The sequence below is a fragment of the Oncorhynchus masou genome, chromosome 15, assembly GCF_036934945.1.
Source record: "Oncorhynchus masou masou isolate Uvic2021 chromosome 15, UVic_Omas_1.1, whole genome shotgun sequence".
In the NCBI taxonomy this organism is placed as follows: domain Eukaryota; kingdom Metazoa; phylum Chordata; class Actinopteri; order Salmoniformes; family Salmonidae; genus Oncorhynchus; species Oncorhynchus masou.
In genome coordinates this window covers 4,500,849-4,634,177 of record NC_088226.1, presented here as the reverse complement: position 1 = coordinate 4,634,177, position 133,329 = coordinate 4,500,849, and the positions used below count along the sequence as shown (strand labels likewise).

Genomic DNA, 133,329 nt, shown 5'->3' with positions numbered 1-133,329 from the left:
AGATGTAAGTCCCCGCACTATCGTTTAAAAAATAAAATAAATAAAACGATGCCATTGCCAAGATGACAACGATTTGTTATTTTTGTTGCCATAGAATTTGATTATTCGTAAAACATTTATGTTGATGATGACGTTGTGATTTTGCACTGCATGTCCCATATAACCGACATGATGAACAAGCTTGACATTTTCGATGAACACATTGCCAATCGGAAGAATGGCTGGTATAGGCCGAGAATAAAGACTGAGACAATTTCCACAATAGTCACCATCCAACGCCTATAAATGATGATCCACCACCAGGACTACTACGGATTCCATGCCTGGTATTGGATAGGACACCGTTTGCAGTAGCTTGCCGGTTTGTGTTATTGTACCCAGAATGCCCTGAGACCCCTCTCGTAAATTATAGAGGTCATAGTAGTCTAAGAGCTTCAACATCATTTTAGAAACATTAATTACGAAAAGACAATATATAATTTCGACCCAACCACCAGGTACGGAGACTGGACCGAATACTTGTTTATTTTACTGCAATAACCAACGTCTTTTGGGACTCGCCGTGGCCTGGCAGCATGGAAACATGTGCGTTTCACGATGACGTCACCAATTGGAATCAATGCCCCTCCCAGTCCAGGGTTGTTTGTAAACAGGATGGTGGTGGAGGAGAAGGGTGAAGACATCAACACCTCTTTGCAAGAAGACCATGATCACACCTCTAGTGGCATTAATTTGAACAGGGTATGCCAGTGTGGCTTTGGATTTTATATCTACCTTGTCCTTCACCAGTCCAAACGGGAGACAAATATATTTTTCATGAAGCATCAGCTTAAATCAGAAATAATGTTTGATTTGTCAGACACAATTTCTTGGCTCTTTGTACAAAATAATGGACGGGGTTAATAATTTGTTTATATATATATTTTAAACACTCCTGCACACTCTAGAACATGTAAAACTAGATAGAAAGTATGTAGGAATTGTAATGGATTTATATATTTTCAAATAGGCCTGCCTGCCTTTTTTTCTGGCCCCCGAATTGCTTTTGACAAACAAATTGGGTAAAAAAAATAAATATGTGCAGCCCTCCATTGAATTTTGAACCCCCATTGTGGCCCTGGAGCCAAAATGATTGCCCACCCCTGCTTTATACTGAATTATACCTTGTGTAACATATCTTTCTTAACAGGCATTTTACATGATCACCTTGGAACACCATTCCTGGGGTCAATCAGAGTATCTTATAGTGGCTTTCCTTATCCCTCCTCTCCTTAATGGTTTAAAACAGTGTCGATTTTAGCATGTAAATCTTGGTGGGGCAAACTCCCAAATTTGTTTTTAGATACAGGCCAGCAAAGCCACTACACAACACTACACTAAACAATACATCAATTGCATTATAACGGTGACAAACAGTTCCCACAAACTGTTTTCTTTTCAGCACCATGGAGTGAATCCTTACCACTGCTACACCTGGCTATCAGCAGAGACTTGTCTGGCAGCAAAACAGTTCATTCAGCCTCATTTACTGCCTTTTGTTAAAGACATAGCTGATATGGCTGACTTCCTTAAGCAAATGTGCTTTCTACTGACAATTAAGATGTACAAACAAAGGGATGACGAGTTGATAAGAGGCAATCCTTAATTCCGATTAAGACATGAATGAGCGAGCTAGGGTGGATGTAGTCAATATAATATAAAAGTGCTATTTGTTCAGTACTTTTGAAATGTACAGCGACAGAATTCAGAACATGGGCTGTTCTTACAGTATTCTCCCTGTACATCAAGTCAGAACCGTAGGCTAAGTTATGAGGGGGAAAGGGACCAAATTATTACAGTGAGGCACATGGGCTACTAACATCTTACAACACAACATATTTATGCAGCAGCATACAATACATTTTTGGACTCACCTTGTTGTGCTGTGCTCACTTGTACAGGAAGGTGGCACTGCGGTCCTTGTGGGAAAATTTTGTCATCAAAGTCTGGCATTGTAGTGGAGGACCTGTTGGACTGTTTATTCTTAGTGTTTTCTTAGCACTATGGCAGGTGCTTGTAAGGGCACAGATGACATCAACTTCCAACTTCCAGTTGAGATAGTTTAATGACACTGATTCACATAGAGCAGGAACGGCACTGCACAGTGTATGGCTTGACAATTGTGTTAACCAAGTGTGTGTGTGGTTATTTCTGAACGACACACAATGGCCTTGGCTAAAACAAAGAATGCTAACTAAAGGCAATCAGAGGAAATGGCTGGAACTTATCACTTGGCTTGTGTACTTTCTCTAGTTACTTCCTTCTCCTCTGTTAGAGATTGCCCAGCATACTCTGCTTCACATTACTGGTGGGCGGAGCTACAGTTCTCCTATGTCCTACTAATATTTAGTCTTTCGTACAAGAATTCTCTGGATTTATGGTGCTTTCAAGACAACTGAGAACACTGAAAAAAAACAAAGTCGAATCATGACGTCAGTGATCTTCAGGCCAGAGCTCGAGAAAGAGGCCAGAGTTCCCGACTTGAAATGTTGTGTTGGATGGCCATTCAAAATGTATTTTCCCAGTCGGAGCTTGTTTTTTCCCCCAGTTACCAGTTGTCTTGAACTCACTGAAGTCTGAGATTACCCAGTTCCGAGTTTCCAATTTTGAACGCGACAGGTTTGACAACATGGCCAATGTATTCAAACTTATCTGGCCCATGGTGTTCAATGTTTATCCTTTTAAGCTTGGAAACGAGACCCTTAAACCCAGACTTGGACCACTCAACTGAATAGCAGGCTATTAATTGCTTTGCAGTGCTTGCAATTAGCCACTGATTCCTTCCAAACCACATATTTTTGTTGTTTAATGTTTATGTCCAATGGCCGATGAGCACCAATACATTTTATATATACTTTCTCTTCATATAACAAGGATTGAAAAGGATTTGCCTGTAGATTGTCAATGTGATTCATGATGATGACTGCTTGTATAGCTTGCTAGCTAAGATTTTGAAAGTATGATGTTGACATGATATCAGGAATCATGGTAAGACCCAAGTGCAGACCGTGTGAAGTAGCAATGTTTATTGTAACACCAGGGGCAGGCAATGACAGGTCAAGGCAGGCCGACTCAGGGTCAGACAGAGTTTTTAATTGTAACACCAGGGGCAGGCAATGACAGGTCAAGGCAGAGGTCAATAATTCAGAGGTGGAGAAAAGGTCAGAGGCAGGCTCAGGGTAGGCAGAGGTCAATAATTCAGAGGTGGAGAAAAGGTACCGGACGGCAGGCAGGCTCAGGGTAGGCAGAGGTCAATAATTCAGAGGTGGAGAAAAGGTACCGGACGGCAGGCAGGCTCAGGGTAGGCAGAGGTCAATAATTCAGAGGTGGGACAAAGGTACCGGACGGCAGGCAGGCTCAGGGTAGGCAGAGGTCAATAATTCAGAGGTGGGACAAAGGGGACAGGCAGAGGTAGAGGTGGAGAAAAGGTACCGGACAGCCAGGAGGGTGGGACAATAATTCAGAGGTGGGACAAAGGTACCGGACGGCAGGCAGGCAGAGGTCAATAATCCAGAGGTGGGACAAAGGTACCGGACGGCAGGCAAGCAGAGGTCAATAATCCAGAGGTGGGACAAAGGTACAGGACGGCAGGCAGAGGTCAATAATCCAGAGGTGGGACAAAGGTACAGGACGGCAGGCAGGCTCAGGGTAGGCAGAGGTCAATAATCCAGAGGTGGGACAAAGGTGGGACAGGCAGAGGTCAATAAAGGTGGGACAAAGGTACAGGACAGAGGTGGGACAAAGGTACAGGACGGCAGGCAGGCTCAGGGATGGGCAGAGTGGTCAGGCTGGCGAGTACAAGGTCAGGACAAGCACAGGTCAAAAACCAGGAGGACAAGAGGCAGTGAAAAAGACAGGAGCTGACAGGACAAACGCTGGTAAGCTTGACAAACTGGCAACAGACAGACAGAAAACACAGGTATACATACACAGGGGATAATGGAGAAGACGGGTGACACCTGGAGGGGGTTGGAGACAATCACAAGGACAGGTGAAACAGATCAGGGCGTGACAAATGATCAGTCCAATCAAAGCTACGGTATAGATAACGTGATTTGACGCAATTTTATCTGTGGCCAATGACCTTGAGCCTACTTGGATGGGCACTTATTATGTAACTCTATGGCAGCACACAATGGGCTTGAATTTTCAAGCTCTCCCCGTAGATTTTGTTGTTACGTAGTGTCCCCATGAGTGACAGAAGACTGAGCCAATCACGGCGCAACTAGAGAACATTACCAACCCCTGCGCCATGTATTTTCTGCTGACTGTCACCACAGAAGCACTGAGCTAGGCTGAAACATCTGCATTTTGGAGCAGCCTTACTCAAGAAAGCAAAAAAGAGACAATGTTTGAATGCGGCTTTATTAACTGCATTTTTAAAATTGTTTAAATTTTTTAAATATATATTTTCAGCTAAACAGGTGGGGCTCAAAACAAGTGACCTGCCCTGCATGACAGGTCGTCACTGGTTCAGAATATAGGATAAGTGGAAGCAATATGGCAGAGACCCACCCAGGGGATTTGCTTTCCTCTGTGGTTCTTCAAGATCAATGCTCGAAAGGCAAAGATAATTTGCCTCTTCCTCTCTGTTAAAGGTGAGGAATAAGGCTTAGGTCTGGTCCAAAAACAACCCCTAGCCCCATACCTTAGGCACATAATTTGTTCTTAACTGACTTGCCTGGTTAAATAAAGGTTAAATAAAATAAAAAAAGTCAATGACTTTCAATTGAGGTCCCTAAAGGGCATGGTGCAAAAACATTACATACAATAGATACATACATAGAAACATTCTTACATACAATAGATACAGACATAAACACATTATTACATACAATATATACAGACATAAATACATTATTACATACAATAGATACAGACATAAATACATTATTACATACAATAGATACAGACATAAATACATTATTACATACAATAGATACAGACATAAATACATTATTACATACAATAGATACAGACATAAATGCATAATTACATACAATAGATACAGACATAAATACATTATTACATACAATAGATACAGACATAAATTCATTATTACATACAATAGATACAGACATAAATACATTATTACATACAATAGATACAGACATAAATACATTATTACATACAATAGATACAGACATAAATACATTATTACATACAATAGATACAGACATAAATACATTATTACATAGGTACAGACATTAAGATAGTTCTATTGTTCAAACATCAGCTAGCTTTTGAGATTGTTTTTAAATGAAGTTACGGTCGGTATGGCTTTAAGTTGTTGTGGTAGTTTGTTTCCGCTCCACAGCTCCATATATAAAAAGGTATTCTTACGTATAGACTCTTACGTTTTAAACAATCAATATCAGAGGCTCTGGGTTAAGAGCAATTCTTACATGCTTGTTTTGGCTGGTCTGTAGCTTATTCTTTAGATGTTTCTGGATGCTGGTGAACCATTATGTGCATGCATAATTAAGGTGACACTGTACATGCCAGAGTCACTATAAAGTCCCTTTTAGGTCTGAGCTAGGAATGTACTTTTTTGGTTTATCTTTGTTAAAGCTTTCATGTCCATAGTATCACCAGTCAGGTACCTATCCAATTCAAACCCATGGTAGCAGACCACGAGTAGCCCCCTTTGACACTTGAACCAGGGAACCTTGAAATCTTTACTCCGATGGATTCTGTTTTTCCAAGATGCAGAGAAAGTCTGTTATTTTACAAATGCCTAAATTCTTTAAGAGCTACACAAGTGCCTAGGGGTAGGGGTGAGTGGTTGTTTCTGGACAGACCACCACAGAAACTATTCTTTCGAGATGCATGCACCAATAAACTATATGAATATCCATCTACCACTGGAGGGAGGCATGCACCTTCCTTAACAATATTCACAAGATGGGAGAACCGCTGCAGAATGCTGGTAAACTGTACCAGAGGTTTACAGGAATAATGCATATCCTGGCATAATAACTGATTTGATAAATCATGTTCAGTCATTTCATAACATTATTTATGAACATGAAATGCTTTGAAGACTTAAGTTACTGTTTTTGTAACATGAAAAACATGACAGTATTGCATCAGCTAGCGTTTTGCTAAAACCAGTTTGTTTTAGCAGGCCATAGAATGTGACGTGCACTCTCCATTTTAACTGCTTGTGTTTGAGTCAGAAGCCATATGAACCATACAGTATGAACAATGTTGATCATTACAACATGTTTATTTTTCCTATATGGATCTCTTACATGCTGGCAACATACAGTAAGCAGTGACCCTTTCAATAGATTTGGCAATCATACAATCAAAATTATTTTATATTTCATGGTACAAGAGCGAATATTTGTGAAAGGATTATTCTGTTTTGTTATGGTTCGTATGTAACAGCTTGTACTTATTTGTATACAAACTGCTTGTAGAGTGATATACAGGTGTATTAAAAGACTGCCTCACCTGTGTGAGAATATGCTACAGTATATATTTGTGGTAGGTTGATGTACAAGCCCATAATTGTAAACAATGTGTAAAACAGGCAACATAACTCTTGCCTCTCATCTCAAACATGTCAAGGCCTTATAATATTCTGCCACTGGAGTGTGAAGTGATAATGTGCTACTGATGTTTAACACTCACGCCACCATGACAACCTGAAACCGAGCATTAGCAGGAAATCCAGGGTCCCGCGAGGCTCTGAGCAGCGTGGTTTCCATACCACTGCTCCTGGGGAGAAGCTGCTCTAATGCCTCTCCTCCATTTCCTCTGGCAGGGGCCACAGCCAAATGGACTCATTAATAACACTCTCCATGAGGGCGTCAGAGGGAGATAATGCTGCCCAGAGTGCTGATTAGGGCAAGGGGAATCCCAGGGGTCGAGAAGCAGAGGATAGGCATAATGGACACTTCCTCTCCTTAGTCAAACTTCAACTCAGAGTGAATAAAGGGAACACACATTGTATACACACATACAGCAACTAACACAAACACACATTTAATTGTTACTTGTTTGAGTTTGACTGAATCAATATTCTGAATGTTTGTATACCGTGTGTTGCACAATATTCTGTACTTACAATAGATGCTACTATACTGAACAAAAATATAAACGCAACATGAACCTTCCATGTTTCATGAGCTGAAATAAAATATCCCAGAAATGTTCCATGCACACAAAAAGCTTATTTCGCTCAAAGTTCGTGCACACATTTGTTTATATCCCTATTAGTGAGCATTCCTCCTTTGCCAAGATAATCCATCCACCTGACCGGTGTGAAGCTGATTAAACAGCATGATCAGTAGGCCAAAGATGTATCAAGTTTTGAGGGAGTGTGCAATTGGCATGCTGACTGCAAGAATGTCCACCAGAGCTATTCCCAGATAATTTAATGTTCAATTCTCAACCATAAGCCGCCTACAAAGTAGTTTTTGAGAATTTGCAGAACGTCCAACCGGCCTCACAACCACATGTAACCACTCCAGCCCAGGACCTCCATATCCGGCTTCTCCACCTGTGGGATTGTCTGAGACCAGCCACCCAGACAGTTGATGAAACTGAGGAGTATTTCTGTCTGTAATAAATCTCTTTCTGATTGGCTTGGCTTGGCTCCCCAGTGGGTGGGCCTATGCCCATCCAGGCCCACCCATGACTGCACCCCTGCCCAGTCATATGAAATTCATAGATTAGGGCCTAATGAATTTATTTCAATTGACTGATTTCCTTATATGAACTGTGACTCAGTAAAATCGTTGAAATGTTCCATGTTGTGTTTATATTTTTGTTCAGTATAATTTTGAGGTAATAAGTTTGACTATAACACTATTTTGTGTTCTCTGTCATGTCACATAAATATACTTTTATGTCACTAAAAACAGTGCACACTAGGGTTGATATGTCAGTCAAACGATTCTGTAGTCTCCCTGCTTTATTCAGATAGACTTGTTTCTGTCGCCGTCCTTTTAGAAATCCATAGTCATTGCTGGAGAATGATGTTTACTCTTTTTGTTTGTCTCTTGGTTGGGTGGATCTACTGTCACATCCTAAAGCAGATCCTACATTGCTAGTTAGACTAGTTTCAGGCAGCCTCACTACTAATACACTCTCATATGTATTTATTTAGACAGTGAAGCTAAAACTATTAATTTGATTCTATACTCCAACATTTTGGATTAGAGATCAAATGTTTTATATGAGGCGACAGAAAATGTCACCTTTATTTTACTAGGCAAGTCAGTTAAGAACAAAATCTTGTTTTCAATGACAGCCTAGGAACAGTGGGTTACCTGCCTGTTCAGGGGCAGAACGACAGATTTGTACCTTGTCAGCTCAGGGATTTGAACTTGCAACCTTTCAATTACTAGTCCAATGCTCTAGCCACTAGGCTACCCTGCCGGTCTTCATACATATCTGTTTTACCGATTAGAAATGAAAACACTTTAGTGTCTCGTCCCCCCATTAGGAGTTGTCATTAGTACTTGGACAAATTAATGTATTTTGCCCCCCAAAGTTTTTTGTATAAAAAAAACGTGTTTAAAGTAGGAAAGCTGTTTCCAATTATTCCCTCAAATAAAAAGAGAGACGTATGTGATCGTGACTCAATATATCCAAGGTATGAAATGACTGTATTTGAAAATACAATCTCTTTCTGGTCTTCCTTGTTATCAATTTGAATTTGACAAATTATTATATTTATGTTTTGCCCCCCCCCCCGACCGACAAAAATTGTCCTGCAGCTGAATCTAGTTGTCTACCCCTGACTTATAGTGTTTTACATTTCGACAAAACTTTAGTATTTGGTCCCATATTCCTAGCACACAATGACTACATTAAGCTTGTGACTCTGCGAACTTGTTGGATGCAAATGCAGGTTGTTTTGGATGTGTTTCAGGTAATGTTGTGCCCAATAGAAATTAATGGTAAGTAATGTAATGTATTGTGTCATTTTGGAGTCACTTTTATTTTTGATAAGAATATAATATGTTTTTTGAACACTTTTACATTAATGTGGATTTGTCCAAATATTTATGAAACCTTCAAATGGGGTAACTAGATACATAAAGTGCTTTCATTTACTAAATGGTCAAACAGATATGCATGAAAATATCCTCAAATAAAAGATGACATTCTATACTGTCTCCTCATATAAAACAATTGATTAAAAAAAACTGTAGTATAAAGCCAAACTAAAAGTATTAACTTCAATTAATAAATATGTAGGAGGGTGTACATTTAGCACTCATTTTCTTCAAATAAAAATCAAATCAAATGTTATTTGTCACATACACATGGTTAGCAGATGTTAATATGAGTGTAGCGAAATGCTTGTGCTTCTAGTTCCGACAGTGCAGTAATATCTAACAAGTAATCTAACAATTCCCCAACAACTACCTAATACACACAAATCTAAAGGGGTGAATGAGAATATGTACATGTAAGTATATGGATGAGCGATGGCCGAGCAGCAAAGGCAAGTAGCAGTAGATGGAATAAAATACAGTATATACATGCGATATGAGTAATGTAAGATATGTAAACATTATTAAAGTGGCATTATTTTGAGTGCATTTTATAAGGTGACTAGTGATCCATTTATTAAAGTGGCCAATGAGTGAGTCTCAATGTAGGCAGCAGCCTCTCTGAGTTAATGATTGCTGTTTAGCAGTCTGACGGCCTTGAGATTATTTATTATTATTATATTTATTATTATTTCTACTTTGCACATTCTTCCATTGCAAATCAACCATTCCAGTGTTTTACTTGCTATATTGTATTTACTTTGCCACCATGGCCCTTTTTTCCTTTACCTCCCTTATCTCACCTCATTTGCTCACATCGTATATAGACTTGTTTATACTGTATGTTTGTTTTACTCCATGTGTAACTCTGTGTTGTTGTATGTATCGAACTGCTTTGCTTTATCCTGGCCAGGTCGCAATTGTAAATGAGAACTTGTTCTCAACTTGCCTACCTGGTTAAATAAAGGTGAAATAAAATACATTTAAAAAAAGATAGAAGCTGTTTTTCAGTCTGTCGGTCCCAGCTTTGATGTCCTTGTATTGACCTCGCCTTCTGGATGGTAGTGGTGTGAACAGGCAGTGGCTCGGGTGGTGGATGTCCTTGATGATCTTTTTGGCCTTCCTGTGACATTGGGTGCTGTAGGTGTCATGGAGGGCAGGTAGTTTACCCCCAGTGATGCATTGTGCAGACCACACCACCCTCTGGAGAGCCTTGCGATGGATGGCAGTGCAGTTGCCGTACCAGGCTGTGATACAGTCCGACAAGATGCTCTCGATTGTTTATCTGTAAAGGTTTGTCAGGGGGTGCTCCCTCTGCTGTTTCCTGAAGTCCACAATCATCTCCTTTGTTTTGTTGACGTTGAGTGAGAGGTTGTTTTCCTGACACCACACCACGAGAGCCCTCACCTCCTCCCTGTAGGCTGTCTCGTCATTGTTGGTAATCAAGCCCACTACTTTTGTGTCGTCTGCAAACTTGATGATTGAGTTGGAGGCGTGCATGGTCACGCAGTCGTGGGTGAACAGGAAGTACAGGAGGGGTCTGAGCACGCACCCTTGTGGGGCCCCAGTGTTGAGGGTCAGCGAAGTGGAAATGTTGTTTCCTACATTCACCACCTGAGGGCGGCCGTCAGAATGTCCAGGACCCAATTGCACAGGGCTGGGTTGAGACCCAGGGCCTCCAGCTTGATGATGAGCTTGGAGGGTACTATGGTGTTGAATGCTAAGCTGTAGTTGAACAGCATTCTTACATAGGTATTCCTTTTGTCCAGATGGGATAGGGCAGTGTGCAGTGTGATGACGATTGCGTCGTCTGTGGACATGCTGGGGCGGTATGCAAACTGAAGTGGGTCTAGGGTGGCCGGTAAGGTGGAGGTGATATGATCCTTGACTAGTCTCTCGAAGCACTTCATGAGTCAATGAGTCATTCAAAATGTTGAGTCGGTCAGATTTTGAAGCCTCTCTTTATGATAATATGTTTGAGGATAAAACACAAAAAATAAACATTTATTCTAACAAATATTTTTTTTTTACACATTCTATAAAAGGAGTTAAATATATGTGCTGATGCAGTCTTTAAGGATGGACACAAGTGCTTTAGAGTTCATGTCCCACTTCAACCCAGCACAGATGAAATTCTGGTTGTCTGTACATGACATCTTGTCATTCTACATCATAGGGGTAGAATAAGGTGCATATGCCATTCTTCATTTCCAACTGGAGTTGTTCCAGGGTCCAACAGGTCCCTGGATAGAGGATATATATATATATATATATTTAAGTATATATATTTTTTGAAACAACAGCCATGTCTTCATCATCATCATCAGAAACAGACACACAACGCTTGAACTAAAACTCAAACCTTCTTTAATGAAAACACGGTCCTCCAGTTCACAGTCCAATGGGAAACATGGTCAAACACCCAGAATCCAGAATTCTGTCAATTCCTTAAAGTTGTGAGGGTCAAGCTGTCAGTCCAGGGGGACCAGCCATTGGTCAGGTGGGTCACCTTTGACCATGTTTGGGTGTCACTTTGGCAAGATGAGCTCTTCATAAGACACTGTGAGACTCCCCAGGTACCAGAATATCCAGAAGACCAGGCTGAGGAAGATGAGCAGGGGCCCCGACAGCACAAAGAAGTCCCAGAAACTCAGAGGAGCAAAGATCCCCAGGAAAAATAGGATCAGACCGACAACGTCAAAGACCAAAGCCAGGATGAGAAAGAAAACACAGCGACCCATAGAAGAGGTATCCATAGCAGGGACATGGACGCAGTCTGGGTTCCTGCCGGCTGAGGACTTTACAAGAATGAGGAGAGGCCTTTCCAGCCACAACCTTTTTAAAACGCAAGTCGCATTCTTCTGATTTTCAGCACGCCTTCAAATTCTTCCATTGTAGGAAACAGCAGCAGAACTGGTATCCAACCACAACAGGTTGTACTACTCTGAATGATCCATTAAATAAAGGCCAAATGGTCCAACCTCATTCCTTAGCAACCCCTGACTTGCAGCAATGTAATTACAGTGCTTGAAATGGATCATCTCATTAGATAACTATTTTTTATTTTGGATGCTTATCAAGATCATTGGATGTATATTTCAAATAAATCAAATATAATGCCCATGCCTCTGTGTATAAAATAATAATGCATTTGATATGGAAAATATGGCATCAGCAAATATGTTTAACATCTAACATTATGAACAGTGTGGGAAAAGATACTGTATGTTGGGAAGATATATTTCAGTGATTTTATCAGCAGTTTATATTTAGCCTTCAGTAGGCCTACTGGACGCATTCCACAATTATTTACTATTTCATGCTTCCTACATCATGACAGAAAGAGGAACTGCAGTGAAAAACCTCTCGCTTTAAGTACCTTGTTCGACCAGTCAGACAGTCGTGGGAGTTTGGTTTACCTCTGTGCAACACCTATTCAACCAAAGCAGAGTCAACAGGCCAGGATTAGGTAATAATTAGCATACAGACAGGCAACGCCCTGAGTACAATGACTTGATATGCACACGCTCATTATCAGTCATGTTAGACAAAAGCTATATGTTGGTAAGGCAACTGAAATCTAAAGAATATTAAGAAATAAAATATAAAATAAATCACAACATTAAAAAAATGCAGTCCGGTGGAGTATACATTTTAGGAGTTTGCGCACATGATTAAAAACTAAATCCGCCTACTCAGTAAACAGTTAAAATAGTATAGCCCAAATGCCCATGTAATGCCATGCAGGTGAAACCAAGCTCAGTGCCCCAGGCCACACAACGTTTTGTTGAGGGTTTACGGCCTGCTTTGGCAATGCAATTGTTGTGGCACAGGCAAACCTGCCTGACTACTGTTTTTATGTAGTGTCAACAATTGTAAATGCAGGTGATTGCATTTCTGGGTCTGGCTTGAAGAGAGTCTGTGTTCAATTACCTGCCGTTCAGACAGGGGCCTCTAGGATTTCTGTCTGAGACTAGAGACGGAAACTATTCTACAAAATGGCTATGATGGACCTTAACATGTCGATGTGTTTATATGACAAAATATAGCCTTTCCACATAATATTGATCCTTGAACATAAAAAGTTCACATATCACATGGCGATTATATTAATAATTGATATATAAATAAAAAACTAAAACAACATAATATGCATTCAGAGCAATATCTACAGTAGGTCTATTTCCCTAGGACTATAGGTCCTTTCACCCCATAAGGATCAAATGGTCTTTGTTGTCAAGAACTGATGTCTAGACCAGAACTGATTCATGTCCTGAATTGTCTGTAGTCCCATTCCGTGAAGCGTACAGTGTTGAAGGTAGTCTTGGGATCAGAAAGTGTTACGGAGAACCTTGAAATTCAAATGAGAAAATACCAAATCAATAGACTGAAAACGTTTCATCCCAAATACAGATTTATACATTTTCCAGATGATCATTTTACTTTACATTTTACAATTAGGCAATACAGTCCCCTAATTCAGGGTTTCCCAAACCCCCCCGGGTACACACATTTTGGTTTTGGCCCTAGCACTATGCAGCTGATTCAAATAATCAAAGCTTGAGGAATAGTTGGTTATTTGAATCAGCTCTGTAGTGCTAGGGCAAAAACCAAAACATGCACCCGGGGGGCCCCAGGACCGAGTTTGGGAACCATTGCCTTAATATGAGTTACCTGTGGTGAAGCTAATATTGGTTACCTAGGCCTACTGGTTTTAGAATGTTCTTAGAGCAAAATAACTGAATGAGGTTATTTAGTGTGTTAGTGTGTTTATCAGAGAGGACTTCTTTTTCATTAGTGAAAATTAAATATAGTTTTTTTCCCTGAAATTATGCACAATTTATTAGAAGCCTACATCTTATCCCAAAACTTACAATCAGAACAGCCTTTCAACATTACCCCTAGCGAGGGTCTGCACATCCAAGTTCTGTATATCTGGTGTCTGTTTTTCCTTCTCCATCGAAAAGGAGTCCAAGCTGGAGTCATAGCCGCCATTCTGATATTTCCCCCAGGTTATTCGAGAGGCGACGTGAACAGGTGAAGGCGTCACAGCTTTAACCTTGTTTTCCTCGGCATACTTTGTGGTTACATGTTCAGGTTTGCATTTTTTGGAAAGCCTCTCTGACAACTTTCTGGCCAACTGTACAAAACTCAGTTTCTTTTTCATTAAACTTGTTCCAAAGCTGTCTTCTGAGACCTGTATATTTCCCACGTACCACATAATCCACCAAGCCAAACTTATGAAAATTATAATTGAACCACTGTAAATCAAGAAATCGCCATAAAACCTGCCATCGATACGCAAATTGGCAAAAATTCCAATGAACAGGATAATGAAACCAATAACATCAAAACCAATAGCCAGAAAGAATAACGGCACACACCCGCCTATGCATCTAAGGTCCATCATTGTGTCGATACAACCCTGAAAATAACGGAAGGTGCGTCTATTCTGTTCCTTCTATTCTTCTCGCACCCAGAGAGCACACCTGCGGTGAGTGCCGCCCCAACGTGACGTGTGCAGAGCGAAAGGTAGGCAGAACACCATTTATTTTCTTCTTCTTTAAAAAAAGTCCTTTGTCACGACAACAGACTGTAATTTAATTGATCAGCAAACACATAAAATAGACAAACAAAAATATCTATACTTTCTTATGGCGCACGTATTTTACAGTAGCCTAGTCACCAGAAGTGGTTGACTTGCATATGGTGTTGTTGCTTGATGCAAATGATGCAGCTTGTGTGCAGGCCAACACAGTTCTTTCGACGTAATGTAATTTGCCAGGCAAATGAGTGTTCACCTACAAGTGAAAATACATAAGGGAATGTCGTGGAAATAATAGTCTGCCTACCCTATACATCAACAAAATCGACCACGTTGATATAATTTGCCACATTTAGACAAACCTAGTCAGTCACCAACAGCATTCTGAACAGAAACGGAAAGTCACTCTAAAATTGAGGTTGTGTGAAATCAAAGTTTCATTCCAGTCAAGAGAATGACATTCAAATGCTATGAAAAGTGTGACATATCTTCACTTCCCCTTGGCACTAAACACATTCCATTTGTTGGGCCAGTCAAGTGTCACACTGCCATCACAGAGATGACATCTAATCTAACACACACACATCACTGGAAGTCTGTAATGGCTGTGGATGTGATGAGTATAGCCTGCAGCTGAAAAGAAAACACATCCATCACCAAATGTTATTTATTTAACCTTTATTTAACTAGGCAAGTCAGTTAAGAACAAATTCTTATTTTCAATGATGGCCTACCACAAAGGCATGCTGTCAATACTCAATCCTGCTCTCATCAATGTACATGCACACAACTTTCTTCTCGATATGGGTTAACTGCCTTGTTCAGGGGCAGAACAACAGATGTCTACCTTGTTAGCTCAGGGATTTGATCTAGCAACCTTTTGGTTAGTAGTCCAACACTCTAACCACTAGACCACCCCAAATAAGCACTTATGTTATTTATTGAATTATTCATGAATCAGTAGCCTACCACAAAGGCATGCTGTCAATACTCAATCCCGCTCTCATGAATGTACATGCACACAACTTTCTTCTCAATATGCTTGTCACTCATTCTAATAATTATGCATAAAAGCAGTGGACTACATTTATAATTGTGTTTTTTGGCAGCATGGTAATTTTCTAGTACTTTCAAATTCTTAAGAACAAATACCAAAGAACCACCTGTAACTTGGTTATAATGTATACTTTGTCATGCAGATATTAAAATACTGTATACATCCGTAGTGGTAGAAGAAAGTAGAACGGTTCATGTCCCCCTACAAATGAATTGTCTTTAGAGCAAACATTCCCCATGTGAACGTGTAGCCATGCTCAGCAGGGAAGTATTGAATCCTCCATTGTGCTTTTGGGAAACTAAATGGTCTGACAACCAGACTTTGAGCCTGAGGACTCTCCAGGATCACAGCATACAAGACAGGGATACCCCGCCCGGCCCACCTCATAATTTAAAGACTGGTTGCCTGTAGTAACTGAAGGGCTTCTTCATGGTGGGCTGCTTCCTGTTCTCCTTGGTGATGGGGATCAGCACCACGCCCACCACCAGCACCATCAGGCCAATGGATACCAGGGCCGGGCCCAGGATGTTGGTGGCCTTCCTGCAGTAGCCAGCAAAATACAGGCCACTCAGGATGAAGCCGCAGGCAAAGATGCTGCCCCCAGTGGACATGAGGTGGAATGGGAACCAGTAGATCTCACATGTGCTGCGGGCCGTCTCGTTGGTCCAGAGGGACTCGCTGCGGGACAGGCTGAACACGGTGCTTTCTGTCTGGGGAGTGAGCTGCTCCTGGGACTGGGAGTGTAGGGTGCACTCCCCAAGGGGGATGTTCTCTGGTAGTCCAGGCATAGCCTTTAGCCTTACCCCTCCTCACCTGGGAGTCAGTGGAAGAAGGTGAAGGTTCAACAATGACCCATACATCCCTATCTCGTTCTGTCTATTTTCACCTGAAGCTGGAATTTAGAGTGGAAATAATTATTGCCTAAAGGATAAGGGATCCAGGTTGGAATAGCTTCTACTCTAAACAATAAAATGTATACTGGTGTCATATTTTTGAAGTCTGCATTTCACGTTAAATTCCTTGTTGTTTCAAATAAAAGGAATGTAAAAAAATAAATAAATAAATGTGAACGGCACCAGTGCGTTAGAATACATCCATTAAGAGGAAATGGCCTCTTGTGCTTCTTGGACGCACCCTATTTTATCTTGGATCTCTCCTCTGTGAGTTCAACATGAAGCCAATATCGTATCACATCAGTGATACACATCAGTGTATCATATGACTTTCACTTAATACTTCAATGTCATGATAAAGGGGCGATATAATACTATACAACAGATTGCAAATTCAAGTTTGCGTCTTACTTTCCAAGCTATAAATCGAGCACAGAGCATATTACCAACTTTTAGAATGTATTTGCTCTTGGCAAGTCTTGAGAAAATACAACTCAAGGCCAAAATCTAAAGAGATCAGATAAAGACCTACCTTTGAGATGCTGAGGAACTTGCTGCTTTGATGTTATCCCGGCGGTGGTAACAGTATCTCAGTGATCTTAGAGACCATTCCAAAAGACAGAGAAAAAAAATGAATAAAAAGCTTTGGGTGTGGATGTTTGTGGATCGCAAGCCCAGTGTGGCCAGCTGAATGCACTGCAGATAACCTCCAGAAAACAGCCCCCCCCCTTATGGTCTCTCCACCTCCTCAACAGACCCTTCTGACTCCTATTCATGCTAGCCCTCACAGCATCTGCCATGGCTGGTATTAAATTAGTACTGATGATGCTTCCTGCCTGGGCTAGGGGCTTGCCTTGCTGTCCCTAGAGAGATTTCCTCCAGTCTCCCAAGTATTGAGTTGAGCCTTCAGAATTCATGTGAAGATGCATGTGGTGGTTAGAGAAACCTCTTCCCCAGATCCACACGGTAGTGTTTGTTGATCTGAATGCCTGAAAGACTTTATAACTGACCTGAAGAGAGAGAGAGAGAGAGAGAAGAAATCAATGTACAGGAAGACTATTAGAGATGAGAGGGGAAAGCAGGGCAGGGCACTGGAAATGGCTGACATCACCCACAACTGTGACTTCTCAATGCTTCTTTATGGAAATCAGCTAGTATTTCTTATTTAATTCTATTTAACCAGGAAAATACCCTTGAGGTTAGAAACCTCTTTGGCAGCGGGGACCTGGCAAGAGGTCACTAGGAAGTAGTCAGCGTGTACACTCAACACAAGAGCATAATACCAGTGGTAAACTGTGGCTATTGGGCCTTCAGTTGGGGTATAAATCTTCCAAAACATTTCACCAAACAAAAAAATAAAGAAAAACACAGAGACAGCACCCACACTAATGTTACCAGCCACAACTACCACACTGCTTACACAACCTATGGTAGCCTAACGCCATCACTATGACACTATCACCAATAACGACCACAGTGACACATAAAGGATACGAGTTTGACAGGCTTGGGATGCTGAAAGGACAGCGACTGTGATACCGGCGCACTCCATGTAGAAGAGCTCATTTTTTGTAAAACACATAGGCCAATAGAAAGACAGCAGTCACACACATCATTATGTTAAAGAGTATGCCAGTAAGTCCCAATCATAAGAATACAAAAACACAAACATTAGGCTAAGCAATTCCAAATCTAAGTGTACAACCATTACTTCCCATTGCAAACATCGTTATCATGTTCAGCACACAAAGTTACCAGTGATCTAAAGTTTAAATGCAAAATTGTTTCTTTATCAGACCTTTAAACTCAGCAAGAAATACCCTCTCCCCTAATTGTATGGTATTTTGCAGCTCGTTCCAAGGCCAGGGAGCATTGTAGGAAAATTAACATTTTCCGCTTTCAGTCCTGGCCTTAGATACTGTGAAAGATAGTATCAGCTGAGAACAGGTTGGAGACTATAAATGAGGTAGGAGCACAGATACTGTAAGTAGGCAATAGTCCAAGCACTGCTTTTTACACAAAGATGCACCAGTGCTTCAGACGTTTCATAGGAAGGGAGGGCCACTTCACCATGTCATATAGATCACAGCGATGGTGAGGGGTCATGCATTTGTTATAAATCTAAGCGCCCCGTGATACACAGTATCCAGTATCTTAAGGGTGCTGGATGAAGGTTACATGTAAACAATATCCATATATTGGAGGATGTAAATACTGTTCAGGGAAAAAAGGATCAATAAAATATATTATCAGACTGGAGAAAGTGCCCTAAGACTCAGCAGATGCATCAAAAGGTGCGAAAATATCTGCTATCTGTACTAATTTCTGTGTTGTTTTATTTAAAGGTACAGTGTAAAGTGGTTTCCATTAATTTGACAGTAACTTACAGGAAGTTCGTGGCAAGTAAAATTCTGTATTTCATATTACCTGCTGTAATATAAATACGGTATCGAAGCAAGTACTGTGTAATGACACTGTACAATACTGTAAAGTGACTGTATTATAATGTAAAAAGTAAACGCTAGCGTAATCAGAATGAATGAAAGGATAACTGGAATTCCTAGAGGGGAAGGGTTTGTATTTCAGAGTATTTTGGTTAGCTGCTAGGTGAAGTGTTTACACATTACAGCATATCAATTAATATTAGGTGTTTTATATAACATGCACTTCTAGAGGCCTTAAGAAAGGCTTCCAAACTGGTTACTCCTACAGTGCCAAACAGACTAAAATGATATGGCATTTAAGGTTTAAGACTCCAATCTGTCCCCTAAACATTTTAAGTTCATAGGGCATTATAACCACATACGAGTTATATTGGTACAACATTCTCAGTCGTGGGTGCAACAAATATTGCCTCTTACAAGACCCGCCTCATAATATGTTAATGAGCCAGAAACAACAATACCGTGCACCCACTAGTGGTCAGACGTTTTTTTGCCTCTCTTAAGTACTGTATATTCTGTTGGGTGGAATTACAGTACCTTTCGAAATACAGCAACATTCCCACAATGCACCATCATTTACAGCATGATACAGTAAAATGTTTCCGTTTTTTTTTACTGTCGATAATAACAAAAATTACAGTATAAATTGCAGTTTTCTGTTACAGTGTAGGTAATGTTATTTTCAATACTTGATCATTGTCTAAACTCCAACTCTTTGTAATGCACCCATATATAGCTAATAATTGACTTTAGTCAGGTTGTTGAGTCAATATACATTCTTTCCTTATTGGTGTTCCATTGAAGTGCATGTTACAATCTCATGGCTTACAGTTAGTGTAGCTTGACACATTGTATGTTGACTTGAGAAAAAACTTGGTGACATTTGGTGACGATTGATCTTTGTAACATAATCCCTTTGATTAATTCAATCAGGATTCAAGGAGAGCTCCTTGGCAGGGAAAATGGCTCATTCGAATTGGCTAGAATTTGCTACAGAAAAACAAAATTTGCACAAATCAAATCAAATCAAACCTAGAGAGGAACCAGGCTATGTGGGGTGGCAAGTCCTCTTCCGGCTGTGCCGGTTGGAGATTATAACAGAACATGGCCAAGATGTTCAAATGTTCATAAATGACCAGCATGGTCGAATAATAATAAGGCAGAGCAGTTGAAACTGGAGCAGCAGCACGGCCAGGTGGACTGGGGACAGCAAGGAGTCATCATGTCAGGTAGTCCTGGGGCATGGTCCTAGGCCTCAGGTCCTCCGAGAGAGAGAAGGAGAGAATTAGAGAACGCACACTTAGATTCACACAGGACACCGAATTGGACAGGAGAAGTACTCCAGATATAACAAACTGACCCCAGCCCCCCGACACATAAACTACTGCAGCATAAATACTGGAGGCTGAGACAGGAGGGGTCAGGAGACACTGTGGCCCCATCCGAGGACACCCCCGGACAGGGCCAAACAGGAAGGATATAACCCCACCCACTTTGCCAAAGCACAGCCCCCACACCACTAGAGGGATATCTTCAACCACCAACTTACCATCCTGAGACAAAGCTGAGTATAGCCCGCAAAGATCTCCGCCATGGCACAACCCAAAGGGAGGCTCCAACCCAGACAGGATGACCACATCAGTGAATCAACCCACTCAGGTGACGCACCCCTTCCAGGGACGGCATGAGAGAGCCCCAGTAAGTTTTTGGTTCTAGTCAGGATTCTAGCAGCCGTATTTAGCACTAACTGAAGTTTATTTAGTGCTTTATCCGGGTAGCCGGAAAGTAGAGCATTGCAGTAGTCTAACCTAGAAGTGACAAAAGCATGGATTAATTTTTCTGTATCATTTTTGGACAGAAAGTTTCTGATTTTTGCAATGTTACTTAGATGGAAAAAAGCTGTCCTTGAAATGGTCTTGATATGTTCTTCAAAAGAGAGATCAGGGTCCAGAGTAACGCCGAGGTCCTTCACAGTTTTATTTGAGATGACTGTACAACCATTAAGATTAATTGTCAGATTCAACAGAAGATCTCTTTGTTTCTTGGGACCTAGAACAAGCATCTCTGTTTTGTCCGAGTTTAAAAGTAGAAAGTTTGCAGCCATCCACTTCCTTATATCTGAAACACATGCTTCTAGCAAGGTCAATTTTGGGGCTTCACCATGTTTCATTGAAATATACAGCTGTGTGTCATCCGCATAGTAGTGAAAGTTAACATTATGTTTTCGAATAACATCCCCAAGAGGTAAAATATATAGTGAAAACAATAGTGGTCCTAAAACGGAACCTTGAGGAACACCGAAATTTACAGTTGATTTGTCAGAGGACAAACCATTCACAGAGACAAACTGATATCTTTCCGACAGATAAGATCTAAACCAGGCCAGAACTTGTCCGTGTAGACCAATTTGGGTTTCCAATCTCTCCAAAAGAATGTGGTGATCGATGGTATCAAAAGCAGCACTAAGGTCTAGGAGCACGAGGACAGATGCAGAGCCTCGGTCCGATGCCATTAAAATGTCATTTACCACCTTCACAAGTGCCGTCTCAGTGCTATGATGGGGTCTAAAACCAGCCTGAAGCATTTCGTATACATTGTTTGTCTTCAGGAAGGCAGTGAAGTGCTCTCTATTGAATTATTCTCATGTTTCTCTGTCATGAGTCGTGACTGCACCATGTGAATGACTCGTGCTTCCTGACTGGGTGTATTCTTACAATGTTAAGCAAAAATTCCATAATATGTCGTCAGAAATGTATTTGTTGTGCAGTAGCCAATATTACCCACTAGAGGGCAATGCTGGTCTTTACTAGGTTTTGCTATATAGGCTCTGCATTAGAGATTGTGCACCAGGATTCATACTTGCGTCCTCTACCTAGCAGAATTACTACTCAGAATGTAACAGTTTTGTGCACCACTATATGTGAGACATGTATTAGCCTCTAATGTGCCAGCTTCTGCTTATGATGTGTTAAATCTATCTTAAATGGTCCATTTACTTTGGTCGTAGACACCTAGAGTAGTCACACACTGACATTCATTTATTATTACCTCATATTCTCTCAATAAACTTAGTTAAAAGAATGAAGAGAGAAAAGACATGACTCTTGACTGGTCAATTGTAGTGTGTATACTATTTGCAGACATGCGCATCAAAGATACATGGTAAGACTCGATGTTTTTTGTGGAGTGAGGATGAAAGAGAAAAATACATTTGGACGAATAAAGTCACACTGACTCTTGATCCTAAACAGCTCATCATTAAATATCGATGAACCCTCCAGAGTCAGCTACATCTACTCAGCCTCAGACATAAATAGCATTCAGAAGAATCCAATGATCTGTCTCACTATCACTGCAGACACAGGTGACCTTGAGACTAATTATTCTCTATGGCAAGTTTGCGTCATTTGCTAGAAAGGCCCACAGGAGGAGCCATGCTCCCTGGTTGATGGCAAACAACAGCCACATTTTTAATTCAACTTGTCCTCTCGACTGCTGAGAGAGGCTGCATGGGATGAGACCCTTCAGGTTTTGAAGATTCATTTGTCTCTTATTCACCAAGTACACCTATACTTGTTTGATCCAAACTTGGTGTTTCCCCTCTGTCTCACCTTCTCCTCAAAGGAAATAGATCATATTACATTTATCTGGTAGGCTGGATTTACTTATACTCTATTGCTATCCCATATCCTTTGACAAGGCCTCCGTATGTATTTATCGCTACTGAAGAGAAACACGTAGCACATCACTCAACAGTCTCGTTTTATTGTGTATGTAAATCCGGGACACTCCATTTAGTATTATAGGTTACGTTTGGTATGGCTACACAAGACAGATGGTTACTTAAGGCAAAAACTTAAGGTGGGTGGTTTGTCGGGGTGGATGGGTAAGTGTATAACACAAACATCTAGCAACCCAAAGGTTGCATGTTGAAATCTCATCATGGACAACTTTAGCATTTGAGCTAATTAGCAACTTTTCAACTACTTACTACTTTTTTGCTACTTTGCAACTACTTAGCATGTTAGTTAACCCTTCCCCTAACCGTAACCCTTTTAGCTAACCCTTCCCCTAACCCTAACCCTTCAACCTAACTTCTAAACCTAACCCTAACCTTAGCCCTAACCCCTAACCCTAACTAACGTTATCGACCTAGCTAGAATTCATAACATCTTAAGTTTAGCAAATTCGTAACATATTGTACATTTAGCAAATTCGTAACATATAATAGAAATGGTCATTTCTAACATATCATTCAAAATGGGTGATGGACATCCACTAATTAATAGATACCATACGAAATGTAACATATCATAGTAAATGAATTATCACAGGTTTACTTAAGGAATAATGCTAAATGCTCTGAGACCTGGTTGCACTCAAAGGGGGGCATATGTAGTCTCCTGATGCTTCTTGTTCCTGGCTCCCATGCTATTGTGAAGTCAATGTCTTGCACTGTGCCACCACAGCTAAGGTGTGTCAGGGAGATAGATAGACAAAGAGAGAGAAAGAAAGAGAGACAGAGGGAGTAACAGAGAGAGAAACAGAGAGGGAGAGAGAGCACTAATGCATGCAGTTGGGAAGGTGTGAATTGTATAAACAGATCAATAGCTCAGGCAGGTCTTATTTCTGACAGATTTGTTTTCCCAGTCTGGTAATTGGCAGGGATGGAGCCCGCCACACTCCCTGGTTGATCTCAAGGTGCTCTGTTTGCCTTCTTCGCTGATGTCTGCCTTGGATTGTTCATTGAAGGTTGTTGATGGCTTCCGATTGAACTGAGACTGGCCACATGGTTTGGCTCTATATTAAAGTATGGGGGCTCACTGAGGATTAAGTTTAAGAAAGCTGTCTTTCATTATATCCTCTTTGAATCTTTAAATCTCTTACGAGCCTGGCCTTATCTATTAGTCATGGTGAAGGATCAGACCCATCTCTACATCTTTGTCAGTGCATTTTTCTCTCTCTCTAGCTGAGTGGTTACTATCATGGGAATCATTATGCAAACAGAGTTATGAAAAAGGTTTGATTCAAGGTCATAGTCAGTTTTGAGTTCCAGTGATTCTAAATAGCCTTTTTGAAAGTGAGTTTCTTAGGTAACCTTTTGGGACGTGCCCTGTAGGTGTCATCTCAGTTTAAACTCTGTCACTGCTGTTCTGCATGAGTGCAGTTCTTTCAATGAGAAATACAACCATTCAGGCAGCGCAGAAGACTTTCTTTATGGCAGAGGCTATGCCCGTATGGCACCATCAGAGTCCTAGATTAACTCACTCCGGAAGATTCTAAAGTTAAAAGATTCAAAATATTTTCATTTAATTAGTCGGTGGTGACTCGACATCTTCCATAGTGGTTGAGATGGGCCATGGATATACTCCTACTGTCAGTTGCACCACTTGGCCCCAGTGTTGGTGGACATGTGGAGCAAGAGGCTGAGAAGCTCTAGTCATCCCAACCTACACTACTGTCAGCATCCCCTAGATGTCATTTGAGATCAAGACGCTTTCAAGAGTGCCAATGCCGATGTTCTCTGCAGCCTTACACTTGAAAATGAAAATTAATTTAGCAAAGACAATACGATCTTAGAGGACTGCCGTACATCCAACTCCCGTTCACACAGACCTCCGTCCACTCTGAGTCCCAAACAAAAATATTGAATGGCCTTTGGCGGTTAACAAACTTTTATTGTCTGCCATACTTTCTGCTCTATATAATCCCCTTAAAAGCAATAAAACCGGTATGGTGTCAGCACCAAAGTGGGGTTGAGAGAGTTTCATTCGGAGGTTGCAAGCTGTCCACGTCGGGTAAAGCAATATACTGCAAGTTATGATTGTGCTTCATGAGAATCTGACCTCTAATTCCAGGTATTAAGAGAAAGGCTAATGGTATCAAAGGGTCAGACCATCCTGAGCCATGGGAAATAAGAGCAATCGATAAGGGGTCAAAGAGATAAACAAGGTGCAGGCAACCCAGAAGTACGTATCTCTGCCTGTAAATATCTCTGTTCTTTGACCAACAACACTTTATCATGCCAGTGCTGTAGATTTATACTCTTGAAGGATGCCCATGATGTGAGGAAAGGTCTGCCAGTGACACTAGAGGTCAAAGGGTACAGTATATTACCAACCGTGTGGGGAGGAGGGTTTGTTTGCCACGACACTGCCATAGTTTGGCTGTGTCGAGACAAAGAAACCCTCCTCCCCCCTACCATCCCTCCTCATTCTTACAGACCTCGATGACTTGTTTGTACCAAAAGGGGCACGGAGTGCTCAGAGTTTAGTCAGGGCTATCCTTCAGTGACAGCTTGATGGCTAAGGCAGTGCAGATGTTGAAGCCTAATAAAGACAAAGGAGGCCTATTTTGCCTCATGCATAAAATCCAATATGGCAGCTAGACTGTTAGTATTCTCTGAGGGATATGTAGCCTTGCAGACATTAAATTAACAGGGAACTGTTAGAAGAATACCTATGTTAGTATGTAGAAAGTAAGTATAAAGTTTTCACACTGCTTTTAAAGGGAATCTGCAACATTTTGGTATATATTAAACACTTGGCCTCTGTCACAATGGCTTCTCTAAATAGATTTGTGAGTGCATGTATTTTTATCTTCAAATGCTTTTGAATGTCAGTCTGAGGAGAAGGTTCATCCTTGTGTCCAAGTGCAACCTCCTCCATTTTGAAGTGAGAAGCAACATGGCAGTTGGATATTACACTGCCCAGACAGAAACCCTGGAGACTAGCTTTCAATAACAGTAAGAGGTGGCTAGCTGATGTGGCTCTCTGTCCCCTCAAACCGATGTGTGTCCTCATGAGGTGAATTCATTACATTGTTTCACATCTTGTTAGATTATGCTGGTCTTCGCATTCAGCAAAGTCTAACTATTGCTGTCAGCATCTATTCATCCTTGAAATGTGTAGGTAGCTGACATTCACAGTTTTTCGCAGATTGTTTTCACAACCATTTACAAAGTGTTTAAATCGCACCAATAGTCTCAATGATTAAAAACCCTACAAATAGCAACAAATGGTTCTCAGAAGACAAGTGAATGTTGTTCATGTCAAAACTGGTAACAATCAAACTCTTCCAAGATATATAGCCTCATGGTGGATGTTGTCAGGCAAGTCGGTTATTGGACAACACCATGAAATGTATACACTGAGAATACAAAACATTAAGAACTGCTCTTTCCATGAGACTGACGAGGTGAATCAAGGGGAAAGCTATGATCCCTTATTGATGTCACTTGTTAAATCCACTTCAATCAGTGTAGATGAAGGGGAGGAGTCAGGTTAAAGAAGGATTTAAGCCCTGAGACAGTTGAGACATGCGTTGTGTATACAGTATGTTGCATTAGAGGGTAAATGGGAAAGACAAAAGATTTAAGTGCCTTTGAACAGGGTGTCAAGAACTGCAACGCTGTTGTTGTTTTTTCACGCTCGACAGTGTCCCTTGTGTATCAAGAATGGTCCAATGTTTGATCTACTCATTGAACCTTTTGGATAATATTTCACATTGATTAATTCCTTTGGCTGTGGAAGACTCACATTTTAGTTTAAAGACTTTGTTGTTCTGTTCAGGCTCCAATTCTGATCTGTCCAGACAAAGGAACACTCATGCCCCAGGATTATGTCCATAATATGGATTTTGTCTCTTATCTTCATCCTTTTTTTTGAGAGAAAATAGATTTCTTTATTTACTCACCAAAAAGGGAATGAAAATGTCATCACAATGACCCCTCAAGTCAAATCTCCTCATGTTATTACATAATATATCTGTTTCTTAATCTGAATATAACTGATGTCTATCATGCAATCAATCTATGTATCCTACTGTAACACATTCAATATTGGGTTAAAATATGATAGTCACAGCTTTTTGATTTATCGCCTTGTCAAAGTACTCTAGGGATTTGTTTTATGAGAAACAGTTTTTGGTGGTACATAATAACATGCTGAACATTGTCAGTATTAACATATTCTAGGAAGCCTTAATTTTTCTGCTCTCACAGTTCATTATAAAGTGGTGTTTACTGAGGGACTAAGATACTGAATAATTCATGAGAGCCTTTTTCTTCTTTGTATCAGTTTTTGCCTTCTACAAACTGTCTTCCTGTATTTGAATCATTGTTAAGCCTCTTCAGACTTCAGAGACAGCTCAGCCATAATAATAAAAAATAATTTGACCTTAACGCTGTTATCTTTTCACAATGGGAAACGCACATTCATTACTTCTGTGTGGTGTTGTGGTGTTTATCAAATAACATATTAGTCATAGCTACAAACCTAGTTTAAAGGTCAGTATACAATTTATTCTCAGAAGATCTTAAGTTTTACCCTCTCCTTTTCCCTCCAGAGTTGACGGAGCAGCTTCAGTGTACTTTGACTCAATACTAAAGGGATTCTTCACATTCAATAATTAAGATAAGATGAAAGGTGTGTTCTCCAGTGTGGACTCATAATGGTGAAAGAGTGAGTCTTTTAGAGGTGGTGTTTAGGCTTTTTAATAATCCACACTCCATGGATTTCACTCCTGCAGAAATCAAGGTCACGGAGTGTCTTCAGAATCTAGGACGCCTCGCCCTGTGAGACCTGCCGTTCATCTCACACCTATTATCATGGTGTTGTGGCAGAACGGTGGGTCCAACAAATGTAGACTGTGTGTACCACAATACAGCTATGTCAGTTACAATTGGGGAGATAACAGGATGTTCATTGTGTAGGCAAAATGGTTAGACCGCCTCAAAGTTTACTTTGCAATCTGCTCAAATGTTAGTCAGATATTTGTTGCACAGGGAATAGTGAAATGGGACATGGGGACTTTGATAGGAGTTTTGGTAGATTGAAGTGGAATTTTGTGCATATATGCCAACCATTCTAGCTGAATTCCATAAACCTGTGTGTGCATTTGTGTGTGCGTGCATGTGTGTTAAATATACCTAGTTCTTGGGCGAATGGGTCTTAGGCCTCATGTTGCACTCTCCACTCCAGCATTGTTGATTAATGGATTGGATTTGTGAACTTTTGAACTACCGATCTGCTGGAGGCCTTTCAGCGTTGTTTGCTTTAGAGAAACTTAAAAGGGAACAATAGTATTTTTCTTTTTGTGTGCTCCCGCAGTGAATTCCTCTGAGGGATCTCAGCCTAGTTCCCTAGATTAAATTGTTCCGCCGTAGAGGGGAGCTGTTAAACAAGCAGAGAGCTCTAGCATAAGTAAATTGCCCCCTTTGCAAATATTAAAAAATATAGAGTGAACACACTTCTTAAGACCTTCATGGCCCTTGATGAGAATGTGTTTGTTGCATGCTGTGCACACAAGTGGAACCACAAGAAGTTATGTAATACAGTGAGTCATGAGATGATTTCTCTCTCTTTCTCTCTTCACGCACACACACCTCTGTTGGTGGTTAGTCCCGCATCTTGTTGACAGAGGAAGGTGCTGTGAACACTCCATTTACAGCATATTAAACTACATGGAGGCCAACACCTGGACTTTAGTTGTCTCTTTAGACAGAGGAAACAGGTCCCAGCTCCCCTGCTCCTCTGTTGCCATCATAAACAGTGTAGTTGATTTAAACAATCCTGCTCAGTTAAGGAGAGATGGAAATTTACACAGCAGTTACCTGGAGGAAGATGATGCTTTTTAAATTTCAGTCAGGGGGAAGGTTTAGTATTTTTTTTTAAATTTAGTCCAGGGGAAGATCATATAATTTGTAACTGATTAAACATTTTAAATTTAACTACGCCAGTCAGTTAAGATCAAATTCTTATTTACAATGACGGCCTACCCCAGACGACACTATGCCAATTGTGCGCTGCCCTAAGGGACTCCCAATCATGGCCAGATGTGATATAGCCTGGATTTGAACTCAGGACTGCAGTGACATCTCTTGACACTGGAATGCAGTGCCTTAAACCACTCTGCCACTCAGGAGCCTACAAAACTGCTCAGGGTTTGAGAATTAGTTGGTGTGTGTGCCCGATGTTGCCTCTCATCCTTGATTCTCGACTGGGCGTGAAATATCAACTGCGCCTAGTGTGGTCTCAATCAAATGATCCATAGCTTATTCTATAGGCTATAGGCCTAGGCTATAGGCCGGGTTGGAGCGAGCGGTCGCATCTACACTTCGGTCCGCAGGTAGTATAACTTTTCATTACATTTCATTATAGTACAACGGTTTGATTTGTCTAATCTTAGCAATTTCTTCTTAGCTAGCTACATAGCCGTCTTTGTATCAAAGATAATTGCATAATTATCGTATTTCGTCGTCCTAACGTTTCTGCCCAGCAGCTAGCTAAGCAGCTAGCTAACATCCACTGTCCACCAGCACTGTAGAAACTATTACACTCAACTGAACGACTCGATTAGCGTAGTGTCAGCTAGCTACATAGTTGTCTTCGCTGTCTTCGTATCCAAGATAATTGTGTAGTTTAGAGTGTGTAGACTTAGAGTGTTTATCTTAATTTACCGAGGTTAGCTAGCCAGCTATTTGTCGTCCTTAACGTAGGAGATGCTGCTAGCTAGCTAGCCAACAGCTAGCCAACCTCTACCGAATTGAACTTCAACTACCCGGTCAACATTCCGCGTCGCTCCACAGGTAGTATCACATTTTCATTTCACTTCATTACAGTACAACGGTTTGATTTGTTTGATCGTAGCTAGCCAGCTACATAGCCGTCTTTGTATCTAAGACAATTGTGTAGTCTAGAGCGATTTTCTAGGTTAGCTGGCCAGCTATTGTCGTTCTTTTAACGTAGCTAGCCAGCTAGCCCCCGAATAGCAGCACTGTAGAAACTATTACAGTACAACGGTTTGATTTGTTTGATCGTAGCTAGCTAGCTACATAGCCGTCTTTGTATCTAAGACAATTGTGTAGCCTAGAGCGATTTTCTAGGTTAGCTAGCCAGCTATTGTCGTTCTTTTAAGGTAACGTAACGCTATCAACCTGCTAGCTAGCCAGCTAGCCCCGAATAGCAGCACTGTAGAAACTATTACACTCGACGGAACGACTTGATTAGTGTAGTGTCAACATCGCAGCCACTACCAGCTAGCCTACTCCAGCAGTACTGTATCATTTCAATCATTTTAGTCAATAAGATTCTTGCTACGTAAGCTTAACTTTCTGAACATTCGAGACGTGTAGTCCACTTGTCATTCCAATCTCCTTTGCATTAGCGTAGCCTCTTCTGTAGCCTGTCAACTATGTGTCTATCTATCCCTGTTCTCTCCTCTCTGCACAGACCATACAAACGCTCCACACCGCGTGGCCGCGGCCACCCTAATCTGGTGGTCCCAGCGCGCACGACCCACGTGGAGTTCCAGGTCTCCGGTAGCCTCTGGAACTGCCGATCTGCGGCCAACAAGGCAGAGTTCATCTCAGCCTATGCCTCCCTCCAGTCCCTCGACTTCTTGGCACTGACGGAAACATGGATCACCACAGATAACACTGCTACTCCTACTGCTCTCTCTTCGTCCGCCCACGTGTTCTCGCACACCCCGAGAGCTTCTGGTCAGCGGGGTGGTGGCACCGGGATCCTCATCTCTCCCAAGTGGTCATTCTCTCTCTCCCCTTACCCATCTGTCTATCGCCTCCTTTGAATTCCATGCTGTCACAGTTACCAGCCCTTTCAAGCTTAACATCCTTATCATTTATCGCCCTCCAGGTTCCCTCGGAGAGTTCATCAATGAGCTTGATACCTTGATAAGCTCCTTTCCTGAGGACGGCTCACCTCTCACAGTCCTGGGCGACTTTAACCTCCCCACGTCTACCTTTGACTCATTCCTCTCTGCCTCCTTCTTTCCACTCCTCTCCTCTTTTGACCTCACCCTCTCACCTTCCCCCTACTCACAAGGCAGGCAATACGCTCGACCTCATCTTTACTAGATGCTGTTCTTCCACTAACCTCATTGCAACTCCCCTCCAAGTCTCCGACCACTACCTTGTATCCTTTTCCCTCTCGCTCTCATCCAACACTTCCCACACTGCCCCTACTCGGATGGTATCGCGCCGTCCCAACCTTCGCTCTCTCTCCCCCGCTACTCTCTCCTCTTCCATCCTATCATCTCTTCCCTCTGCTCATACCTTCTCCAACCTATCTCCTGATTCTGCCTCCTCAACCCTCCTCTCGTCCCTTTCTGCATCCTTTGACTCTCTATGTCCCCTATCCTCCAGGCCGGCTCGGTCCTCCCCTCCCGCTCCGTGGCTCGATGACTCATTGCGAGCTCACAGAACAGAGCTCCGGGCAGCCGAGCGGAAATGGAGGAAAACTCGCCTCCCTGCGGACCTGGCATCCTTTCACTCCCTCCTCTCTACATTTTCCTCCTCTGTCTCTGCTGCTAAAGCCACTTTCTACCACTCTAAATTCCAAGCATCTGCCTCTAACCCTAGGAAGCTCTTTGCCACCTTCTCCTCCCTCCTGAATCCTCCTCCCCCTCCCCCCTCCTCCCTCTCTGCAGATGACTTCGTCAACCATTTTGAAAAGAAGGTCGACGACATCCGATCCTCGTTTGCTAAGTCAAACGACACCGCTGGTTCTGCTCACACTGCCCTACCCTGTGCTCTGACCTCTTTCTCCCCTCTCTCTCCAGATGAAATCTCGCTTCTTGTGACGGCCGGCCGCCCAACAACCTGCCCGCTTGACCCTATCCCCTCCTCTCTTCTCCAGACCATTTCCGGAGACCTTCTCCCTTACCTCACCTCGCTCATCAACTCATCCCTGACCGCTGGCTACGTCCCTTCCGTCTTCAAGAGAGCGAGAGTTGCACCCTTCTGAAAAAACCTACACTCGATCCCTCCGATGTCAACAACTACAGACCAGTATCCCTTCTTTCTTTTCTCTCCAAAACTCTTGAACGTGCCGTCCTTGGCCAGCTCTCCCGCTATCTCTCTCAGAATGACCTTCTTGATCCAAATCAGTCAGGTTTCAAGACTAGTCATTCAACTGAGACTGCTCTTCTCTGTATCACGGAGGCGCTCCGCACTGCTAAAGCTAACTCTCTCTCCTCTGCTCTCATCCTTCTAGACCTATCGGCTGCCTTCGATACTGTGAACCATCAGATCCTCCTCTCCACCCTCTCCGAGTTGGGCATCTCCGGCGCGGCCCACGCTTGGATTGCGTCCTACCTGACAGGTCGCTCCTACCAGGTGGCGTGGCGAGAATCTGTCTCCTCGCCACGCGCTCTCACCACTGGTGTCCCCCAGGGCTCTGTTCTAGGCCCTCTCCTATTCTCGCTATACACCAAGTCACTTGGCTCTGTCATAACCTCACATGGTCTCTCCTATCATTGCTATGCAGACGACACACAATTAATCTTCTCCTTTCCCCCTTCTGATGACCAGGTGGCGAATCGCATCTCTGCATGTCTGGCAGACATATCAGTGTGGATGACGGATCACCACCTCAAGCTGAACCTCGGCAAGACGGAGCTGCTCTTCCTCCCGGGGAAGGACTGCCCGTTCCATGATCTCGCCATCACGGTTGACAACTCCATTGTGTCCTCCTCCCAGAGCGCTAAGAACCTTGGCGTGATCCTGGACAACACCCTGTCGTTCTCAACCAACATCATGGCAGTGGCCCGTTCCTGTAGGTTCATGCTCTACAACATCCGCAGAGTACGACCCTGCCTCACACAGGAAGCGGCGCAGGTCCTAATCCAGGCACTTGTCATCTCCCGTCTGGATTACTGCAACTCGCTGTTGGCTGGGCTCCCTGCCTGTGCCATTAAACCCCTACAACTCATCCAGAACGCCGCAGCCCGTCTGGTGTTCAACCTTCCCAAGTTCTCTCACGTCACCCCGCTCCTCCGCTCTCTCCACTGGCTTCCAGTTGAAGCTCGCATCCGCTACAAGACCATGGTGCTTGCCTACGGAGCTGTGAGGGGAACGGCACCGCAGTACCTCCAGGCTCTGATCAGGCCCTACACCCAAGCAAGGGCACTGCGTTCATCCACCTCTGGCCTGCTCGCCTCCTTACCATTGAGGAAGTACAGTTCCCGCTCAGCCCAGTCAAAACTGTTCGCTGCTCTGGCCCCCCAATGGTGGAACAAACTCCCTCACGACGCCAGGACAGCGGAGTCAATCACCACCTTCCGGAGACACCTGAAACCCCACCTCTTCAAGGAATACCTAGGATAGGATAAGTAATCCTTCTCAACCCCCCCTTAATGATTTAGATGCACTATTGTAAAGTGGCTGTTCCACTGGATGTCAGAAGGTGAATTCACCAATTTGTAAGTCGCTCTGGATAAGAGCGTCTGCTAAATGACTTAAATGTAAATGTAAATGAGTATGCTCGAAGAAGCACAGGGCAAAGTTATATTTCCTTAGAAATTCTACTTCCTTCCCGAGTTTTTGAGCTGCTAGGATCATGTATATAAAATAGACTACACTACGTTACACACTGCAATTCCCAATCATGAGCCTCGGCCTGCCCTTCTCTTGCTTTGTGCTGCCAATCCAATGATTGTGCTGTGTATGGTGGCACTTCAGGAGGCAAGGCAATTTGCAAACAAAAAAGGAGACAATATCTGTGCACGCTGACTAGGCCAACTGATGTTCTGTTCAGTTTGAGAGGGAGAGTGTGTAGATGAGAAGGAGGACCGAAGGTAAGCATGCTACAGCTATAATTAATTTAAATAAAAACAATATGTTTCATTGCCCACAATGAAGTTATTTATCAGAATTATTGAGCCATATTCTAGTATTTTACTTAACTTACATTACTATGAAGCGGCAGTCGCTGAGATGACAGCACATGGGTGCTGAAAGTAGGCTAATTTGAGGAGGCCTAATTCATTTCAACAGTCTTCATTTTAATTCATTTAGCTACCAACAACATGAGGGCTTTGTGATGGAGCCTATTTCTTCCTATTCAAGAAAATATTTCACAGACAAAGTTATAGTCGACTATCCATAGATTTTGTCAGCTAATGCCTTCAGTCACTATTAGGGTTGAATATTTTCCTATTATATTTTACAAATGTTCCATCCCGAAAATAAATCACTTTTCTCCCGGTATTTCCCGACAAAACCAGAAGTGTCATTCAAATGCATATATAGTGCCTTGCGAAAGTATTCGGCCCCCTTGAACTTTGCGACCTTTTGCCACATTTCATGCTTCAAACATAAAGATATAAAACTGTATTTTTTTGTGAAGAATCAACAACAAGTGGGACACAATCATGAAGTGGAACGACATTTATTGGATATTTCAAACTTTTTTAACAAATCAAAAACTGAAAAATTGGGCGTGCAAAATTATTCAGCCCCCTTAAGTTAATACTATGTAGCGCCACCTTTTGCTGCGATTACAGCTGTAAGTTGCTTGGGGTATGTCTCTATCAGTTTTGCACATCGAGAGACTGAAATTTTTTCCCATTCCTCCTTGCAAAACAGCTCAAGCTCAGTGAGGTTGGATGGAGAGCATTTGTGAACAGCAGTTTTCAGTTATTTTCACAGATTCTCGATTGGATTCAGGTCTGGACTTTGACTTGGCCATTCTAACACCTGGATATGTTTATTTTTGAACCATTCCATTGTAGATTTTGCTTTATGTTTTGGATCATTGTCTTGTTGGAAGACAAATCTCCGTCCCAGTCTCAGGTCTTTTGCAGACTCCATCAGGTTTTCTTCCAGAATGATCCTGTATTTGGCTCCATCCATCTTCCCATCAATTTTAACCAGCTTCCCTGTCCCTGCTGAAGAAAAGCAGGCCCAAACCATGATGCTGCCACCACCATGTTTGACAGTGGGGATGGTGTGGTCAGGGTGATGAGCTGTGTTGCTTTTACACCAAACATAACGTTTTGAATTGTTGCCAAAAAGTTCAATTTTGGTTTCATCTGACCAGAGCACCTTCTTCCACATGTTTGGTGTGTCTCCCAGGTGGCTTGTGGCAAACTTTAAACAACACTTTTTATGGATATCTTTAAGAAATGGCTTTCTTCTTGCCACTCTTCCATAAAGGCCAGATTTGTGCAATATACGACTGATTGTTGTCCTATGGAAAGAGTCTCCCACCTCAGCTGTAGATCTCTGCAGTTCATCCAGAGTGATCATGGGCCTCTTGGCTGCATCTCTGATCAGTCTTCTCCTTGTATGAGCTGAAAGTTTAGAGGGACGGCCAGGTCTTGGTAGATTTGCAGTGGTCTGATACTCCTTCCATTTCAATATTATCGCTTGCACAGTGCTCCTTGGGATGTTTAAAGTTTGGGAAATCTTTTTGTATCCAAATCCGGCTTTAAACTTCTTCACAACAGTATCTCGGACCTGCCTGTTGTGTTCCTTGTTCTTCATGATGCTCTCTGCGCTTTTAACGGACCTCTGAGACTATCACAGTGCAGGTGCATTTATACGGAGACTTGATTACACACAGGTGGATTGTATTTATCATCATTAGTCATTTAGGTCAACATTGGATCATTCAGAGATCCTCACTGAACTTCTGGTGAGAGTTTGCTGCACTGAAAGTAAAGGGCTGAATAATTTTGCATGCCCAATTTTTCAGTTTTTGATTTGTTAAAAAAGTTTGAAATATCCAATGAATGTCGTTCCACTTCATGATTGTGTCCCACTTGTTGTTGATTCTTCACAAAAAAATACAGTTTTATATCTTTATGTTTGAAGCCTGAAATGTGGCAAAAGGTCGCAAAGTTCAAGGGGGCTGAATACTTTCGCAAGGCACTGTAACTACTGTTTATTTGGATTTGATTAGAGCTTCGATTGGCATGAAAATTCCAGCCTGATTCTACCCGAGTCTGAAGAAGGGAACCCTGTTTTGCTTGAAAGTGAGATTCCTGTACAAGAAGGGCTAGCTTTGCACTGGTAGCGAAGCTAAAAAAAAAAGGGAGAGCAGCCATCTTTCCTTTGTTTACACTGAAATCCCGCACCATGTGGAAATCCTTTTGATTTCAGCTTTCAGGGATAAGTGACCACTGGCGGTGAAGGTTCACCAGTCATTTTTGAAAGAAAACATTTCATGTGAGGTCACGTCTTCTCACCTCTGTTACAACGAGTTACACTGTATAATATCCAACCAATCTCAACTGACTGGATATGTTGTTTAACAAGGAAGATAAATTGCCAAACTAACCTGCTTTCAGGTTGATCATTTGGATAAGGACCAAATTAGTTTGTTCCAAACAATGAGACCATTTAAATGTTCCCACATTAACCTAGATACAGCGACGCTTTCAGGTTAATTAAAGTTGAATTCCCAAATGGCCTATACAGGTATGATTAATCAATAACATTTGATTAATCAATTAAAATTGCTTTTGCAAGTTCATTAATAGCCCAACTGCCACATTACTGATCCAGCATTGATGATTCATTGACGTCTATAAACTGATAAAAATGGTTTGTGCAGCTTCTAACAACCCAAACTTTACATACATTTAAATAGCTAGTACTCATAATAATGAGCAAGCTGTCAGATGTGTTGCCACCCATTCCCTCACTAATAAGTGAACCCTCACCCACGGAAAGATTGATCGCTGACCTCAGCAGCGATGCAAATCCTAACTATGCCCAAAGGCTGAGAATGTTAGATCAATCAATCAACTGTATTTTTAAAGCTCTTCTTACATCAGCTGATGTCACAGAGTTCTGTCCAGAAATCCAGCCCAAAACCCCAAACAGCAAGCAATGTATTTGTAGAAGCTCGGAGGCTTGTAAAAACTCCCTAGAAAGGCCCGGAACCTTGGAAGAAACATAGAGGGGAACCAGGCTATGAGGGGTGGCCAGTCCTCTTCTGGCTGTGCCGGGTGGAGATTATAACAGAACATGGCCAAGATGTTCAAATGTTCATAGATGACCAGCAGGGTCAGCAGGGTCAGAACACTTGAAACTGGAGCAGCAGCACAGCCAGGTGGACTGGAGACAGCAAGGAGTCATCAGGCCAGGTAGACCTGAGGCATGGTCCGAGGGCTCAGGTCCTCCGAGAGAAAGAGAGAGAGAGACGTTCGAAGCTTAATATGCATAACCTATCATTTATTAGTTAAGTATAATGATAATACTGCATTGAATGTATTACCTGAAATAGGTAATCTATAGGACATCTATATATATATATATAAATAAAAATCTTGAAGTGGATTATTTATTTGAATGGAACTGATGGAGAGAGAAAGACTAAAATCAAATAAAATGTTATTGGTCACATACACATATTTAGCGGATGTTATTGCGGGTGTAGCTAAATGCTTGTGTTCCTAGCTCCAACAGTGCAGTAGTATCTAACAGTTCACAACAATACACACTAATCTAAAAGTAAAAGAATGGAATTAAGAAATATATAAATATTAGATCGATCAATGTTGGAGTGGATTTGACTAAAATACAGTAGAATAGAATACAGTATATACATATGAGATGAGTAAAACAGCATGTAAACATTATTTAAACATTATTAAAGTGACTAGTGTCCCATTGTTAAGGGAGCCAGTGATTCCATGTCTATGTATATAGCGCAGTAGCCTCTAAGGTGCAGGGTTACGTAACCGGGTGGAAGCCAGCGTGTGATAGGCTGTTTTAAAACTCTGCAGCTGCAATCAAAAAATGTATGCTTACAATAACAAAATAAGGTGACCCTCGAAAGTCAGATGGAGATGTGTAAATTAGACGCACACTCAGTCCTTATATTACTGTAGCATAGGCTACGCTGCAGCAAATGCAGGCCTACCAGTCACAAGACAAAAAGTAACCATGATGAGATGATAGGTCGAAATGCATTGTGAACTGCGTTCCAGACTGAGATGCGCTTTCTGTCCCCAAAATGGGCGTTGATGACTGATCATGCAGATTGCAGAGAGAAGGCCATAGAGAAGCCAGATTTAGACATTGCATATGATTTAACAGTTCCATTTTATATCATGCTGTTCATATATATGATGTATTATAATTTACCAGTTTCTCTTAGTTATTTATTCCTGGAAAAGGGGGTGGGTTTGGGTGGTAAATCTCAGTAACCCAGTTCCTTCTATTCAACCCTAGTCTCCATGCATTCCTTTAATATCCCAGTGTCAGTGAAGAGCTTGGTGTGTTGAGTTAAAACCAGGGCTGAATTGAGGAGGTATGTGAGAAAATGGCTGATTATATAACGCGATCTGGAACAACACTTTCGTTCGCAATGCTTTAAGTAAGAAACAAGCTGTAAAACGTGGCGAAAGACGTGACAGATGCATATAAGATATCTAGGATTTGTCTCTATGATATTCAGAGGCTGCGGGGGGCACCTTTGATAGGAGATAAAAAATGTACTTTGCTTGGGAAGTGATGTGTGATTCTGTCACTATCAATTGATGTTTGACATTTCAACAGGCTATTTAACAACATACGGACTCTAAATCAGTCAGGAGCAAGCCAGGTAGCCTAAGAAGGAACAGAAATTATACTTATTATGTTTCTAATATTATTATTTCAAGGCTATAGTCTGCCATTTAAGAAATCAATTGTGAAGCATTTGTGACGTGCTACAGGCTGGCAGGAGAACTCAGCATTTCAACAACACATCAACAACAGCACTTCAACAACATGCCTATAAATAATTACTCAGAGTTAAGTAATAATGAAACGAGAAATGCCTTACTAGGCTATACCCCCAAATTAAAGCTGACAGTCTGCACTTTAACCTCATGGTCATTATATCATTACAAATCCAAAGTGCTGGAGTACAGAGACAAAACAACAAAAAATGTGTCACCTGCCCAATACTTTTGGAGCTCACTTTATAGTTTACAAAATGGGTTTTATTTATTTACCTGCCTGGGATTACATAAGAACCTGTAAAAAAAAATACCCACCAAGGAATGACACCTATTAGTTTGTTGTTAACAAAATAGCATGCTAGTGGTTGAACACATTCCTGGTGATGTTCCTGCATCATAAGGTGAGTGGGGCCTTCTCGTTGAATGATTTTTGCTGGCATTTGATCAAATGGAAATATCTGCCAATCACACACCAATGACTTGAGGGATTGCCTCATCTCCAGTCTGAGGTGCATCGATCCGTTTCTTGACCCTGGCCTTGTGAAGTCTGGATGGGAGGGGAGGCTCCTGACTTGAAGTTTAGCACGGAAATTCAAAGTGACTTTGCTGTGGTAAAAAAAAAGATGAAAGGAAAGAAAGAAGTGAGAAGAGAGAAAAATAGAGAGAGTGAGAGAGAGAGGGAGAGGAGGAGGACCAGAAGGAGAGTGAATTGTGGACTGTGTATGTATGTGTGGTGATTAATGGAAGTGGTTGTCAATAAGACAAAGCAGACAGCATATTCATTAAGGTGGCAGAAACCACTGACAATAATTGAAAACACTTCCTGAGTAGTTGGGAAGTTGAGAGTGGAGAAATGCAAGCAGTTGCGAGACTTTTGACTTCAGCAGTACATGCATAATTAATCCATATGACTGCAGTTGTTTTGACAGGTTCTGAGTCACAACATTACAGAATTCTTTACTGACTTTGTTAAACATGAGTTAACCCTTAAGGGGGGGGGGGATTACGACCTGAGTTAAGTGCATGTAAATGGAACGTAATTCCCTTTTTATGCACTTTTCCAGTAGTCATTTTAGCATGTAAATCTTGGTGGGGCAAACCACTGCTACACCTGGCTGTCAGCTGAGCCTTGTCTGGCAGAGAAACAGTTCATTCAGCCTAATTTACTGCCTTTAAAAAACATTGCTGAAATGGCTGACTTGCTTAAACAAATGTGGTTTCTACTGACAATTGAGATATACAAACTATGGCATAAGGGGATGACAAGCAGATAAGAGGCCATCTGTAATTTCGATTAAGACATTAAATTAGTGAGCTAGGACAGACATAGTCAATATAACTATTTGTTCAGCACTTTTGAAATGTACAGCAACATTTCAAAAGAGTTCAGAACATGGGCCATTCTTACAGAGTTCTCCCTGTACACCAAGTCAGAACCGTAGGATAAATAAAGGGGACAATGAATGCTCTTACAATATTCAATGATTATTATTTAAATCTAAAACAGGTTATAGGCTACATGTGCACTAACAAGTCAGAACAGCACGTGAAATTAAGAGGGGAAAAATACCAAATGATTAGGGTGAGGCATATGGGCTACTAACAGGTTACTACACAACATACACGTAGTATTACTTTCTTTCTTTTTGGACTTGCTGTGCTCACTTGAACAGGAAGGTGGTGCGACGGTCCTTTGTGGGTAAATTTGCCATCAAAGTCTGCCATTCTCTGGATTTATGGGTCTTTCAAAACTACTGGGAGTTTTGAAAAAAAACAGGGTAGATTCATGATGACGCCAGTGCTCTTCAGGTCGTAGCTCTAGAAAGAGGCCCAAGTTTCCGACGTACAATTCCTCCGAGTTGGATGACTGTTCAAAACTTGTTTTCCCAGTCAGAGCTCCCAGAGCTTCCAGAGTTCCCAGTTGTCTTGAACTCACTGAAGTCAGATTTCCCAGTTCCGAGTTAACAGTTGTTTTGAGCGCGGCGGAAGTCATGCTGGATTGACAGCATGGTCAATATTGGATGTTTATCATTTTGGAAAATTATATTTTGGAAAAGAGACCGCTAAACCCAGACTTAGGACCACACACCACTCCACTGAATAGCAGGTTAGTGATTTTTATGCAATGCTTGCAGCCATTGATCCCATCCAAACCACTCATTGTTGAATTTGCGATTAGAAACTTGTTGTGTAATGTTTATGTACAATGGCCAATGACCACCGATATGTTTTATCTATAATTTCTCTTCATTATTTCTCTTCATATAACAAGAATTAAAAAGGATTTGCCAGGAGATTGTCGACTTGATTCATGATGATGACTGCCTGCTAAGATTTTGAAAGTATGATGTTGACATGATCAGTCCAATAAAAGCTACTGTTGATATAACATGATTTGACATGTTTTTTTTCTGTGGCAAATGACCTTTAGCCTTCTTGGATGGGCACTTCTAATGTAACTCTATAGAAGCACCCAAAGGGCTTGGATTTTCGAGCCCTACCCTTTTGGCAGTGAGGTAGTGTCCCCATGAGTGACAGAACACTGAGCCAATCACGACGCAACTAGAGAACATTACCAACCCCTATGCTCCATATTTTTCCGCTGGCTGCCCCACCTGCCCCAGATGACGGCTCTGCCCCACCTGCCCCGAATGACGGCTCTGCCCCACCTGCCCCGAATGACGGCTCTGCCCCACCTGCCCCGAATGACGGCTCTGCCCCACCTGCCCCGAATGACGGCTCTGCCCCACCTGCCCCGAATGACGGCTCTGCCCCACCTGCTCCGAATGACGGTTCTGCCCCACCTGCCCCGAATGACGGCTCTGCCCCACCTGCCCCGAATGACGGCTCTGCCCCACCTGCCCCGAATGACGGCTCTGCCCCACCTGCCCCGAATGACGGCTCTGCCCCACCTGCCCTGAATGACGGCTCTGCCCCACCTGCCCTGAATGACGGCTCTGCCCCACCTGCCCTGAATGACGGCTCTGCCCCACCTGCCCCGAATGACGGCTCTGCCCCACCTGCCCCGAATGACGGCTCTGCCCCACCTGCCCTGAATGACGGCTCTGCCCCACCTGCCCCGAATGACGGCTCTGCCCCACCTGCCCCGAATGACGGCTCTGCCCCACCTGCCCCGAATGACGGCTCTGCCCCACCTGCCCCGAATGACGGCTCTGCCCCACCTGCCCTGAATGACGGCTCTGCCCCACCTGCCCTGAATGACGGATCGCCACTGCACTTTTTTCTCTATGCCTATTCTGACATTGAATTGAAGCATAAGAATAACATGCTATTCACACACTATTCGGTCGGGGTGGAGACCTAAGAAATGAAGGTGTGGTGGAGGTGTGTCTACAGATACGTCGTATTCTGACCTTGACTTAATTACCTCATAATTCCACCAACTTTGTGGAAAAAGCAGTGGAAAAAGCATGTACTTTATTTTTTTCTGATAGAAATAAAGGACTGCAATTTATAAAATGATAAGAGCTGTTGATAAGAGCTAGGTAAATAAGTAATCTGTTTGGAGAAGGGGATTGTAAATACACATAGCAACTGTTTAGATGATTTTTCCCTATGAAACCAGTCATGTGGAAGCTAACTGAAAATCATATTAACATGACATGTGTGGCGGCCCCATTTCCAAAGTGTAGTAGGCTATAAATAGCTGTGCCATTATTCAGAATTTGTATTGTATGCCCTCATAATTTGCGTGGATGAAATTTGTAGACTCAAGCTATAGGGCTGAACCTGCCGAGTTGATGAATGCACTTTAGAATGTTTAAATTATATGCCCAGACTTTAATTCATTTTACAATTTATATTATATTAAATATTAGCCACTATCAGGAGCCACCGTCAGTAATACCCACAGACATTTATAACTGTGACTTTAGTGTTAGTTCTCTTCAATTTGTAGCTTACATTTTGCATCATTCCATTCCATTTACCTTTCTTTCCTCTGTCAACCTGTGTAAATTGTTCCTAAGAATTGCAAACAATACTGGATCATAATAGGCTAACGTTGTGCAATAATTGGGAACACATTGCTTATTTGAATCATTATGGAACTCAGAACACATGTAGCAGTTTAAACCTGGAGCCTGGTGCACAGTTCACAACTACTGGACCGTTGACGTCACAATTACATGATTAGTGAGGATGAAGGTAGATTTACAAAACTATTGTTCAATTCTTATTGTACACTTTTTTCCAACTTCCAATATTTAATGGATTGAACTTGAATATGACAACTTTCAGGATGAGCCAAACACTGTATTTCTGATTAATCAGTATATTTCGTGTTTAAAGGCTCACAAAACCTGTTTTTTAAAATGATTCATACATACTTTCCTAACCCCAAAATGTGCCTCAATAATCTACAAAATTAGAGTATTTGTAATCTACCAGTTGGTGCTGAAACAGAGACGAACTTGCATATATTTAGATGCATTTATTTATTTTGTCTTTTGGGGGTGGGGGGTGGATTTCAAAACATACAATCTACCTGCAGTGAAGCCACTCAACATTTACATTACATTCAATCATCTAGCAGACACTCTAGCAGCAACCAGGGTCAAGCGCCGCGCCCAAGGGCACATTGACAAAAACCTCCCCCTCCACTGTGTTTGATATAGTCATTGTGTCAGAAAGGTGTCAGAAAGGTGCTAATATAATGTAACACCATATGATGTAATATGAGAATATTTAAAAAGGTAAAGCAGACATCCACCTCAAACCGGGCGTGAGTGTTCTGACCTAAATGCACGAGGTCCATAGGCTTACTTGCGAACATAAGCAAACATTTACAGTGGGGCAAAAAAGTTTTAGCCAGCCACCAATTGTACAGGTTCTCCCACTTAAAAAGATGAGAGAGGCCTGTAATTTTCATCATAGGTACACTTCAACTATGACAGACAAAATGAGAAAAAATATCCAGAATATTAATTTATTTATTTGCAAATTATGGTGGAAAATATGTATTTGGTCAATAACAAAAGTTTATCTCAATACATTGTTATATACCCTTTGTTGGCCGAGGTCAAACGTTTTCTGTAAGTCTTCACAAGGTTTTCACACACTGTTGCTGGTATTTTGGCCCATTCCTCCATGCAGATCACCTCTAGAGCAGTGATGTTTTGGGGCTGTTGCTGGGCAACACAGACTTTCAACTCCCTCCAAAGATTTTCTATGGGGTTGAGATCTGGACTCTGGCTAGGCCACTCCAGGACCTTGAAATGCTTCTTACGAAGCCACTCCTTCGTTGTCCAGGCGGTGTGTTTGGGATCATTGTCATGCTGAAAGACCCAGCCACGTTTCATCTTCAATGCCCTTGCTGATGGAAGGAGATTTTCACTCAGAATCTCACGATACATGGCATTCTTTCCTTTACACGGAATCAGTCGTCCTGGTCCCTTTGCAGAAAAACAGCCCCAAAGCATGATGTTTCCACCCCCATGCTTCACAGTAGGTACGGTGTTCTATGGATGCCACTCAGCATTCTTTGTCCTCCAAACACGACGAGTTGAGTTTTTACCAAAAAGTTATGTTTTGGTTTCATCTGACCATATGCCATTCTCCCAATCTTCTTCTGGATCATCCAAATGCTCTCTAGCAAACTTCAGACGTCTGGCACTGCAGGATTTGAGTCCCTGGCGGCATAGTGTGTTACTGATGGTAGGCTTTGTTACTTTGGTCCCAGCACTCTGAAGGTCATTCACTAGGTCCTCCCGTGTGGTTCTGGGATTTTTGCTCGCCGTTCTTGTGATCATTCTGACCCCACGGGGTGAGATCTTGGGTGGAGCCCCAGATCGAGGGAGATTATCAGTGGTCTTGTATGTCTTCCATTTCCTAGTAATTGCTCCCACAGTTGATTTCTTCAAACCAAGCTGCCTACGTTTTGCAGATTCAGTCTTCCCAGCCTGGTGCAGGTCTACAATTTTGTTTCTGGTGTCCTTTGACAGCTCTTTGGTCTTGGCCATAGTGGAGTTTGGAGTGTGACTGTTTGAGGTTGTGGACAGGTGTCTTTTATACTGATAACAAGAAGAAGTTACAGGTCTGTGAGAGCCAGAAATCTTGCTTGTTTGTAGGTGCCCAAATACTTATTTTCCACCATAATTTGCAAATAAATTCATAAAAAATCCTACAATGTGATTTTCTGAATTTGTTTTCTCGTTTTGTCTGTCATAGTTGAAGTGTACCTATGATGAAAACTACAGGCCTCTCTCATCTTTGTAAGTGGGAGAACTTGCACAACTGGTGGCTGACTAAATACTTTTTTGCCCCATTGTACATTTAAACAGGTTCTCCTGCACAAAATGCACAGCATACTTGATTTACTTGCATGTGACAGAACGCTAAATTGTAGCTGGTCCCATCAGATAACATGACATATGTTAACCCTATACAAATTCTTCATCAGCCTATCAAAGATCTGAGGTTTTATATGTTTTATATATATATTTCTTAAAATAGGCCAACCCTGGCCACTAGAGGAACATTTTAAATCTACAAATTCAAGGTTTACTTTTGTGCAATTTGTCTGTAACAAAATGTATGTTGTGGGCCAACATTGCAATGATGCATCTTTGACTTGGCTACTTGCTACTAATAGGAAGTGTTTTCCTACATTAAGATTGTCGATTCAGGTCCTATGGATTTGCGATAAACTTCTTTAAAATAACTGCAATACTGCCATCTGTAGGACGATAACTAGAGTGCAAACTACCATCCTACTTTTCGTACACTTTGTAATGCTCATCCTCCTCGTGCCAAATAAAGCATATGTGACAAAGCAGATGATTCTAAAAATGCAGACAAAACGTTGTATGCCTACATTTAGGTGTACACGTCTATGTAATATAGCCTATTTAATACGATAACTAGGCAATAGCAGTCTGTTGTGTGCAACACCAAAGAAATAGGTAGGGGAGAGTGGGTTAAGACGAACCATTTTTTACATTCAGCATCACTCCGTCAAGGGAAATATTGTATTCTTTCTAAAAATCGATATCTATATATATTGCAGGATGTTGTGTATCGCTGGAAATAATCAGATTTCATGGAAACATTACAGTTTTGAAAACATAGCATATCACCAAAAAGTGATCTGTTGGCACAACTTACTCTGGGTACGAGGTAAATTGAGCCTAGGACAGGGTGAGTTGAGTCGACCTTCAAATTTCTGTACTGAATTAAATTTTAAATTAACCTTTTTAAAACCATGTCTATCTTTATTTCCCAAACACAATTCAACATGACCACAATCACTTTTTGGTATTTTAATCATTTTAAGCATGTTTTAACACAGGATTAACACCTAACAAAGACATAGTACTTTTTAAAAACACTTTTCACATTGGCCAGGCCCAGTTGTTACCTCATATCCCAGTGATAATGCCCTACAGTACGTCTGAGAAGAAAACACTTACATTTGCTCAACTTGCCATTGGCTCAAACATTGGCTCACCTTACACCCTATGGCCATTGGCTCAACTTACCCCAAGGCAAACGTTTTAATATATTAACCAACATAGCTACAAGGATGAAACCCACGTCTGTAATGTTTATGTGATGACGCTTTATTTATTATTATGGTCAATGTAATGTGGTTTCTCCTAAACCCCTCTCTCTTACTGCAGTGCTCCATTGAACAGCTATTCTCATGAGCTGTACAGTAGAAAGGTTTTCCATAATAACTCCCCTGATTGTTGTAATTAGGATTATTACAGTAATCATCATCATCATTTGCTGGGCAGATGCCCTTTGCCACTTAGTCCTCTCTCACAGTAGGCTCTTAACCTCACACTGTGGCTGAAAGCAGCCAAGGTGATGAGGTCCCAGATCAACGATATGAGAGAACATGGTTGGCCGCCCGTGGTCTGGTGACGCTTCGTCAAGCCTCATCATGAAATGACCCTAATAGTATATCCATTATGTATCATTACCTGCATACAGCCACTTCTCATGATCGTCCATTAATTTACCACTCGATGAGGGGAAGTTCTGGCTGACTAAGCAGCTGAGTGGCCGATGACTTGAGTTGACTGAAGGTTCATTATTGGTTTAACTGAAAGTCGAACATCATCATAGACGCCTACAGGCTTTTACAACACCAGACCTCACCAACTGTAGTTACACTCGTTCTACCCTCTTCTTCCTCCACCCAAACAAACCATTCCCAAGAGAGAATACCTTGGCCGCCTACAAGCCTGCACGGTATCCAATTGACTGCTCTCATTTAAGTGGTGGCGAGGCACTGTTGGGGGGATCAATACTTTCAGCCTGTGTGGGGCTATGTGTGGGGCCATGTGTGGGGCCATGTGTGGGGCTATGTGTGGGGCTATGTGTGGGGCTATGTGTGGGGCCAGGTGTGGGGCATGTGTGGGGCTATGGGGTGTGGGGCTATGTGGGGTGGGGCTATGTGTGGGGCTATGTGTGGGGCTATGTGTGTGTGGGGGCTGGGGCTATGTGTGGGGCTGTGTGTGTGTGGGGCTATGTGTGGGGCTATGTGTGGGGCTATGTGTGGGGTGGGGCTATGTGTGGGGCTATGTGTGGGGCTATGTGTGGGGCTGTGTGGGGCTATGTGTGGGGCTGTGTGGGGCTATGTGTGGGGCTGTGTGGGGCTATGTGTGGGGCTATGTGTGGGGCTATGTGTGGGGCTATGTGTGGGGCTGTGTGGGGCTATGTGTGGGGCTATGTGTGGGGCTGTGTGGGGCTATGTGTGAGCTTTGGGGATTTAGTGCTGGGAGCAGTGCCGGGCCCCGTTAGGTGCATTCATCATCTGACACACATGGTGGGCTGGTCAGCGCTGAATGTCATGCTGTTAACACTCCTCACACACAGGCCCCCCTTAGCACCAACACTTACTCTCTGCATTTACATGTTGCCCACATTCATAGTCTATATTGCACCCATGAGCCCTGGAGCTGCAGTGGTGACCCATACATTACACACATCCAATCAATGTTGTCCAATCTTTGCTATGTTTCTGAATAGGTTATTCAAGTGTAATTGATGTGGAGGAAATGGATACTATAACACTTGTCAGTTGAGTTTTTACTGTAAGTGACAGGGCAGTGTGGTACCCCTGTCTCCATTCCTCATAGTATATCTTCCCTGTACTGTGCTATCAATCCTATTCTCCATGGTGTTGTGGATTCTGATCTGATCAGGTACGTAGGTGCTGAGACAGAAGGTCAACCCCAGTTCTCTGAATTACTTCACCTCACAAGTCAGCTTAACCAACAGGTCCAACTGTAATACAGTGGAATGAAATACAGCGAGAAGTCTGTCATACTCTTAAGTTGTCATGTTGCTCAAATTCTTCCCAGAAGGATAGAAAGGTCACTCCATAAAAAACCTGGCCTCAAAGCAGTAGTCTGGCGAAATGTGCAGTGAATGACAAGTGCCATGGCAGAAACAACATGGCCGTTTTCCTGTTGGCAGTGGCATTTCCTTTGAACTGTTTACCCTGAGGTAAAGGCATTCTGATATCAGAGAACTCCCTTGAGTTGTATGACTTAGAATATACAGATGTTTGACCTATATTGTCAGAGCAAAATAATCTTGCAGCAACAGGAGTTGAACGTTTATTCTATAATGTTGCTTGATTGGTGGTTAGGTTATTAGCTGGCCAAAGGTAGACTACATGAAAATGCAATACGGTTAGTGTGGGTTTTCAGTGAATATATGTCAATCATAAAGCGGCGCAGGAGAATTCTCAGCCACAAAAGATTGATCAAATTGATCCTACATCTATCTGTAAGTTCGTTTTTACCAGGACTATTCTTGTCATTTTAAAAACTATTAGCGGAAAAACAAGTTCTGTTGGTTAATGTACTCTGCCATGGACCAATTTGCGCAGATTCATTTTCCTTTCTGTCTGTTAATGTGTTTGACCACTGCTGTTTCCTTCTTACCTCACATGTTCCAATAGCCATGACCTTTTCCCATCTAAATGCAAATGGGAGGGTCCTACACAAAGTGAAAACCATAGCTGTTTCCCATTTATCTGTACACAATTGTAACCACAAGGCTTTTGTTTTCATGTTGCGAGGAAATGTTTTCTTCTGACTCTATGAATTTAAAGAGGCTTTGAAATTGTACTGGCTGTTCTGGAAACAGTGGGTATTAATATGTGTGTCATCAGAGTAATGGCAGTCATAATGTATCTGTTGTTACTGTGAGTGCCATTAGGTCAATGACCTCTGTCGATAGTACAATACAGTAGATTCAAACTCTCAGGGGAAGAGGAGGGGATAAAAGAGTTGATAATGCTCCCCTATTGATTTGAATCATTAATGTGTAGTTAACCTTACCTACCAATAGAATTATACAAACTGCAGCAGTGGAAGAGCACTGGAAGCTTTATTTAATGACAAAGGACAAAGGGATATACTATAGCATGTCTTGTCATCAGTCCCCTTAGTGGATAAAGATGTTGTTTCTTTATCTTGTTTCATGTGTATTCCAAATGTGTGGTGTGTAAGACCTTGTGGGTGAGGTTACAATTTGGGCAACTTCTTGCAAAAATCGCAGAGTAGCATTTAGTCTAGTTAATATAGGTGACAAGATAACAATGATTTGTAACTTAACCTGGGGGTCCATAGTATTATATCTATGGGGTATATGCTAATTTGATGTTGAAATGTTTAGGTTTATACATTTATTAGACTGTCAAACAAGTTGTACAATTCCATATATACAGTAGATGTGGGTTATAGTTCTCTGTCATTCTTTACAAACAGTTAGTTATATGTTTATACCTCAGCCATGAAAAAACACAATACCAATATTACCAATTCACTCTCTAATTCGTGAATATTGTTTAAATGAATATGTGAAAAAATTCCCACAGACTCCATATTTACTAAACGGATTATTGTTTTGTACAATACACATGGGATGTGCTTTAATAATTCATCTGTAAACAAAAACATTTGCACAGGAACAGTCATATGCTGCTTGCTTTGAAGCTTTTTAAGCTTGTCCTCCATTGTTTGTGCAACAAAGACACAAAGGAATTTTCATTCATACCACATTGACACATAAAAATACAAGCTTAATAAATGGCAAGGAATATTTGCAACAAAAGTAAACAGTGCTTTTACAGCAGATAGATTATGGGACGCAACAACTTAGCAGCACTTTAGTCTCAGAACCTACGGCAAAAACTGAGCTCCAGCCTCATTGTGTGTGGGAAAAGCTTCTTGTGGACAATAACATTGACTGACTGGAAAGTAAAACCGGAGCTCTGCGATGGGGTGGATGTATTTGAGCCAGATAGATGGTTGCTTAGAGACATGTCTGTAAGATTCCGGTGGTGCAACGTCAGTACAACACAGTGTTGCACCTCCACCATGTCAGAGTAAGGGCCATCAAATATCATTTTTTGTTGCTCAATTTCTTTGTTGCTCTGACATTGCTACAACAATAAAAAATGGCTGTAAAACTATCATTGGAGCTTGACAAGCACTATGAAACTCCATATTGAACTATCACGTTTTTTTTGGTACTCTGGCCTTAACTTGAACCTCAAAATAAATGACATTTTAGTTGCCATCCTCTCAATATCTTAGCTGATACAGGGGCATGAAACTAGTGTAATAATTGCTCTTAATATTTCAAGTGCATCAATTTCTACTGTGTCTACATTGCATGTGAACATACAGTATAGCTAGTCATATAATGATATAAGCATATCATTTACCAAGAAAAATGCTAGCCTCTGTTAGCCTCTGTTGTAATGTTAGCCTCTGTTAGCCTCTGTTGTAATGTTAGCCTCTGTTTCAATGTTAGCCTCTGTTTCAATGTTAGCCTCTGTTGTAATGACAAATGGCAAAATTAAGTCTTAAATATGGACACACTGCACAAGTTGTAACAATATTATGCAAGCTCCTAACATTTAAGGTAGTACACCAGTGACAATGTTTGAAATTGTCAATGACAAGCAAATGTATATAACAACATCTCTACAGTAGATGTCTATATACCCATTTCCATGACCCAGAATTTTCTGATAATATTTGGACTTTCTTGTTAACTGAAGAGATAGTTGAAAAGTAAAAACAACGACAAATCATGTACTTGATGTGTCTGTTACTCTATAAGTATAAGAGGACACAGTGGGAGTCCACAAGGAAGTCTGGATGAATTTGAAAATGTGGAAGACATTTTTCTTTCTCATGTGAAATATTTTTTTAAATTCTAGTTTCTTATGTTTTTTGCTTAAAATAATCATTTCCTTTGCTTCTTTTCAAAGAACATTTTGTGAATTTAAGAATTTCATCCTGGTAAAATTTGTGTCCTATAGATTCTGAGGTATATCACATAAACGGATTCTGTCCTTCTATAGTGCTGGTAAATCATTCATGATAAAAAATGCCATACAAAGCTGGTTACACATCGACATGTTAGACGCAAGACATAAAAACACAAGCGTGATTGTACAATTAAGAACATGAGTATGGGCTTCCACACAATAAGGCATTGCTTTAATGAAAACATCTGGACATAAAAATCACAGTTTTAATCCTTGCTTAGCTAATGATTATATTGATGTCCTCTTTGTCGATTGTGTCAGGTATGTCAACACATAACAACAACTATTATTCTTCAACTCTGATGAATGGAGTCAAATATACAACAATACTGTATATCAGAATGAAAGCAGCTTTTCCGAACTGAAAACAAAATGGATGTCATCCACTTGGATTATATAGCGAGGGAATGAGTGCAGAAAATGAAGCTATTGAAAGAAGCATTAGTTTACATGGTCACCTGTGGAGTAGTGTGCCTACAGTCTAAAGCTGCCAATTAACAGTGGCATGAGGTTGATTCAACCCTAGCCATACACAATCATCCTACAAGCACAGTTACAAAAATATACACACATACGCACACACATTATTGTACATGTTTGTTAGTATCAAGTATTTGTTGAGGGTTTGGACTAATCTGAAATTGTGATCTTTAATTGTGAAAAGACTGTAGACTCTTGGGTAGAAACTCAACAATTCCACTTGTCCAGCTCTTCTCATTTAGTGTATAATTCTGCTAATATAGCCTATTTACAATCATTTATGCAACGGAAATTGCCACTATATCCACTAATAAGCTGATATGTGCTGGCCGTTACCAAAAAACAAGAATAAACCAACAGAGAAAACCCCCCATTAATTGTGCTTTTTAACCCACAAATCCACTTCATCATTGAAATGGGAAAAATTTCGAGAGGCACCTCTTGAAGTTCTAACACCAGATAAGTTCAATAAGAATCTCTAAAGCTATAACAAGGACTGAAAATACAAATAGTAAATATATGTATATATTTATAAAGTTGATCCAGTTCCTTTCCAATTCCCCTTTTTAAAAAATATTGTCTTCTTCCGGATAACCTCACATAAAGCATTCCTTATGTGTCAACGTGCAAAGCCCTTATGTTGCCTTATAGATAAAGTACTGATGTCTTTGTGGTTGATTCTAGTTGTGATGATCCAAATCTGAATGAAACAGAGAGCTTGAGCTGAAAGCAAGAAGGGTTAGTTGTTGGCTACTTTGAAAAGAAGACCTATGGTGAGGTTGCACACCTCTGGAAGTATCTGCTGTTTTCATCTGTTGACAGTCTGTTGACACAGGAATCCTTGGCCAGCCACCCTCTCGTTAAACAGTTACCTCGTTCTTACTGGCTGTGCGGTACTGGTTGTTGTGCTGGTGGCCTGGGATGTACTGTAGATGGTCCACGGTGTGTGTCCGTCGCGAGGCAAACTGCTGCCTCTTGTTGGTGGTTGGGTGGTTGACGGTGAGCGTGTTGTATGAGTCGTTGATGGTAGTGGGATGGGAGTGCATCTTTTGCATCTTAGCGTAGCGCTCACTGCGGTCTATGACAGGTGTGGTGGGCACAAAGTTGATGTCTACATGGGACATGGCCCGCGACATGGCCTTCTCCCGGAAGTTGGAGCGCCGCAGCGACAGCATCTTGTCCGGCGAGAGCAGGGGGTCCTGGGACTGGAGGCGGTCTGCAGAGAGCAGCTGCTCCTCTGAGAGAATGCGGCTGCCGTAGGAAGAGACGCCCATGTTGTAGGCTGAGAGGCCGTAGCCATGGCGTGGGGTCCTCTCTGGGGACAGCACATGGTCCTGGGACATGGCCCTCTGGACACGGTGAGGCCGCTGACGGTGCTGCTGGTGGGGCTCTGTGTTCAGCTTCACCATGTGGGGCGGCTGCAGAATCTGCCGACCTGCCAAGTCTTGGTGTCGCTTCCGCATGTAGTACTCATCTATGTCCTTATCACCTGAGTGGGAAAGGAGGGAGGGGGAGGAAAGAGGGAGAAGGACAGGAGAAACATTACACTCTATATAAAGAATGATTCTATACCTCCTCCTGAGTGGATCAGCTCAGCAGTTCTACTACAATTCCCCTTTGATTATGATTGTATTTTCTGTCCTGCTTTCATGGGAGAAGGCAGGGGCTCTCTCGCATCACAATAATTCCACTCCTGTTCTGGTGTGGAAAGGACGACACGCCTGCCGCGAGGCAAAACAATCAAACTGTCAGTGATGCGAGTGTTGCACTGCAGGGTAGCCAGTGGTTTGACTCTGCCAAAAGCAGAGGTGCTCTACAGCGAGTGCCAACACTCTCCTGATGTTAAAGTCATTACATCTGCATGAGGAAAGCGGCGGGCTCCTCTCAAATGACTTTTAAACAGGCTTTTAGACAGGCTGGGCCTGGAAACATCAGATTGATGGCACCCTGAAAATACTGTGACTAACTGTCATCTCTGGGGGTTAGATACCTCAGCGGAAGCTAATTTCCCAAGGCCTCAGGAACACACAGAGGTGGTCTAAAAATGTCTGGACAAGACTGTGCTTAACTAAGATTTGAATGATAAGGATTTTGTTTTGGTATGGATATTTAAACCCTCCTCCTTAGATAGATGCCACGCCTGGATAGAGAAGATAACCTTTTTTTCTCTACATGAGGGATTTATTTTCCCCAGCCATGCATCACTAATGAAGAAGACCTGGGTTAGGCTTCTGGCAATTGCGTTTTGTCTTTTTCTCCAGGGGTCCTTTTAGGTGTGACATTATGGTAAGAAATGTTCTTCAACACTGACCCAGAGGCTATAGCTTGCCCACAATAGACAGGACATGTCCCTTAGCTTCATTTAAGTTCCTCTTCGTTGCCAAGAGTTATAAGGATTAGGGTTCAGTTTATCCTAAACCTATAGATCACAGATTTAGAATTGACATCATTACATTGAAAATACTATGCCATGTTGAAATAGGGGTTGATTTCATGTTGTACTCAGAGACATTTCCACCAACTCTCCTCGGATGCTTTAGTTTTGACATTTCAAGTTTGGAATCAATTTAAATTTGACATTTTAACTGCAGTTAAAAATGTTAGGCCTTTCGTAAATAATTCACATAGGGCATTAGGCCACATTATTAGTATGAAAGATGCAACTTTGCAACCTCTTGTGTTTTGTGTCCATGCTCATGATGTTACAAAGAACAAATGTATGTCCTTCCTTTTTACTTTTATGTTCAAGAGATAGATGCTGGATTCATTTCCTTGCTGCTTCGAATAAGACGTTGCACTTTAACATGCATTCGACTTTGAGAGGGCACGGGGTCTCGAAGGTGAGGTGAAACCACAAACCTGCTAGCTGTGGCTAACTGACTAGGTATCCCCTTTCCCTTTCCTTACCCTTAATTAAACTAAAGTCTCCACTCTCCCAGATTCAATTCAATGTGGTGAGTATATTCATCTGTGGTAGCTATTGATCCCAATACGCCATCATCTGGCCCAGATGGAGCAGTAATCACATAATGCACATACACTTGTAGAAAACTGGTCAAACATCAATTATAAAGGGATCTTTAGAGGGGATTAAGATAAGACGTGGTAAGAGAAAGGGGCCCACAATAATATCATTTAGCTTTTTGCTTGGCATGGGGATTAAAGGGGCTGTTGTTCTGACGAGTGTTCTGATGCCTTTTAAGTTGATTACAGAAAGAAGGAGAAGACCGAGCCAAATAAGATTGCTGCTGGCTCCTCCCTTCCGCTCCACCCACTTGCTCCTTGGAGGGTCTGAGCAGGTTATTTTAGAGTAGTGTCCTCCATCTCCATCCCCGGCTCCCTCCAGTCCTGTCTGACGGACAGGGGAGAACGAAGGAGGAGGAGAAGGAAGAGGAGGAATCACACAGAGACTACAGGCATGTGCATTTAGAATCACAAATGAACCATATTAATTAGATTTTCATCATCATCTCTCAAAATGGTTTCATTAAAAAAGCATTATATACGTTTTTGGCATTTTTACAAAGCCTCTCTCCTTGCACAAAGCCACAGCATCTATCAGAGATATGAGGGACCTCTCCTCTCAGAAGAGCTGTCACTGTACTGTAGGTAGGTAGAGAACTGAAATATTCACTTCTCTGACAAATACTTTAGGGTTTATGGGTCCCAGCTCAAACTGTTTTTCATTTAATTGGATTCCTCTCTGGGATTTCAGTGTGTTTACAACGCCCTATGATATTAAAAGAAGACCCCTTGGTTTGATAAGGGAGAGACACAATCTACGATCTAAAGGCATGTAACATACTATGAAGGGAGTTTAAATTGGTGCATAACATTGTCATGACTGTCCTGACCAGGTCAGGTTACAGGAGACCACAACCCTACAGATTATCTCTCAAACCCAACAGAGGAGGAGAGATCTAGGGGTCTGAAGATGTGGGGGGTTTTTATGACCCCTCACACCCCTGGTAAATCTCAGGCCACAGACAAATTCCTTTGTCCTGTTATTATGGAGAACCAGCCACAGAACATTAAACATTAAATAAAGGGACTTTGGAACAATGGTTTCCGTCAGCCACAATGGTGATCATGACGATAGATGGAATATGAAAATATATGTCATTTTTGTTTTGTTATGAAAGGTTAATAGATTACGTTATTACGAAAACATTGTAATGTGAAGAGTTTTCCTAGTATATGTTTGATGTTTATACATTGTACGTTTGGAAAATATCCAAATCAAAGTGAATGTTTTGGGGAAGATGAAATGTTAAGTTAGTTGTCTAAAATTGGATTTGAATAAAATCTAGACCTTGCCTCATTAACTTAGTACGCCCAGAGAATTGCCCTAAACGCGGTTACGCCCCTTCTGACTAAAGGGTATAAAACCTGTGAGTATAGAATTTACAGGAAGACTACGTGACCCAAGCTGCAGCAAGGTCTGAAAAGTCAACGAACCCAGAACGCAACGCAAGTTTGAAGACAAAGAAATCCTTTTCTACCCAAGCTACGGATGAGTAGCTGTGTCTAAGCGGGTGAATTCAAGTCGAACCACCTTGCCTCCATCTCCCATCGAATCGTGGTATCTAAAGGGTTTCATTCCTGTGCTGTGAGCTCTGAGCTACAGAGCTGTCTGTCCTCAGAAGAGCCCTTCCAGAGCAAAGGGTGAGGGAACAGACTCCTAAGCCAAAAGGACACTGACATCGGGAGGACGATCAGGGAGGTGCGCCGGAGTAGTGCCATCGAACGTGTGTTTTGTCTATGTGTATCTTTTATCATCATTTTAGCTTTTTAGTAAGTAAATATTCAACTAAGATTGGTGTGGTACGAACTAATTGGTGAGACCCGAGTCCGTGCAGATTCACAGGCTAATCGACATTCAGAACGAGATTGGTAGAGGCAACTGGTTAATTAGCGGCTGTTGTAAAATCGATATTCTGATATTCTTTATAATTTGGGAAATAGAAACTCAATAAAAACTAGTTTTCCCATGGTGCCCCAGGTTAATGAGTTAATAATTGCTTGATTCAGTTAATCACGCAATTAGAAACATTAATCATTCGATGAACAACAGTCGTCACATTAACTAATACAACATGTATGAGTTTTTTCAGTTTTTCATCAAGGTTATGAAATCCTTGGATTATTTTATGGTCTTATATCTACCCACTGGGCACAGACATCAATTCAACGTCTATTCCACGTTGGTTCAACGTAATTACATTGAATTGAGGAGGAATCAATGTTGATTCAGCCAGTGTGTGCCTAGTGAGTAATGTTTCTATTGAGCAGCACTAGATCAAGAAGCATCTACTCTACTCAGCATTACTGAGTATAGACAATTCAGATGTTATCAATGTTGTCCACATCAAAGGTTTCGTCACATTGATTCTCTGTGTCCACACTGAGCATAACATACAAGCCTGCACTAGAATACCACACCCTACTTATTTTAATACAGCACTATTGAACATTCGAGCAGGAAGGAACTAATGCTTTTGCATGACACATGACACATGCAACGCAACCAACCACAGGGTACTAGAGGAGGAGCATACTGTAGAGCATGCAGCTGTCATAGGGGATATGGAGAATGGTGAAAGTCAAGCCATCATGCAGAGGAAGTATAATGATAATAATCGGGCTGACCCAGATCTCATCTCAGAGACATTAGTCCCATCTTGTTGGCGTCTATACTCATGTGGGTATGGAGAAATGGCTGCTAATATGTCATTACCAGACGTTAGCTACATGACACGGGCCACAGATGGAGCCAAATTACACCACAATTAGATGTCAGTCAATGGGTCGGTAGATGGGGACAATGGGGCTGAATCCAGTGACTTTAACATGTGCTTGTGCATTTCAAGAAACCCATCTCACACACAGAGATGTCTTCCTCTGGATTCAGCTCATAACCCCAATGACTTTGTGCTCATGACTTATGTTTGCATCCCTGTAATAGGCATCCATACAGGGTTACTATTGCATCACAGTACTAGAATGCAATGTGGACTTCAACACAATGTGTTAAGATCAACCTTTTCTCCCCCCTGTGGGTCCAGGCAGGAGATCAAACAAACATGATGGTGTATGTAATGAAAGACCACCTACTTAATTTGTGGAGAGAGGAGTATTTACTTAAGTCAGCTTTGCTCATTGCCGCCAGTTCGTAGTTGGGAGGCAGGTGGGTGAGGTTCTGGAAGGAGCGTGAGAAGGACATGTCCAGGTCGTATGGCTCTGTCTGCGAGGTTAGGATGTTGTTCATGCGCTGGGGCTTCTCTGCAGGGGAGACAGGAGAGATTGACGCAGTGCAATCAGGCTACAATCAGACAGCCGACAGTCTGGAGGATGCCACAGAGAGGGGCGAGTACACAGGGGGTCTTCACTGGAGGAGACAGGGGGATACAGAGTGTGGGTGTGAGGAGGGTGTGTGGGTGCGGTGGGGGTATGTGGGTGAGGATAGATGAAGTGGGGACTGTTATGTTCGACTCTTCTAACCGGGATTTAACATGATTTGTTGTGGGGGGTTTTAAATGTTATTTCAGAGTGCAATTCTGGTGTGCTAGGATTAGTTGCGACTGCAAGTGCACTCGCCACGCTAGCTGTCACTAGTATGCGTGGCACCAGTGCGGGTGGCTATGCTGCCTGCCTGCCTGCTGTGGCCATGGTTATGTGGGACAAGTGGTCGTGGCGCAGGCAGCTGGAGCATTAGCAGCGTTAGGGTGGGGTGGGGCATTGCCAGTCCTCTGAGGTGCTGGTCAGCGGTGGCAGGTTTAAAAATAGGGCTGGGTGACTACTGTGATAGAGAGGACAGGGACACACAACACCAAGGACCATGTGGAACAGAAGTGAGGCATTCTGTGAGAGACAGAGACAGAGTGAAAGAGAGTGTGAGTGTGAGCAAGAAAAGATGGAAGGGAGTAGAATGTGTATTTTGTGTAACAAAGGTCCGGTTCTGAAGCGTTACCACAGATCTTAATGATTTTCTACCATTGCAAACACTATGTGGCAGCTAACCCAACAAAGAGAGATACTGAGAGAGCGAGAGAGAAAGAGAAAGAGAGCAGAGCAGAGTGAGAAGGTAAGTGAGAGTTTGGTGTCAACTTTGGTTCATTCAGTCTGAACAAAAAGGAAGAGTGAACCTCCGCCTTGACCCCAGCGATATACAAGACGTCACTGTCACCAACTGTCACAACAAGAGGTCGGCTTATACAGTACGTAAAAGAGAAAGGGAATACACATGTACAGCAGGTGTATATGCGTATTACTTACCATGTCTCATTTGTCTGTGGGCTACATAACAAATCCAAGTAAGAGAAAATGGATCAGTACAATAAAACATTATTCATAGTATGTATTAATAACCAAACCAATGTGTCTGACATTTTCTGTTTCAAATTAGTTGTTGAAAGTCTATGTTATTTATAAGAATCGTACTAGTCAAATAAAGAAATCAGATTCCTATGTATTGTGGCCATTCTCAATAGTAGTTATTCATAATCAGCTCTGGTTTGATCCACCTTGAAAGCTGTCCTTTGGTGTCTGTGTTGGAGAGATCTATCTACTTATGGGTACTTTCAAAGTCCCTTTGCCTTTGAAAATGTTGGCCTCAAAACATGCAATTGGAAAACTATCCTGCCATGAGGTTGGAGTCCACAGCTCCACTGATGTTGAAACAGAAAGTGTAGCATGGTGTAGCATTTCAGTGCATTGTGCAACGATGCACAAATAGCTTTTCTTTCTGAACTCATGGTGTTTCTCTGCAGTGTTAGAGCTGTGACCACTCAATAATTTCATGCTAAAAAGCATCTCTCTTTTCATAGAAAATCTCATTTAGGAAAATAGATAAGGCACAATATAAGTAATTGAAGTTTTTCAATAACTTGAGTAAGCCGTACAGATGCCATTATAATTCATTTTCCACAAGACCCCGTTTCATTTGCTATCCAAGCTATTCATTTCCCGTGAAGAAAAATGGTTTTGTCCTCGCTTGAATTCTATAAAAGCATGTTTTGACTTATTTCGAATTTAGTCAAAGTTCATGTGTCGTACTGGAGCTGACAAAACCATGCATTCAGGAAATCAATATGACTTAATCCTCCCTCAACTTTATTGGGGTAAATGAAGACATCTTTGTCGCATACCCAAGAGCCACTGTGTGTTGTGTGGCAGTATAATCTCACACTTAAAAGGGCATGGCCAGTATCCATAATGTACTTTCCATCTACCATATATCTCGACAGACGGTTAGTTACTATCTAAACATTTTTTATTACTCATTGGAAAGAGTGAAATATTACCAACCAACCACAGTATACTGTACTTATGTGAACATGCAAACCTTAAATATCCTTACCAATTTTAGGTGTGTGGGCCTGGGTAAGATCCAGGTGACTATGTTGATAATCATGTTGGTGGCTGCCTATTGGGAAAACAATGAAAAGGTTAGGTTTGGAAATCAAATGAAACATTACCAAAGATTCACATTATGTGCATTTCATGTCAGATAAATGGCTGTTAATACATGACAATATGATCAACTTTTCCCAAATTTTTGTGATCATTGACTCTTGTAATGCAGGCTGACTGGACACCACTGTGAATGATCACATAAACCTATGTCCCATTGACAGACATGTTAGTAAATTGTCTTTGCGTTACTAAATTCAAAGTAGGAGATCTGTCCAGAGATAGCAGTGGTGTGCTTTGATATCTGACTGATGATTTATGGGATTTTGTGCATATTTACTCTACTACACAGTCACATTTTAAGGCAGGCATTTTGTGCTATTCCCTTTTGAGCAACGAAGAATGAGGGAAGAAAGATTTCATCAGAATCATCAACTTCCTGACATCTGTGGGACTAAATGTCATGTGACAGAGTGAATATGCTCCCTTTATTCAATGAGGTCTATTTGGTCAATGTAGAGCACAGTTTCTCCTCTACTACAGCAGCAGATGCAGGACACTGTACCTTATTTGCATTTCAACAAATTCATTGATCATCCCATTAGAACCCTAAATACAAAAGAAACTCAAATAAAATGTGAACTCTTTAGAATGTTTAACGTGAAGTGACAGGAGAGCATCTCCGTGGCGTTAGAAAAACAGTTGCTTTCTTTCTGTCACTGTGACTTGCTAATGGAGAGTTGTGACAGTTACAAAAAAGATGTGTGGCAACACAAGCCTTCATTTTGTCTGCTGGTTTTGGATAAGTAGCTGGAACTGCACATAACATACATTTTGCAGGGAAAATTGCTTCCTGTTGGAGAGATTTATGTCAAAGCAATCAGCACAGTAGGGTCAAGTACCTTGTTAAATTGGATTTTACCACAGTTCTAAAGGAATAGCTTTTTAGAAACAATACAATGGAGTAGAACAACAACCAATGGACAACATCATCCAATTAAATGGCAATGTACAGGTATTCCAAATCCCAATATCCTTTACGAACATAAAACGAGATTTGTGCCCAATCTACCTTCACACTATAGCTGTATTGCCCTGTTCAATCACCTTGTTTGATCAAGGGACCAATTACACGATCTTCAGATGGCTGAGCTAAACTAACCTGCTTTGAGCTTGCCAGGGAAAACGTTTTACACTGAAAAGAAGAGGTTCCCTGCTATCTACAAACTGTCTAACAACCAGGCCGTCCTAAAAAAACATGTTGGAATACTTCAGGTTTCTAAAGGTTGTTCAAAAACTGATTGGAGTGACTGCTCCTATATCTGCCTTCCTGTTGTATTGGCTTTCTTTTGGCTTTTCATAAATGTTGGTAACATTCCATTTTTCTTATACAGTATATGCATCCATTTTGTATTGCATCACCATTGATTATCTTCTCAGAGTGGACCTCCTACAGTTGCACGCCTTAAAAGGTTAAGCAAATGTGAACAACCGCAGATGATGTTGTTTGCTGAAGAACACCTACATCCTGTCTGGTGTGTGTAAGGAGGTGGGAAGATGTCATGCCCCAGGACTCCCATATCCACCCACCACTATGTAAATGCATCAACTCATGAATCAGATGTACAGTAGAAAAGTCACACGACTCTCAGAAATTCAGGTGTCCAGTCATTTCATTCCAGTCTGTAACGTGTCCAGAAACAGGAACAGGACTATTTGGATGAACAGCTGTACTGCCTGCTGGGCTCTGGGTCATAAAAATAACAATGAATAGAACAGGCTTGGAACCTCTAAATCTGGTATTTTTACTGGTAAACTCCTGGGTACACTCACAAAGACCTCCATGCCCAACCCATATTGCCGTCGTTGGCTTGAATGGGAAACCCATTCTATTCATTCTTATTTCTATGCTCTGGAGCCTGTCAGTGGAGGGGCTTTGTGAGAATTTGAAATAATGAATGCCATATAACAGTATTGTTGGAGTTATACACATCTGCACTTCAGGTGTAGTTTATCTATTGTAACAGAGCTCATTTGGAATGGTTTTGGTGTGTGAAAGTATTCATTCAGACGTGACAGATCAATGCTTTACTTGATACCAACAATTATTTGCATTTTACCCATTATGAGTCCACATTGTACTTTGTCAATACCCTCAAACCGATATCTCTGGTTATTATAATGAATACACTTTGTTATTACATAGGAACTACATACATACTACATATCTAATGGTTTAACATCACCTCAACATGTCAAACATGCTTGGTTGAACATAATGCAGGCATTTTGGGCACCACTGAGTGAAACGCATCTAGGTTCCAGCAGCTGGACAAGACAGGGGGGATCCCACTGTTACCCAGATCCATTTTGAAAGCCTCACTCTGCCTCTGTCAGTGAAACCTGATGGACTGCCTGTAACGATGAGAGCCCACGCTGTGTCATTACCCTGGCCGTGTGTAAAGTGCCATGTGGGCCCTGCAGGGTGGCTGGCTGGGGCTGAGGCTCACCTCAACTCATCTCTCCTCCTTACACCCTGCGGTGGTAGAGGGAGGGACAGGAGCCTGCTGAGGCAGATGCACTGCAAGAACCTACCATCAATGCAGACAGGTTCTGCATGAATATGGGCTTTGTATCGATATGCTCTGAGACCAGAGGTTCTATTGTGCACAATGCAGGATGTTTTTGGGGTGTGATTATGGTTTGCAGGTGCTGCTTTGTTTCAGTGTACAGCAGCGTAGTTGTTGCTAAAATTCATTATAAGTGAATATCCCAGCTCTTCACACATTCAGAAGAAATCCGGGACTTCTAATTGTTAAGTTCAAGATGACTAACTGAATCCCTGTGCTTCAAAGAAAGAATATTAGTCACTTTACAGACAAAACAACAATAACGATTGGAAGAGAAGACAAAACAATACTGTGAGAGTAAACCTCACGTCATGAGGCACACGTCATGAGGCACAGTGAAAGACGACACTTTGAACAGGTTGCAAGGCTGGATACATCACTGTTGCTTTAAGAAACACTGAGCCACATGAGCTTGAACTAATGCTGGTCTATAACTGTATCTGCCCTACATTGACAAATCTTTAGGGGGTCGGGACATTTTTCATCAACCTCATCTGCCAATGCCATCACAACGTCTGTTAGTTTTCTGCGTCACATACTGCAAAGAGATCCCAGTGATACAACAATTGCATAGTATAAAAAAGTAACAACCATATTGGGAGAGACATAAAAACCAACAGTTGCATGACATTAACCAAAAACATGTTGCAACTTTACCAAACCTCCTCGGTGGCCTGAAGTTTGTTGATCTCGTGACTTGCTAACAAGGATAAGCACAGATTTATCTGATGTCTCCTTCAATTTGAAAGAAGTAACATCATTCAAAGCTGCCTTTATCCCTGCCTTAGCATCTTATCATCTTCTTGAAGGATCCAAGTTGAATGGAACAGCAACACCTGGAATCATGTAGGAGTCATAGGAGAGAAGCATACAGTATCCACTTGCAAAAACAGCACTCTATAGATTGGATATGTAACTAAAAAAATAATTTTAAAAAACATTTAAAAACTACAATTATAATGGCTATACAGAGTCATATGATTTGAATTGATGGGATTGTATCAGTTCTAATGGAAAGGCTATTTTCAACCTCTGAAAAGAAATGCATGAAGCTCAAAGACAGAATTTGCTATTGAGCTTAAGTGGTAATCTAGAACCGACCAAATGTTTTGCATACAGGAACATTTCTCCCATAACCTTCCCCAGATAAGATTTGAGGATCAGACTAATATCAGCCTTTTGCACACTCTCTCTATGGCTGTTTCTATTACTAACAGATGTCTATACTAAAGAGCTGTAAGGGGTGCGAACTGGCGGCAGAGAAGTCAGACGCAGGAGAGAAATAACTGTTTCCAACGGTGCAGTTTATTAACAAAACCCACCGGAAAACAGAATAATAAATGGGTACATAACCCAACGCACACCAGGACAGACGTGCACAATAAACAATCACCGACAAGGACATGAGGGGGAACAGAGGTGTTACGCTCGTCGTTTGAATGAGGAGACCAAGGTGCAGCGTGGTAGGCGAACATCTTACTTTTATTTAAATTAAAACACAGAAAAAACAACAAAATACAAAACGCACGTAAAGTGCTGCAGGCTACACAGCAACTATACAAAATCCAGATCCCACAAACCAAGGTGGGAAAAGGCTGCCTAAGTATAATCCCCAAACAGAGACAACGATAGACAGCTGCCTCTGATTGGGAACCATACCAGGCCAAACAAAGAAATAGGAAAACTAGATTGCCCACCCTAGTCACACCCTGACCTAACCAAAACAGAGAATTAAAAGGATCTCTAAGGTCAGGGCGTGACAAGAGGGTTAAATACACAACATGTAATTGATGGGATTGGAACCAGGTGTGATGGAAGACAGGACAAAACCAAAGGAAAATGAAAAGAGGATCAGCGATGGCTGGAAGGTCGGTGACTTCGAACGCCGCCCGAACAAGGAGAGGGACCAACTTCGGCGGAAGTTGTGACAAGAGCTCTCATATTCATTGAATAAGCCATATTCAAGAATGCTCAACAACCGAATTCATTTAACTTTCAGTGACGCTAATTAAAAATAAAAGGAGTCAGTTTTTCATGGAAGAGATGCAAAAATACTACCGAATGCAAATGATCAATTCATTTCCATTTTAATTTCCCTTTCTTTATTTTTTTGTTTGAATAATTACTTTCTATGTTTTCCCGCAATTATATTCGTATTTTCAGCATAAGGCAATTGTTAATGGGAGAGGTGATGAAACATTTTAATGAAGGAGAAATGCCAGGCTTTGTGAAGACACAACAAGCTGGAAAAAATAACAACTGAAATGACTTTGCAATGAGCTTGGGTTGACCGCACACTGGCATTTAATCACAAAGGTATGGAATGCAAAGTGTAAATGTTTACATTTCAATTACATTTGCTTTCATTTAGCTCGGCTAATTTGTTTTCCCCCACATTTTGAAGAGACAAAGTAAATTGTGTAGCTAAGGTAGACCGGTCAACAAACTTGAGCGTAAGTATTGAGATCTCTGAGCACCTCTACTGCAGCTTTGTGCTGTGAGGTCCATCTATTACAATGTCAAATCAGTGTGTGGCTCTGAATCTCTCAGTCAATCCTCCCTTCCCTCAGAGAGGCCAATGACAGCGGGTTGAGAGTGCTGGTCTAGCGTTCCACATGACGTCGTCCCATTATGGGCCCCCGGGAATGAGGCTCTTTGATCCATTTCCATCGATTCTGTATCGCCTCCCCTATCACCTCCTGACTGTCTTAGGCTGAGGTGAATCATGCTCTGGTGACATACTGCTTCCAGTCAACTGGAGGCTAAAGCCTTCCTCTCCCCTTCAGACTGTCTTAGGCTGAGGTGAATCATGCTCTGGTGGCATACTGCTTCCAGTCAACTGGAGGCTAAAGCCTTCCTCTCCCCTTCAGACTGTCTTAGGCTGAGGTGAATCATGCTCTGGTGGCATACTGCTTCCAGTCAACTGGAGGCTAAAGCCTTCCTCTCCCCTTCAGACTGTCTTAGGCTGAGGTGAATCATGCTCTGGTGGCATACTGCTTCCAGTCAACTGGAGGCTAAAGCCTTCCTCTCCCCTTCAGACTGTCTTAGGCTGAGGTGAATCATGCTCTGGTGGCATACTGCTTCCAGTCAACTGGAGGCTAAAGCCTTCCTCTCCCTTCAGACTGTCTTAGGCTGAGGTGAATCATGCTCTGGTGGCATACTGCTTCCAGTCAACTGGAGGCTAAAGCCTTCCTCTCCCCTTCAGACTGTCTTAGGCTGAGGTGAATCATGCTCTGGTGGCATACTGCTTCCAGTCAACTGGAGGCTAAAGCCTTCCTCTCCCCTTCAGACTGTCTTAGGACTGAATCTTAGGCCCTGACTGGGAATCACATCTGAATCAGACACTGCTCTGGTGGCATACTGCTTCCAGTCAACTGGAGGCTAAAGCCTTCCTCTCCCCTTCAGACTGACCTTGTGATTCATGTACAGGAAATCCCATCTAACACTAACAGCCCTGGACTGGAGGGAATCACATCTAACACTGAGCCCTGGACTGGACTGGAGGGAATCACATCTAACACTGAGCCCTGGACTGGAGGGAATCACATCTAACACCGAAACCTGGACTGGAGGGAATCACATCTAACACCGAGCCCTGGACTGGAGGGAATCACATCTAACACTGATCATTGGACTGGAGGGAATCCCATCTAACACCGAACCCTGGACTGGAGGGAATCATATCTAACACCGAGCCCTGGACTGGAAGGAATCACATCTGGAGTGAATCACATCACATCGAACCCTGGACTGGAGAATCCCATCTAACACTGAGCATCACATCTAACACTGAGCCCTGGACTGGAGGGAATCACATCTGGACTGGACTGGAAGGAATCACATCTAACACCGAACCCTGGACTGGAGTGAATCACATCTAACATCGAACCCTGGACTGGAGGGAATCCCATCTAACACTGAGCCCTGGACTGGAGGGAATCACATCTGACACTGGACTGGAGGGAATCTAACACTGATTATTGGACTGACATCTAACACCGAGCCCTGGACTGGAGGGAATCACATCTAAACAGCCCTGGACGAGCGAATCCTGGACAGGAATTACATCTAACATAGCCCTGGACTTTTAAACTGCATCTTCTAGCCCTGGAGAGCAATGCCCTGGACAGGGTTTTAAAGCCTTTAAGAGCAATTAGTAAAAATAGTCTTCACTCACCTTGACACGCCACGATAAAGGATGGTGATATGCCATCAATGCGCAACCGTTTGACAATTACTTATAGAAACTCTTAGCAGGAAGCTTCGTGTTATTTTACTACTTGTTCAGGCAGTGAAAGATGACTTGGCTCAGTATCCCTTTGTTTATCAGTCGCTTCATCTCGCTTTTTTTATTCCAGCCTTCTTTTCCTACCCAACCCAATTTCTTACCCAGCCCTCCTGCGAGTAACCAATCCTGCAACAATCAATCCACAAGATGAGTACACGAGGTGATTGTATCTATTTACATAATGACTGTGATAGATACTAGTCCTACAGAGTTCAGCTTGTTTATCGTGGCCAAGTATCTGCATGAATTGTTTGCTGTTCATCTTGTTATCCCATCTTCAAAATATTTACCTCGTATCTCCCATCTAAAGTTTGCTAATGAAATGATCGCTCACAGCCCGCAAACATTTGGGGACGCTGATGACGCTAATTAATAGTCGTTGGACACAGTGAGGCGCTACGTGTGATGTGTTGCACTGGATGACATTCGTCTCCTAGCATTTATTAAGACACTTGTGATTAATGGTGTGCTGTCCTCTGATAGGGTGAGAGCCAGAGCTGCAGCCCCAGACTTCGAGTGATGGAGAGAAGGCCACACTTGAGTGCCGCTCGAGAATATATGGACCACATTGATTAGTCGCCTTTCCATGTGTCTTCGCCCATAATGATGAGCGCACTTCTACGTATCTCAGAATAACAGTGTCTGCAATATGCACTCCAGCGCAGTTCTGCCCATATTAATTACAGATCCTGCACACTGGCAGGATTGGAGAGGCTTCTTTGGAAAGTGTTGGGTCTCCCTTTAATTAGCATACTAGGGAAATAATTGACGCCATATGCCTGTCCCCCATGCTACCGTAGCGGGTGGTGGCACAATGCGCAGCAGCTCGTCGGGCATTCCACATCCCATGGTGAGGGTTGTGTCACCCTTCTATCCCCATGCTTTCTAAATGTACAACCACAGAAATTTGGCATCAATAGGCACTTATTAGTGTGCATATACATCAAGGTGATAAGTATCGGCTACTGTCGGCTCGTAGAGGCGGCTCATTAATTGACTTGTTTGGTGGAGGAGTGTTTGTTTGGGTGTCCAGTGTTCTACCCAGTAACCCCTACTCTGATTCTGTGTTGAGGAGTGACAACTAATTAAATAACAGCGGAGTAGCTCTGAGAAACACAGGCATGGTAACTGTTCAAATATCTAACCACTCCTCTCCTCATAACAGTTATTTTAATCACCTTTTCTCCTTACCACTGGGGAGGCAGAGAGACAGAAAAGGAAAATCTGTTTCTCAAAATATGGTATTGATGAGATGGAGATGGAAGTGATTGAACCAGTGGCTGATTATATTTGAGGGAGAAACATTGATAGATGGCACTGGGAGATATTGATCGAACATAGATAAATGCAGTGATGTTGTAGGGGCTTTCACACCAGACTGGTAGGATATGGGCTGATTCCATCCACATAGTTCCTTATCATGGAATATTGTCCTTTTTGTTTTCATAGTAGGACTGCATTAGTCTAAAATCTAACTAGCATAACATCAGAGAAGATGGTACGTCAAGAAGCAAGTGAAGTATTAGAAGACATTGAACATGTGATGGAGGTCAGGGAAGAGAGGTAAGGTGCTTAGGTTGAGGCTTATCTAAATGTATGCATGTTGAAGCCGAGATGTTGATGGACAGACAATATTTCCAAGGGAAACAGGAAAAAACAGGTCCTGCCAGATTGAGTGTGAGTCGAGGGAGGGGGAGGTAAAAAATATTAGCTTTCATGATATGGGAGAGCGTATCATGAGAACACTTTTATTCTGAAATGTGAAATGTTCAATCAGAGAAGCTGAGATGAGAAAATGGACAAGAGGAAATGAGGGAGATGAGGGATAGGAGAGAGAGAGAGAGAGAGAGAGAGAGAGAGAGAGAGAGAGAGAGAGAGAGAGAGAGAGAGAGAGAGAGAGGCTAGAGAAATGATGAGAAGGAGGGTGGAGTGCATGAAAGAGACTGATGTGGGTGGACGGCTGTGTATTGCATCAGAGGAGAGTTTGACAGGATCAGAGAGGAGAGAGGTTTATTTTTTAAAATTTGATTTCACCTTTATTTAACCAGGTAGGCTAGTTGAGAACAAGTTCTCATTTGCAACTGCGACCTGGCCAAGATAAAGCATAGCAGTGAGAACAGACAACAACACAGAGTTACACATGGACAATAAACAATAAACAAGTCAATAACATAGTAGGAAAAAAAAATCTATATACATTGCATGCAAAAGGCATGAGGAGATAGGCAATAAATAGGCCATAAGAGTGAATAATTACAATTTAGCAGATTAACACTGGAGTGATAAATGATCAGATGAACATGTGCAGGTAGAGATACTGGTGTGCAAAAGAGCAGAAAAGTAAATAAAATAAAAACAGTATGGGGATGAGGTAGGTAAATTGGGTGGGCTATATACCGATGGACTATGTACAGCTGCAGCGATCGGTTAGCTGCTGAGATAGCAGATGTTTAAAGTTGGTGAGGGAGATAAAAGTCTCCAACTTCAGAGATTTTTGCAATTCGTTCCAGTTGCAGGCAGCAGAGAACTGGAAGGAAAGGCGGCCAAATTCGGTTTTGGCTTTATGGATGATCAGTGAGATACACCTGCTGGAGCGCGTGCTATGGGTGGGTGTTGCCATCGTAACCAGTGAACTGAAATAAGGCGGAGCTTTACCTTGCATAGACTTGTAGGTGACCTGGAGCCAGTGGGTCTGGCGACGAACATATAGCGAGGGCCAGCCGACAAGAGCATACAGATCGCAGTGGTGGGTGGTATAAGGTGCTTTAGTAACAAAACGGATGGCACTGTGATAAACTGCATCCAGTTTGCTGAGTAGAGTATTGGAAGCTATTTTGTAGATGACATCGCCAAAGTCGAGGATCGGTAGGATAGTCAGTTTTACTAGGGTAAGTTTTGCGGCGTGAGTGAAGGAGGCTTTGTTGCGAAATAGAAAGCCGACTCTAGATTTGATTTTGGATTGGAGATGTTTGATATGAGTCTGGAAGGAGAGTTTACAGTCTAGCCAGACACCTAGGTACTTATAGATGTCCACATATTCTAGGTCAGAACCATCCAGGGTGGTGATGCTAGTCGGGCGTGCGGGTGCAGGCAGCGAACGGTTGAAAAGCATGCATTTGATTTTACTAGCGTTTAAGAGCAGTTGGAGGCCACGGAAGTGTTGTATGGCATTGAAGCTCGTTTGGAGGTTAGATAGCACAGTGTCCAAGGAAGGGCCAGAAGTATACAGAATGGTGTTGTCTGCGTAGAGGTGGATCAGGGAATCGCCCGCAGCAAGAGCAACATCATTGATATGTACAGAGAAAAGAGTCGGCCCGAGAATTGAACCCTGTGGTACCCCCATAAAGACTGCCAGAGGACCGGACAACATGCCCTCCGATTTGACACACTGAACTCTGTCTGCAAAGTAGTTGGTGAACCAGGCAAGGCAGTCATTAGAAAAACCGAGGCTACTGAGTCTGCCGATAAGAATATGGTGATTGACAGAGTCGAAAGCCTTGGCCAGGTCGATGAAGACGGCTGCACAGTACTGTCTTTTATCGATGGCGGTTATGATATCGTTTAGTACCTTGAGCATGGCTGAGGTGCACCCGTGACCGGCTCGGAAACCGGATTGCACAGCGGAGAAGGTACGGTGGGATTCGAGATGGTCAGTGAACTGTTTGTTGACTTGGCTTTCGAAGACCTTAGATAGGCAGGGCAGGATGGATATAGGTCTGTAACAGTTTGGGTCCAGGGTGTCTCCCCCTTTGAAGAGGGGGATGACCGCGGCAGCTTTCCAATCCTTGGGGATCTCAGATGATACGAAGGAGAGATTGAACAGGCTGGAAATAGGGGTTGTGACAATGGCGGCGGACAGTTTCAGAAATAGAGGGTCCAGATTGTCAAGCCCAGCTGATTTGTATAGGTCCAGGTTTTGCAGCTATTTCAGAACATCTGCTATCTGGATTTGGGTAAAGGAGAAGCTGGGGAGGCGTGGGCGAGTAGCTGCGGGGGGGGGGCGGAGTTGTTGGCCAATGTTGGAGAAGCCAGGAGGAAGGCATGGCCAGCCGTTGAGAAATGTTTGTTGAAGTTTTCGATTATCACGGATTTATTGGTGGTGACTGTGTTACCTAGCCTCAGTGCAGTGGGCAGCTGGGAGGAGGTGCTCTTGCTCTCCATGGACTTTACAGTGTTCCAGAATTTTTTGGAGTTAGAGCTACAGGATGCAAATTTCTGCTTGAAAAAAACTGGCCTTTGCTTTCCTGATTGACTGCGTTTATTGGTTCCTGACTTCCCTGAACAGTTGCATATCGAGGGACTATTCGATGCTATTGCAGTCCGCCGCAGGATGTTTTTGTGCTGGTCGAGGGCAGTCAGGTCTGGAGTGAACCAAGGGCTATATCTTTTCTTAGTTCTGCATTTTTTTGAACGGAGCATACTTGTTTAAGATGGTGATGAAGTTACTTTTAAAGAATGGCCAGACATCCTCAACTGACGGGATGAGGTCAATATCCTTCCAGGATACCCGGGCCAGGTCGATTAGAAAGGCCTGCTCGCAGAAGTGTTTTTTGGGAGCGTTTGACAGTGATGAGGGGTGGTTGTTTGACCGCGGACCCGTAGCGGATACAGACAATGAGGCAGTGATCGCTGAGATCCTGATTGAAGACAGCAGAGGTGTATTTGGACGGCAAGTTGGTCAGGAATGTCAATTAGGGTGCCCATGTTTACAGATTTAGGGTTGTACCTGGTGGGTTCCTTGATGATTTGTGTGAGATTGAGGGCATCTAGCTTAGATTGTAGGACTACCGGGGTGTTAAGCATATCCCAGTTTAGGTCACCTAACAGAACAAACTCTGAAGCTAGATGGGGGACGATCAATTCACAGATGGTGTCCAGGGCACAGCTGGGAGCTGAGAGGGGTTGGTAGCAGGCGGCAACAGTGAGAGACTTATTTCTGGAGAGATTTTTTTTTTTTTAATTAGAAGTTCAAACTGTTTGGGCATAGACCTGGAAAGTATGACAGAACTTTGCATGCTCTCTCTGCAGTAGATTGCAACTCCTCCCCCTTTGGCAGTTCTATCTTGACGGAAAGTGTTATAGTTGGGTATGGAAATCTCCAAATTTTTGGTGGCCTTTCTAAGCCAGGATTCAGACACAGCAAGGACATCAGGGTTGGCAGAGTGTGCTAAAGCAGTGAGTAAAACAAACTTAGGGAGGAGGCTTCTGATGTTGACATGCATGAAACCAAGTATTTTTCGATCACAGAAGTCAACAAATGAGGGTGCCTGGGGACATGCAGGGCCTGGGTTTACCTCCACATCACCCGAGGAACAGAGGAGGAGTAGGATGAGGGTGTGGCTAAAGGCAATCAAAACTGGTCGCCTAGAATGTTGGGGACAAGGAATAAAAGGAGCAAATTTATGGGCGTGGTAGAATATATTCAGGGCATAATGTGCAGACAGGGGTATGGTGGGGTGCGGGTACAGCGGAGGTAAGCCCAGGCACTGGGTGATGATAAGAGAGGTTGTATCTCTGGACATGCTGGTTATAATGGGTGAGTTCACCGCATGTGTGTGAGGTGGGACAAAGGAGGTTTCAGAGGTGTGAGGAGTGGAACTAGCGGCTCCATTGTAAACTAAAACAATGATAACTAACCTGAACAACAGTATACAAGGCATATTGATATTTGAGAGAGACATACAGCAAGGCATAAAGTAATCGCAGGTCTTGATTGGGAGAGCTTGCTAAAACAACGAGTGAGACAACAACAGCTAGTCAGCTAACACAACAACAGCAGGTAAAATGGCGATGACTAGGCAGCGAGGGTCGGATTAACTACACATAGATTCTGAGTTCGTGGCTGGGGCCGACAGATAAAACATAAATAAACAGAATGGAGTACCGTGATTAATGGACAGTCCAGCAGGCATCAGCTATGTAGCCAAGTTATCATAGTGTCCAGGGGGCAGCAGTAGATGGAACAGGGAAGCCGCCACTATGCTAGCACGCGGGCGACACAGCGGTTAAAGTTAGTAGCCCGGGGGTGGTAGGGGGGGTCTGCTCAGACGGAGGCCGGTTGAAGGCACAGCGGATGGAGTATTCGTCGGCAGACCAGTCGTGGTGGTGTGGCGGGGGCCGTGTCGACAGAGAATCCAAGCCAGATGGCGAAAGAGGTATTGTAGAATTTGTTTGCAGATGTGCCAAATTGTACTGCTTACCTTGATGATGTGGTGATTCATTCGTCTACTTGGTCTGATCATCTCTCCACTTTGAAAAGTGTGTTTCAGCGGTTGGAGAAGGCTTCTTTAACCCTCAATTTGGCCAAGTGTGAGTTTGGGAAGGCTACAGTGACTTACTTAGGGAAACAAGTGGGACGAGGTCAAGTGCGCCCAGTAACTGCTAAAGTGGAAGCAATTGTTGCTTTTCCTGCTCCCACTACTCGCCGCCAGTTGCGCAGATTCCTGGGGATGGTAGGGTACTATCGTACCTTCTGTAAGAATTTCTCAACGATAGTAGCTCCCCTTTCATCTCTGTTTAGTCCCAAGGTACCATTCAAGTGGTCCAAGGACTGTAACTATGCTTTTGAGTCCGCTAAAGCGCTACTTTGTAGTGCCCCAGTGCTTGCCGCCCCCAACTTTGACAAACCTTTTAAGTTGGAGGTAGATGCTAGTATAGTGGGGGTGGGTGCGGTTCTCTTACAGGAAGATGAAGACGGAGTGGATCGGCCCGTCAGTTTCTTCTCCCGTAAGTTCAACTCGTGTCAGTCAAGGTACTCTACAATTGAATAAGAGACGCTGGCTTTATTGCTTGCCTTACAGTTCTTTGAGGTATATGTGGGCTCCAGTGCCTTGCCTGTAATGGTCTTCACGGACCATAATCCATTGGTGTTCTTGAAACAAATGTACAACCAGAACCGTCGCCTTATGCGATGGGCTCTGATTGTACAAGGATATAATGTACAGATAGCTCATGTGAAGGGCACGGCGAATGTAGTTGCTGACGCTCTATCACGGGTTTACTAACTGGGGATGCGTTGGCTTTTGTTATTGCAAAACTAGGTTTGCAATTTTTGTGGTGGGCGTGTTACGTTCCCCAGTTTATGTGTTGTAGTTTGTGTATTTGCATGTGTTTATTTCAGGAAATGGCTTCCTGAAATCCCTCAAGCAGCTGATTGGGTGACTCCATGGCTAATTGGAGAGCTGACCCCGCCCCCTCGTCAAGACGCAGCTGTCTATATAAAGAGTGTTCTGTTCAGCTGTCTCCAATTTTTACCCATTCAGATTTTCTAGAGAGATTTTGCTAGAGAGATTTTGCTAGAGAGATTTTGCTAAATTTTGCTAGAGAGATTTTGCTAGAGAGAGTAGAGAGATTTTCTAGAGAGATTTTGCTAGAGAGATTTTGCTAGAGAGATTTTGCTAGAGAGATTTTGAGAGATTTTGCTAGAGAGATTTTGCAGAGATTTTGCTAGAGAGATTTTGCTAGAGAGATTTTGCTAGAGAGATTTTGCTAGAGAGATTTTGCTAGAGAGATTTTGCTAGAGAGATTTTGCTGGAGATTTTGCTGGAGATTTTGCTGGCGATTTTGCTGGCGATTTTGCTGGGCTGAGAGTTGGTATGTTTTGTGAGTTTGTTGCTCAGATAGAGCTTATTTGATGTCCTTTGATTCTTAGTTTGTTTGTGAAATTGTTTAATATTCTGTTTCATTTGTTCCCAGGGGGGAAGGGGAAGGCACCTAGGGAGTGCTTAGGCAAGAGGCCCGCGGGCATACATATACCCGTAGCATATTCGCTGTCTAGGCACACTAGGTAAGACCTGGGCGGACCACCCCCTTGTATTTTGGTTAGGGCACCAGGTGGTGCTAAATTAGGTAAGTAGTGGGTAGGCAGGTAAGATAGGAGAGGGGGGGCTTTGAGATTTACTTTCTTTGCTTTGGTTCCGTCCAGCCCCTTTTCCCCATATTACCGTGTGAAGGAATAAAGTCCTGGTAAACGGTACCACATTCTGCCTGTTGTCATTCTTTCTTGCACCTACAGTCCATACCTTTTTCACTTCACGGAGAGTTTAGTTGTAGCAGGGTGTTGCGTTCCCTCTTCATAGAGGCGTGCGTAACTGGTGCTAGCTTCGTGGCAGTGGCGTTAGCCAAGGTCCAGAGTTTACAGCAAGGATCCAGTGGAGTATTGGGCTCTAGCTGTGTATGAGTGGGGTTCGGGTGAACAGCTGAGTAGGCCGGGAGGTGGGGAGGTGGGCCTCAGGGATAGCTTCGGTACTGGGTGCAAGCTAGCTGTGAAGATCAGAAGTAGTGGTCCAGGGATTACGGCAGGAATCCGACGTTGTTGTGAAGAGACAGTTCGATACTGGTAGACTGGCGATTATTATCCATGCTAAAAACAAGGCTGGCTGTGCAGAAGGTAAAAGCCACTAGCCGTGGCTAACAATGACTAAACAGCTTGTAGCTAATTAGCTGGTTAGCTTCTGGAGGTTCTTGAATGTATTCTAAAATTAAAAATAATAGTGATTCGGTATCACATTGGGTGAGGCAGGTTACAGGAAGGTATAATTGAATTAAAAATCTAAAAGAGATTGAAAATAAATATGGGTCCAGTGAATGGTTGGGCTGGCTGGGGACATGGCGATTTAGACAGTTAGTAGGCCAGGGCTAAACAAGCTAGCAGTTAGTAGACCGGGGCAGGCCAGCAGTTAGCAGGCCGGGTTAGCAAGCAAGCAGATAGCAGGGGCTAGAAAGTCAGCCTTTGGGGGACGTCGCAATGGGGTTAAGTCTGTTTTTGCCTCTTCATGCGGTGACGTCGATAGACCGGTCGTGGAATTAGTAGGGTTCCAAGTAGCTCTAGGTAGCTACCAGGCCTAGCTGGTTAGCATAATGGGCCTTCAGCGTGCATCGTGCCTGAGGGGCCTGTTGGAGTCATCGGGCAGATTATGTCGATATTCCAGTTGTAGGGGATCTGCGGGGTTCCATGACCCGTACCGGCTGTAGAAGGGGTCTGGATATTGTAGCCCAGGAGTATGCTTCGGTGATAGCACAGGAGCTCTGGCTTGGCTAGCTTCAAGCTAAGTGGATGGAAACGCTAGCCAGGAGTAGTCATCCGGGGTTGCGGTTAGCTAGTTGTGATGATCCAGATGAAAAGTTTGCGGTGGTAATCCAGGGATAAAAATAATAGGTCCGTTATGCTCTGGTTAGAGTCACGTTGTTCGAACTGGCGAGAGCTATTAGAGCTGAAAGTTAGCTGATGACCGCTGGCAATGGTTTGCTGGTAGTTAGCTGGCAAGCTTCAGTTGAGGGATTCCAGATCCGAAGTAAATATAGATACTTTACAAGAAAAAAAAGCAGATCCACGCTACATTGGGTGAGGCGGGTTGCAGGAGAGTATTTAGATTTTGAGGTTTAGCAAAATATTTTAAAACATGTTAAGGCTCGGGACAATACTGTCCCCTTTGGATGAATTGCGTGCCCATAGTAAACTGAAAAAAAATCTGTCCAAAATTGCTAATATATGCATATCATAATTATTATTGAATAGAAAACACTCTAAAGCTTCTAAAACCGTTGAATTATGTCTGTATGTATAGCAGAACTCACAGGGCAGCCAATCTCCCAAACTAGTTTTCTCATCCAGAAAGTTGGACCAACTTTGACGTCATCGCCCCCACCCTTCCCAACCAGCTATGGATCTGGGAACAGTTTCTATGTCTTCCGCGAGATGTCTTCTATCAGTAGAGCATTTAATTGTGCAAATCCTGCGAGATTTGACCCTTTGGCAGGCAAAATTGTGAGTGTCGCAAGAAAATAGATGTGCAAATTGTACACAGTCATTCCTCCGTTCCAGATTGTCTGAGAGGAATTGCTTTTGTCCGGTTGAATCGCCAATTGTTTTGTACGTTAATAACATCCTAAAGCTTGATTCTGCACTTAGTTTGACCAGTTTAGTCGACATATAATATGTAATTTTGAAGTTTTGATGCGCAACTGTTCGGGACCAGAAGTCATTTTGGATGCATTTCAGCTGGAACTTGAAGCATATGCTAATACAAAGACACACGACTTGAAACCAAACTATGTTTTGGGTAAGTATGACTCCTTCCACTACATTCTGATCGAAGACCATCAAAGGTAAGGGAATATTTATGTTGTAATTTTGTGTTTCTGTTGACTCCAACATAGCGGAGAAATATTGCTTATGTCTGAGCGCCGTCTCAGATTATTGAATAGTAAACGACTTCTGTAACGTTAAAAAGAAATGTGACAAAGCGATTGCATTAAGAAGCAGTATCTTTCTAACTATATGTAGAACATGTATATTTAGTCAAAGTTTATGATGTGTATTGCTGTTATCTGGGGAGCTATCTATAATTTCTCCTGACATTTTTTAGCATTTTCTGAAAATGGCGTCAATGTAAACAGATTTATGGATATAAATTGCATATTATTGAAAAAAACAATGTACTGTGTAACGTCCTATTACTGTCATCTGATGAAGATTTTCAAAAGGTTAGGGAATTATTTTCTTTTAATCCTGCGTTTGTGATTGCATCTTTTGTTCGACAAAATGGCTACATATCGTCTGTGTCTTTGTGGTGGTTTGACATACATATGTGCTATGTTTTCGCCGTAAAACATTTTAGAAATCTGACTCGCTGGGTAGATGAACAAGGTGTTTATCTTTCATTTGAGCTATTGGACTTGTTAATGTGTGGAGGTTAAATATTTCTAAGAATATTTTTGCATTCTGTGCGCCACTTTTTGAGTTGAGGGGGTGGGGGGGGGGTGCCCTTGGGGAACGTGTAGCGTGAACACGTTAAAAGATATGCAAAGAAAATTTACCAAAGACATGTGTAGGGTGTATGTGTGGTGTAGGGAGCAGGAAATTACTAAACAAAGAGAATCAGAAATATCTGTGGGCAGAAAAGGGCAGCCAAGTCAATCAGCAGTATAAGGGGACATTCATAGAGAAGCTAAAGACAATTTAGATTGATGGTGAGATGCCAGAAAGGGAATACATTGAGCATATGCTTGCTGTCTGCTAAGGGGGATGAAGAGAGGAGAGGATGAATTGTGATCTGATTGTGAAGGAAGCAAAAATACTCATGTCTACATGTCTCTGAATGGAGTAATCACACAAAAAATATGTGAAACCTTGTAATTTACTGATAAGACCACAACCCTCTAGCTATAGTCATGATCTATATTATGCGTATGTCAGTCACAAACAGAAGTTAATGTGATTGACATCAATGACGAGCAGTCAGTCTCCATTATTGCTTAGCTCTGATCTTGATCATATTACTTAAACATTGTCTGAAAAGGATCAATATTTCTAACAAGAAAAACCCAGAGAAGCCACATCTCTTTGTGAGTCGGTGAATCGAGCATTCTCTGTTATGGTCTCCTCTAGTAATGGCATTTCTCTGATCACCATATGCCCCCTGCAACCTTTTCTTCTTCAGGAGAGCCTGAGTCAGATACCTGATGTGGCGACTCAATGGAAAAATCAAAGAGTAAAGTGGCCCTAAAAGCATTTCTGAGAGGCTTTTTTCACCTCCAGATTGAGGCAGACATCCATCACCCAAAAAATCTGTGTGATGTTCTGTGTGAATCCAGCTATTTAAATAATTTACCTCTATGATGAGCGTAAGTTTAGGCGTTAAATTAAACGGATAAATGTGGCGGTACACCATTTCCAGCAATGCCTATGAGCTACGACAAACCATGCTTACTCATCGAACGTAATTATCTGCATCCCAGTCTATACCTGAAAGGTACACGTTGCTTACACTGGGAGACCCCAAAGTGCTCAGTAGCCGTTTCCACTCACAGCCCTTGTCATCCTTTATACGGGTTGAAAATGGCAGATTTTGTCATTAATAGGCGCTTTAATTGGAACGCAGTGGCTGTACAATAAAATGATATACATGACATCAGAGCTAAGGTTCTCTACTCATCTGGTTTTGACTAACAGCCATTAGGGAAAGGGAAGGAGGATACCTAGTCAGCATCAGAAAGTTGCCTTAATCGACATCATCAGCAACCGGGGATCAGCTGTTGTGGGGGTTAACTGCCTTGGTCAAGGGCAGAATGGCAGATTTAGCATAGTGTCGGCTCAGGAATTTGAACAAGCAACCGGTTACTGTCCCGCCACTCTAATCGCTGGGCTCCTTGCCGTCCCAAGTCATAAACTTGAGCACTGCGCACGACAAGATGAAGCCCCCATCCCTCCCACCATTGTCGATTTTAGAGTGTAAATCTTGGTGGGGCAAACCCTCCAAACATTATTATTTTGCATGCCAGCAAAGCCACTACACATCACAACACAACACTGATCAATACATTAATTGCACTCTAATGGTGACAAACGGTGTCCACAAACTGTTAGGGCCTACATAAAGCTGTCCCAACAGCAGAGTCCCAACAGCAGTCCCAACACCGTACCATTGCTACACCTGCCTATCAGCAGAGCCTTGTCTGGCAGTGAAACAGATCATTCAGCCTCATTTATTCTTTAAAAAAACATAGCTGATATGCTGACTTGCTTAAACAAATGTGGTTTCTACTGACAATTGAGATGTACAAACTATGGCATGAAGGAAGGGATGACGAGCAGATAAGAGGCAATCTGTAATTTCAATTAAGACATTAATGAGCAAGCTAGGATGGACGTAGTCAAATAGCTATTTGTTCAGCCATTTTGAAATGTACAGCAACAGAATTCAGAACATGGGCCGTTCTTACAGTATTCTCCCTGTACATCAAGTCAGATCTGTAGGATAAACAAAGGGGGCATATAAGGAGACAATGAAAGCTCTTACAATATTCAATGATTACGTTTCTCTAAAACAGGTTATAGGCTACATGTGCACCACCAAGTCAGAACAGTAGGCAAAATTATAAGGGCGAGGCACATGAACTACTAACAGCTTACTACACAACATACACTTATTATTACTTTCTTAGTTACAGTATACATATCTCCAGGGAATATTACATAATTTATGCAGCAGCATACAATACATTTTTGGACTCACCTTGTTGTGCTGTGCTCACTTGAACAGGAAGGTGGAGCGGCGGTCCTTCGTGGTCAAATTTTATAATCAAAATTTGTCATCAAAGTTTGGATTGACAGCATGACCAATGTTGAATGTTTATCATTTTAAGCTTGGAAAAGACACCCTTAAAACCAGACTTGGGTCCCACACAAACACTCCACTAAATACCAGGCTAGTGATTGTTTTGCAATTCTTGCAGTTAGCCACTGATTCCTTCCAAACCACTCATCGTTGAATTTGCAATTTCAAACTTGTTGTGTAATGGTTATGTTCAATGGCCGATGAGCACCGATACGTTTTATCTATAATTTCTCTCCATTATTTATCTTCATATGACAAGGATTAAAAAGGATTTGCCAGTAGATTATCAACTTGATTCATGATGATGACTGCTAGCTAAGATTTTGAAACCTTGTCCAAAATGTCAATAAATATTCTTATTATGTTACTGAATGTATCCAGAGAATTTTCAGATTTCGTTATTGACAAATGCTGTGAAAAGTATAGTTAATATAAAATGCACAAAAAATCAACAGTGTAACGTTTGGATTCAGTCTTGTGTCAGGTGAACTGTTGTGTCCTAACCTTTGGTCTGATCATTTCCCCATAATCTCCAAAGTGTTCTCTTTCAATTGCTACCATGGTCGTTTATATGCTTTGTGTAGTTTTTCTGTTAGAAATGTTTTAATTAGTCCCTGTCCACATGGGCCAATTTCCACAAGTGTAAAGGGTTGAGCACACATATAGAAGAAATCAAACAACAATTTGAGGGAACGATTTGTTTTGAGCTGTGACGTGTTTAGGAAGGCATCAAACTGCAGGGTAATTGAAGTACTTGCTATCTCTACACTGCTCTTGTTGTCTTCCGTCTGAAGACTTTTGTCAATATGCCTGCACAGGTCAAATGTTGCTCTTCTCTTTTGTGTTTCTCTTTCTTTCTCTCTCTTTCCCTCTTTCTCTTCTCCCAGCCAGAACCTCAGCTTTTTAATTAGACAACAGGAAGAGATAATTTCACTGTGCCTTTTCAAGGCTGCCTGTTTCAAGATGTCCCTGAAAAACCCATTTCCACTGAAAAGAGACCATGCTCAGCAAGGTTACAGAAAGTATAGGTCTGTAGCTAATATGTTTTGATCAGAGAGAGATAGAGGGTGCTGTAAATCTGTGTTAATAGAAAATGACACCTCATCGAGCTGTGAGATGACTTAGAACACAGATTGTATGGGCTAAAATGGCTTGAGGGCATGGGGTTTTGGAGGCGAAAGTACCCCTATGACTATGAGTGGGATGATTTTACAGGTATTCCTCAAAGTCTCATATTTCCACCACACTCCTTTTTGCATATTTCGTGGGATAAGGCACATCTATTTTTTTGTGGGTTTTTCTCAGAGAGATGAATAGTCAACAGGCATAAAAGGACTATGAATGATCTATCTGGTCATTCAATCTCATAGCTGTGCTGTCTGCTCCTGCCTTAGAACTCAGAACACAACGTACTAAGGGGAACTTGGGGGAACAAAGAACTGCCTGTTGAGTCAGTCTTACATACAGCATGTCTCATAGGGTACAGAATACACCACTCTAAACACCAGTGTTGGAAATGACATAGCTGACACTCCACACCTGTCAGGACTTCCAAATAGTCAAGCAAGGCGATGTGAATCCAATTACAAAAGGTCTTCAGAAACGTTCCGGAAACGCTGATCATAAGTGTGTTAGAGATAATGGGTCTCTTTAAGAACTGAACTGGCTGACACCGCCCTCTCTGCTGACGCCATTAAACATCTATTATCAGTCTGTCAGATTAAACAATCAACGGTAGATATGGAAATTCGTCATTCACATCCCCATTTGGGACATTGAATGAAAAAATGGAGGGAAAGAATGGGGAGCGGCTCTTCATTCACAGAGGCAGTCAGAGGAGAGAGCATTGAGCATGGAAACACAAATAACAGGGCACAATGGGAGAGACCATTTCAAACAACGCCCTGCTAATGAAATGAAATGAAATGAAATGAAATGTATTTGTCACATACACATGGTTAGCAGATGTTAATGCGAGTGTAGCGAAATGCTTGTGCTTCTAGTTCCGACAATGCAGTAATAACCAACGAGTAATCTAACCTAACAATTCCAAAACTACTACCTTATACACACAAGTGTAAAGGGATAAAGAATATGTACATAAAGATATGAATGAGTGATGGTACAGAACGGCATAGGCAATATGTTCAATATGTTCTCATATGTAAGTCTGGTAAAGGCTATTCAAAATGACAGCAATATGGACCCGTGCAATGTGGACCTGTGGCGTTTTGGAACCGGTGCCCCCGCACATTGACTCTGTACTGGTACCCCCTGTATATAGTCTCGCTATTGTTATTTTACTGCTGCTCTATAATGACTTGTTCCTTTTATTTCTTATTCTTATTCGTATTTTTTAAACTGAATTGTTGGTTAGGGGCTTGTAAGTAAGCATTTCACTGTAAGATCTACTATACCTGTTGTATTCGGCACATGTGACTAATACAATTAGATTTGATTTGATTTTGAAATCATATTTGTCTGAAACTCATCAGAAGACAAAATGGTGCTATGTGAAATACTTGAACTGAAAGCCACTGCTGTGTTGGGTCATGACGATCATCAATTCACTTTTTCCTCTTTTTCATCAGGATACTTAATGCAGGGGCTTTCACCCAGATGACTCAGTATTCAACAACAAATGTGCACGTTTATCTACTTATTATAGAAACTACCCTCTAAAAGGGTTTCACAGCATCAAACAGGTTTCTTCGGATTCAGTTATTGATGTGTCATGCAGTTTTTGCAAGTCATTCAATTACTTTTCATACCATTAATCATACAAGCACTTCAACATTGCAAGACAATGTCGCCTTCCCAATCTCATTCTTGTAATACGCACTTTATTTGAATTCTTTGTTTAGCAGACAGCAATATTATTGAGTAGAACAGATAATCACTGACAGTGACAGCTCACTGGGCACAGAGAGTGTCTAGTCATGTTGGTTCAACGTAATTCCATTCAAATTATGTCGAAACAACATTGATTCAACCAGTGTGTGCCCAGTGGGAGACCTTCTGTTTTGGTAGCAGTATTTGTAGCGTACAATTCACTGAGAGAAGACAGGTACATGGTGCCACAATATGTACAACAAGGCTGACTTTCTTACGCTGATTCCTTCAATCTGTAGGAGATGGATGATTCAGATGGAAGAAGAGGCTGAACTTAAGAAAGAGACAGACCGCCGTTAGAGGGCAAATAAACCCATCTGGGAAGTCTTAAAATACCCCTTTAACTAGGGCAGCCTGTGCAGCGCGAGGAGGCTTGGGGTCGATTTGCACTACCACTACCCGCATCGACCCGCAGTGCCAACAACCTGTCCACAGACCCAGCAACTTGATCTCACGAGCTCATTTCGAGATTTGTCTGGACCCAGGACAGCACTTACATAACACACAACACGTCTCAGGACCTTGTGGTCCATAGAAATGTGCAAGGGGAGGGGTGAGTGCCACGAGTCACTCACAGATGTCATGACTTTGGAACCCAAATACAAGTGAGCTGCCCCCAAAACGACCAGGTAGAGGAAAAGATAAAGTCTGGCACCTCCATTTTAAAGTTTAGGTTGCCAACTAAGCAAGTTCTGTAATCAGGCCACTAAACCCAGCTGATATAGTAGGGTGTTTAAAGATGCATGGGCTCCGCATTCACAGCCATCCATTTCATTGATGAGGTCTAGCAAGGGATTAAGGATGCCCTGCATATTGTTAAAGTAAATTGGTACCTTTCAATTCGCCAGGCCTGTCCACAGTGCATAATGAATTCTAGTAATGAACTGGCGCTGTACAGGAGAATACAGTATAAATTGTAAAGTGTTGTGCTGTGCAGGACGCATTTGTCACAATTAGCCAATATTTTGTGACTGCCACAAGACAAATGTGTTCCTTTGGGAACAATGAAAGAGGACTGTTCTAATCTAATGTGAGTCATGCTTTCCCCAGCTCCAGGTAATGGCCTGGCATTACACTCCACAAAACTCTGTTGACTTGTCTTCCACACAGTGCCAGCCATTTGGCTGGTCCTGGCCTCTTCTACATTACCTAAGATTCACAAAAACACCCACCCAATTCTTACCAGTCCTTTTCAAAGATCAACTAGGTCAAAATGATTCAACTGGTAGGAGCATGGTGCTGGTAACACTAAGAATATAAAGTTGAATATAAATAATAATTTAACGCGTTTACTTGTATAATAAGTTTGTAAATATATACTGAAAACATTTGTGTACATTTGTCAGATCGAATTTACAGAGGGACTTATTTTAGGATAATTATTTGACCACATAATAATAAGAACCTTCAAATTGAGAAAATCCAGAGATCTCTCATATTCAACGTTATTGAAACCAACAAGATGGTTGGCTGAATTATCTCTTGTGGCAAGCTATAAAAAGAACTGTGCTCAACCAATTGAAGAGATTAATGGATTTGTGGTCCCCCAGTAACCAAACCTTGCCATAAATGTACCCCTGTTCAGCCGATGCAACACAGCCAACGTGAATGTCAATTATCATCAGATCACTCTATCTTCCATTAAGCCCTGGTAATGAGAATATGTTTCATGCAATAACCACTCCAGACAACGTAGTGTGCATTGAAATGTGTTCTGTATTCCCGACATGAAAAGCTAAACCTCTGCCTACTGAGCATCTGTCTTCCCTGGCAGCGTGGTGGGAAAACTCGATAATTTCTCCACCTCATTAAGCCTGTGGATCCCCTGGTTTCATTAGAATCCAGCCATTCCACACAGTATGTCAACAGGCTGGCTGCAGCTGTGAGAACATGTCTTGGAGCCTCTCGGCACACAACCCAGGCAGGACCAGAGGGATATTACCATGCATATTGAGTGTAAACTTCAGGTCCACACCCAACCCCAAGTACGGTATATCAAACATCAATCTATTGCAAAACAGTATGAAAACACAATTTCCTGGGCCGTGTTTCTATGGTAACCTCATATATGGTGACAGCCTGTGATAGAGGTGTTGAAATAAGAATGGCAGCTGCTGTGATAGTCTGCACCCTGAAAAACACACGCACCCACAGAAATAAATAAAAACATGTAATAAATTGTATGATCTCTATGCACACACCTAAATAAACAAGTTAAGTCATTGTTGGTAATTGTTAGGTTAAAAACTTTCCTCAAAAACACATGAATCAGAAAGTTCTGTAGTTCTACTACATGTTGGTAGATTCGAGTGGTAAAACAGAACAACTTTGAACACTCTAAAATAATCAAATCGGAGGTCATTTCAAATAAAAATTTCCAATGAGGTGTCCAATCATAACTTCATTCGTTTCAGTGTTGAAACTAGGCCATGAGCAGCAACAAAGATCATATAATTTTCTCAAATGAACGCAGTCAGTGCAAAGGGCAATAAAGCCGAGACACATCTCTCCGCTCACTCTGAATAATAGGGTCAAGTGCCAGCACTCACTGTAGATTTAATTTCCTCTCCCTGATCTCGTTATCTGGCTTGGGCTTCATTGCGTCTTATTGTCAGTCTGCGTTTTTAAGCCTTTTCTTTGGCTCGGACATTTTAATTGTCTGTCTAGTCACTTCCACTGAGTACTGGCATTGCCAAGGCAAAATGTCAGACACCTATGCATCCCGATGAAGTCCTTTAAATCGTAATATGTGTACTGGTATTCTAAATGGCTTTAATTTGATAAAGACCAACATTGAATTGATGTAACATGCAGTAATCAGTACGTCTATACAATTTGAGGGAGATTTCTTTCTTGTTGTTGGTCTACTACTCATTTCATATAGAAAATGTTATGCATTTAAAATGCTAGGCAATATTAAAACGTTTTTTTTCTGTTATTTTTTTTTTTACAATTTGGAATTTGTTTCTGCTTTCTTACATCCCAACATGGATGTGTAGAGCTGAACGGCATTATTTTGGTTATCATAAATAACGTTGACAAACCCCTGTGGGCAGATTGATCAAACCAGGGTGTGTACACATTTAATTAACTGTGCATGCAATGCCAGGCTCAGAGAAGAGATGCCCAGCACAGCACAGTGCCTCGATGCATACAACGTCAGAAGACGTGAACAGACAGCAGCTAATGAAATTCTGTTCGCTCTGCCTGACTTTTTGGGCTAACAGCAAACTTTGGCCACAGTCTGAGGCCTTTTAATGTTATAATATCAAGTTCAATGGAGAATGGTGATGTCTTCAAAGAGAAGACAATCGTGTTAAAACCAGCAGAGCATAACTGGTTTCGTCAGATGGGGTTGAATGTGATGTGTTATGATACACTATTCTACGTAGGCCAGCTGGAGGTCTTTCTGTAATAAACTACACTCTCTCATGAGCAACCCTGGCTCTTTGTCAGTGGTTATGATATACAACAATGTTGCTGATCAAACTTTACGTTGTCACCGAGAACATCACTGCAATGGGATGCAGAACAAATTATCATAGGATGAGATGCTCTACACCATTCAGACAGGATTAATCTTGGATCCCTGCCAACCATTTACGGGCTAATTGCGAGAACTACTGTGAAAAGTTCAACACTCCGGAACAAGTTCTGTAAATTATTTTGAATGCTGCGTGTTTTGTGTGTGTGTGTGTGTGTGTGTGTGTACGTGCATACACACGAAAACCCGGTGCAATCAAAAACAAAGAAAATTATGATAATGACATTTTAGTGTAAGAGCTGTTTGAAAAGACCACTTGAAATGTCAGCCTGTTTTGGTGGGATTGAGTTATGGCCTGCCTGGTGACATCACCAGGTGGTAAATTAGTTAGTTTTCACAAGTTTCCCCTCCCCACTCAGAACACTCCCAGACCACCTCTTGGTAAGAAGTTGTTTTTGTTTTTGTTTTTTTGTGACTTTTTGATTGAAAACAATCACAGTAATGGACTTAATTGCTACCCAGAAATGATTTGATATTGAGATAAAAACGACTGCATTGGGCATTTAAGCTATAATACTGTAAAAGTTTTTTTTTTATGAATGTGAAAGTGATTCATGTTTGAGATCCCATTAGGAGACATGTTAAAGCATGGTCAACTGGATCAGGCCTCAGGTTGACTTTTCATCTGCTGACTGGAGCTAATGGATCAGATGAAATGACAATTAAGCTTTAGAAGTGGAGTAGGAGTGGGGTGACTGTCTTATGTACTGAGATGTTGAGATGACTGAAGAAAGATACTCTTATTCACTTCCCTCCACCACAATGAATAGCCCTTCCCATCATCTGATCATTCTCTAGTGCAAAATAGGGCTTATGATGATCACTTTTCATCTAGCATGTCTGGTAATTATCAATCTCCTGCTGTGTATGAAAGACTTTAAAGTGGTCATTGAGCACCATACGCTACGCACCACAAGTAACATGATTTTGAAATGGAATAAGTGGACCATACCTGGTATTCTGTGGAACACTGGGTGAAATAATGTTATGGAGATAGATGTGGTGAAGAGTTGATTGGAGTCAGAGGGCATTGGAGAAGAGGAGAGAGAATTTGTTAGTTTGGCTCATGGAGACCCTTCAGCCTCGAAGTAAAGCAGAAACTTTATCATTTTTTATATATTACATTACCACACTGCACATATGACGAACACACAGACTAGTAAGTGGAAATTGGGCATCATGCACTGTAAGACCAGAGAGCTGTTGAGAGGATTATGTCCTCCCGAATATAACATAGCATTGCGTTGTTTGCAATTTATTTGAAATATTATCTCAGATGATGGAGTGTTAATGGGAAAACCTCCCTCTGAGGGTGACACATGATGGGGAATACATGAGAACTAAGTCTCCTTTACTCTTCTATGTATCAATGTTTAAATGTCACCTGGCTGATCTCAGGTCAGAGAGCATATCTATCCACAAGCTATAGTTACTGTGGTACATTGATATTTGTCGTTGTTAGGCCTTCCGAGTGGCGCAACGGTCTAAGGCACTGCATAGTGCTTGAGGCATCACTACAAACCCGGGTTTGATCCCAGGCTGTGTTGCAGCTGGCCGCGACCAGCAGACCCATGAGGCGGCGCCCAATTGGCCCAGCATCGCCCGGGTTAGGGGATGGCTTAGTCGGCTGGGATGTCCTTGACCCATCATGCTCTAGTGACTCCTTGTGACTTCGGTTGTACGGTGTTTCCTCTGACACATTGGTGAGGCTGGCTTCCAGGTTAACTGAGCAGTGTGTCAAGAAGCAGTGCAGTTGGCAGGGTCACATTTTGGAGGACGCATGGCTCTCAACCTTTGTATCTCCCGAGTCCGTACAGGAGTTGCAGTGATGGGACAAGACTGTAACTACAATTTGGATATCACAAAAAATAGGTAAAATAATATTTGTTGTTGTTTGAGTAATACAAGTGTGATGTCAAAGCAAATATGCACATGTCAATGAATGGTTTAAATGTTTAAGACCAAAACACAGCTGCAAAACATTTAAAGTTAGAGAAATTAAAGAACTGTGAGAAGTCTAGGGTGAAAGGGGAAATATCTAATATATTCTCAGTGAACACCACTATTTTCTTCTGATCTATTTTCCTAGCTGCTTTTTCGAAATTGGTAACAGTTGATACATTTTATTTGTAGATTTTGGAGCCCATGTCCTTGACAAAGTGTCTTTTCATGAACCTGGCATTCGACCGCATCACAAATACCGTAGATGGCTGGAACTGCATTCGTGCCCAGAATGGATAAGTCTGGTTTCAATTTTGAACTGACTGGCTGGTTTCTCAAAGAAAGCCTGACGCTATCTTGTTCCCCTACAATCTGCCTTCCTCCATTTTCTTCTTCATTTTCTTCGGGGTCCTCTGAAGGATAGATTACAAATGATAAAAATGGGTTTTGCATCCAATCTCCCCAACACAATGCCCAAGCACTCTGCCGTGCCTTCTGTAATGAGGTCATTATTATGCATATCTCAGATATTTGGAGGAATGCGGCTTAAAAGCTTAGAAGTTTTAATTGATTAAGTAAAGCAGCCTCCATTTGCAACACAGATGGTTGTGTTCATGAAGGTCATAATATTTGAACGCCATATTTAAAGCATTCTAATTCAATATCGCTATATTCTGAATGCTATACAGCGCATTCGGAAAGTATCCAGACCAATCCATTTAAGAATAAGGCTGTAATGTAACAAAATGTGGAAAAAGTGAAGGGGTCTGAATACTTTCCGAATGCACAGTATACAAGTGAATGTCATGCTGCCTTTCCTTAGTCCATGAAAGCAACACCAAGATGAAATTCGACCAGCATCGCCATGAACATCATATGCCTAGTAAAGCATCTTATTTTCTACATCCTGAAAATTTTCCATAACAATGTATTCTGGAGAGGTATTAATATTTAATGTATGCACAAGCCATTTTTGGAGGTAAAAATCTCTCCTTGACAAATGATCTGTGGTCAGTTTTGAACTGAAATACTGTTCAGATCAGGGAGAAGCACTAAGGTTGTTAATCATGACTTGTAGGCTAGCCTGGAGTACAGACTCTTGCAGTAGAGGGGTATTTTACCACTCATTCTCCAGTCTCATGTCACAGCTGTCACAAATATTACCGACGGTGGCTCCCCTTCTGGTTCAGGTGGCGCTCGGCGGTCGACGTCGCCGGTCTACTAGCTGCCACAGATCCTTTGTTCTGTGTTCGTTAGGTTTTTGTCTAATTGGTTTCACCTGTTCCTTGTTTGGTTGTTAGGGTGGGGTGATTTAAGTTTGTTTAGCCCGCTTCTGTTTGTGCGGGCTTGTTCATTCTGTATGTGTTGTCCTTATATTTCACGTTAGGGTACATTTTTGTTTTGTAGTTATACCGGGTTTGGGTATACTATTTTGTTCCGGTGATTATTTTGGACATTAAAGCGTGTTTTTCCCGCATCCTTTGCTCTCTCCGCCTGACTCCACACCTATTCACTCATTGAGCGTTACAACAGCTTTTTTTATCACTCTTGTTAGTTTGTCTTAATTACAGTATGTTGCAATTCCACTGTTCTTAGAGTTGTTAAAGGCTTGTCTCATTATCTTTGCATTATCCTTTTTATCAGGATGTTCTGACTTGCAAGGTTTGACTGTTTTCACAAAATGTTACCCTTCATTATGCACGCTTTAAAAAAAAGGTTTCCAAAGAGTTATTCTCTCCCCATAAGATAACCATTTTTGGTTCCAGGTGGAACACTTTTGGGAAAGGCTTTTGTCATTTCTAAACGCGAGGATCACAATGGGTCAGATCAGCTTGGCAATGACTGACAATCACCAGACTCTCTCCCATCCGCAAAGGGGGGAGTAGGGAACGGTGGGGTTTTTGACACCTTCACACCCGGTCGTAAAATTTAAGCAGGAGAGAACTCTCTTTCTGTCTCTCTAGTACTGGGATTGAAACGTCAATCGTCTCCAGAAGACTTATACCCACCAAAACCTTTGATGTCCAAAAAGTGGATAATGGAACAATAATTCTATCATAAAGAATGTGGGAAATGGTCAGTGGGGAGATGTAGAAAACTAATGTGATATTGATTTTCATTTTGTGATGTCATTAAAAACTGTATGGACCAAATACTGTAACTTTGAATGGATACCCCCTTTATATGTCAAGTTTCCATCCAATATGTTGTGCATAGGATATGACAAATGATAGTTGTGTTATGATAGGAATGGGATTTTAGGAGTCATAAGGGATAACCTCTAAGCATATCCTTTGCAGAGTAACTATCCACACCCCGAGTGAGGTCAGAAAAGCATGTCAGTGTGATGGAACTGCCCTTTTCGACCAGAGTGCTTAAAAGGACTGGCCAGGAATTATCACATCAGACCAGAAAGACGTGAGACCGTGGTCCACACGTTTTAAATGGTTAGAATTGAACCTCAACACGAGGTGAAGAAGAAACTCACTAGACTAGACCAGGACACCGCCAGTCTGCAGCTGCGCATGTAAAGTGGTTTGGAACCTTGACTATCTACTCGAGTAAGAGGAGAATAAAACTCTCCTCTCAGACAATCCCTGGTATGGCTAAGTAGCTGTTCTTAGGAAACAGCTCATTGGAGACCAGACAACTAAGAAGAAATACATTTTGACTTCTGGTGGACAATCAGAGCATGCACAAGTGGTCCACAGGAAAGGCTGACCAAACCAACATTCTTCCGAAGGAGGGCTTGTTCCGACAGAGAAAGGGCGAACGGTATTCAACACGTAAATACATTCATTACTTCTTATTCCAAATGGCTGGTGGTTCGTGTGCAAGATGTATGATTAATGTGTAGACAGTCCTAGAATGTATCCACGATAAATGTCCCTTTTTCTCACTCTTTTACCCACCCCCTCTCCATATATGTAACAAGCCGTCATATCTTGTCAATACACTAGGGACCTTTGTCTCATGGAAGTGTGTATTCTGTGTTATTATTTAGTTAGCTATTAAATAAATATTGAAACTAATGTGTGTAGTACTCAAGGCTGGGGTTTTTGCATATCCAAGAAGGTTGTGACCATTCAGAATTATGAAACTGATATGAGGTCATGATTAATAAATGACTGTTATCCATATATAACTTATATATCTTCTGGAGTTTAATTCGGGAGATGGTAACTCGTTTAACAATTTATTCCATGGTGCCCCAAATCCTAATGAGTTAATTGTTACATGATTAATTTAATTGTGTAACAATGAAACATATTTTGTGGATTAAATGAATAACAATCATCAGATTAATGAAGGTAAAGTCACCACAGGTTCTACATGGAACCCAATAGGTTTTTACCTGGAACCAAAACGGGTTCTTCAAAGGGTTCTCCTACGGGAAAAACCCTTCCAGGTTCTAGATAGCTGTTATATTATTTCTCCTCTCACCATGTATCCTTGCATTAAAGTCATTTACACTGAGCTGAATCAGTGGATGTAAATATATACTTAGTGAAATCATGCTCTATTGGTTGCAAGTTTAGACACTTTTTTGCCCGATAGAGCCTTTTGTCACTTCTAAACTTTAAACCACAACCATCCACCTTAAGGCAGAGTCTTTCAGTGCTGCTGCTATGTGACTGCTGCAATTTGACCTCAATGTAGGTTTCAGGGTAGTTATCTAATGTGGAGCAGCAGAGATATCATTGTATCCATGGGGCCTGCCAGAGACTGCATTTCTGGGAACCTTTGGAGGCACACAAACTTCTTAAAGCAATGCACTTGTGTTGGCCTACTCACCACACTGCATGCATCAGCAGTGTGTTTCAAGCCTCCATCCATCCCCTCTGTGTCGGGTGGGCAGACAATGAAAATATATTTTCCACTAAAATGTAACAGCCCCCTACAAATATTTATCAGTGTGCCCAGAAGCAGGCTGTACTGTAATTGAATTCTTGAGTCCACTGATAAAATTCTATTATATCCCCAAAATGGTGAGCATGTGTTTAGCCGGTGTTCTTAACCTTCTGGTCCCCTGTGTAATTATTGATTTACTGGTTGAAAGTCTATTCCTAGAACAATAATGTGGCTCTTTGAAAAATTATCATTGAAAGAATATTAATGATTGAAAAATATCTGACATGTTTAACACTACAGATTTTAACATTACTTTTTCCCCAAAACATTTATCCCACACAAGAGCCAAATGAAAAAGCTGCAATGTCACCCAAGTCAACTGGTGCAGTAATCCAGCCATGTCCGTAGACATCTTGGTGTGGAAAGAAACTGACCTGGGATGCATTGCCTCTGGGCTCTGTTGTTCCTTTGTCATGGGCTAATGTTTGCGTGGACACACACATGCCTCCTCAGGGTAAATACTAGTCTCTACCCCTCGGATCACAAGTTCAATTCATTTCACAGTTGGCGGCACCCACAGTCCTTTTGCCCAGCCTGTTGTCTGGGGCTGTAGAGAGATGGAAGAATATGATGTGCCTCGAGCTGCAGTCTCTCCCCCCATGAAGACTCAACTCGCCCAGGGACAGATCTGGTCTGATAGAACCGCTGTGCTGCCTGCCTGCTTCACTGCGTGCCTGCCTGCCTGGCTGACTGTCTGCCTGCACTCGCCAGCCTGCATGCCTGCCTGCCTGCTTGGATGCCTGCGCTTGCCTGCCTGCCTGCGCTCGCCTGCCTGCCACAGATTACAAGTGTCCAGACACAGAGAATAAAAATGTCCAGACACCTGAAATGATAAGGATACAAGAGGAGATGAGTGTCCAGACACCTGGAATGATAAGGATACAAGAGGAGATGAGTGTCCAGACACCTGGAATTATAAGGATACAAGAGGAGATGAGAGTGTCCAGACACCTGAAATGATAAGGATACAAGAGGAGATGAGTGTCCAGACACCTGAAATGATAAGGATACAAGAGCAGATGAGAGTGTCCAGACACCTGAAATGATAAGGATACAAGAGGAGATGTGTCCCGACACCTGAAATGATAAGGATACAAGATGAGATGAGTGTCCAGACACCTGAAATGATAAGGATACAAGAGGAGATGAGTGTCCAGACACCTGGAATGATAAGGATACAAGAGGAGATGAGTGTCCAGACACCTGAAATGATAAGGATACAAGAGAAGATGAGTGTCCAGACACCTGAAATGATAAGGATACAAGAGGAGATGAGTGTCCAGACACCTGAAGTGATAAGGATACAAGAGGAGATGAGAGTGTCCAGACACCTGAAGTGATAAGGATACAAGAGGAGATGAGTGTCCAGACACCTGTAATTATAAGGATACAAGAGGAGATGAGTGTCCAGACACCTGAAATGATAAGGATACAAGAGGAGATGAGTGTCCAGACACCTGAAATGATAAGGATACAAGAGGAGATGAGAGTGTCCAGACACCTGAAATGATAAGGATACAAGAGGAGATGAGAGTGTCCAGACACCTGAAGTGATAAGGATACAAGAGGAGATGAGTGTCCAGACACCTGATACAAGAGGAGATGAGTGATAAGGATACAAGAGGAGATGAGTGTCCAGACACCTGAAATGATAAGGATACAAGAGGAGATGAGTGTCCAGACACCTGAAATGATAAGGATACAAGAGGAGATGAGTGTCCAGACACCTGAAATGATAAGGATACAAGAAGGAGTGTCCAGACACCTGAAATGATAAGGATACAAGAGGAGATGAGTGTCCAGACACCTGAAATGATAAGGATACAAGAGGAGATGAGTGTCCAGACACCTGAAATGATAAGGATACAAGAGGAGATGAGTGTCCAGACACCTGAAATGATAAGGATACAAGAGGAGATGAGTGTCCAGACACCTGAAATGATAAGGATACAAGAGGAGATGAGTGTCCAGACACCTGTAATGATAAGGATACAAGAGGAGAGAGTGAGACACCTGTAATTATAAGGATCCAGACACCTGAAATGATAAGGATACAAGAGGAGATGAGTGTCCAGACACCTGTAATTATAAGGATACAAGAGGAGATGAGTGTCCAGACACCTGAATGATAAGGATACAAGAGGAGATGAGTGTCCAGACACCTGAAATGATAAGGATACAAGAGGAGATGAGTGTCCAGACACCTGTAATTATAAGGATACAAGAGGAGATGAGTGTCCAGACACCTGAAATGATAAGGATACAAGAGGAGATGAGTGTCCAGACACCTGAAATGATAAGGATACAAGAGGAGATGAGTGTCCAGACACCTGAAATGATAAGGATACAAGAGGAGATGAGTGTCCAGACACCTGAAATGATAAGGATACAAGAGGAGATGAGTGTCCAGACACCTGAAATGATAAGGATACAAGAGGAGATGAGTGTCCAGACACCTGAAATGATAAGGATACAAGAGGAGATGAGTGTCCAGACACCTGTAATGATAAGGATACAAGAGGAGATGAGTGTCCAGACACCTGTAATGATAAGGATACAAGAGGAGATGAGTGTCCAGACACCTGGAATGATAAGGATACAAGAGGAGATGAGTGTCCAGACACCTGAAATGATAAGGATACAAGAGGAGATGAGTGTCCAGACACCTGAAATGATAAGGATACAAGAGGAGATGAGTGTCCAGACACCTGAAATGATAAGGATACAAGAGGAGATGAGTGTCCAGACACCTGAAATGATAAGGATACAAGAGGAGATGAGTGTCCAGACACCTGAAATGATAAGGATACAAGAGGAGATGAGTGTCCAGACACCTGAAATGATAAGGATACAAGAGGAGATGAGTGTCCAGACACCTGAAATGATAAGGATACAAGAGGAGATGAGTGTCCAGACACCTGAAATGATAAGGATACAAGAGGAGATGAGTGTCCAGACACCTGAAATGATAAGGATACAAGAGGAGATGAGTGTCCAGACACCTGAAATGATAAGGATACAAGAGGAGGAGATGACACCTGAAATGATGATACAAGAGGAGAGAGTGTCCAGACACCTGAAATGATAAGGATACAAGAGGAGATGAGTGTCCAGACACCTGAAATGATAAGGATACAAGAGGAGATGAGTGTCCAGACACCTGAAATGATAAGGATACAAGAGGAGATGAGTGTCCAGACACCTGAAATGATAAGGATACAAGAGGAGATGAGTGTCCAGACACCTGAAAGATAAGGATACAAGAGGAGATGAGTGTCCAGACACCTGAAATGATAAGGATACAAGAGGAGATGAGTGTCCAGACACCTGAAATGATAAGGATACAAGAGGAGATGAGTGTCCAGACACCTGAAATGATAAGGATACAAGAGGAGAGTGTCCAGACACCTGAAATGATAAGGATACAAGAGGAGATGAGTGTCCAGACACCTGAAATGATAAGGATACAAGAGGAGATGAGTGTCCAGACACCTGAAATGATAAGGATACAAGAGGAGATGAGTGTCCAGACACCTGAAATGATAAGGATACAAGAGGAGATGAGTGTCCAGACACCTGAAATGATAAGGATACAAGAGGAGATGAGTGTCCAGACACCTGAAATGATAAGGATACAAGAGGAGATGAGTGTCCAGACACCTGAAATGATAAGGATACAAGAGGAGATGAGTGTCCAGACACCTGTCCAGACACCTGAAATGATAAGGATACAAGAGGAGATGAGTGTCCAGACACCTGAAATGATAAGGATACAAGAGGAGATGAGTGTCCAGACACCTGAAATGATAAGGATACAAGAGGAGATGAGTGTCCAGACACCTGAAATGATAAGGATACAAGAGGAGATGAGTGTCCAGACACCTGAGTGTCCAGAATGATAAGGATACAAGAGGAGATGAGTGTCCAGACACCTGAAATGATAAGGATACAAGAGGAGATGAGTGTCCAGACACCTGAAATGATAAGGATACAAGAGGAGATGAGTGTCCAGACACCTGAAATGATAAGGATACAGTGTCCAGACAGGATAAGATGAGTGAGTGTCCAGACACCTGAAATGATAAGGATACAAGAGGAGATAGTGTCCAGACACCTGAAATGATAAGGATACAAGAGGAGATGAGTGTCCAGACACCTGAAATGATAAGGATACAAGAGGAGATGAGTGTCCAGACACCTGAAATGATAAGGATACAAGAGGAGATGAGTGTCCAGACACCTGAAATAAGGATAAGGATACTGAAATGATAAGAGGAGATGAGTGTCCAGACACCTGAAATGATAAGGATACAAGAGGAGATGAGTGTCCAGACACCTGAAATGATAAGGATACCGTGTCCAGACACCTGTAATGATAAGGATACAAGAGGAGATGAGTGTCCAGACACCTGAAATGATAAGGATACAAGAGGAGATGAGTGTCCAGACACCTGAAATGATAAGGATACAAGAGGAGATGAGTGTCCAGACACCTGAAATGATAAGGATACAAGAGGAGATGAGTGTCCAGACACCCAAGAGGAGATGAGTGTCCAGACACCTGTAATGATAAGGATACAAGAGGAGATGAGTGTCCAGACACCTGGAATGATAAGGATACAAGAGGAGATGAGTGTCCAGACACCTGGAATGATAAGGATACAAGAGGAGATGAGTGTCCAGACACCTGAAGTGATAAGGATACAAGAGGAGATGAGTGTCCAGACACCTGTAATGATAAGGATACAAGAGGAGATGAGTGTCCAGACACCTGGAATGATAAGGATACAAGAGGAGATGAGTGCTAAATGCATCATTACTGCTCCATAAAGGCAAATTATTTATTTTCCTTTCCTATAAAAACATCTTAGATATTATTTAGTCATGTTTCTGTATTTTACTCTATATTATTGAACCATATCACACCAAAAATATTCTGATATGTGGTAATCTAAACCCAAACCGATGCTTAAAACTGTAATTTGACTCATAATTATAGTTGAAAGGTAACTTTTTTGCCAGTAAATCATAGTTTGCCATTGTCAACAACTTGGCAATAATTTTTTTAAATGTTGTAACCGACTTGGCTATATAAAAAAGAAAGATTCTTAAGATTTTGGTGTTAGAAAATGCCATTACTGATGGGCGGTGTCGACAGTTCATGAGAATGTGCACCACAATGATTTGTTGGAAGACAAATAGCTGCTATTATAAGATATGGCCTTCAAAGCCACTGTTCTCCATGGCCAGATTAATGGGACCAGCCTCTTGCCGATATCACACTGCAACATGATGAACGGGAAATTAGCATAAAAGACTCCTTGCATTCTCTTAATGAGCTTTAATAAAAAGTGGCCACACGGCACGAGGAAATGGTCCTGATTGATGTCTCACATTATTGGGGATTGCACCCCTCAGAAATCCAAAACCCTTGTCTTCTGCCTGGTTCTCCTGCCCTCTCTCCCAATCTCTATCCCTCTCCTTCTCTCTCCATCTCTCTCTACTTCTCTCTCATTCTCTCTGTCAGTTCTGCCTGCTGCTGAAGCCTGGTTTCTGCTTTTCCAGGACAACACCCAAGGGACGATCTACTGATAACAGGCCTGTCATACTGGCCCACTCTCGGCTCTCACACCTCTATTTTATTCAATAGCACAGTTCTGAAGTCAACCCACGTTTTCCTTCATGCCACAAATATTAGATTTTTCATTTCCCTAACCAACCACTCCCTTCATCAGGGTGTCTTCAATGTGAACAACACAGAGCTGTGTTTCTGAATGGGTTATGGATTTGTTTAGGATGTCAATACTATGTTCGTGTTACAGGTCTGAGAGAGAGTTAACACGCTGTGCTTCCCTGAATGAGTGAACATTACAGGATACAGAGGATATACACTGAGTGAACAAAACATCAGGAACTCCTGCTCTTTCCATGACATAGACTGACCAGATGAATCCAGGTGAAAGATATGATCCCTTATTGATGTCACTTTTTAAATCTTGTTCAATCAGTGTAGATGAAGGGGAGGAGACAGGTTTTTAAGCCTCAAGACAATTGAGACATGGATTGTGTATGTGTGCCATTCAGAGGGTGAATGGGCAAGACAACATATTTAAGTGCTTGTGAATGGGTTATGGTATTTGGTGCCAGGCGCACAGGTTTGAGTGTGCACGAACTGCAACGCTGCTGGGTTTTTCACGCTCCAGTTTCTCATGTGTATCAAGAATGGTCCACCACCCAAAGGACATCCAGCCAATTTGACACAACTGTATGAAGTATTAGTCAACATGGGCCTGCATCCCTGTGGAACGCTTTCGACACATTCCATGCCCGACGGATTGAGGCTGTTCTGAGAGCAAAAGGGGCTGCAAATCAATATTAGAAAGGTGTTCCTAATGTTTTGTACACTCAGTGTATATACATATATAAATATACAGGATATATGTGAGGGAAAATGTACTGCTCTAATGTATGGACCTGTCCTTCTTCCTCATGTCACTCTAAATCTACTCTGAGGCGTTGCCTAATGAAGCAGCCAGCGGAGAGTGTGTGATGACTATGCATCAGCCGCAATTGTGATTTTGGGACGCCATTCCCACCGAGCTGCAATTACCAGCCATTTGTGGCTGGAATGAGAGCTTGTCGCTTGCAGCTCAATGTTCCACCACCACCATTATGCCGAAAAGCTAGAGGATTCGATGTGCATAACAAAACACACATCTCATTGCTTGTTCTCCACCCTACTGGGCACTGATTTGCACTCACTGCAGTTTCCTTTCTCTCTCTGATGAGCTGATTGTGTATATTCCTGTGTGTTTGTGTGTGTGTGTGTGTTTGCGTGCACCTGTGTCTCTATTTATGAGTAAATACATTCTGAAAAATGTAGACACTCCATTGGCTTTCCACATTAGCTAAGACATTGTACACATCACAGCCAACAGTTTCAGTTCAGTTTGTTATATCTGGAGTACTTCTCCTGTCCTATTCGGTGTCCTGTGTGAATCTAAGTGTGCGTTCTCTAATTCTCTCCTTCTCTCTTTCCTTCTCTCTCTCGGAGGACCTGAGCCCTAGGACCATGCCCCAGGACTACCTGACATGATGACTCCTTGCTGTCCCCAGTCCACCTGGCCGTGCTGCTGCTCCAGTTTCAACTGTTCTGCCTTATTATTATTCGACCATGCTGGTCATTTATGAACATTTGAACATCTTGGACATGTTCTGTTATAATCTCTACCCGGCACAGCCAGAAGAGGACTGGCCACCCCACATATGCTCTCTCTAATTCTCTCTTTCTTTCTCTCTCTCTCTCTCAGAGGACCTGAGCCCTAGGGCCATGCCCCAGGACTACCTGACATGATGACTCCTTGCTGTCCCCAGTCCACCTGACCGTGCTGCTGCTCCAGTTTCAACTGTTCTGCCTTATTATTATTCGACCATGCTGGTCATTTATGAACATTTGAACATCTTGGCCATGTTCTGTTATAATCTCCACCCGGCACAGCCAGAAGAGGACTGGCCACCCCACATAGCCTGGTTCCTCTCTAGGTTTCTTCCTAGGTTTTGGCCTTTCTAGGGAGTTTTTCCTAGCCACCGTGCTTCTACACCTGCATTGCTTGCTGTTTGGGGTTTTAGGCTGGGTTTCTGTACAGCACTTTGAGATATCAGCTGATGTACGAAGGGCTATATAAATAAATTTGATTTGAACAAACCCCCAAATACACAGCCTGTCCTGGGCTTGTTGCAGCATTTTGGCATTTGGGTGTCAGATGGTTTGTATCTCTCAGCCATTTGCTCCATTTGTGTCAGCTTTGGTCCAGCTTTGAATGAGCTATCCCTTCAACGTAATGGCAGAACCTCCCTTTACAGAACAACAGCCTTTCTTCAATAGCAGCACTGAGTGTCTGGGCCACATACAGCACAGTACTGTAGCTGTCCTGCTATGCATGCTAGATCTGCTCTCCCTGGTATTAGTATTCAGACAGGTGTGGTATGGTCACTGCTGCTCTTCTGGTGTTGGCTAGCTCGTTGGCGTCATGCTGACAGAAGCAATTCCATGTCCACCACTGCCCTGTGCTGCTCTCTCCTCATAATAGATATTGACAGGTGGAGTGCAGATAACACTAATCTCCATCCTAACATGATTAGACATGTTATAGAGGGCTTTTTCATCATTATAGCATTCAATTCACAACTTTGTCGGCCCCCTAATAGCATTTCATGCTAGCATACGCCGTGCCCTGTAGCTGAATGGCTGTGTAATTGTCACCCTTCCTCTCATCTCTGGTTCCTCGTGCTCCAGCCCGACAGGTAATAAGCCCTGCCAGTGGTCTTATACTTCATCTTTACTTCAACCCCCAAGCTCTCGCTAGTGTCCAACTGCTTCCCTGTTTACATAAAAAAAATGCTGTTTTATACCTTGCCATCAGAATGCACAGTTGATGAATAATGCATGTCTCTTATTAATGAGCTTATGGAGCATGCAGCCCTAATGCAGATAGACACAGCAATATATCCCTGCCCTAATAAAAGGCTGTGTATCTATATACAATATATAGATGTAAATTAATCCTTCAAATAACCCACCTGACATTGTCTTTAATATGGTGTGATGTTTCCAACTGTATGAGCAAACTAATGAAATATAAAGCTATGCTGGGAAGACAGGGGGAATGTTTTACATTTTACCAGATGCTATTATCCAGAGTGACTTACAGGAGCAATTAGGGTTAAGTTCCTTGCTCAAGGGCATATCGGCAGATTTTTCACCTACTCGGCTCGGAGATTTGACCCAGCGACCTTTCAGTTACTGGCCCAACGCACAGTGTCTCCCGACCCCTACTGTCTCAGCCTCCAGTATTTATGCTGCAGTAGTTTACGTGTCAGGTGGCTAGGGTCAGTCTGTTATATCTGGAATATTTCTCCTGTCTTATCTGGTGTCCTGTGTGAATTTAAGTATGCTCTCTCTGATGCTCTCTCTGATTCTCTCTCTTTTTCTTTCTTTCTTTCTTTCTTTCTTTCTTTCTTTCTCTCTTTCTCTCTTTCTCTCTTTCTTTCTTTCTTTCTTTCTTTCTCTCGGAGGACCTGAGCCCGAGGACCATGCCTCAGAACTACCTGGCCTGATGACTCCTTGCTGTCCCCAGTCCACCTGGCCGTGCTGCTGCTCCAGTTTCAACTGTTCTGCCTGCGGCTATGGAACCCTCACCTCTTCACCGGACGTGCTACCAGTCCCAGACCTGCTGTTTTCAACTCTCTAGAGACAGCAGGAGCGGTAGAGATTCTCTGAATGATCGGCTATGAAAAGCCAACTGACATTTACTCCTGAGGTGCTGACCTGTTGCACCCTCGACAACCACTGCGATTATTATTATTTGACCCTGCTGGTCATCTATGAACATTTGTACATCTTGGACATGTACTCTTATAATCTCCACACGGCACAGCCAGAAGAGGACTGGCCACCCCACATAGCCTGGTTCCTCTCTAGGTTTCTTCCTAGGTTTTGGCCTTTCTAGGGAGTTTTTCCTAGCCACCGTGCTTCTACACCTGCATTGCTTGTTGTTTGGGGTTTTAGGCTGGGTTTCTGTACAGCACTTTGTGACATCAGCTGATGTAAGAAGGACTTTATAAATACATTTGATTTGATTTTGATTTGATTTGACTTAACCACTAGGCTACCTTCCGCCCCTTCAGGAGCTCATAACATTAAGTCACACAGAGACAATCACAACGTTATAGCGTACAGTGTCCTTGCTTTTCAACATAGTAAGAGATACAGACAGTTATGAATGGGATGCTATGTAAAGGATAGAATGAATAGGAGTCTCTTAAACCCGAGGAGAACTATAATAAGGCATACTAGCCTCCCAAGGACTTTTTTTACCTGCATCACACTTAACATGTGCTTTAATGTGTGAGATCACAAATACAAATTCCCTACAAAAGGCTGTACAGTTATGTTTGTATTGCTGTGCAAGTTGGTGTATCATTTTCACAAAGCACATTCACACAACATGATGCAAATGTGAAAATCATTTAACGGAATAGTAAACACTGTCGTACCCACTGAATCCTAACTCAAGCTCAACAGGCACATTGGAATTCAAGGAGGCTCTGCAATTCTGAAGTGGTACGTTCTCAAGAATAAATGCACCAACTCTTGATATGGAGATGGGCGAAAGATAATTATATTTCCAATTTGACATGAAGACACTTTGGAATAAGTAAGCAATGAATTAATGCATTTATATCTGTTTCCATGCCAATTCATAATGCAGAGTACCATCAAAACTCAGATGGCATCAATATGCATATTTCTCTTGCACGCGCACACACACACACACAGTACATGCTGATCCATCTCCGGCCCTTCAAATGTGATTTCACTGGACAAACACACACAACAGCAGTGCATAATGCATGAAATGACAATGGATCACCAGAGGTGATGTGAGGGTATCAGTGTGTTTATCAGTAAGATAAAGAAATAAGAATTTGTCCTTAACTGACTTGCCTAATTAAATAAACGTAAAATAAAACAAATAAAATAAATAATACAAATCAGAAGGCGAGCGGATAGAGAGCTGAGCCCCAGCCCACAGCCACCCAGGCCACTGTTAAAGGCATGTGGGACTAAGGGAGCATGAGACTCATGAAGCCTACCTAATCACTTCCTTTAGCCTGCTTCTTTAATAGACAGGATATAAGGATTATAATCAATTCATATTGTGCATTTGGCTGTCCCAGATTCCTACAGCACAGAGCAGAGGCTGTACTCTGCTCAGAGACATGCTCATCAGGAGAGAGAAGGAAAACACAGCTTCTACCTATGTGGCTCTTGCTGAGAACAGAAGGAACAAGGTCAGTGAGAGCAGTGTCGCTCGATAGCCTTTTTGGGTTTGTGAACTATTCCCAAAGGATTTTTTATACATCTGAATTAATCCATGATTTACCTTCACCATGCTGCATTGATTGAAATAATGTCAAGATTATCTAAACTACCGGTTGCAAACAATTTGTTCACATCTAACGCAACATTTGGCATGCTATGGCATAAACTGTTATATCACAACAGACATGACCTTAACAAGAAGCACTTTAGATGTCTTGCAAGAGCCCCAAATCTGAATAGTGCCCTGGTTCTTAAAATAAAAATGGATTGCGCCTCTTTCCAAAGATAAGGCAACAAAGAGAATATTCTCCCATCAACTACGGTATATCACCATGAATAAATCCTTTAGAATTTCTTCCTGTATTTTTTTAGACAGAAAACTCACAATAATGGGGAGAGAGTCGTATGTGTGTGAAGGTAGAGAGTTCTGTGCCTCCGTCACAATGGCCCACTATTGTTGAATTTACAGTCCGTCTTGGTGCTCAGGACTGTCCATTAGGATCTAGCTAGCAGGGCCATGCGTGGCATGCCTCTCCTCCTCCCCTGGCTGTCACACAGCCAAAGGGCACAGTGAAGTGGTCACAGTAGACTGGTCAGGAGGGGTGATGGACAGCTGGGCGGCTCACGCTACTGGGAGGTCCCTCAGGGGTCAAGCTTTTAACACCCTCCCAGTCTGGCGTGAAGAGTAGAGGTCACAGCTAAGACACCCTGCCCAGCCATTTCCTTTTCCACTTGTCTTGGAACCACAACATTTCACTACAGGGCGTGGTACCCCTTTACTCCTCCGCACTGGGTCTTTGACTGTCCCTCGTAGTGGTGTAGTGGGGCGACAGGTAGCCTAGTAGTTAGAGAGATGGGCCAGTAACAGAAAGGTTGCTAGATCGAATCCCTGAGCTGCCAAGGTAAAAATCTGTCGTTCTGCCCCACTGTTCCTAGGCCGCCATTGTAAATAAGAATTGGTTCTTAACTCACTTGCCTAGTTAAATAGAAATATACTGTATACTGTATATCTCCTCTTCAGTACCGACCTCCTCTTACACCCCTCCTTTCTGGGATATCACTTAGCTGAAATGTCTGCCTTTAGACCTGAGACTTGGAGCGATCTACATAATGGAGGTTGTCATGCAGGTGACACCTGCTTGGTGTACTTGACCTCCCCTACCAATGTGGAGCCTCAGGGATTACAGAAAAAGGGAGGGATGTGGGAGGGCTGCAGCACTCTGCACTGTCCCTATGAGACAAGGTCACCTTAAATGGATGGGATGAGAAGAAACCAGTTCCCCCTGGGACAAAATCAGGGAGCAACTTGTGAAAAAATAATTAAGCAGGATGCACATCAGTGGATGTCACAGCCAGAGGGGTGAGGGTGAAGGGGGGGACACAAAAAATCCTTAAGACAAGGGTAATGTTTTTTCACTTGATATCTGAAAGCGTCACAATGGACAAAGGATCATTTTTTTGACCTCAAAAACAGTTAGGTTTTGTGAAAGGAGGTACTTTTGAAGGAAAAAGGCCTGGGGTTCAGAATGATGAAATTACATTTGTAACAATATTATGAAATAGTCGACCCACATTATTCTACGCCCACTGGCAATGACCTCACATTTTTGTCTTAAATCAGTTAGGACAAACAGATTAGCATTTATTACATTCGTGACATAACTTAGCTTTGGTAAGATTTTTATTTCTCATTTGCAAGGTTAATGTCTCATATGAGGACAAATCATTTCTAACTCTGATTTATGCCCATTCCATTCCAACATACCTCTAATCTGTCAAACATCTTGGATAGTTTTATTGTAACAATAAGATTCTCTCTCTCAAATTCTCCAACAAGCACGCAATGACCACCAAACAATGCAGGAAGAACCCCACCCCTCTTCAGAAACTCCCCTAAATGGAGATACTTATATCAGCTGGCAGAGATATCTTCACCAGCTTCAAAAACATCTTATATCAATTCAATGGTTGTCATTTAGATGAATGAAGTGGAATCTCCTGAAGCATTTCCTGTGTGGCAGCGGCTTGGCCTTTAGCTGTGTCTAATAAATCTGTTGTGGTCCACAGTGGCTTAAGGGACACGTCTGCCTGGCCAATCCATCATGGAAGAGTGGAGATGGATAGACATTGCCAATTCAAACCACTCACTGATATCATTTATAAATCACACTCACTGCATAAGCCTTCCAACAGACACTTCACTAGCCAGCCACATAAACGATCTACCGTGAGCTATATGAGCTTGCTACTGTGTGTTAGCCTGCAGCCCTATAGTGTCTGTATGAGTAGAGTGTACGCCCCCACAGAGAACTAAAGGATCTTGCTCAATACAATTTGAGGTCATTCCTATTGTGCTAAGCAGTTGTTTTTCTTGTAACTATCTTGATTGTAGATTCCGTTATATCTCCCTATTAGCATATGGATATTAATACATATTTACAGTTCCACGTGAATGCATGGGGAAAAGATCCAGAATATCATAATACACACTTGAAATGAACTTGAAAGGAATTTAGGGACTGAAGAGAGATGCTAGAGATACAGTTTGGTGTATTGTCGCAGGGTTACAGTATGATGTATTGTAGCAGGGTTACAGTATGGTGTATTGTAGCAGGGTTACAGTATGGTGTATTGTAGCAGGGTTACAGTATGGTGTATTGTCGCAGGGTTACAGTATGGTGTATTGTAGCAGGGTTACAGTACGGTGTATTGTAGCAGGGTTACAGTATGGTGTATTGTAGCAGGGTTACAGTACGGTGTATTGTAGCAAGGTTACAGTATGGTGTATTGTAGCAGGGTTACAGTATGATGTATTGTAGCAGGGTTACAGTATGGTGTATTGTAGCAGGGTTACAGTATGATGTATTGTAGCAGGGTTACAGTATGGTGTATTGTAGCAGGGTTACAGTACGGTGTATTGTAGCAGGGTTACAGTATGATGTATTGTAGCAGGGTTACAGTACGGTGTATTGTAGCAGGGTTACAGTACGGTGTATTGTAACGGGGTTACAGTATGATGCATTGTAGCAGGGTTACAGCAATTACAACTGCAAGTCTCTTGAGGTATGTCTCTATCAGCTTGGCACATCTAGCCACTGGGATTTTTGCCCATTCTTCAAGGCAAAACTCCTCCAGCTCCTTCAAGTTGGATGGGTTCCGCTTGTGTACAGCAATCTTTAAGTCATACCACAGATTCTCAATTGGACTGAGATCTGGGCTTTGACTAGGCTTCTCCAAGACTTTTAATGTTTCCCCTTAAACCACTCAAGTGTTGCTTTAGGGTCATTGTCCTGCTGGAAGGTGAACCTGTGTCCCAGTCTCAAATCCCTGGAAGACTGAAACAGGTTTCCCTCAATAATTTCCCTGTATTTAGCGCCATCCATCGTTCCTTCAATTCTGACCAGTTTCCGAGTCCCTGCCAATGAAAAACATCCCCACCGTATGATGCTGCCACCACCATGCTTCACTGTGGGGATGGTGCTCTCGGGGTGATGAGAGGTGTTGGGCTTGCACCAGACATAGCGTTTTTCTTGATGGCCAAAAAGCTCAATTTTAGTCTCATCTGACCAGAGTACCTTCATCCATATGTTTGGGGAGTCTCCCACATGCCTTTTGGCGAACATCAAATGTTCTTTCTTATTTTGTTCTTTAAGCAATGGCTTTTTTCTGGCCACTCTTCCGTAAATCTCAGCTCTGTGCAGTGTACGGCTTGAAGTGGTCCTATGGACAGATACTCCAATTTCCACTGTGGAGCTTTGCAGCTCCTTCAGGGTTATCTTTGGTCTCTTTGTTGCACTCTGATTAATGCCCCCCTTGCCTGTTCCATGAGTTTTGTTGGGCGGCCCTCTCTTGGCAGGTTTGTTGTGGAGCCATGTTCTTTCATTTTTTTAATGATAGATTTAATGGTGCTCCGTGGGATGTTCAAAGTTTAAGATATTTTTTTAGAACCCAACCCTGATCTGTACTTCTCCACAACTTTGTCCCTGACCTGTTTGGAGAGCTCCTTGGTCTTCATGGTACCTCTTGCTTGGTAGTGCCCATTGCTTAGTGGTGTTGCAGACTCTGTGGCCTTTCAGAATCATTTGACACTTAGATTGCACACAGGTGGACTTTATTTAACTAATTATGTGACTTCTGAAGATAATTGGTTGCACCAGATCTTATTAGGGGCTTCAAAGCAAAAGGGGTGAATACATATGCTCACACCATGTCACGCCTTGGTCTTAGTATTTTGTGTTTTCGTTAATTAGTTGGTCAGGCCAGGGTGTGACATGGGTTTATGTTGTTGTATTTCATAGTGGGGTTTTTGTAGTATTTGGGATTGCGGCTGAGTAAGGGTGTTGTATAGGCTTGGCTGCCTGAGGCGGTTCTCAATCAGAGTCAGGTGATTCTTGTTGTCTCTGATTGGGAACCGTATTTAGGTAGCCAGGGTTTCACTTTGTATTTCGTGGGTGATTGTTCCTGTCTCTGTGTTAGTGTTCACCAGACAGGCTGTATAGGTTTTTCACGTTCCGTTTGTTGTTTTTGTATTTATAAGTTATTTCATGTATCGTCATTTGTTTCATTAAAGACATGAGTAACCAACACGCTGCATTTCGGTCCGACTTTCTTGCGACAAACGAAGAACGCCGTTACACACCACTTTTACGTTCTTTATTATTATTATTTTTTTAAACATTACATTTCCCTTCACCAATTTGGACTATTTTGTTTATGTCCATTAAATGAAATCCAAATATAAATGTATTTAAATTACAGGTTGTAATGCAACAAAATAGGAAAAACACCAAGGGGGGTGAATACTTTTGCAAGGCACTGTATATATTGTAATGACCTGGCTAGATCATAAATTAACAATTGTTCAGACAGAGAATTGAGTTTACAAATTCCCAATTTATTAACCAAACTCAACACAGGCTACTGTTTGGCCGTAGCCCACGCCAAACAAGGATTCCCATATAAATCAACCGTGACCGTCACTTGTTAAGACCAGACGTAAGAGAGAGAACAATGGCTAAGCATGGTCTTAAACTGGTGATGCTCCACCCCCCAGCCAACCCCAGCCACCCCCCCCCCCCCTCCAAACTGGTGATAGTAACAGGGGGTACAGGGAGCAGACAGAGAGCCTGTTGACAGCCAGCTGTTTGAGGTGGAAAAGCCCTCGGCTTTGTAATGACAGTTACTGTAACACCAGGCAGCAGTGATGTGGCCTAACAGGAAGGCAGAGGATTGCTGTTCAAACCCCAGTTAGACTACCTAATTTTCACATACATTCTTTGTATAAACAACTATATAGATATGCAAGGAAATATTTTTGAATTTGAATTAGAAGCCAATGTAAAACAGTACTTGTTTTTGTCACTTGGTAAAATACCACTTACCTTGCAGACACCTAAAATTTATAAGAAGTGGTTATAAAATTGCAGACACATTAACATCATCAGAATGTGTCTCGCCACACACACACACACACACACACACACACACACACACACACACACACACACACACACACACACACACACACACACACACACACACACACACACACACACACACACACACACTGTTAATCATGACATCGCAACCATTTTAATGCTTGTCACCCTCCTTGTCTATCCTAATCATCTACAGAACCCATGACTGCTTCATACTTTGGAGAACAGACCAGCACAGACATTCAAGCCTGTTTTCCACTCCTCCTTGTGGAGTTGTTTCTCTATGTTCAGCATTAGGGACACCAGACAGCCATGCTTTCTGAAAGCTGTACTGGGCTGGTTAATGATAGTGGCAGGGCGTCTGTTCTGATGCCCTGTGTTATGAGGAGCGCAGGGCATCAGCCGCCAAACCCACTCTATGGGCCCAGGGTCTTGGTGTGTGAAGTGTGTGAGAGTGGTCTTATCAGGCGGGAGCAGAAAGCAGGTGTGTGGCTGTTCTCCGGCAGGAAGCAGGGGTCTCCATAGTGAGAATATGTTACATACTGTAGGAGATATTAGGAACGTCCAGATCTCCCTGCCAGGACAGCTGCCCTAAATCGTCTACAGAGTGCTGCGCTGCAAAGACAGAGAACAGCCACTTGTTTACTACTTAGCTTTATGCACCAACTCTAGCTATTATCATCCTATACTTTCAGATTAAGAACATTTAGTTTTCTATGTTGCAATTCAGTCTATTTATATTTTGACTGATAAATTCAATAGGTGTATATCATAATGTAGTTTTCTTGGTATTTGACAGGAAGTCACTTATGTACAACTATCATCAATGATTTTAAGCCTCCTTAGTGGGCGGAGACAAGACTCTGTCAGCTCAACTGCATTGTTCTCGTACAGTAGACAGTTCTGTACACAGTGATCTGGCACGAAGAAGAGTTGGAGGATGTGACAAGTACAGCATGCAGTGCTGATAATGCTGAGTGTTATTTCATTCACACATGGCCATTGTGTAAATGCCTTTATGAGTCAGTCAAGGGGAAAAACATAACAAAAAGGAGAGAATACTTTTCACATCTGAACAAAGCAGGAACTTGTTGAGGCTTTTCTCTTTTCAATTAGCTTTGAGAAATGCCGTTATTGTTCTGCCAAAAGCTTCAGTCACATTTCCCAAGGTGACTGCCAGATGAGAAGTGAGCAAGTAAAATAATTGGATGGGCTATTGCACTGTTTCCCCCTGATCTACTGAAACAGTGGATCGAAAAATGAAAGAAGACTTTTTGGACAAAGAGTGGAGGAAATGTGTGGAGGTGAAAGGCAAGGTAAAAATGAGAGTAAGATTTGTGTTAGAAGTTTGTACCACAACGCTGTCATTACTCTTGAAGACATAGTAATTGTCATCAGACCAACAGACAATACCTTTTAGGTGCGGTCGTCCCAGTGTCACGAATCCAGAGGAGATGAAGTTATGATCAAGTTGGCCTTGGCGGAAGTTCTCTTTCCCATAGTGCCCTGTGAGAGAAATGCAGAGTTAAGATAGCATGAGATGACCAATACCATTTATCTGACCAAGACAATTCACTAAGCATATTCGTTGCTGATTTTCGTTCCAACCCTCACACACGAAATCACAAACAACTGTGTACACATATCAGAGTCTGGGACACTCTTAATCAGAGGTGTGGACTCGAGTCACATGACTTGGACTCGCGTCAGACTATATGAAATGGTATCACATTTGGTGAAGTGTACATTATGACTTGTTTAGGACTCGAAACTCAAAGTTTAGGACTTGAGACTTGACTCGGACTTGCCTGCCTTGATTTGGGACTTGACTTGGGTCTTGAGTGCTAAGACTTGAGACTTACTTGTGACTTGTAAAACAATGACTTGGTCCCACCTCTGCTCTTAATACCTCCAACCACCCTAGTTAATGAACGTATTATATGATGCATTAGCCTCATTCTTTAGTTAGCCGAATAGCTGTGTTCATGGGAGTTTGTTTTTCATGGTGTCTTATTTCAGTTCAGCCAGTACTCTGAAAGATAGTGAGGAGGCCTCTGTATTTCACTCCCTCTTTGGCTCAGACAACTGGTAAAGGAACAGGGACACAGAGGGAAAGGAAGGTCTCACATTAACAATTTATGCTGTCTGATGTACACTCAGGATCATCGCCACCGCAAAAGGTCACACTCCTCAAAGCTGGGGGAGCCAGTGAAGACCTTCCCTTCTCATATCGTTCACAAATTAAACAAAGATGCCCATTCAGGGTCAAAAGCCCTGCCCTTTTGCCAAAGCAGGTAAAACATTCCAACTTTAATTGGATGGCAAAATGTCTTTCAGGCTCGGGAACTTGACCCTGTAGATCAGTGGAGAGATTCTAAAGAACCCTTCAAACCGATACACTCTCCTGTGTTTTAAAACGGATTAATTCCATCCTCAACTTATACAGTACAACACTTTTACACCACATAGACCTACACTATGGAGGGACCTTATATAATTGATTCATAAACTGTGTAATTGGATCTATCTTCACAATCATGACAGCTGCATTGTAGTATTGTATCTATGAAATGTCAGTATACAAAATGTGCCTTGCAACAAAACATTTCATCCTGAATTTCCTTGGTCGTAAAGATCACTATGTAACATAATTTGTTCCAAGATTATATAGTGTGTCTGGCTGGAACAAGTCCTGTAATTGAGGGTGCAGAGGTCCACAATAGACCGTCAAAGTGCCGGCCAGCAGTCTGACAACCTCCATTTGTCCTGCCAATCGAACACCGAAATATTGTGCACAAAAAGATGCAGGTAGGCTGAGAAAGTGAGTGTGTATCAGGCAGTGAAAGCTTAAACTGAAAATAGAGGAGAAACAACATGACGGTCTGTCTTACAAAGGCCTATTGAGTTCCCCTCCCCTAGCTCTCTTCCTTCCTGTTAGTGCCAGTCTGCATTAGCTGGCAAATAGTTCAACAGCCTCATCTCAATGGAGCAACTTCAAAGTCAATAGCGTCACTCAGACCTTTGGGCCATAGAGGCAGAGATCGAACCAGATTTCAAATGATCATAATGAGAAGGAACACCTGGGACCATTAGTCCTGGTCCTCATTACACTGACGTTTGACACAGGCCTGAGTTCTCTAAAGCCTGTTTGGTTCTGTTTTCAAGCCCAACGGATACTGTAAACTGATTACTGAAACATTTTGCCCATCACTGTTACTTTGGGATTTTCATACTAAGAAACTAGTAAATACTTAATGACTCTCAGGATTTAAGAAGTTGACTGAGTCCAATTTATGCTGAATAAAAAGAGGCGTTTATGTGCAAGTTTTTTTTATCTATTTGAAATATGCCTTCATGAAGTGTTCTTGGCTTAGAATAACACCAAAGGGAAAACAACTACAACACATACAGTGCATTCAGTATTCAGACCTCTTCCCTTTTTCCACATTACAGCCTTATTCTAAAATGGATTAAATCATTTACACAGTCTACACAGAATACCCCATAAAAAAACAGAAATAGATTATAATACCTTATAAGTATTCAGACCCTTTGCTATTAGACTTCGAAATTGAGCTCAGGTGCATCCTGTTTCCATTGATCATCCTTGAGATGTTTCTACAACTTGATTGGAGTCCACCTGTGGTAAAATCAATTGATTGGACATGATTTGGAAAGGCGTAACACACCTGTCTATTTAAGGTCCCACAGTTGACAGTGCATGTCAGAGAAAAAACCAAGCCATGAGGTCGAAGGAATTGTTCGTAGAGCTGCAAGACAGAATTGTGTCGAGGTACAGATCTGGGGAAGGGTACCAAAACATTTCTGCATCATTGAAGGTCATCAAAAACACAATGGCCTCCATCATTCTTAAATGGAAATTTAAGTTTGTAATCACCAAGTCACCAATCACCAAGTTTGGAATCACCAAGGCTCTTCCTAAATCTGTCCGCTCGGCCAAACTGAGCAATCGGGGGAGAAGGGCCTTGGTCAGGGAGGTGACCAAGAACCTGATGGTCACTCTGAAAGAGCTCCAGAGTTCCTCTGTGGAGATGGGACAACCTTCCAGATGGACAACCATCTCTGAAACCCTCCACCAATCAGGCCTTTATGGTAGAATGGCCAGACGGAAGCCACTCCTCAGTAAAAGGCACATGACAGCCCGCTTAGAGTTTGGCAAAAGCACCTGAAGGACTCTCAGACCATGAGAAGAAATGTGGAACTCTTTGGCCTGAATGCCAAGTGTCACGTCTGGAGGAAACCTAGCACCATCCCTATGGTGAAGCAGGGACTGGGAGACTAGTCAGGATCGAGGGAGAGATGAACAGAGCAAAACAAATCCTTGATGAAAACCTCCTCCACAGTTCTCAGGACCTCAGAATGGTGCAAAGGTTCACCTTCCAACAGGACAATGACCCTAAGCACACAGCCAAGACAATGCAGCAGTGGCTACAGAACAAGTCTCTGAATACCCTTTAGTGGCCCAGCCAGAGGCGGACGAATCAATTTTAGAATAAGGCTGTAATGTAACAAAATGTGGAAAATGTGAAGGGGTCTGAATACTTTCCGAATGCACTGTATCTCCGCCAGTGTTTGACAATTTGTGATGGGGATAATCAGCTTTCTAACCTTGGTCTACTCTAAGGACAGCGCCTAAGGGCTGTATTCAGGTTCTACTGTAGGAGACGTTGACTATGATACATTGTGTTCTTATGCTGAAATACACTGATACATTATCTCGAAAGGGTCATTTAACTGATTTTCCATTAGCAGAAGACTTTAGGGTCCAAGCAGAGACCAACCAACATCAATGAGAAAATTATGTTAGAATGTAATACACTGTTCAAAAAAATAAAGGGAACACTTAAACAACACAATGTAACTCCAAGTCAATCATACTTCTGTGAAACTGTCCACTTAGGAAGCAACACTGATTGACAATAAATGTCACATGCTATTGTGCAAATGGAATAGACAACAGGTGGAAATTATAAGCAATTAGCAAGACACCCCCAATAAAGGAGTGGTTCTGTAGGTGGTGACCACAGACCACTTCTCAGTTCCTATGCTTCCTGGCTGATGTTTTGGTCACTTTTGAATGCTGGCGGTGCTTTCACTCTAGTGGTAGCATAAGACGGAGTCTACAACCCACACAAGTGGCTCAGGTAGTGCAGCTCAACCAGGATGGGACATCAATGCTTGCTGTGGCAAGAAGGTTTGCTGTGTCTGTCAGCGTAGTGTCCAGAGCATGGAGGCGCTACCAGGAGACAGGCCAGTACATCAGGAGACGTGGAGGAGGCCGTAGGAGGGCAACAATCCAGCAGCAGGACCGCTACCTCCACCTTTGTGCAAGGGGGAGCAGGAGGAGCACTGCCAGAGCCCTGCAAAATGACCTCCAGCAGGCCACAAATGAGCATGTGTCTGCTCAAACGGTCAGAAACAGACTCCATGAGGGTGGTATGAGGACCCGACGTCCACAGGTGGGGGTTGTGCTTACAGCCCAACACCGTGCAGGACGTTTGGCATTTGCTAGAGAAAATCAAGATTGGCAAATTCGCCACTGGCGCCCTGTGCTCTTCACAGATGAAAGCAGGTTCACACTGAGCACATGTGACAGACGTGACAGAGTCTGGAGACGCCGTGGAGAACATTCTGCTGCCTGCAACATCCTCCAGCATGACCGGTTTGGCGGTGGGTCAGTCATGGTGTGGGGTGGCATTTCTTTGGGGGGCCGCACAGCCCTTCATGTGCTCGCCAGAGGTAGCCTGACTGCCATTAGGTACCGAGATGAGATCCTCAGACCCCTTGTGAGAACATATGCTGGTGCGGTTGGCCCTGGGTTCCTCCTAATGCAAGACAATGCTAGACCTCATGTGGCTGGAGTGTGTCAGCAGTTCCTGCAAGAGCAAGGCATTGATGCTATGGACTGGCCCGCCCATTCCCCAGACCTGAATCCAATTGAGCACATCTGGGCTATCATGTCTCGCTCCATTCCCCAACGCCACGTTGCACCAGAGACTGTCCAGGACTTGGCGGATGCTTTCGTCCAGGTCTGGGAAGAGATCCCTCAGGAGACCATCCGCCACCTCATCAGGAGCATGCCCAGGCGTTGTAGGGAGGTCATACAGACACGTGGAGGCCACACACACTACTGAGGCTCATTTTGACTTATTTTAAGGACATTACATCAAAGTTGGATCAGCCTGTAGTGTGGTTTTCCACTTTAATTTTGAGTGTGACTCCAAATCCAGACCTCCATGGGTTGATACATTTTTGTTTGATTTTGTTGTCAGCACATTCAACTATGCAAAGAAAAAAGTACTTAATAAGAATATTTAATTCATTCAGATCTAGGATGTGTTATTTTAGTGTTCCCTTTATTTTTTTGAGCAGTGTGTATTTCCAAGAGTAAAAATAAAACAACATCGAATACAATCTGAATTGTGAAAAACAGATATATTCATATGCGGATCTCATGTATTACTGCAGATTCCCAGGTATATCCACATATAATCTACATGAGCCACCAAAGACACCAACTAGCATTGTAATACAGTATGTAATGGAAAACTGTATGTTGTTGAGGCTAGTTCAGTCAAGGCCAGTTTTACCCAGTATAGTACAGTTGATGCCAGACTTGAAGGAGATGCATACAGTATTTCACAACAGAAAGATGAGTCGTGTCAGAAAGGAGGCCACAAGGGATGAAGACCAATTACAGGACTGACATGAACCCAAACAAAATAGTCAGCCTCCAGGGAAGTATCCTGTGTAGTCCACAATCTCTTAATGTAAAAAACTGGGGAAGTGTCCAGCACAGTCCACAATCTCTTAATGTAAAACACTGGGGAAGTATCCAGCATAGTCCACAATCTCTTAATGTAAAACACTGGGGAAGTGTCCAGCATAGTCCACAATCTCTTAATGTAAAACACTGGGGAAGTGTCCAGCATAGTCCTCAATCTCTTTTAATGTAAAACACTGTGGAAGTGTCCAGCATAGTCCTCAATCTCTTAATGTAAAACACTGGGGAAGTGTCCAGCATAGTCCTCAATCTCTTAATGTAAAACACTGGGGAAGTGTCCAGCATAGTCCTCAATCTCTTAATGTAAAACACTGGGGAAGTATTGTCAGGTTCTATTTTTCAGAGTAAATGACTCACGGACACTAGAGAAGCTTTCACCAAGTTTAATTATTCCCAAAAGTTCTGTACAGCTGTAATCAGACAGCAAAACATTTCAGACATCACAATTATATACATCCTACTTAAGACACTCCCTCTCTCCATCCTTAGTTTATGCCCAAGAGAAAGTAGGTAACCAGATACTAACCCTGATTAATCCCTGAAGGGAAACTGACCTCACCCCTCACCTCCTGACCTCAACCCCTCCTTCACCTCATCCACAGATATCCACCTGTCTTCCCTATATCAACACATCGCTCTCCTCTCCTCCATCAAACATGTTCCAAAGCATTCTGGGTTGCTACAGAGTCTTTCTATTCAAAGCTTTGTCTCTATCATTTATTTCATATCTCAATGTTCAAAGTTTAGCCGATTCCAACAGTATGCATCACAGTCCATAATCTCTTAACTGTAAAACACTGGGGAAGTATGCAGCACAGTCCATAATCTCTTAACTGTAAAACACTGGGGAAGTATGCAGCACAGTCCATAATCTCTTAACTGTAAAACACTGGGGAAGTATGCAGCACAGTCCATAATCTCTTAACTGTAAAACACTGGGGAAGTATGCAGCACAGTCCATAATCTCTTAACTGTAAAACACTGGGGAAGTATGCAGCACAGTCCATAATCTCTTAACTGTAAAACACTGGGGAAGTATGCAGCACAGTCCATAATCTCTTAACTGTAAAACACTGGGGAAGTATGCAGCACAGTCCATAATCTCTTAACTGTAAAACACTGGGGAAGTATGCAGCACAGTCCATAATCTCTTAACTGTAAAACACTGGGGAAGTATGCAGCACAGTCCATAATCTCTTAATGTAAAACACTGGGGAAGTATGCAGCACAATCCATAATCTATTAATGTAAAAGTGTTTCATTAATCCATAATGTTAACCCTGATGTTAACCCTGAAGTGACCTCCAGACTACCATGACACCCCAGTGTTTTACATTACGAGATTATGGACTGTGCTGCATACTTCCACAGTGTTTTACATTAAGAGATTATGGACTGTGCTGCATACTTCCACAGTGTTTTACATTAAGAGATTATGGACTGTGCTGCATCCATAATCAGTGTTTTAATTAAAATTATGGAAGTGTGCTGCCACAATCCCCAGTGTATGCAGCACAGTCCATAATCTCTTAATGTAAAACACTGGGGTGTCATGGTAGTCTGGAGGTCACTTCAGTGTTAACGTCAGGGTTAACATTATGGATTAATGAAACACAGTGAGAGCTGTTAGAGGGGATGAAAGCCGATAAGGGGTTAGACAATCCTAGTTTTGGGCAACTGTAAAATGACAGTCAAAGTGGTTATTGATTCCAATGAGAATTATTGAAGTGTCAAGTGTTGGAATTCAGACAAACGTAACTGTAACCACCTCTGTTGGCTAGACCTTACAGTAGTTTCATTTAATAAAGTGCACATACCAGCAGCTGTGGCTTTTGTGGCTCGAGTCAAGTCTGAGAAAAGCGGCTCACATCCCATGGTGTAGCACGTAACAGTTCTCCTCTGACACAATCCCTGGATGAGGAGGAGTGTCTACTTTGACACGAGAGTGAAACATAACACTGAATCTGGGACACCATACTAGGGCACTTAGCAAGCGATCCCCGGAGCAGGGATCTGGAGACCGGATAAAAGAAGGAGGAACAACGATGCAAGACAGAATTATCTCAGGACAAAAGCCATGTGTCTCCCGAAGAACATATTCATTTGCATCTCCATTTTGAGCCAATGCTGAGTAGGCTTATGGAACCCCAGCATGAAAATAGACTCAGCAGAGGCCCCAGTCTTAAAAAAATATATACTTAAGTAGCAGGGCCCCATCATCAGTTTGGGGGAGTAGTGAACTACATGTGTTTTAACTTGCAATTTAAATACATTTTTTTGCAGTAGATTTGTGGTAGTTGACCTAAATTCAAATCTTGGTAGTGTTTTCAGTAGTTCATTACTTTGTTGCCATGTAGTCGTGTAGCTTACTACTGGAACTACACACTACTTTTTTTTTGCAAAAATAAAATATTGGTGAAGTAGGCAAGAATTGCCTTAATTTTTCAGCATCAAACCTGCCTAATTCTCACTTGAAACACTTTTTGTGTGCCGAATTCCACATGTTTGAGTTTAATAGGGCAGAATACACATTCTGTTAACATCTGACTCCAGAGTGATATGTTCGTGCAATTTGTAGTCTGTGACATTTCAGATTCAGGTATGATAATTTTTCGCTAAGTAGTTTGGATGTAGTGAACTACTTTTTAAAAGTAACATTAAGGTTAGCTTTAGTGTAGTTTAACTTACAATAGTGTGAAGTAACTGGTAGCTCATGAATTATATTTTCAGAGTAGCTTCCCCAACACTGCCCATCATCTATTTCAGTGCGTGTGTCAAATACCATTTTGACCAATAATGAAAGCAATAAGGTCCCACTTTACCATGCAAAGGTTGCATACCATCTAAATAACATTGTTGTACACATGTCAGCCAAGTATAATGACAGTAGTTATATATACTGCTACATAGAAGCGTGTACAGTGGAGATTACTGTGTAGTCATAAAAAGCTATTGAAAGTCCATAATAGAATGTCTCCTTATTCCGTCATCCTGCTTGTCTTGTTTCTATGGGATTTCTATAATCTATCTCCACAATTCCTACCAATCACTACTGTCGATATGAAATTCAGACTGAATCTCCACCACTCAGAGAACGTAACTGAGGGCAAAGAATATGGCTTTAATAACACCTTCTCTATTATGTTCTCATGACATTTACATTGAACCTCGTTTCATTTGATCTAACTATTTAACATAACTTCTGTTTCCATAGTAACTCTGTCATCTTGGGTATCGATTTTATACAGAGAAAGGACTTTGATTCAACTCATAGTGCACCATGCAGCGTACTAGACGGAAAGACCATTTCAGAACCTATGCTTAGGACAAGTACAGTTTGAATCATTTTTGCAAGATATTCTTGGGTATGTGAAGTAAAAACAGTGCAGGTACCCACCGTGGTTTGCTAGCATGGTGTGAACTGGGGTGTAATGGTTCTTGGACGTTCGGAGAGGTGTGTCCATGTCTTTGGGTGAACCCTCCAATGCTGCAATATTTTCATTCTCCTTATTTAGTCCCTGTTGCCTCAAAATGTCTGCAAGGGCTCTGCAAAAGAAATGTAAAAACACAGATGTAATTTAATAGTTTTCAGACTATACAAACAGAACCAGAAATAATTTCCTGTTTTCAATGACCGACAACTATTATTCTCAACATCCCCAGAAGGTCTACTTAATTTATTTAGTTACATACAGCTCCAATTGTGTTGGTGGAGCTCCAGAACCAGGTACAGTGTGAAGTGTTATTACACCCAAGGTGGCCGATAGGCCAGATTTCAATACTGAGCCACACTGAGTACAGATGTGCCTTTCCCTTCAGGCCAAGGGAAGACAGCTAAAGCCATTCATCAATGTTCCTTGAAGAACGTTCTGCTAGAGCTATACGCCCCCACTACTAAGGTTCAAATGGGAATCTAACTCCTACCAAGTTACCAATTTTTCACACAAAGCATCTTGCTATCACCATTTTCAACATTGGTCCCCATTGAAGTATAGTGGTGAGGATGGTGGACATATTGGTTTCTTCAAAGAGCTGAAAGGGTAATGTAACTGTGTCAAAGTCGACCTGAGTCAACTTCTTTCCATAACTCTCTGTGACTTTGGGAGCTATATATTAATAGCCTTTCCCTTCTAGGATGGGCACACTTTAACCATATCCTTTTCACAGACTGAGGCGACCTGCTTTTCATCGCCCCAGTTGACTACTTTGTGTCTTGTATAGCAGGAACACGTTCAACCAGTCCCATACAGTGGAGGAATAGAGGTGCTTTTTAAAAATATTGTGTTTGAAAACCCCAAAGTCTAGACCAGTCACAGTTTCCTCTCCTACAAAATCTCTTAGGTAAATCATGTTTCAATAGCACCAGTACATTCCTATGTATGGGAAGGGAAAAAACATCTACAAGAAATGGGAACGTATAAAATAATCTTCAAACGATACACCCATCATCCATCGAGGGAGTGAAGTAAATACTGTAAAGAAGAAAGTGAAAGTAAATTGTAATTCCTTTACACTGCACTTGCAGCACATGACAGAGGATGTAGTTCAGTCTTGTTGGTTTTCTGAGGGACTTGCCTCCGCAGTGAAATGGGATTTTTCTCTCTCTTTTTTTCTATTTTTAACACATTTCTACATTGTCAAAAGAGATAAGGAAGCCTAGAATGTGTTTACAGATATGGCGACATGTTTGCAATTATTTCAGACTGAGACAGAGATTGAATTATTATGAGCATGTGGTGTAGATGTTCAACAAGTCTATCATCTGCATTCTAAACGGATTAGTTTAGTTTATTAGGATCCCATTAGCTACTGCACATGCAGCAGCTACTCTTCCTGGGGTACACATACAATGTACAAATACATGACAAAGTACACAACAGTTATAGACAAGAAAAACATAAGATATTACATGAAATTAAAAATTAAAAATGCACATAAAATAAGAGTTATATATTTGAAAGAGACCAAGAGACAACAAAAATAGTATTTACATATTCATATTATTCATACTATTCATATATATTCATAGTGTTCACATATACACATTCATAGTCTTATATACATCACATTACATCTTTAGAAATAGGAGAGATGATGTGATACAACATACATTTTTTTCTTCCGTTTTTTTTAAAGCTAAACGTACTTTTTTCCTGAGTAATGTCTTGTGGCGGAGCATTCCACAATGGCATGGCTCTAAACATACAGTAACTGAGTAACTGAATTAAATCTGTCTTTGGTTTGGGTACTGTGAAGAAACCCATAGTGGCGTATCTGGCGGAGTATGTACAGTATGTCTGTTTGAAGAGTATGCATATAGATTATACAAGTGGTTAGGCATTTTCAACACACACACATTTCTTAAAAAGACTAGAAGAGAAGTAACACATTTTTCTTCAACCCTCAACCATGACAGACCCATGCATGCTGTTGATGTTAGTTCTGTGTGTACAGTCAAGGGCAATGCGTGCTGCTTTGTTTTGAGCCAACTGCAGCTTTGCTAGGTCTTTCTTTGCTGCAACGGGCCATTTACCAATTAAAATAGGTTCAAAAGCATTGGGGAGACAAAAATGGAAACCAATGTGAATTTCTACTCCCCTTGGATCCTGAACTCCACAAAATGTTTGTCAAGCCATGATTCATGGCTGAATGAATATGTTAGAAAAAAGTATTGCAGCATTGACCCTGCCTATCAGGTTGTCAGTAATCTCGGTTTAACGCAGAACTAAAATCTCTTGTAATTTGGTCAGATGCTGGAGGACCAGAACCAGTACCAATTAGGTGTATGTAGTCTGTCAATGAGAGATTAGGTTGTCAGGAACACCAAAGAAATTAATATTCCCAATGTGAGCAGAGAGGAGGATATCACTGACATGCCAACCACTAATGGAGTAAAAGCAGAGACCGGAGAAGAAATAAATCCATATAAGTGTGCTTTACATGCATTAAAGTTATACAAGAGACATTGCAAAGTCATACTATCTCACCTACCCCACCCAATCTGCTTTCTCTGCCCAATATTATGGTAAAATCACTCAAAAAAGACATATTCAATCTCACTGCATGCAGGTCAATTTAGAAATCCCTTTTGAAGGTATTGGAACTGACTCTCACCGGCCTAACAAAACCTAATATGTACTCAATCTGAGAGTAGATACTTTTTTTGCAACAGATCCATCTTAAATTGCATCCAGGTTTGATTTCGAGAAAGTGATCAATATAGACCACTTAAATCCCTGGCTTTGGCTTTCACTCGACATTTATTGTGCCTCCGTGAAGGTCACAGAAGAAACAACAAAGGTCTGCCAATGCCTTAGCATTCCCCTCACCATCCATCCCGTCACTGAGATAAAACTCTGAGTCACTTCACAGGGCTAAATACATTTAAATCATTGCCTAGTATATAGTTAATCCCATGTTCCAATACTACTTTCTAAACAGGGTTATCAGCATGGATGTCTCAAGCCAGCCACAGAAGTCGTTTATTCCCCCCGGCAGAGATCATTGTTACCAAATGTGCCAAATGATTGTTGGAAATAAATCATTAAAAAAGCTATTGAATGTCCACTATGCAATGTCACCTCGTTTAGTCATCCCTACTCTGGCTGCATTTACACAGGCAGCCCAATTCTGATTTTACACTAATTGGTCTTTTGTCCAGTCACATGAGATATTTTCACACTATATATTTTTTGAGTTGATCTGATTGGTCAAAAGACCAATTAGTAAAGAAAAAAATCTGAATTGGGCAGCATCTGTCTCATCTCTCTCACCACCACTCATACTGATGTGGTGGTGGCAGTAAGCATCTCCATTTGAAAGTACGCCCCATGGCTAGGATAGGAGAGCATTAAGGGGCCAGAAATCCTCACAGTCTCCTCAGTTCTGAGTACTGAGATAGAGGTACTGCCACAGCCTCAGAAGGCTAATAGTCTTTAGTGGGATCAAAGTGAGTCGTTTGGTAGGTTGCATGAAATAGCTTTTGACTATAACTGTAGGAATTCACTAGAGACAGACAGATAGATATTGGTATCATATTTCTACTTGTACTGTCATCGTTGAAACTGTCAAGGTAATGGCTTGGCTTGAATTTAAGGATTGTATATTTGAATGTCACTCTATGAGCAGAAAAATGTGTCTGAGAGCATTATCTCTTAAACCAAAGATCTGTACTTGACACCATCTTTTGGTGTGACTTTTAAATCAATAGCTATTGAGGTTGTAGACATAACCATGGATTTTCGAAAGGAAAAATGAATGGGGGGCACTTATCCAAGCCTTGTTCTCGTATCTATATTTTGTCAACAGAACCGTCCACCTGAAAGATTTCTCTTCAGAACCAGATGTTTAATAAACTGAGGGGAACAAAAAGGTTTCCATTCTAATGCTTTGATATGCATTGTTCAGCTAGGAGTCAATGACATTTGACAGGCTGAAGTATGGACTTCTAACAACAGTGTGAGTGGGACTCATCTAACAGCAGAAATATTAATGCAGAAAACAGGTGCTGAGGTTAACGGATGTTGTGGAAGAGAGACAGATCTATGGTTGTAGATCCCTGTCATGAGAAGATGACAGTGTCATCCTTGGAGCTTACCCCATACTGGACATCTGGCCACTGCTACAGTTCAAGCTGCATTTAACTCCAGACAAAGGTCTTCCAGTCTGCTAGACCAGCCGGGGAGGCAGGGTATCCTAGTGGTTAGAGCGTTGGACTAGTAAACGGAAGGTTGCAAGTTCAAATCCCCGAGCTGACAAGGAACAAATCTGTCGTTCTGTCCCCTGAACAGGCAGTTAACCCACTGTTCCTAGAAAATAAGAATTTGTTCTTAACTGACTTGCCTATTAAAATAAAGGTAAAACTATATCCACTATGTACAAATTATCTCTAGTGAAGAAACATAAATGTTCTATCGAGGGTTGATGCCTTGGGAGGTGCTTGCTTAAGAATGGGTACAAATTAATGCTGCATGGAGCCTGAGAACAATCAATCTGAATTCCACTCATTGCCTTGATTTTATGGAGCCAGCAGGTAACGAGGGTACAGAAGCCAGTCCTAGCAAGGCACAATTAGCCTCACATGGGCTTTTATTAAGATCTTAGCTTTGGCTGAACAGGTAGACAACCCCCTCTGCTATGGGCTAATAGACACCAGACCACCATTAGACAACCACAATGATTGGCTAACCACATGTGGTTTCGCCACCCAAACCATCTCTTTGGGTACTGTCCTGTTATAGCTTTTCTTGCAAGGCATAGGTATACTACTCACATACAACACTGTGAGTGAATGAGATAGCTGCTGGCTTAATCTGCAAAATTCATCATGGCGGGTTGATGTCAGAGCACAAAATCCCTAACATACTCCTCCACTTCAGAAGGTTAACTGTCTTTCAATTCAGACTACAGTACATTAGTTACTCTCCTAGCTCTAGGAAGTACTTAACAATATAGTCAAAGCTCCTAATGTGTCATGGAAAAAATCACCAGCTTCAATAATTGCAGAGGCAATTTGTTATTTTCAGCACCTATCCAAATACTTGTAAATTGTAGGAATGCAGAGTGCACGATTACAAGGATTGTTGGTACAGTATGCATTCATAAGGACATAATATAATGAATACATTGAGACATTGATTATACTTTCCCAACAGCAGTCCATCCATGGGTCATTATCCCGTAAGATACAAAGCCAATCAAAAGAAGGGAGAGTGACATCTGTACAGTATGTCCTCTGGGTTGTTAGCAGTGAAGCAACCCAACCTTGTTCCAAGCCTGAATGATATACCGTGACCATGAATGTGTTGCCTTTTCTTTGACAGAGCCATTCAATTCCACACCTGCCTCATGGAGGTTTGTTTGTGCTGCTGATGAAAACAGAACAATACTTTAGTTGACAAGAGGCATTTAATGTTCAAATGTATGGTGGTGGTTGTGGTAGTAGTAGTGGTGGTGGTAGTGGTGAATCGGGTTGACTGTCAGTTGGGGGTTGTGTATATCTGCATAAGAGAGGTACTTGAAAAGGGGTTGATTGTAATGATCAGTTGGCCATTGCATAATGGCTTGCAGGTAATGTAACACTATTTTCCAGAGAGGAATGAAATTGATTATCATTGTGAATTATGGCTTCATCCCTATTCAAAAGTTGAGCATATAGCTGCACACCTGTGATGGTCAGATTTATATGCATCATTGGGATGAAGTGCTCGTGATTTAGTCTATTCACAAATCTAATTTAGCTTTCTATACCCAGTGTACACATTTTTACTGTCATCAGCAGACTTTTCATGTCTGTGAAAAATGAAGCTGGTGTTTCTTAACAGTGATTGCACACACAATAATGTACACACACACACACAATCATGTACACACACACACACACACACACACACACACACACACACACACACACACACACACACACACACACACACACACACACACACACACACACACACACACACACACACACACAGAGGAAAAAAGTGGCCCCCATAATAAATGACTATTTCTTAACCTGAATGTCAGGGTGACTTACCTATGGACATTCATTTCCTGAGGGGGCTTGGTTGCTTTGTCGTAGGCAACTTTTGCAGAAACTCCGATGAGGATGATAAAAGCTATGACACCACAGGTGATGTATACCGTTGTGTTCGTCTGATCCAAGTCAGGGTCGTAAGTGTCACCTGTTGGTGCCGGGGAGGGAGGCTGCGTTTTGATCCAATCTGGGGTGTTATAATTTGTGCAAGTTTTCTGTTCTATGCGTTTCCCTTTTTCTGCACAGCAATAGCGCAGGAAACAACTTCCACAACAGTAGCGGTGCTCGGTATTGTTGCACTCGAACACTTTATCGTACGCTCCGCTCACGTCATAGTAGCCCAGGCACGTGTCATGGGTAGCGATCGAAGGTGCCTGGACCTGAGTGTTTCGCCGCGGAACCGCAGTAGGCGCCTCCGTACCGTTCACCTCCTTCATCTTCTGATTCCGCTTTGGAGCGTTTTTCTTCTTGTTGGCTGTAGCCGCGCACAGTACATTCAGCGGGTCCAAGTAAATCAAAAGAAGCAGAAGATGCTGTATCCCCATGATTTGAGGTTGTATGTCTTTGCTGATGCGATCGTTTGCCCCCCCACTTTTTTTAGTTGTATGCTTTCTCTCCTCACACGAAGACCTCTGCTTCTTTACCTAGCCGTGCTCCTGCCACTGACCCAGTCTTGTGGCTGTCCACAGGGGTTCATTTCCGAAGCCCTTTTCCAACTGTCCACTGCCGAGAGTGTCATGCTCTGGTTGAGGGAAGGACGCTTCTTGCACCAATCAATTGCAGTCGGACGACCGTGTCACACATTGTGCAGCATCCTCCGACTATAAGTGGAGTTCTGTGGTCATCGGGGGACTTTTGGGGGGAGGAAGTGTCATTTGGATTCAGCTTGAGAAATGGGCTGAAAAATCCCCTCCGGCTGTCTCAGACAATGCCATCTACCATAAGTATGTATTTATTAGCAAAGCTCTAAATCTTGCACAGTTGAACGCTGATTGTTTTCTGTAGAGAAAGAAGGAGAGAAATTCAGAGGATTCAGTAAATTCCAACTGTAAAAAAAGACTTTGTTAAAAGAAAAAAAAGGACCAAACATTTTGCATAAGAAAAATAACATAACCATCTGCACCAAATTAAATCTAATTTTATGAATTGCGTATCAATGCCAACTTAAGACGCAAAAGAACGCGCGTAAAACAATTCTGCTCAGTCAAACAAACGTTCCCTCGCAGACGCACGAACTGTTTCAGCACCATGGACAGCGCAACCCAGCGCGGACACTATGCGGATATATCCTTGAGTAGTTCTTCGTGCTATGCTTTCTATTTTTGAATGTCCACTTCAAAGTTATAACGCAGACAAATAAAACGTCTTAACTCATTTTACAGAGAAATAGCCTAACATATTCAATGCTGGTAGTTTCCCCCCTCTTTTCTTGTACGAGGTTTACTTTCCTCCAGCTCTATTCATGGAGAGAAGAAGGCGAATCTAACGAAACTTTTGCACAAACAAGACAACCAAAATCACACAGCAACGAAACAGAAAAACACTTACCCGTTGATGGTGTCCGGCAACTGAGTGTCTCGACTCTGCCACAGACTGAACCAAAGTACCTCAGCTCCGCATGAGACCCCGTTCTGCTCCGACCCGACTCCATCCCTCACTCCCCCCTCCACATGAGCGCGTCTACGTCACCAATACAGGTACCTCAGTTAATTAGAAATCGGCCCCTGATAGCAGTGCTCTCGGTCATGCCTACAGGCTGCACTCAGTAATCTGGACCATTCTAGAACTGCATTAGAGTTTTCTCTTTCAGAGTGCGACGTTGGTGGTGTAAATCTTCGCTTTACTGCACAATGCTGCGTTCACTCATACCATGTAACAGCAGCATGTTGCAATTGTTGGTGCTTCTATATAGTTGGCTTTTATTATGCCCTATTATGCGAGAGATTGGGAATGATCTGCTTTAGGTAATACAATAACATGCCACAATATGATGCTAATACACAGTTTAACATGCCATGATAGCAGAGTTTGTCTCCAGGCTATTGGAATGTTCCATTCTGGTGTTCAGAAAAGTGGCTATATTTCCTAAGACATTGATATCTAATCTGGAATATGGCTCGTTGGAAAGAGAGACCACATACATTACAACGGAAAGCAGTTGGTTAATATTCGGTGAAAAAGCTGCATTAAAGCTCACACACTTACTTATAGGAGGCTCCAGAAACCGCAGTAGCCTAATTTTCAATGAAAGGCACTGCATCATGTTCAACCTCCATGTAATTTTGGATGAGGCAGTGGAGACTGAAAAAGAACAATGGCCTACATAATTGACTTCAGCCCCTAGTTCAGTGGAGGTTCCTGGGAGACCTTGTGCAATCTAAATCTAACAATCCTTATCGTTTCAGAGAACTCTACATATTTGATGTACTTTCCCACCTCATTTTTCATTTGACAGGTTTGTGTACTTTCAGTTGTGTTTGACCCATATTACAGTATGAGTATAAGGCTATGATGAGCTGCTGTTACTCTCCAAGCACAGTAAGTTACTTTGTGGCCCATGGTTGAATGAGGTAGCCTTTTTTAAACCTTGTCCACACGTTGCGTTGCATGTTGAAAACAGCGAGGCCTTTGAAATGAAATCCATAATCTCCACGCTGCCTTGACAGTGTTCAGAAGCTAATATGACAAGGAGACAAGAAAAGGGCACAGGGCTTTTGATAAATGTGTTTCTTCACTGGATGCTATGGATGGCAGCATTTGCAAATTAGCCCCCCGACTCTCTGTCAGTCAAAAAGACACATCAGATGTCATATCAAGCAAAAAGGGAAGAAGGATTGTCCATTAATGTTTAACAGCTTAGGGCGGAGAAAGCCAGCCTCAGCAAAAAGCATTGACAGTTAACGACTGGGTCGACATTGGCTCAGGAATAATGAGACTATTCCTCAGAAGAATTAAATCGTTAGGGTTCCAACCTGGGAATTCTTCTCTTTTGTTTTCTCTCAATTAAGTGGAATGAGCAACATCTTGAAACAACAACTAATTGGAAACAATACTGTCTAATGTTATATTTTCTCCAAACAGAAGACTAAGTGACAATAATGAGGTGTCATTGTTATGACATCGTGAATATGCCCCACCTACTGTACAACATATGTTTGATGTGTGTCTAAAAACCTGCTCTTTCAATCAGGGACTGTATGTGGATCTTGTTTGGGATTCAGCTCAGAGCATAACCAAAATGTCTGCTCCAGTTCTTATGCAAAATAGAGTAGTGTGTAATGTTGAAATGTTTGGGTACGTTTGAGTTAATGGAACTGTCAAAAAATGTTTCATCAAAAAAGCAAATACTATTTCAAAAGTGAATTGTTTAAGGCATATGTATAAGATTTGATAAGATTTGAATTCCTAGAAGTACCATCAGCCCACACCCATGTATTCCAAAGTCACAAAATCATTGAGTCTGGAAGGGTTATGCTAAATCTACATGAATGTCCTCTGAGATGTAGAAGTAAACCCACTTCAAACTACCAATACACCTTTCAATTGAATGAGAACATATGTAATGGCACTCTATCTCCCTCATTTTGACAGGCCCAAGCGATCTCCTCTCAAGAGCAGATAGGCATGGGGAAATTAGCCGATGTTATCAACGCTGATGTTATCAAAGTTAGTCATTTGGGGCATACTAGGCAGCTTCTGTGTGGCCTACTCCTTATCTCCAATTTGAGAGTAAAGCCAGAACGGCATAGTTGTTACTGACTTCAAACACTTTTGCCGTATCTACTGTATACGGTTGCTTTCATGCCGTTTTTCGGGAAATGCACCGGCACATAGTAAAGAACCACAACATGGTCCAGTGGAATGTGTCAAAGAAAGACCCATGTGGCATGTGGAGAGAAAGTGAGCATGGAGGGACGGAGGGAGAGTGTTATGGTTAGAGAGAGGAGGAGGAGGCGGTTCTGGCCTGTGTCTGTTCCTCCACACCATGCTATCAGAGAGAGACAGAGTAAAGAAGAACAGCAGCCAGTCTGGGGGAAATTAGAGCAAAGCTGTAGCAGCACTGCCTCTCTCTCCCTCTTTCGCTTTATCAGCCCCAGCAAAGCTGCACAGCCAGCACTGACTGAGGCAACTGCTGCTGCTGCTGGCACGCTCAGACCATGAAAGGAGTGGCTGTCTGTGTGGTGTGCTGTTAGCGGTTAACGCCAGCAAAACCTTATCTCCCTCCAACACGTCAGTGCTCTGTGATTCAGAGGAAGGGCATAGTAGAAGGGTCGGTTAAACCTCCATGTGGACTGATTTGTTACTTACTTGATGTGACACTGTGTGATGTAGTTCACTATTTGGGTAGTGAACATCATGATGAGTCCAAGACACAGTTAATGGAGACATAACAACATCATTGCACAATTGAGGTGGACATATTGGATGTGGACATGTCGACCTTTGAGGTAAAAAAAAAATCAATCTGTAATGGTAAAACACATTCTAAGAGTTTATCTGCACACATGGTGGAACATCAGTGCAGCAAAACACACTGAAAGGAAACAAAATATGTGAGTGTAAAAAGCACTAGTAAAACAAAACAACCCCCCAGACAGTAATAGGGGAGGGTGGGGGAACAAAGGACAGGCAGCATGGTATGTCATAGTTGCTTTTGAATGAACAAACATGCATTTCTGGGAAGGCATCATGGCAGCTAAGATTGGTTGTTGTATGGAGGAAAACACCATTTTAATAACTCAACCACTGCAGGGAAAGACAATTGTACACTAACCTGGTCCTTCGCTAACTGAGACTGGCAGTCCATTACCTCCAGCACAAGTAGGCAACAGACACACGAACACAGTGAAAATGTCTACAGGACCATTATGAGTGTTCTCTTTTTATCACCCTGAACAACATTGAAAGAACAGATATACAATTTTCTTCTGCCGTGATAACATTATGTTTCCTTAATTGTCGCTTAATGTGGTTCATGATAAATGAGTAGCTATAAGCACATTGGTATACACAGCTGTTATAGAGAAGTGTAATGAGGACAATAGCACAAAATTACCACTGCTGATGATCGCCAAGGGTCATGTTTAATGCCCGTCATTACTGCATTCATCTTTACGATGTCAGCTTTATAAATGAACATGGTCAATACTGTTGAGAAGTGATTGTGAGGGACTCTTTCAGAATGTTTTGGAATCCTGGGTGGTTTGTACTGAGATTGATGCCAGACGTTCCTTGAGAAAAGCTTGACAGCGTCTGTGGAAGTTGGGGGATCACTATTGCTTGTCTGTCCCTGTTGTGGCGGCTTGGCTTTGCAGTGGTGGAGTCTATGCCACACCAGTAAACACAGCACAGAGCTTGGATAGCATGTACTAGGTTCCTTTTTCCTTCAGGCCCCAATCAATAGTAGCCTCACTACCAGGGTTGTCTCACTACCATGGTTGTGCTGGGCCTGGATGTTTGTAGAGTAAGGAAAGCTGCTAAGCCGAACGTGGAGAACAAGAAATCTGTTCCAATCTCCTCTTACACAGTTGCCCGGGCTTGGCTGCCCTCTCTGTGGTGTGGAACGTGGGCAGTCTCAACTTGGCATTCAGTAAACATCCAGTACAACTCATTTCCTGTTTCTCCTTCCCACAGCTTGACACCCCTTGAGATGGTTTGTTAAATTGTAGCTGCATACCAACATCTTCCTCTGAATCAATTACCATTTGGACGTAAATGTCACAGCTTTGGAATTACATCACAAACTGTTGCTGGACCAGGATTGAGAGGAAACCAATGCCTGGTGGAAAGAGAATCTCTGGGGGAATTTGCACACAGTTTAACATGCATGAAACCGTATACATCTCATTTACCTTAGCACTTGGAGCGACAGTAACCATGACTAGCCCTGGCAGTTCCTTAGATTTTATGTACATATCAAAACCTTACAAAAGACACTGCATTTGTATATGAGTAATTAATGGTGTAGTGATAAGTGACGAGTGAGGCTATAGGCCACCAGGAAGGTAAAGCTTTTTTTTCTCCAAATTGACGTTTTTATAAAAAATAGAGCCAAAGGGAATTTCATAAGACACGCGATTGTCAGTGAATTGAAGAAAAGGAAGTTAACTGATTAAAATGCCAATGGTTATTGTAAGGAGGTGTTGAAGTAGGATAGTTTAGAGGGTTGTACAGCTTTAACCAAGCAGCTCCAGTAGTATGACTAGGAATAGGCCTGTTTCCATAGTGGTCATACCCTCTCACATCTTCTCAATAAATTGTTCTTGGGCTCTGGATTTTTAACTGACAGTTTTTTTTCAATGTCTGCGGCAGTAGCAAAACAGATCTTTGTAACTTCAATGATTCACGTAATGGGCGTCTTGTCATGACGTGGTTCATATGAAAGAGTAGTTATCTGTTAATCCTGAACTACCAGCTATTCTTATACCCCAGTCTCTCTCTCTCTTCCTCTCTTTTTCTCCCTCTCCCTCAGATCACAAGGCATTATTAAGTAGCTTTTGCAAAATGCATCTGGCGGAGTTTTCAAAGTGCTACTTAAGACAGACAGTGGATGAGATGAATAGTAGGGATGGAGAGAGATAGAGAGCACATCCTCTCTGGTCTAATGTGGCTTTCACACATACCATTTGCTGAGGTTGATTTGATTTGAATTGAAGTCCTGATCAGATCAGAGGTCATTCGCAAGTTATTTTTACCCAACTTGCCTGCATTAGTTCCACACTACAAAATATGTAAAAACTAGCAGGCACATTTTTCAGGGTAAATCTGATCTGAAATGACCAATTCAACCAGGTGTGAGAGATACCTTAGACCCACAGCCTCAATGTGACTCTCGCCACACATGTCAAGTCTTCATCCAACCCCGACCTGTCAATGCCAAGTTTCAAACTAACCAATTTCTTTCAGAGACTGCTGTTCCTAAATTATACTGAGAGGCTCAGGTTCATCCCGGCCCTTCAAGAGAAACCTGCCACTTGTGTTTAGTGTGTGTGTGTGTCTGCGTGTGCCCTGCTGTGTGTTGGCAACGTAGAATGTCCTATCAAGATGGCCAGAAGATCATGCAGGCTCTGGCCTACAGGGACCAGGCGGACCCAGCAGGGGTGCAGGGGCACACTGACAAAGTCAGAGTACACAGCACACATACACATACAGTAAGTCATTGGATTAGAGCCAAGTAACAAACTGTTTTTGTGACATCCAAATTTAATTATGGCACATGCCCTCAGGATCCTCTCCTCTCCTTTTCTTGTTATTGTTTTTAAATTGAATCATACTTTTGTTTCTATATCTTTCAAAGAAAATGGTATGCTATCTGCCAACTACAAGTGCTGTATTGTGCCGTGAAAAACGTTGGTTTAAAGAAGATTATTCTCAAATCATAAGACTTGAGAAAAATACGGCGAATAGTGAAGACTTGACCAAAACAAGATGTATTAGAGAGCTGTTAGATTATGCATATTATATGAATGATACCTTCTAGCGTCAGATCAGGAATGAAATGTGGTTTGTCAGTTCCCAGAAGCTCCTAGAGAAACAGATACAGCAGGCTATATACTGTACTGTAGATGTGACTTTATATTTGTAGATGTAGATACTGTAGATGTGACTTTATATTTGTAGATGTAGATACTGTAGATGTGACTTTATATTTGTAGATGTAGATACTGTAGATGTGACTTTATATTTGTAGATGTAGATACTGTAGATGTGACTTTATATTTGTATATTGTCACGTCCTGACCATAGAAAGCCTTTATTTTCTATTGTGGAGTAGGTCAGGGTGTGACTGTGGGGTGTTCTAGTTTATTATTTCTGTCTAGGCTAGTTTTTGTATTTCTATGTAGGCCTGGTATGGTTCCTAATCAGAGGCATCTGCCTATCGTTGTCGCTGATTGGGGATCATATTTAGGTAGCCTTTTCCCACCTGTTGTTTGTGGGATCTTGTTTTTGTATTGTTGCGTTTGAGCCCTACAAGGCTGTTCGTTTGTTTGTTTCTTTTTATTGTTTTGTTGCTGGTTCACATTTAAATAAATTATGATGAACCCAAATCACACTGCGCCTTGGTCTACCCATTTCGACGAGCGTTACGTATATGTAGATACTGTAGATTTAACTTTATATTTGTAGCTGTAGATACTGTAGATGTGACTTTATATTTGTAGATGTGACTTTATACTTGAAGATGTAGATGTGACTCTATATTTGTAGATGTGACTTTACATTTGGAGATGTAGATACTGTGGATGTGACTTTATATTTGGAGATGTAGATACTGTAGATGTGATGTTATATTTGTACATGTAGATACTGTTGATATATTTGTAGATACGTTAGATGTGACTTTATATTTGTAGATACCGTAGATGTGACTTTATATTTGAAGATGTAGATGTGACTCTATATTTGTAGATGTGACTTTCTATTTGTAGATGTAGATACTGTAGAAGTGACTTCATATTTGTAGATGTAGATACTGTAGATGTAACTTTATATTTGTAGATGTAGATACTGTAGAAGTGACTTAATATTTGTAGATGTAGATACTGTAGATGTAACTTTATATTTGTAGATGTAGATGTGACTTCATATTTTTAGATGTATGTACTGTAGATGTAACTGTACATTTGATGGCTACATGTCACGGCAGATTTCCTCC

General features: G+C 42.2%; 2 protein-coding genes across 3 annotated transcripts; both read right to left on the bottom strand.

The window, feature by feature from the left end:
• Positions 1-16,038: 16,038 nt before the first annotated feature.
• On the bottom strand, positions 16,039-17,207 carry LOC135554950 (phosphoinositide-interacting protein-like). Its single transcript, XM_064987335.1, has 2 exons — positions 17,081-17,207; positions 16,039-16,468 (listed from the first exon to the last, which is right to left on the bottom strand). The coding sequence occupies exon 2, from the start codon at positions 16,441-16,443 to the stop codon at positions 16,039-16,041; it is 405 nt and encodes a 134-aa protein (XP_064843407.1). The 5' UTR covers positions 16,444-16,468; positions 17,081-17,207.
• A 31,626-nt stretch (positions 17,208-48,833) lies between these two features.
• LOC135555384 (protein shisa-6-like) lies at positions 48,834-126,267 on the bottom strand. Of its 2 annotated transcripts, none has more exons than XM_064987757.1 (9): positions 126,222-126,267; positions 124,674-125,672; positions 118,533-118,681; positions 109,744-109,836; positions 108,874-108,945; positions 59,630-59,695; positions 58,546-58,566; positions 57,385-57,552; positions 48,834-52,759 (listed from the first exon to the last, which is right to left on the bottom strand). In XM_064987757.1, the coding sequence occupies exons 2-9, from the start codon at positions 125,216-125,218 to the stop codon at positions 52,131-52,133; spliced, it is 1,743 nt and encodes a 580-aa protein (XP_064843829.1). In that variant the 5' UTR covers positions 125,219-125,672; positions 126,222-126,267; the 3' UTR covers positions 48,834-52,130. The 2 variants fall into 2 exon arrangements, with proteins under 2 accessions (XP_064843829.1, XP_064843830.1); XM_064987758.1 differs by having other exon boundaries at positions 57,412-57,552.
• Positions 126,268-133,329: the final 7,062 nt, after the last annotated feature.

Excerpts from the sequence above, each read along its gene's own strand:
- LOC135554950 (XM_064987335.1), bottom strand. The coding sequence starts at position 16,443 with ATGCCTGGACTACCAGAGAACATCCCCCTTGGGGAGTGCACCCTACAC.
- LOC135555384 (XM_064987757.1), bottom strand. The coding sequence starts at position 125,218 with ATGGGGATACAGCATCTTCTGCTTCTTTTGATTTACTTGGACCCGCTG. Across the intron at positions 118,682-124,673 it reads CAGGAAATGAATGTCCATAG|AGCCCTTGCAGACATTTTGA; the intron begins GTAAGTCACCCT and ends TTTCTTTTGCAG. Across the intron at positions 108,946-109,743 it reads GGGACGACCGCACCTAAAAG|CGCAGCACTCTGTAGACGAT; the intron begins GTATTGTCTGTT and ends CTGTCTTTGCAG.